Source organism: Lagopus muta, chromosome 3, assembly GCF_023343835.1.
Source record: "Lagopus muta isolate bLagMut1 chromosome 3, bLagMut1 primary, whole genome shotgun sequence".
Taxonomy (NCBI): domain Eukaryota; kingdom Metazoa; phylum Chordata; class Aves; order Galliformes; family Phasianidae; genus Lagopus; species Lagopus muta.
Genome location: NC_064435.1, coordinates 56585476 through 56728684, shown reverse-complemented (window position 1 = coordinate 56728684; position 143209 = coordinate 56585476). Strand labels below are relative to the sequence as shown.

General features: G+C 40.6%; 6 protein-coding genes and 1 long non-coding RNA gene across 21 annotated transcripts in view; 2 read left to right on the top strand and 5 right to left on the bottom strand.

Moving 5' to 3' along the window:
* The window catches only part of ZNF407 (zinc finger protein 407), a 346606-nt gene extending 341268 nt beyond the window's left edge, over nucleotides 1–5338 (bottom strand). For all 4 annotated transcript variants that reach the window (XM_048940492.1, XM_048940485.1, XM_048940490.1 and 1 more), the window contains exon 1: nucleotides 4974–5338. The gene's annotated coding sequence lies outside the window, so the exon portion shown is untranslated. The remainder of the gene's footprint in view (nucleotides 1–4973) is intronic.
* A 1037-nt stretch (nucleotides 5339–6375) lies between these two features.
* LOC125691296 (beta-Ala-His dipeptidase-like) lies at nucleotides 6376–21072 on the bottom strand. Its single transcript, XM_048940502.1, has 10 exons — nucleotides 20970–21072; nucleotides 15948–16066; nucleotides 15230–15373; nucleotides 13763–13925; nucleotides 11773–11861; nucleotides 10390–10590; nucleotides 8962–9046; nucleotides 8236–8396; nucleotides 6663–6827; nucleotides 6376–6555 (listed from the first exon to the last, which is right to left on the bottom strand). The coding sequence occupies exons 2-10, from the start codon at nucleotides 16023–16025 to the stop codon at nucleotides 6526–6528; spliced, it is 1116 nt and encodes a 371-aa protein (XP_048796459.1). The 5' UTR covers nucleotides 16026–16066; nucleotides 20970–21072; the 3' UTR covers nucleotides 6376–6525.
* Nucleotides 21073–33378: 12306 nt separating this feature from the next.
* Nucleotides 33379–47557, bottom strand: CNDP2 (carnosine dipeptidase 2). The gene is made up of 12 exons (XM_048940501.1): nucleotides 47454–47557; nucleotides 44749–44829; nucleotides 44044–44187; nucleotides 41586–41748; nucleotides 40115–40203; nucleotides 39024–39224; nucleotides 38427–38511; nucleotides 37771–37931; nucleotides 35798–35962; nucleotides 35143–35284; nucleotides 34500–34647; nucleotides 33379–34071 (listed from the first exon to the last, which is right to left on the bottom strand). The coding sequence occupies exons 2-12, from the start codon at nucleotides 44806–44808 to the stop codon at nucleotides 34002–34004; spliced, it is 1428 nt and encodes a 475-aa protein (XP_048796458.1). The 5' UTR covers nucleotides 44809–44829; nucleotides 47454–47557; the 3' UTR covers nucleotides 33379–34001.
* A 14193-nt stretch (nucleotides 47558–61750) lies between these two features.
* On the top strand, nucleotides 61751–71803 carry DIPK1C (divergent protein kinase domain 1C). Its single transcript, XM_048939743.1, has 4 exons — nucleotides 61751–61999; nucleotides 66532–67209; nucleotides 70495–70659; nucleotides 71359–71803. The coding sequence occupies exons 1-4, from the start codon at nucleotides 61817–61819 to the stop codon at nucleotides 71572–71574; spliced, it is 1242 nt and encodes a 413-aa protein (XP_048795700.1). The 5' UTR covers nucleotides 61751–61816; the 3' UTR covers nucleotides 71575–71803.
* Nucleotides 61993–93823, bottom strand: LOC125690941 (uncharacterized). Of its 5 annotated transcripts, XR_007375846.1 has the most exons (7): nucleotides 93029–93823; nucleotides 90246–90405; nucleotides 76831–76920; nucleotides 75526–75653; nucleotides 71789–71894; nucleotides 69985–70080; nucleotides 67094–68309 (listed from the first exon to the last, which is right to left on the bottom strand). It is a non-coding gene; the product is annotated as an uncharacterized LOC125690941 (long non-coding RNA). The 5 variants fall into 5 exon arrangements; XR_007375844.1 differs by lacking the exons at nucleotides 90246–90405; nucleotides 93029–93823 and adding an exon at nucleotides 61993–62242 and having other exon boundaries at nucleotides 68243–68309; nucleotides 76831–85459; XR_007375847.1 differs by lacking the exons at nucleotides 90246–90405; nucleotides 93029–93823 and adding an exon at nucleotides 66663–66751 and having other exon boundaries at nucleotides 68243–68309; nucleotides 76831–85459.
* A 1425-nt stretch (nucleotides 93824–95248) lies between these two features.
* Nucleotides 95249–116509, bottom strand: C3H18orf63 (chromosome 3 C18orf63 homolog). 8 transcript variants are annotated; one of them, XM_048939295.1, is made up of 14 exons: nucleotides 113585–116509; nucleotides 112848–112926; nucleotides 112313–112369; nucleotides 111141–111252; nucleotides 109366–109407; nucleotides 108442–108518; nucleotides 107005–107114; nucleotides 106121–106217; nucleotides 105936–106021; nucleotides 105188–105371; nucleotides 102789–103832; nucleotides 101484–101579; nucleotides 100162–100248; nucleotides 96613–96726 (listed from the first exon to the last, which is right to left on the bottom strand). In XM_048939295.1, exons 1-13 carry the CDS (start codon nucleotides 113716–113718, stop codon nucleotides 100192–100194), a joined length of 2175 nt encoding a protein of 724 aa, XP_048795252.1. In that variant the 5' UTR covers nucleotides 113719–116509; the 3' UTR covers nucleotides 96613–96726; nucleotides 100162–100191. The 8 variants fall into 8 exon arrangements, with proteins under 8 accessions (XP_048795245.1, XP_048795247.1, XP_048795246.1 ...); XM_048939294.1 differs by lacking the exons at nucleotides 111141–111252; nucleotides 112313–112369; nucleotides 112848–112926; nucleotides 113585–116509 and adding an exon at nucleotides 110137–110434; XM_048939288.1 differs by lacking the exons at nucleotides 100162–100248; nucleotides 111141–111252; nucleotides 112313–112369; nucleotides 112848–112926; nucleotides 113585–116509 and adding an exon at nucleotides 110137–110664 and having other exon boundaries at nucleotides 95249–96726.
* Nucleotides 116510–117126: 617 nt separating this feature from the next.
* LOC125690660 (cytochrome b5) lies at nucleotides 117127–128934 on the top strand. The gene is made up of 5 exons (XM_048939297.1): nucleotides 117127–117349; nucleotides 123392–123520; nucleotides 125329–125358; nucleotides 126943–126977; nucleotides 127800–128934. Exons 1-5 carry the CDS (start codon nucleotides 117206–117208, stop codon nucleotides 127876–127878), a joined length of 417 nt encoding a protein of 138 aa, XP_048795254.1. The 5' UTR covers nucleotides 117127–117205; the 3' UTR covers nucleotides 127879–128934.
* The last annotated feature ends 14275 nt before the right edge of the window (nucleotides 128935–143209 follow it).

The window sequence follows — 143209 nt, the reverse complement described above, 5'->3', positions numbered from 1 at the left end:
TTTCTGTTACTTAATAATTTAATGTATCAATATCCCACGTGGTAAAATTATTAATATTTAAGCTTTGAGAAGTGTGGCTGAGAAGCTTATCATAGCTAAATATTAACTATAAATAAATTCTTTCCAGCCAAAAGACAGCAGCCTGTGACTGCTCCCACCCTGGCAGCTCCTGCAGGCCCCACCAAGCCACCTCCCACACTGCCAATGGTTGCTGCTTCACACAGATGTGGCACTTAGCAGGCCCCTTCAGGGGTACTCCCCTCCCGGGGATTGATAACTGGCCTTCTTAATGCTGGGATGCTGCATTTCCTCACCTCTTTCTTTTTTCTGAAACAAAATATAGGTCCCTGTTATTGCTGGGCAGAGGACAAGGGAGCAGAGGGCAGATGCCATCTGAATGTGCTCTCACTTGATCAGAGTTGATGAAGCTTCTTTATAACCTGTCCTTGGTTGTACTTGTGTTATTACACACTCAAAGTCCCTGTATTTTCCAACAATGGAAAAGCATTTGCTATACATTTAACAAAATGACTCCCAATTCCCTAAGTTCCATGTACAGGTTTTGCCAATGTAGACACCCTAGCAATGAGCAAAGTGAAGATGAGACAAGGAGACCATGATGAGAACATTGTGCTCACAACTTTTTCATGAATCAGTGTTTCGCCCACATGTAGAAGCTTACAGCAGGAACCAGGGGACTCTGGATCCTCACTTGCACTGGCCACTTTGGCATGGGTTCCTATGTCACCAATACAGGGACAGCTGCACAACCTTCTCTGTCCAAACATGGACAATGACCATCCTTAACTAGCAAGGCATTTTCCAAACAAGCTAAATGCCCTATTCTGAGAGGAATGACTAGCAGGAGTCAAAGGCAAGCTTCTTGGGAGTAAAGTTGCTGAAAAAAAAATAAACATAACAACATGAGCCACCTTAATCTTCCCCTTTCAAGGCAGATGGCGACCTGATTAGTTCTGCATCTCAGGAGTCTGCTCATCTTCCTGTGCCTTCAGCTCCTGCTGTCAGCAGCCTATAATTTCACTCATTCTCTGTGATTTTAGCTGACTGTGACATTTTTTACTCTTGCCTTTTGAGACAAAATGTGTTTGCCTGAGATAAAAAGAAAAAAAAAAAAAAGAAAAAAAAACAACCTTCCACACCTAACTTGAAATTAAACCCACTAATTTAAAATGAATATTAGATGGTCCAATTTATTCTTTTAAAGTAATAAGCAGTAGGGAACAGAATCACATTCCTGACTACTTGATTCCCTCAAACACATCTTACCTGCACCTTCCTTCTAGGAGGGAAGCCTTGGCACAACACACCAGGGAGACAAGCAGACCTCGACCATCCACGTAAGTACCCGGTGTCTCCAAAGGTGCTCCAGGGTGCCACTCTCTTGGCCATGTTCACACTGGGTTTTGATTTGTGCAACTCTCAGGTACCACAGGATGCCCCCAATTACATTAGGCAACCAATCAAGTTGGCCTGCCCTCTGCTCAGTGCTATAATAATGGTGGCTCTTCCCTAAGGAGTGGCCCTGGGCACGCACCTATTGCCCAGCAACAGCCAAACTATCAGAGTGCTATTAATGCTGAAACCAGGTCATGGGAAGGGTGGTTCGGTTCTGTGCAGTGCCAACTCAAGCAATGGCAAATAATCGTATGCATTTTTATGTATTGGCTAAACAGCAAAGAACGTGCAGCTGTACTTTCACTTTTGATAAAGGAATTTGAAAATAGGTTTCAGCCTGTCCCTGTCAGCAAGGTTCTCCAGCCTTCTCATCATTTTCATGGGAAATGCCTCTGCCTCTGGACCTGCTCCAATCAGCTCGGTATCCTTCTTGAGTTGGGGACCCCAGAACTGGATGCAGTAAAGGTGGAGTCTCAGGAGGGCAGTGTAGAGGAGCAGAATCACCCCCCTCAGACTGCTGGTCATGCTTCTCTTGATGCAACCCAAAAATATGGTTGGCCTTCTGAGCTGCAAGCGCTCATTGCTAAATCATGTTGAGTCTTTCACCAGCTGACATCCACAAATCCTCTCCTCAATGCTGCTCTCAAGCCACTCCCCACCCAACTTGTATTTATGCTTGGTATTGCCCCAGCCCAGATGCAGGACCTTGCACTTTGCTTTGTTGAACTTCATGAGGTTGGCACGAGCCCACCTCTCAAGCCTGAAGGGATGGCATCCCTCCCTCTAGGGAGTTAACTGCACCACTCAGCTTGGTGTCATCTGCAAACATGCTGAGGGTGCACTTGATCCCAGTGTCCATGTCACCTATAAAGATATTAAACAGCACTGGTTCCAACACCGATCCCCGAGGAACGCCACTTGTCACTGATCTCCACTTGGTCACTGAGCCACTGACTGCAACTCTCTGAGTGCGACCATCCAGCCAATTCCTTACCCAGTGGGTGGTCCATCCATCAAATCCATCTTTCTCCAATTTGGTGACCACGATGTCATGCAGGACAGTATCTAATGCTTTGTACAAGTCCAGGTAGATGATGTCAGTTGGTCTTCCTTAATCCAATGATGCTGTAACTCCATCATAAATTGTCACCAAATTTGTCAGGCGTGACTTGCCCTTGATGAAGCCATGTTGGTTACCAGTTATCACTTCATGTTTATTTTCTACGTGCCTTAGCAGGGCCTTCAGGAGGATCTGCTCCATGACCTTGCCAGGCACAGAGGTGAGACTGACTGACCTGTGATTCCCTGGATCTTCTTTTTTCCACTTCTTGAAAACCTTTTCCAGTCAGTGGGAACTTCTCCAGACTTCCATGGCCTCTCAGATATATTGGGTAGCTGCCAGGCAACTTCATCCACCAGTTCCCTCAGAGTCCATGGATGGATCTCATCAGGTCCCATGGACTTGTGCACCTTCAGGTTCTTTAGATGGTCTTGAGCCTAATCTTCACTTACAGCAGGCTGATCTTCCTTCTCCCAGTTCTTACCTTTGCTTTCTGCAGCTTGGGCAGTGCAGCTAGAGCTCCTGCCAGCAAAGACTTTCATAATCCCTATCTTACCAGAGAGAAATATCTCTCACTTCACAGTTAACCCTCACTCATGTCATCACTTTTTGGCAGTATATGCGTTTGTGAACAACTATTTTCAAGGATGAAGTATAGGAAGAATGAAATTTCATCAACAAGTCTCTGATGAGCACCTTGAGACCTCTCTAAGAACTGCAACCACTGCCATCAAACCAGCCTGATGCATTAATTTCACAAAAAGGTCAGATATCCCACTAGTTTTATGTTTTTGTTCCTGTCTTTTTTTAGTGTTTTAAGAAAAATATTAAAAATTTAAATGTTTTGTTACTTACATATTAGCAATATTGTATATTTTATGAGAGCTGCTCTGAAACTAATGTATCTTGTTTTATTGTGTTGGCCCACGATGCCCAAGGCACTTTTTGGTGGTATGGCAGTAGAAGTTGAAGCAGCCTACCAATATTCCATTACATTTTTTTTTTGCAGTATAACAAATGGCAGCAAGGGGCAGTCTGACACAAGGGCATCTGAAACAAAGATCTATCACTGAATTCCTCCACGTAGAAAAAAAAATGCACCCACCGACATTTGCCAATGCTTGCTGAATGTTTATGAAGACCAAACAGTGGATGTGAGCACACTGAGGTGGTGGGTGGTATGTTTCAGTGGCAACAGTGAGTCACCTCCAATGCTATAGATTTTTAAGGCATGGATGCAGGCCCTTGTTCATCGCTGGCAAAAATGCAGAGCTAACGGTGGTGACTACGTTGAAAAATAGTATTTTGTAGCTGAGAATTTTCTCTATCAAATAGTGTTATTGGACACTTTGTATCTGTAGTAATTTCCATGGAAATAAATAGGAGGCATTACTCTTGGAACAACCTATGTATATATGGCCCAAGACAATTCCTATTCATTCGGTGTGGCCCAGGCAAGCCAAAAGGTTGGGCACCCATTACTTAGATGCTGCTATACACGTCCACAAGGTTGTTTTCTTCTAGTTTGGGCAGCTTTAATCAGCAAAGCATCTTCTTATAAGATTATTCAAAATACAATATATGAAACAAACAGTACTTAGGTTTCACTACGAAGAAGTAACCCAAAGTAAACAGATTAATACCACAGCTTTACAGTTGTGTAATTTGTACTAGATGCTTTGCCTAAACAACAAACGGAACTCTCAACTATTAATTTCAATATACATCATGCACACTCAATTATCAACATGAATCGATGCTTTTTAAGCCACTAATAATTGTTGATTTGGTGGAAAAAGACATCCTTCTGATGGCTGACTTTGGCCAAAGCACATTTACAAAAAAACTTTGTTGCTACTGTACAAAAAGGAACACAGTGTTAAAGAAACACATTACGTAGTGATTCTTAATAGCGTACTCACAGCGCAAGAAGAAAAAAATTTGAACTAAATGGGGGAAAAACAGAACTCAGACCTAGAAATACTTATTCACTGTAACAATTATTCTCAGAAATAAATGATCATAGGCAAGTCTTTGAATCGAATGCAGCAGACTGTGTTGCTCTTCCTATTTAAGAGTCTTCTGCAAAGGACAAGGTTAACATAACAATGTAATCTTTATTCAGAAAGCCTCATAGTGAGATTCTGTATATAGGCAGAAGGAAACAAGTGGTATGAATCACATGAATTCAGAAACTGAAATATGAGGTAAATAGCATAAACATTGCATGCTATAAAAGAGAAATAAAGCAGTTTTAACAAAATAAATATCAAAATTCCCTTTGCTCTGAAATTTGAAATGTAGCACACTCCACTTTGTAGAAATGAATTATGTTCATAGCATCAGGGATAAGTTCATTATATTGACTGAATAACAAACACATATCATTTAGTGATTGTATAATCAATGAACATAAAGATGTTATAACTACAAAATAAACCAGACAGTTTGTCTAAGCAGATTATAATAACAAAAAGAGAATATTTAAAGTGCTTACCCGTGTCCTAGGCTCACTGCAAATCTCCAGAGGAGGGATCTCCAGAAGAGATCCTTTCCCACTGGCAGTCAGCTCTTAAATGGGTCTAGGAGAGGTGAGCCAGGTTCCACCCCTTCCGGCAGCCCAGGTGAATTGTCTTCACCTGTGCTCCCATGGCTGACTCATTGCTCGCCTCAGGTGATCAATCAGGTTCAGGCCGTGCTTCAGCAGTTCCCATACAGCAATATACCAAAAAATAGCACAGTATTTACTTTTCCTCACATTCAGGCCCGTTGAACATGTGATTTATGTGTTTTTCCAGATCAGTGGAAGTGATTACAAAGCGTAAGAATTAAATGTGCTTAAATAATTTGGTGTGAGAGTCTACCAGTCGTTGGTCCTTGGGTTGGAAGTTTCATGCGACTGCCCACGTAGCTTTGATATCTCCAGGAAAAAGGCTGCAAACACTTTTGCTCCTTCAATATAGTTGTGTCTGTGAAAAAGGAAAGAGAATAAAGTCCTCAGGTCAATCAGCTTTTCAGCTAGTGGCCTACTCCAAGTTTTGAGTATCTCAGAGAAATCTGTGAGGATGCCCACCAAAAAGAACCAACAAAAGTTTCTTAGTATTATTAAAAAATCACCCATGTATTAGCACAAGTTTAACAAGCAAAACTACTCTGTCACCCCCTTAACTCTGTCTTTCATCATTGATTATTCTGGTTCAGGAGAAGGCTATGAGGAAAACCACCTCTGCGAGGATGAGAAAAATATTGTGTCCTAAGTCCTCCTTCGTGCCTGTGGTGACTGCAAATTTCTCTGTTTGTCCTTGCTTTTTCTTACAGCGGAAATGAACAAATGAAAGAAACCTGCTTATTTTCTCATTCTGGGAGTGTTCTCCATCATCAGCTGCTCCAATCGGAAACATTATCACCCTTTTCTGTGTTATAGTCTGAAAGATTCTGGCAATAGGAATTGTTGAACCATCCCGAATGAAATCTGGATCTTCTCCAAAAACTGAAACATATGCAAAGAATGAATTAATTGTTAACTGAAATGAAAGATGCTTTCTTCTACTACCAAATACCTACATTCTGCTCAAACATGAATAGCTTGAGTAGAAATTGTTATGAGAGCACAGTCAATTGACTTAACAAATCAGTTGCACTTCACTGTTCCATCTCTGTATGAGTACATGAAAGAACTAAACAAGCTTTTTTGGCTGGTCCTAGCAAATGCAGACCAACTCAGCAAGATATGAAGGGCTTTGTGACCGAGTTGTTCTGTCAAAATCAGTGAGGTTCATTATGGTGAGTATAGCACGGTCCTTTTTCTTTGTGGATGAGCACATTTCCCCTGCAGACTTGCAGATATATCAAAAACTGAAAAAGAAGAGACATACCTGTTCTTATTGCCCTTTTTGCTGCTTTATATAGTGGATCATTAACATCAGCGACCCAAGGTTTGGCACCCAGGGGCATGGACACCTTCAGTTTGTTTGGACTGTTCCTCTTGGCAAATACATTCTCCAAATGGTCCACCACCTGCAGGGCAAACACTTTCCATCTAGAATCTTTCATCTTCTTGAAACTACCCTTGTAAACAGCTAAATGCAAGAAACATTCATTCAGTTTACTATGGAGGTTGTAAAGATGTGAAGTGCTATGAGGACTTAGCTTACACAATAGAAAGTACCTGGCTTTAGCTTCTTACCTGTTGTTTCACATCTGAAAGATCCATGTTGGGGACTTGGCGGATTGAGAATTTCCCTATGACTTTTGCTGGAATTACTGTTTTAATTCCTGGTTCATGAAAAGCTCCTTCAATCCCATGAATAGAGAGAGAAGGATAATGCCACAGGTGTAGAAGTATTTCTTCCTTCAAAAAATAAGATAAAAAATAGAAGGGATGACACTGGAGCCGTGCACAATTGGTAGAACCAAACTGAAGAAGCACACTTTTTCCACCCATGTTGTACATTTAGAACACAGAGCTCTCAGGATGTTTGGTTTGTAACTTAAACTGATTCTATCTTTTCATTTCAAAAAATACTTCAACTTCCTTCCAGTCTACATTTGTTTCCCTTTAGAAACATTTAGATGAGAAAAGCCTTTCATACAAAATAAGAAAGTTGAAGCACAATTAAAAATATTTTGGCAGTGAATTTTTTAGTGCCAAGTTACAGCAGAACAACTGATCTGACCGTCTGTGGATCTCAGTACTTCTACAGAAGAAACCTGTGACCAGTTCAGCCAGACCGAATTCAGATAATACAGGAGAGAAATTATACTAATGACCCAAGTGGTGAGTGGAAAAGGGATAATGTTCAGTAACTGGTATGATGTCTTTTCCTGGAGGAGATAAGGGGAAAAAAATAAATAAATAAAAAATAAAGTGCTCATTCTAAAGAGGAGAGGAGTGATAGGACATCCTTTTTTTTTTTTTTTTTTTCTCCTCTTTTCTTTTCTTTTTTCTTCTTTTTTTTCCCTAGTAACTGTGTAAACTGGATTGAGTGCAGAACTCCAGAGTGCCTCTCTTTCTTTGTACTCCAGCTTTCTGAGACTTGAGCTTTATGCATACATGCAATTTCCACTATTTCATCCACATCTAGGAAAAGCATCAAAACTTATTTACTGTTAATTATACTTATAGAAGGCCAGTTATTACAGTCTAGCTTAGGCCATTTCAGAAGCTTTTTCACAGAAATAAAAGCTAATATTTATATAATTACATTAGCGATAAAAATATTAAATACCCTTTTTCCCAGCTGCAAGTCATAAAATCACAGAATCATAGAATGGCCTGGGTTGGAAAGGACCACAATGCTCATCTAGTTTCAACCCCCCTGCTATGTGCAGGGTCGCCAACCACCAGAGCAGGCTGCCCAGAGCCACATCCAGCCTGGCCTTGAATGCCTCCAGGGATGGGGCATCCACAGCCTCCTTGGGCAACATGCTCCAGTGTGTCACCACCCTCTGTTCAGAGAAATCTTTCTAAGCCAGCCCTTATCTGTAATTTTTATTTAGAATGTATTTTTTAATTCTGGCAAAGTGGCTTATAACCAAACTGTTTAGTTTGCATTATTCTTTTTCATTGATTTTTCATATTTTTATTGCTTCACCCTGAAGCTTTCATTTTCCACAGATTAATTTTGTTTATTTTTTTGGTGCTCTATATTCCCTTATTTTGAGTTTCCCTTTGGCAGAAAATATCTTTCAGTTTGGCTTTATCCATAAACACTATGAATGCGTAATTTAAATTCTTTCTGCTATGTGTTTATGTTTACCTTGGTGCTGTAGAGGAGTTTTTTCACTCCACTATTATTTTTGTGTTCCTCTATATCATATTCAGTAGATTCACACAATTTCTTATCCTCATCTGTCAGGGCAGCGACAGCATCATAGATTCCAGGGATCTGAATATGACCTGTGGGATCTACAAGGCTGTCTACAAAAGAAAATGAAGATATCAGTAAAAGTAGGACTTCTTTCTTCTACTTGGCAATTGCAACTTCTTTTCCCTTTTAATTAACTCTTTTGAGTTAATGAAATGAATAACTCTAACAAACAACTACTCTGTTTGCATCCATCAAGTTGCCTCACTTGATGCATTTTCATGTTTAGTAAGAAAAGCACTGAGCTGGTATTTGTTTGCAGTGTGTAGTGGGTCAGCCCAACTGCACGCATGAGAGCATCATCCCACTCAGAAACAAATCAGCATTAGCTTGGGCACTGCTACTTGCATATAGATTCAGATTGCCCACAGTCCTAACCCATCCTAAATTAACAAATGAATATTAGACTGAGAGCATAGCAGACATATGTCTGCTCTTACAAGGGACATTCCCTTCCTCAGCTGCTCTCACCACAGCTATGCTGAGCTTTGGAAACCTAGGAATCATGCTTCTGTTGGACTTGCCCTACGCAGGTCAATTAAACATAGCACTGATCTTCATTGGGTTGATTGCTAGTTACTGTTCCCCAGCTACTCTTGCAATGGTGCATGTTATTACCCAGCAGAGCTATCAGGTCAGTCAGTGGCTCGTGAATGATGCCTCCAAAAGTTCCAGAGTGAAGATCCTTGTCACCACCTTCTACCTGTGCCAAAAACACAGTTTACATATCAGTAGTCCCCACCTCATTCTTTTGTGAGTATTCATTTTCCTCAGAAACTGGTAGCCTCACCTTTTCAAATAGGGCCACAAATAGAAAACTATTATGTTTCTATTCATAAAATGGGAAACACGTCAGGAACAATCTGCTACTAGTAAAGAGAAGATAGGCCTCTGTTGTTAACCAATGGAGAGAGAAATTCAGCTGTCTATACTACTTACAGGTATTTGAAAGAAAGAATCCTTCTCCATTCCCTCCTTTACTTCAGTAAAACTAAATACATCATAAGTATGTTGCATATTGCAGTTTTTAGCATTGTAGAATAAGTGCAAAAATCTTCATAACAAAGGCACAACCTTATTCTACATTTATAAAACGTATGTCCAAGTTTGAATTGAATTGTTGATTGTAACAAATAAGAATTCAGAGCTCTCTTGAATCACACAACTTTAGAACAGAGAAAGGCATTTGGTTTATTAAATGGGTTATTTTTCCAGACACAATTTCACGCTCAGGTTTATTGTAAAATATATTCCTGCAACAAACTTGTTTCTTCTTCTCTAAACCTCATTACAGCCAACTGTCTGGAAGCAGGCAGAGGTCATTTTTGATGTTTTAATGTTCTCATTTTTCTTAACCAAGACTTGCATGAATTGAATAAAAACTACTGAGGTTCTTTTGGTTAAAAACAAATTTTCATTCTTTTTCAAACATGAAGGTTAATGTAGATCTTTTTTTAGTTCTCTAGTTCTTTAATCCTCTCTCTGAATTCTTTTATGCTTAAAGTTTCCAGCAATGAAATTTCACTTCACAGTAGCTCACGCTGGCTGCTCAATATAATGCAGTGCACCATTATTTGCTTCCGCCAATGGTTAAAAAAATTTTGCACTGCTTTTAAACTCAGAGATCCAACTGAACTGAATGTCTTTAGGCAGTGATGTTGCATTTAGCAATACCTGCTGACAAAGGGCAAAAAAAAGCAGCAGGAGGAATAGGTTTGGAGGGGCAGTCGTCTACTACAGAAGAGGGCTGATGTGAGGATGGGGCAATCAGAAACAGCAGGAACAGGAGAAGGAGAGCAATGGTATAGGGGAGAGATCATAAGCGGAGAAATGGCAACTGAACAGAAACTAAGGAAAGCAAATAAGGCTAACAACTGAAATAAGGAGGGAAATCTGCACAAGCAATGAAAAGCATGGAAGGAAGAGCTGCATTTGTAAATACTCAACTTGCTCTCAGCCTTTCTGTGCATTCAGAGACAGATGCGATCTCAGATACATCACTGCTCACTATCAGGGACCCACTTCACACAAACCCACGTCCCTCACCTCCACAGAGAAGCAGGCATTGCCTCGAGTCCCACATATAAGGGCAGGCTTCTTCTTGCTGAGCCAGAGGTTGTCTGAAATCACAATGTAATCAACGTCTGATAAAAAGCCCTGTTTTTCTTCTTCAAGAAGCTTCTCCAGCCCCAGAGACCCTGCTTCCTCCATGCCTTCAATAACAAACTTGAAGTTTACTGGCATAGCCTGAATGAACATCAGAGAAGTCTGGATAAGGAACAAGCACTTTCAAAAATAAAGAGGAATCTGTAAAAAGCAAAAGCAGGCTGACTTACAATACATATTCAGAAGAGAACGACATGGAATATATGGATTGTTTTAATAGAAATGCATTGGTAGATACATACATACATACAGTTTTCCTGCTAAACCTGTTTTTCTCTCTCTTTTTTTTTTAATGACAATGCATTAAGAAATATCTTTTCACTTCTATTTCCATAAAACTTTTTGGGTTGCCATGGGATTTCTCTCAGTAATATTAAATATTGATGACTTTGGAAAGTATGGGTAATAACAATCGCATTTTCACAGAAAATATCTGGCCTCTTAAACTTGCACTACTAGTGCCCATCTTGGAATCACTTGCAAAATTCCACTGCTGCTGCTTTCCCAGCATGTTACCCATGATGAAGGTTAGTCACCTGGTGGTGAAAGCGCTCTTGGCGAATCCCTGATAGTTGTCCTCATGAACCTGTAGCCCTGTTAGCTTATAAGAATGCATTTCTAAGAGTAACTAGGAGAACTTCTGTGGAATATTGAGAGTTACAAGTGCTGACCTATCCTATAGGAGAAACAAACGTGATCTCAGATTCCCATTTCAATTCATTTTCTGATTATAGGCTGTAAGGATGTTCTCTGGTTTGATTCAATTCTCAAATTAAGTTCAGGAAGAAATGTTTAGATTTAAATTAACTTGTGCAATGAATATGTTCACCAACAGCTCATCAAACAACCACAAAAATTTAGAAACAAACCACTCATGAGTATTGCTGGATGGTCTGTGCTGCTTTCTAGGGGAAGGTGTAATGACAAAGATTTATTTTTGTCTGCTTATTAAATATGACCTCATAGCTGTTAGCAATATGGTAAAAGCTTTTGACACTGTCTCCTGCACAGTATTCTCCTTTGCGGGACAATGACAGCAGGACCATTTTTACATTGCTTACAGACTACTGACAATAAAGATAGTCAAGTACACATTCATACTGGAGGGGGATAAGTGCACTATAAATGGCATTAGAAATAAGCTAATATTTCAAGATACACATACACTGTTGGGACTGAAACATATTATCTAAGTCACAAGAAGGCAAATACATTCCTCCAGAAAGATACTATAATAATAACCAAGTCCTCACTGATACCTACTATTTTCAAGGCTCTAAACGTTTCCACTGCATTTATCCAAGCCAACACAGGCCCTTTATTATCTGTTGCTCCACGCCCGTAGAGATTTCCTTAAATGAAAAAAAAAAAAAAAAAAAAAAAAAAAAAGAAAAAAGCTTTCAAGCAATTTTAAACTTATTTAGTCTCATCAATGCAATCTGCAAATTTCTATTGCCACAGAAGCTGTACCAGCATGTCAAGTGAGCTATCAACAGAATCAGGATTTCGTTGATGGATTTAAATTAAGGTGGTGGCTGTTTACCAGTGAAATGCTATGTTGGTTTTTGTTGTGATTGTTTTAAATTTTGTTTACTTCATACAGCAGTTTCTGCTACATGCTGGGCTTTTTTTGTTTGTTTGTTTATTTCATTATTATTTCCACGCCTGTTTAAAGGAGCTCTTTGATCCCTCCAGATATGCCTGAAGAGTTTGCACAAGATGCAGTTTCAGCATAGGTGACAAGCAGCAAAAGAGCACAGATGAGCACCACCACAGAAGTGTGAACTGCAAGTACAGCTGCAGAATAATTTTTTAACAATCAGCTGTATACTACATAGGACAGATTTTAATTTCACGTACAGCAGTAAATATGTGTGGAAGTCCCCACTGTAGGTGAAAGGGTTACCTTACTAAACTTGTTTAAAACCAGTCCCAGCAGATGGGAAACAGTGACTTACTGGCTACAAGACTAGGAACCAGAATCCCTGTGTTCTTGAATTCTCTCACCCTCTAACTCACCATCCACCATTTGTCTTCCTTCAGTGAACTTATCATGCTCAGCTGATTGCAAGACAAGGATTGCTACCTCAAGTGAGGACTCATATTCTTCCACCCAGTGGCACCAGGTGAACCTCATGAGATTCAACAAAGACAAGTGCAAGGTTTTGCAGCTGGGTCATGGCAACTCCCACTATCAACATAAGGTGGGGGGTGTAAGGATAGAGTGGAGCCCTGCCAAAAGTTCTTGGGGGCACTGGTGGATGGCAAACTGGACATGAGCAAGCAGTGTGCCCGCGCAGTTCAGAAAACCAACCATAACCTGGGCTGTATCAAAAGAAGTGTGGCAGTGGGTCAAGGGAGGTAATCCTGCCCCTCTACTCTGCACTGGTGAGACCTCACCTGGAGTAGTGTCCAGATGTGGAGTCCTCAGTACAGGAGAGACATGGACCTGTTGGAGTGTGTCCAGAGGAGTGCCACAGACATGATCTAAGGGATGGAACACCTCCTCAATGAAGACACGCTAAAAGAGCTTGGGGCTGTTCAGCCTGGAGAAGAGAAGGCTCCAGGGAGACCTGAGAGTGGCCTTTCAGTATGTAAAGGGGGCTATAAGAAGGGGACAGACTCTTTAGCAGGGTCTGTTATGACAGGACAAGGGGAAATAGTTTCAAACTAAAAGAGGAGAGATTTAGATTGGATATAAGGAGAAAGTTTTTTTAAGATAAGGGTGGTGAGGCATTGGAACAGTTTGCCCATAGGTGTGTTGGAAGCCTTATCCTTGGTGACGTTCAAGGTCGTGATGAACTTACACTCTGAGTAACCTGATGTAGCTGTAGGTGTCCCTGGTCATTGCAGGGGATTTGGACTAGATGATCTTTAAGGGTCTCTTCCAACTGCTCAGAAGATTCTATAGTTCTATGAAATGCTCCTAAGTTCCAGTGTGGCAGGAGGAGATGCTAAAGGATTACAGTGACTGATCCAACAACCCAATCTTAAAGCAGAAGTGGACTTTCTAATGATCACTAAAAAGTGACATTAACCTCATGTAGCTCTTCCACACCAATTATTAAGCAGTCAGTGATGAGTCTCACAAATCACAGCGTGGTATCAAGAAGTAAAGTTGCTGGATTCATCCCATCAGATTCCATGGGAGAAGTTCTTGTGCTGTAGTTAACAATATAGGGAACATCCTCCTGCTGGAAATCTCAGAGTCATATTTCAAATGATGACAGAAGAATTATAATTGTGTACACACCATTGATTTCAGTCAATGTGAAAGGGTCAGTTTTCCAGCCATCTTCTTTTTTGGCAGGCTGTACATCCACGTGGCCATAGAAACAGACGGTGAGGTTTTGGGGATCCTTGCCAAGTTCCCCAAGTATGACAGGTGGCAGTGGAAGGTGCTGGCCATTCAGCAACTGTAGATCAACATTATAAAAGCAACCTTTGAAAACTTGCAAACGTTATAAGAACTGGAGAACTCATTGCAAATAATTCTGCATATTCAGTTGATCAAGTCCTTAAATCGGATTTTGAATCGAAATCTAACCCACTTACAGAGATTAAGACTTTTTTCCTTCATGTTCTGCTGGGACTTTATGGAGCTTCTCTAACATTTTATTGCAATAAATGGACTCTTTACTAAACTAGTACTTCTCAGTACTGAAGGAGAGAAAGTTGACTGTATGCTGTGTTGACAAAAGCGTATCTTCTGACATTAAAATAGTCAAAAGCTACACAGAATCTAATTTGGGGACTTATTTTTCAACAGACAGATGGCAGGAGGATTGCAACTTCAGATAAAGAAACAGAATAAAACTTTGCTGGCAGCAGAAATTTGGTAATGTTTTGAAAACAGGTTGTGGCTCTAAACTACTCTTATAATTATTCACAGTTATGCAGAACAGATCACCACATCTTGGCCAGGAGAGGCTGGACATCTCACAGGGGTGAAAAATAAGAGCTAAAAGAATGCACGTACCTCCTCAAATTCACCAGTAATATTGATTTGTATAAATCTGTTGAATACTAAAATGTAGCTACTTCTTGCCCAGCAATAGAAGGCCCTAAGCAGAAAGATGTGCCTCTGATCTCTGCTTCAACAACAGGTAACGCATTCCCTGCTGTTATTGACACAGGCTGTTGATATATATCTTGGCAATCATAATTGCATGCCATGTGCTCAGGTTTTATTTTTAAATGCACTCATTTTGACTAGTAAGTGGCATGGCCTGATAGTAATAAAATATTGCTGTGCCGCAAGATTCTTGAGTTGAGAGGTTCACTGACCTTCCCAGGAGCCTCATAGGAAGGAAAAGTGAATCCCTGGTCATGAGTTTCGAATTCCTCTGAGCACAGAAAGCCAGCAGCTTGGGGCAGGAAAGAGCCACAGCCTCAGTGAGATGAGTCAACTGGAGATAAACATTTCTCAGAGGCTAACTCTTACCTGTTGTTTTCTAAGAATCATTGAGCCCCTCAAAAAACAAAGATGACACTTAAGGTCCTATTTCTGGTAACATTTTCCTTGAAAAAGTTGCTTCCTCGTATGGAGACTTTGGTGAAGAGCTGATGCATTAACTGTGGTACATCATCAAGAAGAAAGTTAAAATAAACCATGGTAAAAATTCAGACCTTTTTCCTTTTCTTTCTTTCCTACAATTAATGGGTAAAACGTGACACATGCACACATATGACATTTTAAATACAAGGAATGGACATGCACCTGCTGTGACCCCAGGCTTACTGAATTAACAGTGGCTCCCAAAGCTGCAAGCCTGGCTGCTGCCAATGACATCATTCGTACAACTTCTTTCCTCAGGTCTGGTTGCACAGAATCACTTTCCACAGCCACCCATTCCTTGAGATTCTGCACAGGAAGAAAAGAACAGCTCAATAAGCTGGTTGGTCTAAAACCTAGGAATGTGTGGTGATTTAATCTTCATATGTGAAAGCATCACACTGGAATACGGTTTCCTTTCCATCCTGTCAGCAGTATGACGGAAGCTGTATGTTTTCCAACTGGTAAAGATTTGCCATGAGCCAGGATTGCCTTTCTTATGCTTAAAATGCACTCAGCAGCCTTGGCCCCCAGCAAATCATTAGAGCCCCATGCCAACCCGTCTCTGCAACGCTCCCTGGCATTAGCAGTAGGAGCTGTGAGGTCTGGTCACTTCTCCTATACTGGTACATTTTGACTCAGTGGAGCCTCTCTGCCCAAGCCCGGTCTGCAAATGTCCATGCAAATACCTCTTCCACCTGGAGAGTCCCCAGCATCGATCGTCTTTTTGCAACTTTGCTTTGTGGCACAAAGGTGGCATACCCAACTCCAGACCTGAAACCTACTGCTCTCTAAATAGCAAACACTTACCTGTCATGTGGAACGTGAGCCTCCAGTACATTAGTGCTGCCCCTCAACTGTTTCCTAGCAGTACAATTCCTACCTCAATGAAGTCACTTTGATGTGCATCAATGTAGTTGAAGATCTCAGTCTCCAGCACTGAAATGGATGACAAGGACATTCTTGCCTTAAAGAGCAGCACAAGGCTGAGGTGGGCACTATCTGAAAGTGAAAGATAAAATTAAGGAGTAGAGAAATCCTGTAACGTGCACTTCTTTTCTGCACTATGAACCACAGACAACTGTGCAGAATACTGAACCTTCTTTAGGTCCTCCAAACGAGGAGAAAGGATATCTGAGTTATTTTATCACATAAAATCTGCAATCATTCATAATCAATCTTCCAAAAGAAAAAAAAAAAAATAGTGAAAAAAAATGAGCAAAGAGTAAACAGCTTTGTGCTTTGCAATTTCTGCTTTGGAAGGAAATCAGGGGAAGTATTTTCCAAAGAAATTCTCGCTGCATCAGTTTTCAATGCACAGCTGCATGCTGCACATTCTGCAAAGACAGCCGCAGGGGAAGGCTTACAAACACCAGCACACGGCAGCTGCCCAGGGGAGTCATCTTTCCTTTTCTTCTTTTCCAGAAAAGGAGGAAAATAGGTTCCCTGACACACACTCTGTTTTTCACATGAATAAGGAATAACAGCCCCAGCACAGATAACTAATAGCTGCCTTAGGTGAACAACAGCAGATATACTGAGACACTTGGTAAGTGCAGAATTCATTTAGTGCTTGCAAACCTCTCTGCATCTTGTTTTTCCTGAGATGAGTGATGATTTTTAAAATGTAATTTTTAAAAGTGTTTTTCTTTCTTTCTGAAGTTTTATTTTCTTGTTTCTTTGAAGTTCTTACTGTAGATTCTTGAATAGGTGTTAACCAAGTAATATATACAGCGAGGCTAAATTCAGAATAGCTGCTGTGTTGGGCTGGGTGATGGAATGAATCCCAAGGTCAGGACCCAGCACATTGACTCTATGCAGGTCCAGCCATAATTCCTTAACTCAGATGCATCATAAAATGATGATCTATAGCAATAATAATTATATTAATAATAATAATAATAATAATAAAAGTATGTTTTTTTCCAACAGAGGAGTATAGGAAACCTGTGTGGAGAACAGAAGAGGGAAAGAAGGGAAGGGAAGTAGGAGAGTGGAAAGAAGAGCTGGGGTTATCCCACCTGGAGAACAGCAGTCAGCTGAGGCATAGTAGTACTAAGTAGCCTGATGTGTTTCCAGCAACAAGCATAGCCACTGTTACTGCAGTGACACTTCAAACCAGCAAAGGAAACAGCAACAACAAAACACAAAAACTTCACATTTTTTTTCCTAAAATAACCAGATTAACTCCAGTCAAGGTTTTCAGTTAGTTCATCTCCTAGACCTTAATTACTTCAAAGTGTTTGCAATCTTTAAAATCAAACTAGAGAAAGCAAACCTCCAAGATAATGATAACTAAAAACTGCTTCTGTGATTTCAGTATTGACCTAAAAGCCTGCAAGACCTGTTTTTAAACAGGGAGCTCTTTGTCCCTTTGTCAGAGCACATTTACCTGTAAAAACTACAGATTTGTTTTCCTGAAGAGACAAACTAGACAAAACAGCTTTGAAAATAATCTCTGAAACACTGCTTCAGCCATGCCTTCTAGGAATTTGGTAAAGAACAGATCCTGAAGTTGAAAACTGAACATAGAGATCCCTAACATATGAAAGTCCAGGCACCATTTTTCAAAGCCTCCTTTCAAGCACAGTTTCTTCCACATTACCGGTGACACAAGCCATTCTTTGAAGTAAAAACTTGAGAAGCTTTGTGACACTACATGTAATCACCACTGTCCGGTTCCTCATTCCTGCTGACACTGGCAACACTGGTATTGCCAGAGACCAAATGCCAGTTCTGCAATACATTAGAGCTGCAAAGCACAGCTACAGAGGTCGCCTGTTGATCGAGACAAGGAAAATCCAAACCCAGGGCAATTTTAGGATGGAGATGTTAAGCGTGAAATATAATTTAAGTGATAAGATTTGAAGGAAAATATCATAAAATCATTAAGGCCTGAAAAGACCACTAAGATCATCTAGTCCAGCCATCAACCCATCATAAGAAAAAACAAAAATCAAACGATGGTCAAAGAGGCACATTCTTCCCACGCTGTTTTCTTTATGAGAAGGCAAACCTTGCCTCCAGCAGGCGGACCTAACCAACCATCATCTTCAAATACTACTATCGTCCATCACAGAAGCAACAATTTGGCATAAAACAAAAGGGATTTTTCAAGCAAGCATGAAAACATTCAAGACATTTAAGAGGAGACAAGCTTTTAGGATTTAGCAACAAAAATGTAGTGGAGAATGAGGATTTGGACTTTAGTAGGTAAAGTTATTATAGACAGCTTTGGATGGATCTTCAGTAGGGGTGACTTAATAACAGAAGTTTATCAACCGGCATCCCAAACTTCAAAAGCCCAGTCTGGCTATTTCTTCCAGCCTTTGGCTGTGCAAAAAGCTGCAAAAATTTGGCAACTGAAGTCCATTTTATAGAGAACAAGCATAATCACACATACCACCAGCAGGATTTCCCAGACGCAAAGAAAAGACAAGGCTGAGAATCCCATGTGGGGGCAGTGGTGGCTCTTCCCTGATGAACAAGGTTTACTGACAAAAGTGAAATTTTGACACTTTCCAGGGTGCTGCCTGGATGGATACAGAGGTTATTTGGGCTGTAATGCTGCAGGCTGTGTCTGAAAGAAGCCCAAAGTACTGGGGGATGATAAATGTTAGGCAAGAGACAGGCATAGAGGCAATCTTTATGCAGTTTGTAACAGCTCTGTCTGCATGATTTTGCACCACCTCACTTGAACCAGGAGCAGATTACCTTCATGTTGTCACAAATCCTCCTAGATGCCTCAGTTTCACATACATTTCACTCGTTCTTTCTAGTTTGTTGTTTCTAGACCTTGACAGGGTAAGTACTTGCAATGAATGTGTCCTCATTTAACCTTATTCTGTAAAACAAAACAGGCTTTTCTAGTTTCAGCTACCTAAAAAAGTACCTTTGGGGTACGTTGCACTTGAACAAGGAAGATCAGAACACAGGTTACAATATGGTTGTTAAAGTAACCACATTCATACAATGAATAAGTACTGATTTCTCCATCATCCATAGTTTTCCCTCTTTCTGTTCACGCATTCCGTCTTTCTGAATTGCATGCATTTTCACTGTAAAAAAAATAGATGAGTATATATATTTGGCAGCTTTGGGTGACTTGAAGAAACGCAGTTCTTTTAATATTACACAAAGGTCAGTATCACAGGAGGGCTTTTACATGGGAGACTTATAGTACGGTGAGGTTATCTCCTTCTTTATATGCTACATATGAATGACCTGGAAGAGATGCAGACAAGAGACATACATTTTCAAGTCATGTCTAATTAGCTTCTAACCACTTAAGAAAATGAAAGAAGGATTCTAAAACCCTGCAGAAGGAAAAAGAAAAACTCCTTCAAGCAAGCAAAACATTCTAGAAACAAGTGAGATGATTGAGAGGTTTTTCAGAGACAATCTTCAGTAAAAGTTTATAGAATGTCATAAGATTTTCTTGAAAGAGATAAGCATTAAACAATGGCAAAGTTCAGAAATTGAACGCAAGGAGATACTTACACAGCCCTCCAAAGCAGCAGAGCACACCAAACACTCAAACAAGAAATTAGGTAGGAGAAATGTTGTGCTGCACTTCAGGGAAACGGGGAGCAGCAGATGGGGCTTCTCATCCACGCATTGCTCACGCACAAACAAGGCTGATAGAAAGTGTTTGAACAGTGTCTGGGAAAGCTTGTGCAAAAAGAAGGTCGGTTTGATAACGGAGTAGAAAGATTTCAGGCAAGGCTGAAATAGCTCAGTGTTGCAAGGAGGGAAAAACAACCTGAAAGGATGATAAAGCCTGCAAAAGAAGGAACATCAAACAAAGACTTCAGTGTTCGATTTCAAGTGTGTTTGACTTGTTCTCATTTTAAAGAGCATTTGCTGCCTTATAGGAAAGTGCAATATGACTATTTTTAGAAATAATTTCTGACAGTCGTGCAGTTTCTCTTCCTTTGTTTCCTTGCAGTGAGAACACCGCGTGTCTCATTTCCTTCCATCTCCTTAAGTACATTAAAAGAAAACTTAATTGCCCTTAGAGGATGATTTAACAAGAAATCCAAGCTGATTCTTTAACTTGGATGTATCTGTGATAAAATATCAGCTAAGTTTACAAAGATTTGAGAACTCCCGAATGTGCTTTTCCACCATTCTCCCCATTCTTGGCATGTTTATCTTAGGTGATTCCTCCCAGAGATGCTGAGATGCAGCATTTGACTGGGGAGCTGCAGAGATTACTGATGAGAACTGAGCATTTTACAACCAAGCTACAGAAAAAATAAAGGCAGAAACCACCTAGTTTTCAAATAATAAAAACAAAATTTGATGTGAAAAGAAGTAAAAAAATGTGTATGGTGGTAGGAGTTTATTGATGGTGGCAGGCTCCCTTGAGAGGAATACTCCCTCTATCAAATCACAGTCATTTAACTTCCTTTCATGATATTCAGAAAGAAGTGCTCCCTCTTTAATGGAAGCAGGCAGCCAAGGACCAGAGGCCTCTCCAGCTGGGTGAGGCTCTGCGAGGCAGTGAAGCACAGCTCTGCAGGCCAAGGACAGACCTCGTGCAGCTGCTAGAGGTGTAACAACATGGAGCCACGCAGATCTGGACATGAGTACCCTCACAAAGCCTGACTGTGTGGAGATGGTTAATGAAATGGCATCAAGTCCAAAGAGCTGCATAACAGCAAGGATGCTGTTTGGTGGGGAGCAGAGGTGACCCTGGCACTTGCTGCCAGATGAGGCTGCAGCCTCCAGCAGAAGCCCTGAAGAAGCATTGAATGTGAGCTGCCTTGAGGGCTTTTCAGAGAACAGCAATGGTCATCCTTGCACTTTTTTGCTCACACTGACTCCTAGAGAAAAAAACAAGCCTCTGTTTATCAGTTCTGGTTTGCTATATTGCAATAATAGTGAAGAAGAAAGCCCTTACCTCTTTGTTTTCTTGTTTTGCAGCTTTATGGCTGGTGATGAGACTCTGAGCCAAAAAAGATCTCCTCTGCCACGTGCAGAGCAAGGGCATTAATCTCAGTTCATGGTAGTGTCCTGTCATTATGAAGGGTACTTGAGAGTTAAAGATTAACTGTTGGTTTAGATGTTTAAATCTGTTCCTCTACCATATAATAATCCAAGCAACAAATCCAATTCACTCACACAGTGATTCAGGAAAAAATTTCCCTTTCCCTTCCTCCTTTTCTCTCTGCAAGCGTTGGATCCTAGCAGCAATCTCAGCATCAGAAAGCACTTGAGCAATGCTGATAAGTGTTTCTGCTTCACAGAGCTGCTTTGGAGGACGGAGAGAAAAGAGATGGCTTTTGTTTGCTGCTTCAGTTTGAAAAGTGGCAAATAAAAGTGTACATTTCTCCTAAAGGGAAGATCTTCTTCCAGGGAGTAATATTTCACTCTTTGCCCACGGAGGAAAACTTAATATTTATCTAAGATTTTTTTCTGATATCAACTGAGTTTGCAATCAGATAAACACTGGTTTAAGGAGATCCTTCTCGGGAAGATAACTGAGCTGCCTTCTCCTCTTTCATAACAAAAAGGTTAATAAGAAAGAACTACAGGAGATACTGAACTACACGCAATAGCATGTAAGGCTGAGCTTTTACTCCAGTTCATAATGCCCTTTAGAACACAGTGAGCACCAAAAGGAAAAATGCAATATACACAAACACTGTTTACCAACTCTCTGGGATGACACTTGGCATGCAAATAATATCCTCCCAGATGTGGGTAGTCCCATCATCATTTTGCAGCCAGTTCTTCCTTACTAAAGAGCCTCTGAACTTGTAGCAGACTCCTCATTTTAGGTGCCTGTGTCTGTGGACAAGCTCTATCCTTATGTTCACTGTCCATTTTGAAGTATTCAATTATTAATACCTTGTATTAACAAGTCTTACAAGAGAGGTCATGCCTCATAGCTTAGGCAGACATTTTCATTTATGTATTTCTTCATTTAATATATAAAACCCATTTGCAAATGAAATACAAAACTCGGTGGAATATCAAATACTTATTCATATCTATTTAAAATATTTTTATTTTTGCATAAATCTTGCCTTCCTTTACCCGAACTTTATATCTGTTGCTTGTTAGAGTTTTACTTGCAATACAATAGTAAGCATAAGATTAGAAATAGGTCAACTAAATTTGTAGTCATTTAAGTCTACTTATCATTATACTACAGGAAAATAATATGATTGTGGGAACAAAAAGGAGTGATGATTACTTTGTAACTTATTATTTCATTGCTAATCGCTCCTTATTTTATACCTTATAACTTGGGACAAGGTTTAGAGTCCACAGGGTAAGAGATTTACTGTTTGACAGTCATTATATCGTTTATGGAGTATCATAAACATTGACAACATTGTTTAGAAGCTTTTCATATGCAGGCAGCTTTATCTCCTTCATAAAAGCACTGTGACAGTAGCTTATTAACTGAAAGGCTGGAAAGATAACTGCAGGAAAGATAACTCAATTTGAATAGTTTAGCTAAGTGCTGACATGGACACCTTCTCCCTAGTAAGTCTTCAAGCAAGAGGAAGTAGCATACAGAAAATTAAGAGAATTAAAACGGCAGGTTGAAGTGAAGGAGAACCAATGTGTTTATTCATCTTGTCCTTTGAAAAGGTAAGCTATCCAGGTCAGAGATGGTCTCCCACTTTGAGTTTTTACTACACCTCAGGGAAGCAGCCTCAAAGTGTTGATGCAAGTATGAGTAACTTAATTTCAGAAGCAATTCAGCAGAAGTAGCATGCCTTAATTGTCATCTTCATTTAAAAGTATCATAAGTAATTACTAAGTTTCTAATAATACTAAGTTTGAGAGAGCAAATATGTAAGTATACTGTTAGGAGAAATATTTCATTGGCAGAGAAATGATATAATGGGTTTCACCACTACCTGTCCCTCCACAAGCAATTACCTCTAGCTCCAGCCGGCTCTTTTTCATTTCTTAAAGGTATATTTCAGGAGAAGGAGAATGATATTGTAATATCACAATCTGTGGTACCTGGTAATTATTGCAGCCAGTATTATTTCAGTCATTTCTCAGTATACCACCTTCATGAAATTTAAATTATCCCCTTCTCCTAGTAGCGTAAATCCAGAAAGGAGAAGCTCCTTCACACAACTCCCCAAAATACCAGTCACCACCAAGCATTTCTGATTCTGCTCCCAGTGCAGCAGCAGCAAGCCTTTCTACCTCCTCACTCTTGCCTGCATCACGCTGCAGTTTGAGTAGAATTTTCAGACGTTGTCTCTTGAGATACTCATAACTGACGCCAAAATCTGGGACTACAAGAAGTTAGGCAGCACTCTCTGCTACAGAACTTATCAGACAGAGCTGTGAAATTGCATTAGTAGAGAGGCAAAGATCACTAAGATCCAGAATTAACAGCTCCTACCTAACCATTGATAATCCCATTTGGGTATGGCTATGTAAAGAGACCAATTCATGGAAGACCTCAGTTCCCAGGTATATGGGAACTGCTGAATCACAACCTGAACCTCTGAAGCGAGCAATGAGTCAGCCATGGGAGCACAGGTGAAGGCAATTCACTTGTGCTGCCGGAAGGGGTGGAGCCTGGCTGCACCTCTCCTAGACCCATTTAAGAGCTGACTGCCAGTAGAGAATGATCTCTTCTGGAGATCCCTCCTCTGGAGATTTGCAGCAAGCCCAGGACACAGGTAAGCATTCTATCTATTCTCTTTTTGTTATTATAACCTGCTTAGCCAAACTTTCTGGTTTATTTCATAATTATAACATCTTTATAATCTTTGATTATATACCAGGCAACAGGTCACACAATGCTTCAACAAAGGCTGGTGGCTGTAGGCTGTGCTGCATGTGAAGCAGTGATGCTCAGCACCTTCCAGGAGCAGGGCCACCAAGGCTTACAACACTGTAAAACAGCAGTTAGTAACATGGAGCCTTCTCACTGCGTATTTCTGGTTCAGCAACAGATCTCTGACCACACAGAGTTTATATGACAGGCTGGGGAAGAATAAAAAAAAAAAAGTTCGAGCACCTTCTCCAGTACGGTCTATTAAATGGTAGAAGACTTTGTATTTTTTCAAGAATAAGATTGTAAATTCATTGAACAGTTAAGCAGAAGTATTTTCAAATGTTAATCATGCTGAAGTGACAGCAGGAGGTTCTGCCAGTCTTAATATCCTTCAGGCAGCTTTGCTCAGACAAACCACAACAGCATTCTTTCAGGGGTGATTAAAGCTCTCCATGCAGGTGAGGTTCTTACCCATAGATCACTCACGCAGCAGTTATGCAGCAACTACAGTCAGACACTGGCTTTGAGTTTGCAGCATTAAATTGATGCTAACCATGCAGTACATCTTCTATGCATTCTTCATACTGCCTTCTCCCAGGAGAAAACATTCTGCGGGGCCCAGGAGCCAGAAGAGACAGGAGGTGAAGGCCTGAAGGGGTGGTGTGCAATGTGCCCCTGGGAGTACCAAGGAGTTAACACTGGGACAGTTCACTGACCTTCATCCTGGCTGGCATCAAAGGCCACAAGCAGCAGCCTTTGAATAAAGCCTGTGTATTTCCATTGATGCCATTCTGTTGTTGGAGTGAACCAAAGCAAGTGGAGAGGTACTTATCTTAAACAATTTGCTCTTAAAGAGCTCAAAACTAACTGTTCATACATGTGTATATACACATAAATGCATTATGTATAAACATGTAAACAAAACTTGCATCATAGGGTAGCTGATGTTTCTGTTGGGAGGTCTGTGTGGTTGTAACTTATTAAGGAGGAGTACAAGGTATTTCATCGCACATCTCTTCTATCAAACTACTGCTGTTTATATCAAGGGTAAAATAAATACTGCCAGAGCCCAGAGCAGGTATGTGTGTTAAACTGAGCCTCTGCACCAGCGATGTGTTGTGCACATCATACTATCAACAGCCTGTTTTGTGAGAGATGTGATAACATCCTGGCAAAAGCACAGGCAGATAATTACAAGGCTGGTGTCTTTGGTTAGAAAACCAGTTCATAGTTGGGTACCTTGTTAAATGCCTGCATGTTGGCTCTGAGCCTGCTAATGAGTGAAGTAGATCAAGGCAAGAAGGTCAGGCACTTTGGATGAGATGCAATAAACTTAATGGCAACATCAGCAGGAAAAGCAGCCTTACTTGTTCCGGCAGGGTTTACAGTCTAAACATTAAATATTTTGCCTACAAATAAGCATTCTGTCCCCCTTTGTGACAGCTTTTCTGAGCAGAGGAAAGATTTCCCATATGTTCAAAGGCCTTCCAAGAGAAGTTCCAAGAGAAGTGCAGCAGTGCCTTGACATGGCTTGAAAAACAGCAATGGCTTTACATTTTTTTGTACTATAGGCATCCGAACATTTAGAAGTAATGTTTTCATAGCTCTTTAGCCTCTAAGTGAATGACACTTTTGGATATAAGTCATTAATCCTACATTCCAAATGCTTAAATCCTCATACAAGTTCCAGAATTTTTGTTGAAATATTTGATGTAATTCATGAAGATGCATAAAGTTAGTATCCATTCAGTGCACTTCAGAGGGAAGAAAATCACATCTTAATTATAGATCCCACAGCTGACAAGACTCTTGCACTCAAAATGAGTAACATCACTGGCTTTGCTTTTCTGCTTTTTCTGAAGCATTTTTTATGTGATCCCACCCAACTGATCAGCAGCCAGACCCCTTCAGGACTATGGCTTTCCTTCCCCTGCCTTCAGCAGATTGTTCTTAATCCTAAAAATCAGGAAACTGAAAGGAATTGTGTGGCCAACTGCAAGGATGCCTTTGAGAGACAGAAACAAAAAAATATCAAAACACATCCAGTGAAAAGAAGAAAATTACTTTCTGCCACAAGGATGATGTTACGCAGCCAAAAGGGCCAACCATACATTGGGGTGCATCAGACCCAGCACTGCCACCAAGCAAGGGAAGGGGTTGCATTGCTCTGCTCTGTGCAGCAACATGTTGAGTACCACATGCAAGTTCGGGTGCCACAATATAAGAAGGACATGAAACTATGAGAGAGCATCCAAAGGAGGCATACAAAGATAGCAAAGAGTCCAGAAGACAAGGTGTGAGGAGCAGCTAAGGTCCCTGGGTTGGTTCAGCCCAGAGCAGAGGCAACTGAGGGAGGCCTTGTGGTGACTGCAGCTCCTCCTTTTTTTCCATCCATTTGCACAACATCATGATTCTTTGATTATTTGCTGCACACTGGGACTGACACAGTGAATGGCACAGGTGAAGATCCTTTACCTTAATCCATTACATGAAACTACATAGAAACTTCCATAACGAAGCACTGAAAATACAGAGATGCCATTATTTTTCTTTCTACATGGGAAAAATACAACACCCATGTCCTTTGTCATGCCCCTTTATCAGAACACAAGGAAACCTTTTGATGAGCAAATGTATGAATCTTTCATGCCCCAGGTCAGTGTCCTGAATTCAAAAACAAAAAAAAAACACACACACACACACACACAAACCAGAACACTTTTTCCTCACATGCCCCTCACATTCCCAGGGCATCTCCCTCCCTTAGTTCTGTACAGGTTAGGATTACATTTATTCCTGCTTACACCTATGGGAAACCAGCTGAACAGGTGGATTTCCACAACGGAACCTGAGAAGCACAATTTTGCAATACAAATTTTGCAGATAATTTACGGCAAGCAATCAAAACCAGAAGATAATGGCATAATAAGATGCACTCAGTTTTCCCATCACATTTAGAGAAGAAAAAATATATTCATAATATCGGTATTTAGTTTCCCAACTTGCCATAGGCCTGCTTTCATCTATCTGATCATATACTGTTGGGGCAAAAGAAAACTTACTGTTAAAAGTGTTGCTAGAGGCAGGATATGTCCCTATTCCCAACACAGTAAATACAAAAAGAATTCATCTAGAAGAGTTTAGCTTGGAAGCATAACAGGCATAAGGATACAAAGTCAAAACTCTCCCTTTAGTATATTACATGAATGATTTCAGCTGAATGCAACGGCACCATGGATGTCTCAGATTCTTCAGAAGCATGCAGTGTCTCCAGCAACAGGTAAACACACCTGTTATCTACCTAAACTTGCTCCTTCTTAGCTAGGAAGGAAATACTCTACAGAGATGTTAGATATCGCACTTTGCTGAGGCTCCATATGAAGCCTGCAAGAGAGAAGAAAGAGTACATTTTCCCCATAAACAGCTAATTTTCAAGGAGTCACATTTATAGCATAAAAAAAATAATGTCAGCTTGAAGTAGTGTGGCTGATTCCTTTTGAATTATCTCAGCACAGTGTCGTTTTATCTGGATATTTCATTCACCCCTGTGACTGGTAATTGGACCCTAAACTGGGTAACAGATTTAGTGGGATCAAGCTCTCCAATTCAGAGTACCGTGAAAACAGAGAATTTTTCATCTTTAAACTGAAAGATAAATGGATTTTCCAGCTAATATGCGCCACTTTAAGACCTGAAGGAAGGGGTTTACAGGGTGCGTTGCTTTGCATTTGGTGCATTTCCTGTTAATACTAAGATGCAAGTTTTTCCCATGCCAATCTTGACAACTCTCAGAAGATTGGTGAATCTAAGAAAATGACTGACAGACCAAGCTTGTGAATTGATGCATTGCTTGCCAGAATAGCTGTCTTACCCAAAGTACCCAATCCTCTCTCAGAATCCTGCATATTTCTGTATATATTATCCTCCCTACTGCATTGGTGTCTATTAATTTATATGGAAGAAAAGACTGCCCCATTGCAGACCCCTTGCTACTGAACAAATATCAAGTTCTTATTTCAGATTCATTCTGTTTTAACGTTCAGTGTATTTATTTTCAGAATCTTTCTTCTATGCCCTTTAAGACCTGTGCGCTCTTAATGGCAGAGATCATAGAATCATAGGCTCCAGAGATCATAGAATCATAGGCTCACCAAGGTTGGAAAGACCTCCAAGATCATCCAATCCAACCACCTGCCTAACACCAATATTTTCCCACTAAACCGTGTTCCTTTATTCCATTAAAGCTCTTCCATGTTAATCAAATTACAGGAAGGAGTTGGAGGAGTACTTATTGCTGCAGCTCTCTCCACTCTTCCTAATGAGGGCAGAGTAGCTGAACCTGTTTTACCTTTGGAGCACATAATGCTAATCAGCTGTTAGTGAGCACTTGCTTCAAGGTGACAGCAGCATCCTGCTAACTCTGCTGTATTTGTACATAGATGGTTGTGGAACTACAAGGCATTAAGAAAGTGAGATGAATCTTAAATATTAATATTTTCACTTGATGACTGAATCACCTGTCGTGTCATACAGGAACACTTTTGCAGAGTAGGCAATGTAATACAGCATCATTTCCTATCAATTTAAAACTAAGTAAATCTAGCACTCCCTAATTATTATTTGTGTTGTTTTTTTTTTTTTTAATTATTCTGTCTTTTAATTAGTTCTTAACATGAAATTTAATTCCCTTGTATATCTTGAATCTCAGGAACTGGCTATAATTTTGTACAGTAAAGAGATCAGATTTCTTCTTCTATTTACTCACTATCCAAGAGAACAATAAAACAGTCATCTAAAGATGCTGCTTTATATTGACATTTAGTGGTTTTATTTATTTGTAGACAGAATCAGCAGCCTTCAAAGGCTTCTTCCTCAAATACTATTCATACACATTGCTTGTGGACTCAGACATTACCAAAGCTGGTCATCCTGTGCACATCAGTGAATTCCAATTGACCACTGCAGAACACACATTCCCAAGCAGAACACGGAGGTGTCTCTGCACAAATACTTCCTTAAGTATCCTCCTAATAACTGAATGTTATTTGAAACCGATAATATATTTGGCACTTTCTTTTTTTGCCATTGGTCAAATTTGCTGCAATAGGCTATAACTATATAGATTATATAGTTACTCTTAAAGTTTATATAGATTATAAAGTTTATGTAGATTATGTAGTTACTCATAAAGGAATTTACTTCCTCTTTCTGTGATGATACCCTGGGGGATCAACAGGTCTCACGATTCAAACGCACCTCACAGTAAGGATGACAAAAGCAGCTGTTTAGTTGTGTTTGTTGCCTCATTGTTCAGAAAGGATGAAACATAAGAACTCTGTGGGTTGTCCCCATGATTGAGAAGAACACAAGCCTGCCCAGATAGAATGAGGCCACCATGTACCAACATGTCAGCATCAGCTGGCACATTCCATTGGCATGCATTTTAAGCAGTTCAAGAAATCTCAGAATCTCTAAGGATATGCAAAATTAATAGAATAATGAATATTTAAAATATTAAAAAAAACATGCCTTACCATACAGGGTTTGTTAGAACCTACCATCACAAAATGGAGTGGTATGAGTAAGATAGCAAGGGACTGCAGTCAGAACCACCCACCACTAAGATTTTCTGAGCAGTCTAAGCAGATCCTTCAGAGTGATCTAAATCCTCTGCATAATTTGTGAATTATGAGGACAGTGAATCAGACTGACTCCTGATGCATAAAAGCATCTTGAACACCTTGATCAACTCTATCTTAATCGAACAAATTGAGATAAAAAAATTTTAAAAAGTAATATTTTTAAGCTAATACTTTAACAAAGTGAACAAACTCACATTCTTTATCTAGATCAGCTGTGTTACTTCTACTTCACATTGCTTCCAGGTCAAGATCACAATGTTTTTGAAAGTGGTCTATAGAATAAACTTACGGAAAAATGTTTTAATTTATTTGCTCCATGTAAACTCATTATTAAACCAAAGCCTGTGCTTTCCAAGTGTATGGGAAGTGTTAAATCACAGCCTGAACCAACTTACTGAGCACCTGCGGAAAGGACCTGGTCAGCCATGAGAGCACAGGTGAAGGCAATTCAGCTGTGTGACCAGGAGTGGAGCCTGGCTGCAACTCTCTTAGACCCCATTTAAAGGCTGACTGCTGCTGGGGAAGGATCTCTTTCTGGTGATCCCTCAGACCATGGTGAAGCTAGTTTGGCTAAGCAGAAGTTCATAGAAAATCTCAATTTAAGGACATGTACCATTGGGTCAGCAGGCAATGAGTTGAGCTCCTGCCTTGTTCAGCCATAACAGCTAAATATCAGATGAACAAAACATGGGTGCCTGTATGGGAACTGCTGAGTCACGGCCTGAACCTCTGATTGATCACCTGAGGTGAGCCATGAGTCAGCCAGAGGAGCACAGGTGAAGGCAATTCACCTGTGCTGCCGGAAGGGGTGGAGCCAGGCTCCACCCCTCCTGGACCTATTTAAGAGCTGGCTACCAGAGGGGAAGGATCTCTTCTGGAGATCCTCCTCTTTGGTATCTTCTAGTGAGCTCAACCCAAGGGTAAGCTCTTCTACTTATTCTCTTTTGTGATCCTTGTTTGCTTTGCCTTACTCTTTTGATTATATTGCAATTATAACATCTTGATATCTATTGATTATACACAATTATATTGTGATTATAACATCTTGGTTATACAGTGCCAAACAAGAGCAAGCAGTAAACGAGTCAAGCATGCATACATTGGTAGCCCTTGTAGGCCCAGCCAAGAGTCAGACAGATAAGAGAAGAGCATAACACCCTTCCTTTTTACAGCCTTACCTTTGTTTTCCTGTAAATAGAGAGCTGGTATTAATATTCTCTGCTCAGATAAATTGGAGACTGCAGCCCTGCACCTCTGTGAAGTTGTTCCTGTGTAAATCTGCCCCACGGAAATGGTGACTGTAGGCAAAGAGATGAGTAAAACTGCACAATCAGCAAGAATATTTTTCCAGTACTTAACATCACATTGGAATTATTCAGCACAGTAAAATGCCCAGTGCCTACAAAGCTATCCAACACTAGCAGTCCTGTTCTTCTGTAGTACCTTCACTAAACAAAGACTGGTCTGGACAGCCAAGTCAGCTCACCTAGAAGCCTTTTAATGAGCATATATTTATACCTGTGTTCATGTTATATATTAACTGGAATTGATCAACCTTTCAGTAAACAGGGAAAAAAAGCAACAATACAAAGCTTTGCAGGGAAAACATCACTCATGCATCCAGCAGATGGTGCTATGATCTCCCATACTTCACTGAAGTTTTTTTTCCCCCATGTTTAACTGTTTCACAACACATGTAATGTCCAGCTTCCACATTCTGAGTGCTGCTTTTCAAACAACATCAGCTACTGAGAATTTAAGTAAACCCCTGTACAATGCAAAAAAGTCAAAGATGTCACAGACCAGTTCTCTGCAAAGGGTATTAGTTTCCTGGAAGCCTTCAAGAAGGCAGTTCTGAAGAAGGCAAACAGCAGAAGCTGGTATCATAGTCCTTTCTGCCTGCAGTGTTCATTCCAGTCAAGTATTACCACTTTTGTTATTGCCTTTGGCAGTGACACCTAAAGAAAGCTTTGCTACTATGCAAATATACGCTACTATGCAGTAATACTGATTTCTAATTCTAAAGTTATACAACTTAACAGCTGCAACATTGTATAATCAATGAATACACAATCAATGAAATGTTATAATTAAGAAATATACAAGTTAGGCTACACAGATTATCACACTAAAGAAGAATGGATGGAAAGCTTACCCTTGCCCTGGGCTTGCTGAGTAGGCTCCAAGAGGAGTGATCTCCAAAAGATATCCTTTCCCAGTGGTAGTCAGCTCTTAAATGGGGTCTAGGAGAGGTAGAGCCAGGCTCCACCCCTTCCAGTAGCACAGGTGAATTGCTTTCACCTGCATTCCCAGTGCTGACTCATTGTTTGCCTTAGGTGGTCAATCAGAGGTTCAGGCCATGATTCAGCAGTTCCCATATAAAAGTCCATTTAGTTTTATAAAGGCCCTATTACTTTAGCAACTTACACTTCAGTGCTCATTTTGCTCAGGGACAAAATCTTATTCAAAGTTTTTTTCCCCACAGGATTTGACACTCACCCCATGCTGGAATATTCCTGCAGTCTGTCCAATAGAATCTGTTTCCAAGCCTCTTCCAGAAATTCCTTAACATACCTAATGCTGTTTTGGACAATTTTCACTGCTCTGCCATACTACGATTATTCAGGAAGTGTAGGACCTTAAGCAGAAGCTTTAGTGCAGAACTTGAGTCAATTGACTGATTCTCAATACAACAGTTAGAAATGACAACTATAAACATGCTTTCTGAACATAGTTCATGATATTATCAGTTTTCTGACCATTTAAGTAAGTTCCTTTACACACCGTGAGAAACTCATTACCCTCAGTCCATGAAGTGGATTTTAGCAGTTTTTATACTTCTCAAATTAATAGGTAGAAAAGCAATATAAACTCACCCTAACCCTTTTCAGACAGTCACTCCATTTAAAGAAGTATGAGCCATCAACTCAGTAACTAGGGAAGCTGCTTTAAACATACTGATTGCTTGGACATGTTGTCCTATATAACCAGTTGGTCTCCACATACAGATGACCCCTGAATACTTACACGTGCCATCTTGCACATACCAGATTTCAGCATCAGTGGGAGGTGAGAACCTCATGTTACTAGAGAAGCTTGGTACTTGCAAGTACCAAAATGGCCATATGATGCAGGTCTCAGCCTGTACCCCAGCTGCAAGTACAAGTGCAATGTTTAAACTTCCATTAAAAAAAAAAAAAAAGGCAGACAGAGAAGCTCTAGAAGATGTATAGTGAGAACAGAAGCCTCCTTCCTGCCTCAATAGTCGTTCACAGTAAAGACTCCAGATCACCAGCAACAATAAAAATCAGACAGATAGGGCATTACTACTTACTGTAGTTCCCTACAGATGCAGCAGATGCTACTTTACTCATCACTATACAGGACTTGTAGGAATGCACCATGCTCTCAGGCATTTCTCAGAGCAAAGCATCATTACTTAAAATATTTGCCTATCTTAACCTGCTAATGCTTGTCTAGGAGGTCAGAAACAGTGAGCCAAATCCAATTCAGATTAGCAAACCCTTAACAGATTTGTTTTTAAACTTAACTTCAGAAAGTGCTGGAACTGAGTGTTTCCAAAAGATACTTTGAAGCTCAGTGTTAGTAATTGTAATGAGTGATGCTTCTCTCCCAGATCTGCTTATAGATTTCACCCACTCACTTTCACTATCACTTGTGTGAGTGCAATGTCCTGGCTCATAGAACCAAAAAGAAACATCCTGTTTTCTCTCAGATGGGTAAGATTCTGCAACATGAGCTTCACATCAGCTAGCTGCTATAGAACTTAAAAGTACTCAGCAATAAAATTGTCTCCCAGCAAGTACAGTCTGTATCCATCTGCCTCAATAGTCACAGAAACGTTCCTCCCAAGTCATAACTTTATCCTCAGAAACAGAGCCAAATACTAGAGCATGATTATTTATTGTCCTTTTTAGGGAGTACAAAGGCAGCTTTACAAAGATGACCAGTAGTCATTATCACAGTGAATTTTGTTACAACCTACTGCAGTGAGAACTGAAACCTGCAGGCAGGTATAAACTGTAAGACAAACTACTCTTCCAAATCCTTTAGGAAGACAGATGCCATGCTACAGCTTGAGCACACTCCAGTATAGCCCCTAATCTGTCACTGTGACTACTTCCAGAACATATATCTTCAAAGTCTTGGAAAAAGTACCTTAAACCTGGCCAACAGTTCTGCAGCTAATGTGGCTGCTGAAACAGTTGAGAGCACCCAGTTCCTCCTGCATTACAGGAAAAGTAGATGAGTATAGCAAGCCAGAACTTTGAAGTGATACAGAGAAGAAAGATGCCTTTCAGGACTACCGGACAAATAGGAAATAGTCTGTCATTTGAAGCATTTGAAGATTTTTTGTTTACAATGTTTGTTTCTTAAGTAGAACGGCATGCTTCCCTCTTCTCCAAAGTTGCGGAGTGTTGGTGGAAAAGGGGAGCCACATAAGAATTAATAGATGCTGTTTCCTAAGAAAAGTCAGACTTCTGAATCACAAGCCAGAAGGTAAGGTGTCTTAGTTCTTCAGTTGTGAAACTTCATAGAGGTATGCACCAAGCATCTTCACTCCCTGAATGTAGTTGTACCTGTAAAGACAGCTTCCATCAGCACTACTGTAGTTTGAGCTGCTTTCCTAGCAGTTGTGCATGCTGCAGCATTAGCCCTCTGTCAGCAACAGATGCTACAAGCAAAACTGTGGCAGGAAACAGACTATTCCCAACCTGCTTGCATTTCCCTTGGCAAGACAGAAATGTCATCCATGAGGTAAGACAGAGCAGCCCAGCTCTGGGCTGAACTATGAGAAGTTACTTGTTGCAAGCATGCACAGCCAGAAGCAGTAAGGACTTAACGATTCAGCTACAGACCAGTTAGCACAACCACCCACTCAGCCATCCTCCACTAAGGAAGTCTTCCCAACACTTGAAGCGCTTCATTTGCCTTAGCTCTTTTTATTATACACAAAAAGACCCACAAGCACAACAACTCAGTCGGGCACGGGGATAAATATTCTTACCTATTCAGTTTCTCATTTTGAGAGTGGGCACCATCATCTGCAGCTCCAACAGGAAGCAGCATGACATTCTTGCCTGTTGCTTCTTGGAAAGTGAGGGTAACAGGAATGCTTCCTCCCTCCCTTGTCAGATCTGGTTCAACTCCAAAAACTAGAACAAAGTGATACTCTAGTCAGTTTGAAATTGTACCTTTTCTAAAGCTTCTCTGATAGACTGCAGAAGTAATAGAACTGTGGAGTTTCACCCCAGATATAGCGCTGGAGTACTGTCAATTTCATATGGTTTATGAACTTCAACAGAAATCAGATTTGCCCTTGTTATCCTACCTACAGCTAAGGATGCCAGAATGCATAAGCTTTGAGGGCTTTGATAATGTAAATTATCTGAACTACTGACATTTGCATCCTTATCTAAGAGCAACACCATGCCAGACTTGTTCCATGTATTGGAATGAGCTTGATAGTAACTTTTCCTCCATCCTGTACTTCAAAGTTAAGGATGGCACATGAGATGCTTTCTTACTCAGCAAGTCAAATGTATCACCCAAGTAAGACACCACAAATATTCCACAAACATGACCTCCACAGTATCTCTTGAGGTGCTGGAACAAGAATACTTCCCAATACAAGTGGAAAACCCACTGACCTGTCTTCATGGCCCTTCTGCCAGCCATGTAGTGCGGATGATCAAAGTCTGACACCCAGGGTTTTCCACCATGGCCTAAGTATACCTTGAATTTGTTAGGGCTCTGCAGCTTTGCAAACTGTTTGCTCAGGTAATCTTTAACCTATAGGAAAAAAAAAAAAAATCAAGTAGCCTTATTTTACTGTTACATATATGAACACTGGTGAAGACAGTATACTAAAAGCATCCTGGAGACTCGCAGGTCACAACTGCATGCAGCAATAGCTTTCATATTACTATTATCTCATATTACTATGTAACTCTGCAGTCAGAATACCTCCATCAGGCAAGTAAAAGCACTACTGTAAAACAGTCACTATGCTAAACTCTTACACTTTTGAATAGACTCCTGTGGTAGCTCAAGTGCCCCACAGTTCAATCAGCATTCGGTTCTCAGCTGCATCTTCAAGTTAGCTGAGAGAAAGCAGAGACCAAGGCCACAACAGTTCAGTGTGGTACTACACTCATTCCCTCAAATACCTGAGCTGAGGTGCAGACAGGAAAGACTGTAGCAAAGAAAACAGAACTGTTTCAGAAACCAAAAACATTTTTCCTCCCAGATACAGAGAAAAGAAGGTGAGAGGCTTTTAGAGATCATTAATCCATCTCAACATACATTGTTGGTGACCTCTTCAGGAGTCATGTTTGGCACAAGTCTGATCGAGAACTTGCCAATCACTTTCCTAGGAATCACAGTCTTGGCTCCAGAGGCTGAGAAGGCTCCTTCAATTCCATGGAGAGACAAGGAAGGATATCTCCATCTATGCATAAGGATATCTCTCTGTAGAAGCAAAGGAATAAATGTAAGGTCACATCAAATTTTGACAGATGATGAGATTGACTTGGGGGAGCTCTATTAAAGACTTGCAAAGAACAGTGCTTTGCTCTCCGACATGGAGAAGTGCACCTCAACCAAGACCACTCAATTGCAAACAGAAACCAACAATTCTATTAAGCACATTTAAATAGAAGAGCTGGCTTTCAGCAACTACAGAGATTTTTCAGTAACTCTAGTTTGGCTTTCACCTAGTTCTGCAGAACTTACTGGACATGCCCATTCTGCTTCTGAAAAGAATACAAATACATTTATAAAGATGCTCAAGCACAATAAGAAGCACACTGTAAGTTCTGGTCCCCACAGCATTAAGTCAGGCACATGTCTTCAATACTGAGTCACACACTAACAAAGATCAGAAACTTCATAAAAGCCTCACTGCTGCCAACTGAGGCACACAGCATGCTCCTCCTTTAGCTGTTGACAGTACCAGCTGTATTAAACTGACTGAACTCCAAGGTCACTGACATGAGCACTACTACCTACCATCACAAGGCCATTTCAGATACACATTTCCTCCTTGTAGCCTTGGACACAGTTCAGTACACTGGACGCTGTGAATTCAACACATTTGTGTCCTGGGCAGACAACTACAGTAACTCAAAGCTGAATTACACTGCAGAGGTTAGGGAGACTTAATTTTGTGGGCTTTAATGCCAAATTGGTGCCAGGTACAGACTGCCTCTATTCTTGAGCAGAACTATCACTTCTCAAAACTTTCGAGCATGCAGTTCCTCACCTGGAGATTTACAAGCCTTCTCATCTCCCTTTAGCCTCAAAACATCTCCTGCACACATTAACTTTGAATTCTCTCCATGAATTACACCAGGATTTCAGTCTAGCTAAGACAGAACAGTTTTAGTACCTTAAGTGAAGGGCACCATGCCAACTCCTTATATACAAGTTATATTTCATCCATTACTTTATAGAGAAAGACTAAACAATAAAGTCTGTGTGCTCTCAGTTGGTATAAACTCCTGCATGTAGAAACAACACTGAGCATATAAAATTGTTACTTACAGCTACTTCAGTTCAGTCTGAAGTCCTCTCCTGATACTACCAGGAGAAAAGACAGACCTGCACGTGTAAACTTGTCTTTTACAACACTTCCTTCAGCATGTTATCATAGATTTACATCTATAGCTCAGATTTTAAACATTTGTATATACTACTTGTACCTTGTATTTTCTGGCATTCACTTAGAGAACTCATGGGATGAAGATTTGAGAAACAAAAGACATGCATATACTGAACTTGAGCCTGGCCAAAGATTTCAGCAGCCTACAGAAAGGTCCTTGCTTGCTAAGACCAGAAAGATGTTCTGCATGTCAACCTTAAGATCACAGTTAAACTGTTTTCTTACCTAATGAGAAGATTCAACTACATAAGAAACTAAGTTTCAGACAACCCATTGAACTTTCTACAAAGATTCATTAAGTCAGATGCTTAGTGCAGACATAGTATTTGACTCCAGGAAACATTTCTCTTGTGCTAACTGTTCTTATCTAGCTTTAAGAGGACAGCATTAGATAGGAAAGTTCCATACAAGTTTGAAATGCTATTTACACGTGAGTAAGGAACAACTTAGGAGCAGCTTTAATACTGCCTAGACTGCTTGCTTTAAATACAGGACAACCTAGACAAAGTTTCCAAGCGCATGCTTTGTAGAGGAACTGCTAGTATTAAGTATACAATTAACTGTACAGTATGTCTGAACTTACAAGCTAACCAGGGCATGCAGGAGTACAGTATACCTTTGTATCATGCAATAGTTTTGTTGCTCCTACATCTTTCGCATATTCTTCTAGGTCAAAATCAATTTTCTCATAAATGGCCAGCTCCTCATCAGTAACGGATGCCACTGCTTCATTAATGCCTGGAATGAGGATTTTCCCTTTCTTGTCTATGAGAGAACCTGTAAACAGAAAGCACTTCAGATCAGGATTTAACCAGAAGAAATAAATGCCATTATGGGGGAACAGTTTCTGTGGGAAGTAGCAGTCAGTCTTCTGAAAATATGTGTAAGTGTAATGAAACTGCTCTCCACCTCCCAGGGTCTTTTCCACAAAACTTAAAGGGCACCGATGGATTTTGCAGCTATCCAAAAACCTGAACTGGCTGTTTGAAGATAGGACTGCTCAAGGAGCTCAATATGGCATCCATAGCTTGCAGGGAGTTTGCAGGAAGAGCTGATTAAACTAGCACAGAAATGTACAAGGTTTTAAGAGAAGCTAGGATAGACCTTCTTCACTGTTTCTGTATCTAAGGTATCACTCTATTTTACACTTATACTGGTAAGCCCAGCTTCATGGGCTCTCCATAACAAATGGAGTGTAACCAGTGCTTAGGAATGCTTTAATGGGGCTTCCTCCCACTTTAGATGCATTCACTGAAATTTGCTTTTTCTTACCCATTAAAGCAATGAGATCCGTCATGGCCTCATGTATTGAACCACCATAAACTCCAGAGTGAAGATCTTTGTCACTGCATTCTACCTGGTTAGAGATGAATTATGAGATTCAGGTTAATTTTAACATCAAAACAATGAAAATTGCATAGATTTCTATCCTAGATTTTTGTTGCATGTATTTTGAGAATGCATCTGTTTTTGAAAGCTGACCATTCAGTTGTAGTGCATTTGAGCAGATATGCTTCCTATTGCTTTGTCAGTGCAATAGGAAGCTCCTATGCAACCTCCTACTACTGACTGTCCCAATCCTGGAGACTTCAGAGGTGACTTCTTGACTCACAGAAGTATCTGGATGAAGATACATGCCAAGAGATAACCTTCCAGTGAAGCTCTTGGATAGCTGAAAGTTAACCCTTCTGTCCAAATATCATATAGGATACTGAAAGGAATTATTCAGATTATTATGGTAGAACCTGTTCTATCTACCCAGTCAGTCCTATCATTTCTGAAGAAAACCTATTGGCTTGAAAAACCTGGATTTTCTAATAGAAAATTTAGCTCAATAGTACTAGCCTGGCCTTGTATTTCAGAACTTACCTCTATGAAGTAGTAGCAAATACCCCTCAAGCCATAGGTGATACAAGGTTTATTCTTGCCTAGCCAGTAGTTGTCAGAAATGCAAATGTAATCCACATCTTTGAAGAAAGCATCACGCTGAGCAAAAATCAGTTCATCAAGGCCTTCTGACCCCGATTCCTCCATACCCTCTAGGCAGAACTTAATATTTACTGGAAATTCCTTTGAAAATGAACAAGAACAGATTAAGTATAGGAAAACATTCAATTCCTTCAGTGACCAGTAATTTTACATCTATCACATAACTAAAAAGTACAAGGGTAGCTTAGTTCTACAGAGGCTGAATACATTAATTATATTCAAAGTCTGTTTTACAAAGTACAGATGCACTTAAATCAAAAGCACTTGTGCTACCTTTCATTTGATGGAATCCAAACTCTTCAAAAAAGTTTTAACTAAGCACTAGACCAACTGGTTCCTAATCCTCTTAACTGTGGAAAAGCAACAGAACAGCTGCCAGAGGTAAATCACAGGACTAGAAAAATTAGTAAAGCATAAAAATTGCCTGCTACAGGACAAGTCAGAGCTACCTTGTCTGACCAGCCTACCATATTCTAGAAGCACTAGAGAATTGCTAGCTCTTTTCCCAGTAATAATCAGTCTTACAAGATAGCTCAAGATAACTACTTTATTTCTGATTGCACTTTTTCTTTCACAGAAACAGGAAAGCTCCCAAGTTCGTGATACCATGTTAATCTTTTCTTAGAATTCAGTGGCAGTGAGACATTAAGCTTTGCTGAAGGCCAGGCTAATTTGACATGCCTTCATGCAAGTCAATTATTACTCCTACTCCAGATGACTGCATATATATTTTCCTTCCTACGTATTTCTTTAAAGCAAAAATGTTTTAAGTGCAATCCAAGCCATCTACAAAACCAGCTGGTCAGCAAGTCAATTCAGTTCTACCAGGAAGTTAGGAAATTTACAGGACTGTTGCATCATTCCTTCAATCAGCTGAACAAACAGGTCTCAGAAAGGCTTGTGGCTTGGCTAACATTTATTGCTAGACTCAGCTGTATGCAAAAACAACAGAATACATTCTGGGCACACACCTGATTAGTTTTCTGATAAGCCTCCAAGGCATTCAGCCAGGCAAGCACTGGACCTTTGTCATCTGTTGATCCTCTCCCATACAGCTTTCCTGCAGAAATCAGGCAAATTAACCAGAACAGAAAATTAGAATGAAGTTTGTCATCTCTTCATTGTAGAAGAAAATATCCTTCTGGATAAGCTTTTTAGCGCCACTTACACTAACTTTCTTATTGAGATCCTTCTGAAATAGCAGTTTTATTATCCTACTTCATACACTCATGCAGTGGGGTAGGTACTGCAGTAGTTAATTCACCTTCAGAGCTACCCCACCTCTTCCATGAGCTGCTCCCTGGGTAGAACAAAAAAGCCTAGAAGAGATGCAACTGCCTTGGACTAATTTATTTCCATACCCTTTCCATTAATACCATTTTCTACAATTACATCAGTAAACATATAGAAACAATCCATCTCCTTTTAATAGAAACTTAACCAGCATTGATTCAATAATTCTTTATTTGAAGAATAAGACTTGAATAGCAACCAGTTTCCTGAATACCAGAAAGCTAGTCAGAGAAGTTCTACAGGCAATAGAAAGTCCCAGGAAGCGGCAGTGGGATCAGAGGCAGATATTGTTGCAACTCCTAAGTACTGGCTACAACCCCTAAGCTGTATAACCACAGCACCAGACCATACCAGAGGCTGCAAGGTAAGGAGCCATTGGGGAATACAACACCTACACTGCCAGGCTGCACAGAGATAAGCCACTGCCTGAGGCAAGTCTAGCTTTTACTATGGGATAACAATCTAATCTTTTAATTTTGATTCTGCTACCTATGACCTAGTGCCCTGCTACAAATACCAGTTACCACAAACACTTCTTGGGAATGATTAATGCTTATGCAATACAAGAAATTTTTTTTTTCAGGTTTTACTTTCCGCTTGGCTACAGGAAACATGTTGTTTAAACATAACTTACTGCATGATTTTTTTCACCCCCATTACTGGAGATGAACACTTCTCTGGGTACTGGCTCTCTCAAAAAGCTTGTGTACTCACTGGAGCACAGTATACAAAGCAAACCATGCAGGTTGCTGTATTGCTCCTCCCTCTCCAGAAGTAAGGAAGTAGTGTTGAGATACTGCCCCCTGCAGTGGTTCAAAATCTCAGTCTGGCATGACCTCTCAGGCTGCAAGTTCTGAAAGGTACAAAACTAGCACACAGAAGGTTTCTGACAAGTTGTTTTGTTTTTAACCATTGAGGGCAACAGTTATAACTTCATTGTAGTTACAGAGAGGAGAGCATGTAGGCACAACTTAAATAAAAAAAAAAAAAACTAAGAGCAGCTGAAATTTTATCTCTATTGTCGACTACTTTCCCCTGCATCTTTTCAGTTACATTAAGTGTTCTCCCTTCCTATTGAGGGTATGACTCTAGAATAATTAAGGAATACCAGCTAAATAAAAGCTCCATTTCTGAAGTCAGTGCTCTTACCATCTCTTTCTACCAGTGTAAAGGGTTCACTGTCCCAGCCGTCCTCCAGTGCTGCTGGCTGAACATCTAGGTGGCCATACACACATACAGTCTTTTTGTGTGGATCTGAGCCAAGCTTTCCCAGAATAATTGGAGGTAGAGGGATCTCTGATCCATCAGGCAGCTAAAAAAGGTGGCAGGAGTTTTTTTTTAAAACACAATATAGAATGTCAGTGACACAATTACATCACATAAATGAATGACTTTAACACTACACCCCTAACCTCATAACCTCTACAGACAGAGAAACAAAACTAAGCTACTTAACCTGACTAAATGAAGCAGAATGTGTCTGTGAAAGCATCACAGAATCATGTCAGAAAAGAATTCCGTACAAGTCTGAGAAAGAGTCAGTGTTTCCAAGCTCAGAAATGTTAAACACTCCTACATTAGATTTTAGCAGAGCAAGCTATCTGCATGCCAAACTGCCATATCTAATGCTTACCTCAGCATCAGTACTGAACTCCATTCAGAGTATTCTGCACTGCTTGTCATTGCACTTTCATCCTGTCCACAGTACAGATCTCGTGACAGTGATTTCCTGACACTGAAATCACCAAGTAAAACATGCCTATGTTCACATAAGGTCTTTCTTTAACAGCTCTATTTCTCCATACTAGCCTACACTTTTAAGTGAATGGCAGGGCAGTGCTGATAAAGCTAAATTAGCCTAGTTCCTTGGAGTAACCCATAAGCAATTACCACATGCTATTCTCAGTCAGCACTTAAGTCCATATTGGTGAACATATGCCTAGAAACTGTTCAGCAGATCAAAAGCAGCATCAGATATCACTTCTGGGCTCTAAGTTCAGATTTTTATCAGCTGGCTGCAAGGTCCCTGGCCAATAGCAGCTTTAAGAGATTAAAACAATATTGCAAGAAGTTACAGTAACTAGTACAAATTGCTGTACAGCAGTAAACTTCAGTTGGGTCAGGCAACTTGGCCAATTGCTTTACACTCTTCTTCATTGCTGTACAAGCAATAGTTCTTACCTCCCAAGAAAGTAACACTAACGAACAGAGCAAGTTTGTCTCAGTGAGTTAATTGAAGTTAATTGAGTTAATTCTTCCCCTCAAGATGAGGCAAGAAGTCGCAAGCTGTCTTGCTGGAATTTGCAGTGCTACAAATAAGTGTATTCAAGTTGCCAGATGCAAGAACTGCTCAGAGAATCCTCTGGTAGGCATAGATTTCACCCTGCAGACATTAGTACCAATTACAATAACCATCTTCTGAAATTCAGATGCTGCAGTACAACTCCATTTTGAATGCCACTATCACAGTGCTCATCTAACAACTTCAGCATGGGACTCATTCTGCGTAACAGAGTGACTGGGAACTTCAAAGGAGCAGATCAACTGGATTGTTCCCTAGGATGAAATTATTCTCAGCACCACATTTCTCACGTGAAAAAGCAATCCAGACAGCTGAAAGTTAGGAATATGTTCATTCTCAAGCATCCATCTCTATGTGGCAAGTGACAAGTGCAATATTTTAATAAGTGTAATACCCTTCTGAAAGAATTATTTAGAAGACTTTCAGAAGACCTGAAACTTTAATCAGTATCATCTCTACAGTCTATGGGCCCAAGGGACAAAACCTGCCTGTTGTTAAGAATCACATTTTTCTTTGCAGATGCTCTGTTCACGTTCAATCAGTATTTAAAAAGATTTAACACACAGCCCAACATGTAACGATATGCTTAACTGGTATGGCCCCAAGACTTTTCATGATAAAGGTTCTTAACATGAAGCTTAAGACTGCAGAAGGACTTTACCCCATGTCTCATTAGACTGCTGCTTTTCTAGGTCGCAACTCACAAGGCTCCTGTAGTGATCTAGTCCAGAAGATACTCATACACCAAAGAATTAGTAACCCATCTAAAAGCCCAAGTATCCCCAGCCCTGTGCAGCTCAGCCTTCAGGCAGACATTGCACTGTGCATATCACTTGGCTGCTAGATAAATCTGGCCAGCAGACTGCAACTTGTAGGCAGATCCCACTTGCTATAGGTGATTACAGCACCTCCATGTCCTTGTCTTTATCAGAAATCACAGCAAGTTCTCATGTGAACATCCCTCTTGTCTGACAATGAAATCAAGTAGTTTTTCAGAAATTTTCACATAGTTTAAATAAGCAAAATGGAACACCTTCACAAATAGGGTCTAAACAGCATGCTACATGCCAATGGGATACCTGCTAGATGCTGCAGTTTGTATTCCCAGCATCTAAAAGGATATAAGATTATCTACACTACTCTTTCATTGTAACTGTAGCCCTAGTAAATAACATTAAGTGATTCTTTGTAGTGTATGAAGTGTATGAGCACCTTTCTTACTGGAATTACAGAAACTAGCACACTTCTGCATGCAGACATCTTACCAGCTTAAGAACTCTATTGAGAAGACAGATGCTCACATACCTTTTGTGTCCCAATATCCATAAGTTGAGCTGTGCCTCCAAGTCTCTCAATATCCTTTGCAGCAACTTGCATCATATGTTTGATTTCAGCCCTCTTCTCTGGCCATGCTGACACACTCTGGATTGCCACCCACTCAGCCAGCCGCTGCAGAAAGACAGAAAAACTACAGTTTTCACCATGCATTGGATGGAAGGCACTGTCAACACTAAAATTGACTGAAATATCAGTAAAGCTTAAACTTGAGGCAAATCAGCTCCATTATCTGCATAACAGCTCCATTATCTGCATAACAGAATACTGATATCACACTCAAAACCTCTCTAAAAATCTCACTTTCCTACAGTTACACCCCACTGCCAGCCTAGCACAGTCTGCAAATAAGGAAGGCAGACTTAAGGCTACGGTATTTTGTGCACATTATGCCTCTGGTTGCTTTTCCTCAAGCAAGCAGAACCAACTAGTGTCTATCAGACCATCTTTGCTCTTTCTTCAAGTGAGATCAGTGAGAGCTGAACACCACATATTTCTTGTCTGGGAGTTGCTCAAACCAGTCATACCCTTTGCCTGACCCCTCTCCTTCCAGTTACCTGACTTCATTATTGGACACACTACACTGGTGTAACTCAAGCTTGAAGCTGGCCACCTTTTAACTTTCAGTATCCCATAGCTGCCTGTACTACAGCACAAATGTGAAAGAAAACTTACCTTAACATAAAGGTCTTGGTGTTCATCAATGTATTTAAAGAGGGTGTCAAGAGCAGCCATCTTCTGACCAGAATGTTGTTGCTGAAAAATTATGTGACAAAAATAATTTAGCCTCCTGAGGTTTCACTAAAGAAGGCTTTCAACTTTCAACTGCTAATGCCAGACATCAAGCCATACAGACGTAAAACTTGAAGCCATTCCCTCTTAAGAAATCACAAAGTGACCAAAGCATGTTCAACTTGAACACCACTGTCTTTGCCTCTCTGCAAACAAACTGCGGGAGTTACAACTGAGCAAGCTGGTCTGTAGAGATGCCTCATGTACTTAACTAAAGAAACACAGGATAAGCACTACTCAAATGAAACACACTCTCTGAAGTTGTATTTTGTTATAAGAGTTCATCTTGAGCCTTGAACATAGCTAAGTTCACTAAGTGCTTTTTTTTTTTTTTTTTTTTTAATCTGACCTCCTCTGAGCACTGAAAGCAGGCAGTTTAAGAAAGTCCTAGCCTGCCACTCAAACTTCCAAAGGAGGTCAGAGTGAAATCACAAGAACAGAAACCAGCCCCAGCAGAGCCAGGAACTAGTCCAGCACTACCACTTCCTTCTTTTTGTAGGGTTTTTTTTTGTGCCACCTGAAGCTCATATGATAAAAATCCAAGACCTTCTCCCTTCTCAGCTCCAAGTCAGAAAAAAGTGAGCTTTACAATCCAGCCTCTGAAACCAACACACCTGGACCACAAGCAGAACTCCACATTTGCATGCTACTCTAAGCAAGTATGTTCAGCAGCACTAGCTGCTACAATTCAAGAGCTTGTTTAGTCAGCTTAACACAGAGCCCTTAGGCCTTTCTACTTCTATGTGGAAGTCACAAGACAAGTATGATAGTCATTAAAATATCTGTTCATCTCTGGAACAGCTGACTGCTCTGCATAGCAAATGAACACTACACCAAGCTGTCCCAGACAGTATACTGGGATATCAGCACATCCTACTATCCCAGATCTGTAAGATACTTACAGAATGCATTTTCTGTCAGACAGGATCATATTCACGCCAATCTCTGATGTCCTTTTACTCACTGGAGAAATCATGAACTGGTCCAAGCCTGAGATAACTTATAATCCTTTCAAAAGATTACACAGACACAGCCAAGCTGAAGTACTGCCTTCTACCACAGCCTAGTTTCCCTAAAGAAGCCATCATACTTACATGCAGCTAAAGCACACATATGATTCACAGAATGGCCTGCATTGAAAAGGACTTCAAAGATCATCTAGTTTCAGCCCCTGCTATGTGCAGGGTCACCAATCAGCAGACCAGGCTGCCCAGAGCCACATCCAGCCTGGCCTTGAATGCCTCCATGGATGGGGCATCCACAGCCTCTTTGGGAACCTGTGCCAGTACATCAACCTCTGACTGAGAAACTTCCTCCTAATATCTAAACTAAACCTCCCCTGTCTCAGTTTAAAACCATTACCCTTGTCCTACCACTATCCACAGTTGTCAAGTCATACCCCATCCTGTTTCTATGCTTCCTTCAAGTACTGGAAGGCCACAATGAGGTCTCCCTACAGCCTTTCTTCTCCAAGTTAAACAAGCCCAGTTCCCTCAACCTTTTCTCATAGGAGAGGTGCTCCAACCCTCTGATCATCTTAGTGGCCCTCCTCTGGACCTGCTCCAAGAGCTCTGCATCCTTCCTGTACTGGGGAATCCAGGCCTGGATGCAGTACTCCAGCTGGGGCCTCACAAGAGCCAAGCAGAAGGGGACAATCACCTCCCTCTCCCTGCTGGCCACCCCTTTTTTAATGCAGCCCAGGATGTAATTATAGATGGCCTCCTCATCCAGCTTCTCATCTACCAGGACCCCCAAGTCCTTCTCCGCAGGACTACATTCAACAGGATCTTCCCCCAGTCTGTATAAACACCTAGAACTGCCCCAATCCAAGTGCAACACCCTGCACTTTGGCCTTGTTGAAACTCATTAGGTTCACATGGGCCCACTTCTTCAGGTCCCTCTGGATGTTTTCCCTCCCTCCGGTGTATCAATTGCACCATGCAGCCTGATGTCATCTGCAAACTTGCTGACAGTACACTCCACGCCACTGCCATACCATTCAGATTTAGAGAAGTCATCAAGAGCACCACCACTGCGCTCACCCTACAACACAGTGACCAGTTGCTACAGCAGAACAGCACTTCACCTTCACAGCAGGCATCGAACCAGCCCTCTTCTTCTGTACACAATGAAAACGGACTGAAATGCCTCTTCAAAGCATTCTACCGTTTGCACCACGGACAGCTTTGCCCTCCTCACCCCTACGGAAGGGCAGCACCCAGGTGAGAGCACCGCGCCACGCCGGGAGAGGCCCGCAGCCCCTCAGAGCACTGCCTGCTCTCACGCCGCGGTCCCGCCTCCGGGCTGAGGCCGCCCGCAGGACTCCGTCCGCGCTCCAGGTTCTCGGAGCGATACAGAAACTCGGTCGCGGCCGCTTAGGGGGAAGGAGCGGGCAGAGCGGGCAGAGCAGGCAGGAGCGGCACGCGGAGAGCCGCCCGGAGAAGGGCCGCGGGAGCGGCCGGGCCGAGATAGCAGGCGGGACACCGCGCAAGGCCCACCGCCACGCCGGCAGTCCGGCCGGCCAGCCGAACCGAACCGAGCCGCGCCGCCCCGACACTCGTGACCCCCGGCCCAACACATCCGCTCACCGTCCTCACGCCGTACCAGCTCCCCTCAGAAAGGCACAGCTCCGCCTCCGTGCCTTAAATACCCTACGGCCGCCCCGCCCTGTATCGCGTGCCGGCCGTGGCTCAGCAGCGGGGGCGGAGCGGGGCGGGGAAGAGGGAGTCCGTTGTTGGGAAGGCCTCGCGTTAGGCCTTGCCCGAGCCGCTGGTATTGGCCTTGCGCGGGCCTGCCTGGACCTGGCCATGGGAAACTTTCTCCTGGCCTATCCTCAGCCCCAGCAGTGTGCTCTATAGCATCGTGTCACCCCACGCTGGCCTGTGTCGGTGGGAGAGCAGAGACACAAAGCTACTTAACGCAGGCATATTTGGCTTAGAAGCTGGAATAAACTTTCCACAATTTTTTTTATTTTATATATATGCATATATATATATATATATATTAAGGAAAAACCTTGCACGGGAGCAATGGGAAAGAAAGCGTAATACACACAAAACGCACCTGTGTTGCAGCAAGCCCCACTACTGATATAAGCTGGAAGATTAAAGAATTGAGCTCAGCCCTGCTGAAAAAGACCTGGAGGTGATGGTGGATGGGAAGCTGGACATGAGCCAGCAGTGTGCCCTCACGGCTCAGAAAGCCAACCATATCCTGGGCTGCATCAAAAGAAGCATCACCAGCAGGTTGAAGGAGGTGATGTTACCCTTTAGTTTGTGCTGGTAAGACCTCACCTGGAATACTGCATCCAGATGTGGATTCCTCAGTACAGGAGAGACAGAGCTGTTGGAGTGCGCACAGAAAAGGGCCACAAAAATTATTCAGGAGAGAGAACATCTCTCCTACAAGGACAGGCAGAGAGAGCTGGGGCTGTTCTGTTCAGCCTGGAGAAGAGAAGGAAATTACCATGTATTGTATTAGAGAGTTTTATATATGCCTGTATTGATCTAAAATCCACAAAGGATTATACTTTAATCAAAGTATAGAAGAAGATCAAACAAGGAAACAACACAGTGGCTTTCCTGAGTTTAAACAACATTTTTGAAAGATTGTGGGGCCAATTATCAGCTTTGAGAGCCTTATAAATTGCTTGTAAGGAAATGCAGTTTTATTTTACAAGGCTGGTATTTTTGAGGCAATGTACACAGAGACATGTATAGAAAAATCTTTTGGCAACACAAGAGGAAGGAAGGATAAGAAAGTAGGACTGGTTTAGGAACAGAGGTTGACAAAGCAAAATATTTTATTATATATATATATAAGGATACTCAGCCTTCTCTGCTCTTACAGAAGCCATCTAAGCAGCTAAATAGTTTTGTTCTAAGCAAATCATTAGTTGATACTTGTGCCGGTGCTTTTGAATCAAGGGGGCATGTTGTGTGTAAGACAGCTGAAGCGACAGTAGTTGTGTAGGTGAGGGGCCAAAAGCAGAGCCGTGCTTTTGGAGTAGCCGTGTGCATTAGCTCTGTGGTATAGCTGCAGTTGTGTACATGCAGATGTATGGCACCTAAGAATCTCACATTTCTTAATTTCTTTTTCCTTTCTCTGAATTAAGATAATTACACAACGGTTATTTTAGGGTGCTTTAGAGGGAAAACAAGAACAACAGCAACAAAAACCACAATAACAACAACTTGGAAGGCTATAAATTAGCTGTCTTCTGCCTCCTTATTTGTCCTGGTATTTCTCTATCTATTCCTTTTCATCTTTATCTTGGTACAGTTCTGCTTAGGTGGGTTACAGTCTCAGCTTTTTAAGCATCGGGCACTTACAGTGCATTAGGTGGACTCTTTGCTTGAAAGGAAAGATTATGTACGCAGATTCACAGAACAGTGCAGCTCTGTTTGTTTTACATGCTTTCCTCACACACAATAGTTTTCGGACTAGTGACAGTAAATCTAAAGCATTAGGCAAGTTGCAGCTGATATTTAAGGAATTACTCGCTGATGGCTTTAATTCCTTGAAAACTTTAGTGTTCTACTTAAATCACTCCTATGTACGTGACTTTACGTATGCATTTTGACTCCATTAATACTGCCTACCTTAAATACTCTAATCTGAGGAATGACTTGAAAGCTTCAAGAAAATATTTTTTGCAGTCTTTCCTTTCGTATTTTCAGGCACATAAGATGGCATAGTGCATTAAGTTCTGCAGATTCTTGGTTGATTCACTGAGATTTTGTTTCTCTGTTTTCTCATGTGCTTCCTACAATCAGCATTATAGACCTCATGAAATCAACTTAAGTGCCCAGCGTACACTTATAAGATAAAAGGAGCTCTTAGTCCTTAATCTTTTAGGATCATGGTCCCTGGGTATATCTCACTCTCACTGTCTTAAAAAAACATTTCATTCCATTCTTCTGGAGTCTGAAAAACATTAAGATGCCACCAGGCTGTGTTACTGAAAGTACATAACTAACTTCATCTCTCTTGGACAGTTGCAGGCAGCTTGTTGTGGTCAATGGATTTATGTCCAGATGGAGTGACATTCCCCAGGTTCAACAAGGCCAAGTACATGGTTGGGGCAATCCCAAAGTTGTGTACAGATTGGGATAAGAGCTCCTTGAAAGCAATCCTGTGGGAAATATTGTGAACTTGAGGATTGTGATGGACAGAAAGCTGGACGTGTGTGTGTCAGCAGTGTGTGCTTGCAGCCTGGACAACCAGCTGCATTCTGGGATCCATCAAAATAGGGCTGGCCAGCTGGGAGATGGAGATTGTCCCCTCTACTCTGTCCTCATGAGGCCCCATCTGGAATACTGAGTCCAGGCCTGGGACTCCCAGCACAAGAAGGGTGCAGAGCTGTTGGAGGAGGTGTAGAGGAAGGACACAGAGATGATCAGAGGGCTGGAGCATCTCCTGTGAAGGGAGTTGGTCTTGTTTAACTTGGAGAAGGCTCCAGGGATACCTCATTGCAGCTTTCCATTACTTGAGAGCAGCTTATAAACAGAAGGGAGACTGACTTTTTACGTGGTCTGATAGTGATAGGAAAAGGGGGAATGGTTTTGAAATAAAAGACGGGAGATTTAGTTACTAGATATTAAGAAAAAATTATTTACTCTGAGGGAGGTGAGACATTGGCACAGGCTGCCCTAAGAAGCTGCGAATGCCCCATCCCTGGAGGTATGGATGGCCAGGATGGTTGGGGCCCTGGGTGCCCTGGTGGGTGGCAGCCTTGCCCACAGCAGAGGATTGGAACTACATGATCTTTAAAGTCCCTTCCATCCCACGCCATTCTAGGATCTGTAAAATTTATGTATGTTAACGCCTTATACCAGACTTTGATGAGTTTTCTGTCCTTTCTGCAATCGGTTTCTGGCCAAGTATGAAATCTGGGACTAGAAAAGACTGAGACTGATATGTTTGGACCCAAGAAAAGGAAGTAAATTTGTGGACCAAACCCAATGATGGAATTGTGCAGCATTTGATGCACGGACTCAGATGTGAACAATCCAAATCATTTATTACAAGTTCTCACATCACTTAGATACCTTCACAAGTTTTCTTTTTCTAGCTTTCCCATCTGCCCCTACAACTTTCCATGTCAACAGAGCATCCTACAAACACTCTTCAACCTTTCATGCAGGAGCTTATCCAGTCAGAGCCGTGAGACGTTCTTTCTTCTTCTAGAGGTGTCCTTGGTTCTCATGCTGTTTACCTTGCTCCACAGCTGCTGCTCTGAACAGCTTTTCTTGTATTCCCACAGACTTGCAATCAATTCTGCCCTGTTTGCTTTAGATGACTAAAAGTGAACAGAGCTATTGAATGCCTTTCTGTTGTCATTCCAACAATGGAAGCCTCACCTTTGCAAAACCAAGTGGCAGGAGGAATGAGGCCTCAAAGGCAAAACTCATTTTGAAGTAATTAATGAGTTGGATCCTCCCAAATTTCCTCAAAACAAAAACAAAAACAAAAATAACAAAAGGAAAAAAAAAATAAAGAAAAAAAGAAAACCCCACCCAAATACTCCTTTTTTTTTTTTTTTTTTTTTTTAATAGATAATTAATCAGAGTAAGGGCAGATTACATTTAGCTTATGTAAACGTTTATGTTTAGCTGAGAGAGTACAGTGTGGGCTGCCTACGTGACCATTTTCCTCGTCTGAATCCTGTTGGAGTGTCCCTTCGTTGGACTATGCACCCAACTTTTGCTGTTGTGGACAAAAATATGAATCAAGAGGATTGCTGCAATTGAGACAAGAATTACAGTCGAGAGTCCTGGTGGTATGATCTTTCTCACTCTTGCACAAAAGGGTACCAGTACTAAATGGGGCTTGTGTCACTTGATAGCCCAAGTAATAAAAAATATTGAAGGACCTTTCCCATCCTCTCTATGCCTTCTCTTTGCCACACTGTTTATTGCACACTTTTTTGTCATTTCCAGTGTCCTCTCACTAGACTGAGCCTGTCTGGTGGAGGGTTTATATTGTCAGATCATATATTACCCTGTGGCTCCATCCAGACCAATTCAAAACAGTGTCCACACCAGCCTCCTATGAACTCCACAGCATGGGGTGGCTGTACCAAGCTGATGAACCTGCATAAACACAGCACTACCGGGTGTCTCTGAGCTTCTGTGCTAGGCTGACTTAGGTACAAGCCTGATAAACTCTGTGCCCTGAGATGGTGTGTTGTATGCAAACCCAGGATTTGAAAAGATCTTTTTCCTCCTCATTGATCCCTTCAAACTTCTTTCTGTCTCCAGCCTTCTTGCTTTCTGGTTGATGCATAGAATCATAGAATCCTTTGAGTTGGAAGGGACCTTTAAAGGTCATCAACTCCCTTGCAATGAACAGGGACATGCACAGCTAAATCAGGTTGCCCAGGGCTTGATCCAGCATCTCCTTGAAAGCCTCCAGAGATGGGGCATCAACCACATCTGTAAGCAACCTGTTCACACCTTTCATCAAACCTTTCTGCACCCCTGTTAGCTCCTGTAACAACAAGAATTACTTTCCTGTTAAAAGTCACACTCAAAAGCTTCTTCAAATCCTGGGGTGTCTTTACAAAGTACCAAAACTTGGTTACTCTGCACCTTCAGTAATTACTAACTCCTGTACTGAGTCTATCGAGGACACCACAGATCTTGAAGTCTTTCATCTTAGGCATTAATTTTACCCATAAACAATGAAAACACTAAGTAGAACACAGGGGTCTTGCTGTACCCTGCTGGATAACTCTTTGCTCCCTTTTGTTCAGCCTTTATTCAAGGTGGCTTGTTCCCTCTCTGCAAATGCTATTTTGCTGAGTCTGTACGCTATATTGCAATCTGTATGTTCTATATCTACTTGTCAGGATGCAACAGTTACAAGGTGGAAATGTAGGTAGCTGTTAGTAACGCAAAATAGACCTGTAGGCTGGCTAACCTGCCTACAGGGCTGCAGAGACTATCTGAATCTAGGAGAGTGGCAGAGAGCCAGGCATTAAGAAACTCATAAATCTAATGAACAGAGTGCCCAAATATGAATGTGCTTTTTGGCAGCGCACTCCACATTTCACTGCCCTAATGTTGCCCAGGAGCAATCGGGCTTTCTATTTTGGGGATCTTAGTCTCACAGAGGGCAGGTACAGCTCCCTCTGCGGATTTTGAGGCACAGATGAAAGAGTGGCTGGAGAGGCTGTTAGTAGATTGCTCTTCCCCAGTGCTTTGGAGGACTGGCTCACAAAGTGCAGAGCCAACACATCTTGGAAAGTCATTGAGTGGGCATGCCAAATGATCCCTTGTTTTGCTGAAGTGTTAGGCCAGATGTGCCAGTACTCTAAAAGGAGTAAAAAAATCCACCAGTGTCCCTTCATTCAATGTCTGCTTCTTTGTCTAAGTCACTAAAGCACTCTGAGCTTCTGCCTACTAGTATTGACACTCAGCATTAATTCCTCAGGGCAAGAGCTGAAACAGGAGTGGTGGAATATGTGTCATGTAATAAACAAGTGGAATAGACAGGCAAGCAAAGAGTCAAAAGCCCAGCTAGATGTGGTCTGACTGCAAATGAGAGTCACAGCCCTTGTAGACTGCCTCAGTCCAGAACTTTTCTTTGGAATGACCATAGATCTCAAATGCTGAAACCTTTACCCTTTTGTAACTTAATCTCTACTGCCCTTTATTGTATCCCAGCTTTTCATCCCAACACAGTGCCCAGTTTATCCTCGCTGAAAGTGCATGGAACATGCTGTGTGCATGAGTAGATGTCACTTTCAATTTCTTCTTGGATATATTTTGGAGTGTTGGAAGACTTTATTTCAGTCTTTTATTAGTTGTTGATTTGCCAAAGTGAAAGAGAAATATTAAAGAGGCTTGGCCAGTGCTTCATGCACTCCTGAAGGAAATGGAGCTGAAGTGTTTCCCCAGATGGAATTTTCCTCCAGTGTTGCAGCTCTGTAGGAGTTTTCTTTGGTGCCTGTTGTGGCTTCGCCATGGTTCTTTCCCCCACCCTTAGGTGGATCTCCACACTTCCCAGACTGAATATCACATCTAAAACAATGTAATCCATTTTCTATTGAGAGATTTGCTACGAGATTTTTTTAGATAAGAACGTACGTGAGTTTCTCTGTGTTGAATTTAGAAATGTACAGGGATGAGGGGAACATGAAAACAAGGAATATAAAATATTGTGTAGTAATGGCAGCTCAGTGTATTCCTCCTTTTGTGTATCTTAGTATAAACTAAATCCAATGATACTGAATCAGAATTAAGCCTCTTTTTGCCAGAAGACCCTTACTCAGGGTTTGGAAGAAAGTATTTCTTCTACAAGACATGTTGTCCTCTGATGAGAGAGATGATTGACAGATGCTTTGGTAGTAGATAAGTAAAGACTAAGAAGGCTAGAAAGGGTCAATCACTGAAGAATAGAGAGAAATGAAAAAAAAAAAAAAGGAGAAAAACAGAATCATACTGAAGAAAAATGAGAAAAGACAGACAATAGGAAAAGATGACAGTGTCACTTCAAAAAAAAAAGTAATGTCAAGTTAATGATTAGAAGTTCTGCATCAAAAGCTTCATTATAAAAAGGCATTTTTCAAGCTTATATGAAGTTCTACTTTTAAGAAAAGGATTTTGATAATCCAGTAGACAAATGCAGATATGCACCATGCCAAATCCAACAGAAGACTGTCAGATGACTTCTGCTAAGTGCAGTGACCATTGGCTCCAGCCTTTAACAAATGGCTTATTCAAAAGGTGTTTTATTGCCCAGTGCAGTACTTCTCGGTTAGTATAGTTTCTTATCAAAAGACAGCTCACAAAAAGCAACGTGGCTGGTAGAAAGAGCTGACTCACTACCAGATTATAAAATATCATACAACAATAATATTAAATCTCCTGAAAGACCCATCTACAGAGACAGCCATACGCACTTTTGATGAGAAGCAAGTTATCCTCCCTGTTTATTAGTTTTTGTGAGAAGAATTGAATTGCAAACAGTCTACAAAAATTGTATCCATGGAAGAAGCCGTGGAAAACAACTTCTGAGTTTTCTGAGCCATAAGAACTCCACTTGAAGCAGAAGGCAGTGCTGCATTTCTTATGTTAGCTATTGGTATCTCTGCAGCCATAACTCCCTTTTAATAGGCCTGGCTATTTGTGGTTGATGGACGATGCCTCTATATAACAGGGAGAACATCATAAGGCGGTGATACAGCTGCTGCTCACTCAGCCAGTCAGGATCACTCACATGTATTTCTTCCCCAGGAGAAATACAGAAGGGTAACTCACGCTAACAGATATTTAACCTCAGTATAATTATGAGCAGTTTGTTGCAAGCAGTACTGCAACTAAATTGTCTACTCTTCTCTAAACAAATGTCATCCAACACTGAAGGCATGTAAACTTGCAATATACTACCTAAAGTAAAGCTAATTACTTGCAGAGATGGAAAATTGAATTTCACTAATGGATCGTTTTGCTCCAGCCATTCATCATTCACAAAGAAGCTGCAAAGAATGGTTTCAAGGAAAAAACTGAAAGTAATTCAGTTTTACAGAACTGATATGGCAAATTATCCATGATTCTGCTGAATCTTCCTTTTTATTTTTTCCCCCTGCTTCAGATCTGCATTTGTACAAGAGAAATAAAGGAATGGACATACCCAAGTGTAAATGCTCTGTGATCTGTCATAGGTGATGCCCACATTTCATTTAATTTTATAACATAGAGTGCTATAGTACACAGCCCTTGAGCCAAAAGAACATAGCAAAATAATCAGGAAAAAAAAATGCTATAAAATCAGGTCGACGTCTGTGAATGGAGTAAAGTAGCTCCAGTTCTGTATGAAACTTGAATGTATAAATTACAAAGCCTTACAAGTGCAATATCAAAAGCGTCCACTTGGTGGTCACTCGTGCCTTCGATGACGATGCTTTTCCATATCCACGAATCAGTTATTTGGTTTTTGTGGCTCCAAGAGTGCTCTGAACAAACTTGAGCTGCATTTTAAACACCACAGCAAAACAAGATGCAAGGGAGTGGGCCTTGGCTGTCCTAGATCAGCACTGTCAGTGAAGCGACTTTAAAACCTGCCTGATGCAAAATGCTAAAATAATTTCAGGAGGTCTGCAGCCATTGGATTGCATGGATTTTTATTTATATGACAATATGGTGACTCTCCTGAAAACATCCAAGCCATAGCAAAATCTTCTAGACCAAGACACTGGAATGTAATCCAGTCATTGAAATAGATGTGGCACTTAACTCTCTTACTCTTCTGAGCTACCACATATCTAAATGACTGCAGCCCAGTGAATGCTGTATGTCCAGTGTATAACATAAGCTGCCTGGCTGAATGACTTCAGATCCCTGGTGTAAAGAACAGCACAATGCAAGAGGCTGCAGGGAATTAGCTTATTGGAATTTTTCTCCTTTTTCTTCCTACATAACCTTACTGCAACTCCAGAATATTTCCAAAATTGCTTCAGAATCTCATAAAAGGAGTCTCCAAAGATCCAGATTCAGTACCGGTACAACGAGATCACTGGGCCTGAATTTGGTGCAAAGCTTTGGAACCGCATATAGAAAGAAGAGAAAAGAATTGCAGCATTTCTCTCTTTGTTCTCCTTTCATACCGTGCGGACAGACACATCTCCCTTTCACACATTCTGGACAGAAGAACAGTGTGCCACACACTGCCTGATTCCATTGGTAATAATTCCTCTGTGCTAGATTTTTTTTTCTCAAGTCACTAACTCTAATCCCTCATCTCCAACTCTGGCAAAGACAATTACACCTGTAATTCAGCTTATGAACTGATTGAGCTGCATCTTACAGTTAATTAAGCTGTTTTTCTTCTTAATGACTGGTGGAATGAATGGACAAGGGATGTAGCAGAGAAGCACAGACAAGTCTGTGTTGGAAACCATTTTGGATATATGGACAAATATTCCAGAATATTTTTGCACCTTTGTTGTCTCATCTGATCTGAAGAACTGCCACAGCCTGTTGCAGTCGCTGCCAAAATATCTCACTGGCTTTCTCAATGAAACTGGAGAAAAGTTGGCATGAAGTTAACGAAGAGATTAAGTGGAAGCGGATATATGAGAAGAGCAAGACAATTAAAAATTGCAGTGCAGAGTCTAAGTGGTAAGAAGGAAGAAGAAAACAAATGTATTTGGCCTTTATGGGTGGCTATGTCTAAGAAATATGTGGAGAAAGTGAAAACGGGAAAAAAATGTATTAGAAATTCCCTATAATATGCATGATAGAAAAGCTTTTTCTGTCTCAACACTTTCTCTTCTTTATATCAGTGCATCAATCCATGTATTTCCCTTGTCCACAATGCTATATACTCTGTACTTTATATTCTGCCCTTTTTCTGCTCCTGGTCTGCAGTGTGACCCAATAAACTCAGTGCATACTGATACAGTAGAATTTCTGCAAGCGGTTTGCAACATATTCTTTTTGATTAATGGCATAAATGAGAAAATACATTTGGATTCCTTTTCTGGAGTCAGTACTCTGCAGGGGAATTTCACTGCCTAAAGGACATGTTCAAATGTATGTCAGATCTTATGATGTTTTTCTGTTACTCAATCTCACCACAGCAAATCAGAAAGAAATATTCATGCATTAAAATTTATTTTAAGGTGCATTTGAACAGCACTTGAAAGCTTTCTGATCTTGTGGGAGGAAAGTGGGAGAGATATGTGTGCCCTGGACTAACCAAAATGTACCCTATTTCCAGAGACAAACTAGAGCCATTGACAGAAGGTGATATAATCAATCAAACAGAACTATAATTCCTAATAAACCAGTTTTACATTTCATTAACTTGAGTGCCAAGGTACTTCTTAATGATCGATTTATTTTTTCTTTTAATCTCTCCAAATTAATTAAGTAGTTAGGAAAGTAAGGACTAACAGCCTAATGTAGCCTGGGCAACACAGCTTCTATCTGAAGCTGATGAGAAAAATGTGGGCTCAGCAAATCCCCATGATGGGGACTCCTCAGGGTCCCAGCTTGGCCATGCACCATGGCTGGACACCATGCCAGGCTCCTTCACACAGCCATGCCAGGGCATCTTGCTGCTGGGCGCTGCACCCTGCGGCTGTTCCAGCCCCGAGCTGTCACTGGGGATGTGCAATTTTCTCATGAGACCAACGTGATGCTGTATTTCTGTTCCAAGCTGTAATTCAAACTTTTTGGGGTAATTTAATTGGATAGAAATTGGTGTAATTATGCCAGGATTATTTTTACTGCCCTTATATTGCTAATTGAACTTCCACTAATTAATTTCCATCAAGCTTAGGTTTCAGTTTAAATGAGAAGAGGAATGTAGCTCCTTTCAGGAATGAAATGTCAAATAGCCGTATCTGAATGTATATAGAAAACAAAATTCCCCTGATGTAGGGGTCTTCCTGTTTCATTTTGCTTTATTTTCCTAGGGAAAATTGCAATGGAACAGAGGGACACTTAGATTCATATTTTTCAGCGGCTGGACTGGAGCTAACCCTGTTAGCCAGAAGATCCTTAAAGTTCAGGGAAATCTAAAAGCCAGTTTCCATTTTGTAGATGGCACCTGATTGCTAGGAAAGAAAGGCTCCTGATCCTCAAACACCGAGGCTGTGATCTTTGCATCCAAGTTTTCTGGATCAATTCTTGTTATGATCTGAAGAGATGCATATATGGGTGTGTCTGTGTGTAGATACGTGCATGTGTACTCACACACCTACAGTTACTTCATTGTTCACTCCTGCTGCAATCTGCAGGATATCGGAAACTTCAGGGACTGAGATACAAACCCTTTCCACTCTCTGAAGGCTGTATCAAAAACTGTTGTGGAGATAGGGTGTCATTTGCTGCAAATGCCTCATGTGGGATTTACCATAAAATTAAACTGGTTGATAGTCTAGTGTGCCGAGTAACTTGCATTTACTGCATCGAGTTTCTTCCACCCAGGGCTTTTTAACTATTCTTTCTTAGTCTGCTTCTTTTTATTATGAGAAGTTCCATCATTTCAAAGTAGCAGAGACCTGTGGGTGAAACCATTTCACTTGTTACATACAGCAGTTGTTTCCATTTTGAAGAGAGAGTTGTAGGCTCTTTGCTCCAAAACCCAGTGCACTTTAGCTGCTGCCTGGAGAGGAAATGCAGAGTGCCTCAAAAACCTACAGGTACTGCCTGAAGTTCTAACCAAGCTGATGCACCTGCCACCAGGAGCAGCCCTCACACTGTGAGTAAATGCAGTCTAGTGATGTGTGGCCACAGGGTGAATCGCTTTGGCTGGCTGAAAGTTCATTTTTGCAGAGTTTGTTTTCTTCCAGATCAAGCAGCTGAGCCAGGTCACCCTGCTGCTAAGAAGTTACCAGAGCCAATGCAAGGAAGCAGCAGAAGCATGTGTCCGGGCTGAAAGTAGGGGAAGGACTGTCCCTTCAGCAATTATTTCCATGTAGAGCCCCTTATCTGCAACATCACGTTGCATTCTTGGCATGCAGATGTGACACAGCCAAGCTGGCAGAACAGATCTGTCTCGTGCCCTTCTGCAGGGCCCAGCCTGCTGCTCTCCTCCCTGCAGAGCTCCCCCTGCGTGCCTGGCTGCATCCCCAGCCACTCCGACTTTCCTACCTGCCTGAAAATAATCCTAGCAAAGAACAGCTTTGTGGGTTTCTCTCTTAATGAGGTAAGTGAATTCAGTGGGCAGCAAAACACATCTTTTGCTAGGGGACAGGACTATGCAGCCATGAACAAGAGGAAAGCACAGAGGGAAAGGAAGAGAAGGGCACGTGCTTGGCTCTGTCAGCAGCAATTAGAGCACTCAGCTATGCCACCTGACCAGAGCTGAGGTCCCATAGCTTGATCTTAGCTCAAAGCCAAAAGTAACTAGAATTTATTTTCAGAACAATGCAAATGATACATATGCAGAACTTTATGGATGTGAAATGGTAATAGATTATGTCCTCTGGGGGAGTACTGACACGGAGAGAAGCCAAGATCCATGTTTTAAAAAATGAAATGGGAAAACAAATATAGTTTTGGTGCTTATGCTATTAAACAAAAAGCTCTGTGCCAAGCTGTACAGAAAAGTTCCCCTGCCACATGTGACCCTTTTCCAGGTAGGACACAGCTCCGTCTCAGCATTGCTCCAGACACTATTGCAGCAGATCTGCATCTGTTTGATGGCAGCAGCAGCAGCCAGTGCTGGCTGGCTCAGCTTGTGCCCAGCTGGTCCTCTCTATGGGGGGACATCAAAAGAACCCTCCTGCCTTTCCCCACTTGCTGCCCAAAAAAATTTCAAGATGAACCCCCGAAATTTGTAGGAGAGCTTCAGAAAGTGTTTTGAATCAGACTGAGAAATAGGATTTAGTTTTCAGGTAGTAGTCAGACTTCCCTGCTTGCTACATCCTCTGGAAATACACTGTATGCCTGTTGCCTCAAAAGGTGCCATTCTCTGAGTAGGATCAGAATGCAAAAGAAAATGTGAGAAGGATGGGCATAGACGTGGAGGAGTGAGGTGGTAGGAGAGAGGAAACACAACGGAAGATGTGACAAGGCCTCACCGCCCTCCGAGTGAAAAATTTCCACCTCACACCTAATATCAAAATCTCCCCTCTTTTAGTTTAAAACCATTCCCCTTGTCCTATTGCTAACAGACCATGTAAAATGTTGTTTTTCCTCTAATTTATCATCTCCCTTTAAGTACAAGAAGTCTGCCATGAGGTGTCCCCACAGCCTTCTGTTCCCCAGGCTGAACAAGCCCAGCTCTCTCAGCCGGTCTTCTCAGGAGAGGAGCTCCAGCCTTCACCTTACCACCTTAAATTAACGGACTAACAGAACGTGTCCCAGGGCAACTTACACAAGGCACACATTAAAATTTGTCTACTGCATTATTTTCTAGTTTTCAATCCATGAGGCAGATTGCTATTCTTGTTCATTTGGGGAAATAATTTACCCTCCAAGTGATTTCCTTAACTACAATTCATCTTCCTGCTATGGGATTGCAAGTAGCCTGACATAACTGTCCATACAAAGGAAAGAAAATGAATCTGGTCATTTCTTCACTATATCTGACAGCAAACCTGACTCAGACACCCTTATTTCTTTGCTCAGAGGGCAGTGAGGCGCTGGCACAGCTGCCCAGAGAAGCTGTGGTGCCCCATCCCTGGAGGCGCTTAAGTCCAGGTTGGATGGGGCCCTGGGCAGCTGAGCTGGTGGGGGACAGCCCTGGTCGTGGCAGGGGGTGGAGCTGGATGGGCTTTGGGGTCCCTTCCAGCCGAAGCCATGCTGTGATTATACGACTGCACCGATCTGCCTCCTACTTCCTCCGGCTGCCATGGAGCCGTGAGGCAGCAGCAGTGCAGAGCTCCTCGGCGGCACGGGATGGGGCAGCAGAGCAGCAGGAGCTGCTGTGAGCAGCCCAAGGGGCAGTCCATCATAGGGGTAGCGTTAGTAAACGGGCAACCATCGCTGGCAGAATAAAACTGGACGAAGTTACTGCAGAATAAACAACTTTTTTTTTTTTTCCCATTCTTTTCTTTTTTTTTCCCCTCCAATTTAACGGGAGAACTCTCCAAGAGCCGTCCATCTCCGGACTGCCCTTTTCAGAGTGTCAGGCAGCCGCCGGGATGAGAAGTTCCCACAGCAGCCCCCGCCCGCTTTCAAAACCCCTTTTATTCCCGGGTGCGAAACTTGGAGGGGAAGGGGGAGGCGGAGGGGGGGGAAGCCGCCGAGCAGCTCCATCCGCGGTGGCAGGGGCCGCTTGGCACAGGGAGAGCAGACAAAAGAAGGCGGAACTACGTGGCTTCAATTCAAAAGGAGAGCTCCGGGCTCCGCGGGGACGGCACCGGCCCGGGGCGGGGGCGGCGGCCGCGGGGAGGCGGCGGGGTGGGGCGGGGGGCTCCGGGCGATGGACGCCGGCACGGAGCGGGGAGAGGGCGCGCTCGGGGTTGGAGCGGCCCGGCCCGGTGGCGGAGATGAGGGGCATCCCGGGCTGGAGGAGGCTGCGGCTCGCGGGCTGGCGCCGGTGCACCCTCGCGTTCCTCCTCGCCTGGGCCGCCGGCTGGGTGGTGCTGAGCGCCCTGCTCTTTCTCCTCCACGGGAGCGTCTTCTCCGAGCGCTGCACGGATGAGGACGGCCACCGCATCCTGGCCAGGCTGGTACGTGCGCCCCGACGGGGGCTGCGCCGTCGGCTTCTGCGGACGGGAGGTTCCCGCAGCACCGAGAGTGGGTGCGCTGCCGGAGCCTCTCGGAGTGCTTCGGTCGGGAAGGTGCTCGTAGAGAAAGCGGCTATTAGGGAGCGGTGCGCAGCACGAGCTGTCTGCCTCACGTCTGGCACATCTCTGACGCGGTGCCTCGGGATTCATGGAAGGATTTGTGAATATTCGTTAGCATCGAGAGACCTGAAAAAGAAAGAAATTAGAGCAGATTTTACGTCTGTGTAGGAAGCACTTGGAAAAGAGGAGCAGCGTGGGTTAAGGCTTTGAGGTTGTTTCTTAACGTATTTGTAGTGTCGTTGGTTAAAGGGAAGCAGAAAGGGAAAGGGAAGAAAAAGGGAAGGAGAAAGGGAAGAGAAGAGAAAGAGAAGGAGGAAGGGAAGGAGGACGGAAAGGGAAGGGAAAGAGAAGGAGAAGGGAAGGGGAAAGGAAAGGAAAGGAAAGGGAAAGGAGGAATGCAGATGGAAATGAAATAGTCTGCAGCAAGCAAGCAAGTATTGCTCATAAAATGCCCTGACGTCTGTGCAATAGAGGAGGAACAGTGGCTGACAATGCTGTATTCATCTGTGATCTCAAGGTGTGCAACCCAGTCTTCCCAAATAGCATTAGAAAGGGATTATCCTTCTAGTGGAATAGTTGGAAAATGAGCTCAGCATCACCATCAGCCCAGAGATGGGTCTTTATACACCTCCCAGTCACTGTGAGTCCCACAATTGTTGGATGTGCAGTTGGTTGGCAAAACAATCTGGTAGCTGTGGTATCACACCTCTTAAAACTGACTTCCAAGGGAAACTACATTGCCTGTCATCTGTACCATTTTCAGTAGGAGATCAGAATATGAGCTATTTTAAACAAGTGGGTGAAAAATTGCATCAGCATTTGCCCTTGTAAGTGGTATTTCTAAGGACTGATGTCTGTCTTCTGAGTACAGTGTACCATCATGTGGATGTGTGTTGTTCTGGGATGGCCCAGGAAGACCTATGCATTTTGCAGAGGTGAACTTAAGCTCTTCATAAGACTGCTTCCTCTTTCCTAGAACCAGTCCCAGTTTTGCTTATACTGAACAAACTCAATCGTACAGTGATCAATTTTCTTTTTCTCTGGAGGAGTTTGATGCCTCTCAAACCTTGATGAGTATTGCATTTATATAGAAGTACATGATAAGAAGACAGAACTCAAGCCTCATATATATACACCAAGTGATGGTGGTACAGTAAATTATATAAATTAATGTAAACTCTAGGTAAGATTTACATTAATTTAAACTTTTACCTGAAATTAAACCCAGCTTTCTTAGCTTATCTTGATGTACTGAGGTTATGAAAAATTATGCAGCCAAATTAAATAGAAACAGATGACAGAGTCCAAGCCCCGCTTCTATTTGCATTCTTGTGTTGTAAAGCTGCTTTTCTATATGGCTTTTTGCTTAGTATCACTTCCATATTTGGGGTTTAAAAGTCTGATACTTAGTGGCGTTCAAAGGGCACCCATTAGGAAGATTTAAACTATCTCAACACATCTCTGAGTTCAGCCATTAAGACAGAGATGTCAGTGTGGAGGACCAAGGACCATTCCTAGATTTCTTTGGATTCTAGTTCTCTGTTTTGTCAGCAGTCATTGTAAAGTAAGTTCTTGTATGGTGAAAGTTGCAGTTAGGGAAAAGGTTCCTGAGCTGGTAAATAACAGAGGCCATCTTTAATCTGAATTACCTGTTTTCAGTCCACAAAAATGACTTTAATACATGCTAATACTCCGGGAAGCAATGCCACCAGGATACAAGATTGCCCTGTGTAACTGCATAACTTCAGAAAAGGATGTGAGGATCAATTAATTGCTTCAGTATGAGCTATCAGTGCAGAATATGCCAAAAAGGGTGATAGGAGCTCTGTATATGTCCTAAAGTGAGAAATAGGGAAGGGCAGTTACCTTTGCAATGCTAAACCATAGCATTCAGTTTTGATGTTGGTGCTGCTAAGATGGATGGGGGAAGATTGGAAAGAAAAAATGGAGTGGGAGTTAAAACAAAAAAATGATCCAAGGCTGAAAACACAGTGATTATAACGAGGCAGTTGAAGAACTAATCTTAAAGCATTATGCATATGGCAAAGCATAAAACACTGAGCTGGAATAACTGGGCTGAAGTACTGAGAACGTGAAGTTGAGGTCAGTCTTTGCTGACCTTTGAGGTTATAATGTCCAGAAAATGGGGACATTTTTAAAGTCACTGTGTGACTTTAAACTCAACTACTTACTACATTCTGTGAGTAGACACTTTGAAAATTGTTCAGAATGCTCAGTTGCTTTTCATTATTTGAGGAAGCCTTTTTGAAGTTCTTGCTTGTATTGGTTATCAATAGAGGATGATACTTGAAGGCTTATCTGTGCTTAATCATTATAAGAGTAGGAATTCCTTGGCTAATTTCTCTTTGCAAACATTGCACAGTTTCAGTATAAGAAGACTCAGATGGTTTGTCAGATACTGGTTCAAATGGAACAGCAGACAAGTCCTGAACTGCAGCCGTGTTTAAAAATGACTCAGCTCCTATGTCTGGGAAATGTGAGGCTATTTTTCCAAACTGCTTTTTCTTATTATTGCTGTTACGTATGATATGATGGCAACACAAGGAAACAAGCTGCATGTTCACATTTGACTGCAGGTCTCCTGCGCTTGTGATCTACTGGACATGAGATGTATGTGCATTTGGCCCCCTAAGAGTTAACGTGGCACAATAAAAATGTCCACAAGGGCAGGGGTTCACTCATGTGGACCCAATTACAGGATTGAGTCCTCCATTCTCAATTCTGGCAAAACAAGAATTAGGTTATAGTTTTCTCAACACCAGAGCAATGATTTTAAATGTAAATATGTTTAAGCTCCAAAACAAAACATATTTCCTACTTAAAAAGGGAAAATAAACTTGTATTGCATTCATAGAAGCACGTTTTCACAAACATCATTGATCTATGTGCTCTGACAGCCCAGGGAGTCTGCCAGGGAGACCGTCCTATGGATGCCAATGTGTGAGTTTCTTAGAGGTACCTCACCCTGGACTGAAGGAGTTCACTTACATGGCTGCCCTTGCTGGCACTGGACGTTCTCTTTTGGGCTGCGAGAACATTGCAGTGTATACTCTGTGCCTGTGTGAGCTGTACCCAGTGAGCTGTGGTAGCCAATTTAGCACCATTTCCTGCATCATTCCTGGATTTCAGACATAATCCTGCACCCACTCTCCAGTGTGATTTTTAACATAGGCTGTTGCCTGGCATCAGAATGCATTCCCTTGGTGTAACACCTCAGAGGCTACTCTGAGAAAATACATTGCTTAAATTTTATGCTCATGTTTCCTGTTTATGTAACGGCAAGTTACAAATGAGGCGGGGGGTCAGGCAGCCTTCTTGCGAGCATTCTTACGTGCAGCAGGAGCTGCCAGCTTGTTTCAATGGAAGTTTAAATGCCAGAAAGCAATGAAGAAGGCTGACACTGTCAAGCCGCCTCCCAGCTGTTTGGCTTTCTTCGCCACCACAGTCCATTCCCCATCCACCAGAGACTGCTGATCATTCCCTCCACTGCTTTGCCCAAAGCAGTCCCTGCAGCTGCGTTTCTGAATGCCCACAGGAATATAGGAACAGCCTACACTTTGGGAAGTGACAGCATGGAAACAATTATGAGTTTAGGGAAGGATTGGTGAGGGAAACCTTGCAATTCTTGTACAGATTTGCAGTGACCACTTAAATATCAAACAGCAGTTCCCAGGTTACAGTGGACTGCTTTCCTCTAATTTTAAGAAAGTAGCTATGCATATAAAAATATCATATAAAAAGTGTTTAAAGTTCATATAAAAATATCACAGGGACGGTGATAAGTACATATGAGAACTGGGCAAGTCATTTTGTTCAACAACATGTACATATTTAAAAAGAGGTTTGGAGTGCAACCTCTTTGTTTTGAAGCAGTGCAGAAGGAGGTTCTTAACGCTTCATTCAGGGCACATTGAATGCAGAGGTGAAACTGCTAAGGGTCCCAGAAACCCAGCCAACCCCCCGTATGGCTTAAGTGGAGATGTCTACATTACACTGTGCTGAGCCTTCCAGAGGAGTCCTGAGTTACACTGGAAGTCATCTATTATATCTTAAATTTTTACGACCCAGAATCTCATGTAACACACCTAAATATGTTGAAAGTTTGTCCCACTGAACTCCCATGTGGTGAAAACTTAAGAAGTAACCTGAAAAAAAAGCCTGCCCTTTTACCACTCCCCAAGTCTCTGTTTTGATGTAAGACTCCCCACAGTAAAAGAAGTCTCTAGAGCCTTCTGAAAAGCCAATGAATCACCCAACAGATGTAGAAGGATCGTGCTTCACAACTACTATGGTTCACTCGAGCTTAGAGCCTTAGAACCTTCACTGATTTTCTGATGTTCTCCTAAGTGGTCCATAGGATTATGAATATGAATATTCCTTCTTTTTCAATCCAGTGCCTTGACTACAGCAGTGGAGCCCTGACTGGCGACCTCTGCGAAGACCTGTGTGTGGCGCAGAAGCTGGTGTACAAACACTGCCTTTACTATGACAGAGGTAAGAAGGTCATCCAGGCTGATTGGAGAGGCCAGCCCATCATCCTGAAATCCAAAAAGGAAATCTTCTCCAGCTACCAGCATCTCAGTATGCTGGACGAGGTGGAAACACAGGATATTCCTGAAACAGAGATTCTGCTGATGGTAGCCTTGGAGGTAAAAAATGTTCTGGGGCTAGAACTGTCTAACAATAGCACAGGGCCCCTGTGGACAAGGAGGAAGGGACCACATTGGAAAGCGCAGGTGGCCAGCATGTGGTCCTTGATCCAGCAGGAAGAATATATTTTCTTCAGTTTGCTGCAGGACTTCAGCAAACATGTGCTACGAATTATTGGCTCTTGTGGACATTTCTATGCCGTGGAGTATCTTACAGCTGGACATGCCTGGCACAAAACTCTTTTTCCCTTGGAAAACATAATAGGTCCCTCCCTTGCTGGCCACAAAAGCAGAGTGAGAGCCATCATTGACATTGCACTCAGCTTTCTGGATATGGTGCAACATTTTGATAATGATTTCTCTCATCGCCTACACCTGTGTGACATCAAGCCAGAAAACTTTGCTATCAGGCATGATCTTACGGTAAGCTGGGGCTTTGGGGCTGAGTTGTGGATATTTGAGGTTAAATTTTAATCTGAAAGTGGCAGCGTAAAAAATGACAGTTCCCTTCTCATGCATTTTCCCGCCAAGTTTTTGCAAAACAAACATTTAAAAGTGACATGGGAACTTCTTCACTGCTTTTCCTCTTTGTAATTCATGCAGCTACTTCAGAGCACTAGATCCTGCTGATTGTTTTCAGGACTATTTATTCAGTTCTGATTTGTTTCACCTGCTCAAACGTATTGACACTGACAGGGTCGTATCCTTTGGATGTGATGATGGATGCCTCCTGAAGGCGAGGAGATCTGGGAAGCTTTTAATGAAGCTGTAACTTGAGTCATGGTAATTATCTCTGGTAGCGATGCTGAAAGGAACACTAAAGCTGAATCTTCTGATCTGACACAAGGGAACTCCCTGCATACAAACATACCCATCTTTCTGCTTTAGTCTTCAGCCTGTCCCATATGGAAATGATTCCAGGATGGTGACATGAAAACCCTTGGTACTGTTACTGTTTGATTTTTCATTATACGACTATAACTCAAAGGTGAATAGCTGTACATTTTTCTAAGTGGTGATATAGCACACCATCATGTTGTTGAAAATATCTTGCATTCATTCTGCAGATGGGAATTCTGCCGATTTCAGTGGGAACTGCATGTATGGATTGGAGCCCCTGTGTAGTGTTTGAACCAGACTTGCAATTTGTGGTGACATTGATGGAGTTTCTGCACTTTGAGTGAATATAAAGGGTTCTCAGGAACTTGTAGGCTGTTATCAGAACTCACAAACACTCAAGTCTTCAGAGCACTTGAGAAACATAACCTAAACTTATAGTCATTAAGAGCAATTAGAGTGATTCCCCTTCACCTTCCCTTCACTTACATTGTTTATTCAGGTGCAGTACAGCAGCTGAACAGGGAATGGGTGGGTAACTATGGCAAGAAACTGAGAAAAGCATGCCAATACTTAAGCAGAATGGAATAGGACAGAAGTTCTTCAAAGCAGGCTTTACCTATCTTTTTCAGTTATGCCAGGATGTAGCTGCATGTGAACACACGCTAGAGCATCTGTTTTACTACCTGTTAAGAGAAAATGAGATTTCAATTAGAAGAAGGCAGAGAATATTTGATGTGATTTCCATTACAAGTCCTTCTGGTGAGGCTCGGTTCTCCAGGATTCTACCATGAGTTCTAGGGTCAGAAGAGACAGCAATCACCTTCTGATACAGTAAAGCATTCTCAAGTAGCACTTTCTAGGAGGATTAATTACAACAGCAACAGAAACAACAAAGTAAGCTGTTGCTCACACACGGTTCTCCCCGTTGCACATTACTTACACCCCACTTGGCTGAGGCAAGAGATACATACAGCCAGGAAGCTGAGAAGGAAAACAGAGATAGCTTCTGCTGAGTGACTGTGAGAGGAGAATGAGAAGTAGAAATTCTGGGCTGTGTTGTCAATTGCCAGAATTGGGACACAAAAAAGGCAGCTTCTCTTTAGTTCTTCCTGTCTGTTTGAAGCAATTTTTTACTTGCTTGCTTCTGTATTCTGTATAGGATAATAATAAAATTCCATAATAGTACTATTATTACTTATCTCAGTAATGAGACTGCTAATGCTCAAAGAAATGCCTGGCATGCAATAGCTTTGAGAATTATTTTCAAATGTTGGGGAGAGCTCTCCAGTCCTCATTCCAGCCTTTGTGTGCTGTTCCTGCGGTACAGGAGGATAGAGATCACTGCCTTGGTAAGTCATCCTGATGGCTCTTTTTCCTAGCAGAAATGACAAATGACAAGATTGTCAAAGATGCACAGTTGGCTGAGAGCCACAAGGAAGTTCGTACAGTGACCAACTGGGGAAATTCTGCACAACTTTTGGTGCCTCTTTGCCCTGCTCTTGCACCAAATGCATCTTGGCCAGATACAAGAAACTCCGAAGAAGTGAACATCAGAAGTGCAAAAAGCTTAGGAAGATAAAAAACAACCAGCCTGTTGAAACATGTGAATCTCCCTAGGCTACATCATGACTATCGAGCTCTCCAAAAAGCTTAAAAATACTCGAGTTTTTAAGCTATGCCTCATCACATTAAGATTTTCCCTGGGGAAAGAAAAAGGAAAATAAATAAATAAATAAATAAATAAAAGCATAACATGAAGATTAGACCTTGCTCTTTTGCCTGTGCAAGGTTTGCTTGGCCCTCTACCAGGCCAGATATCTTTAGTTCCTGGAGATGATCCAGCTGGTGCTCCAGCAATCACATGTTACTTAGGGGGATGAATCTTAAAAATGAGATTATCCTTTGTGCCCATGTAATTCTGCTTTGCCCAAGTCCCAGATGTTTCCCTACCTGCAAAATTATTTCAACCCCTACAACCCTCTCTGAGTGAAGGTTCCAAGTGCTAAGTGCTAAGCATGGCTTTGAAGTTATGCTGATGGTTGCGTTCATAGCACCACAGGGAGACTGCTTTCACTGTGTTCACCCACAGTCAGTCTACAGTCAGGCAGTTGCCATCACCTAATTGTCTCCCCTCCTTCCCTTGCTGATTTCTGTCTTGAAGTGAAGTATCCATGTGTGGAGTGATACTGACAGAAATTGAGACTCCAGCCACTCAGTCCCGGAATGGTTTCAAATCTATCCCAGCAGCAGCACAATAAATGACTAAAGTTGTAACTAACAGTCCCAATTTCCCCAGCTTTAAGCAACTGCAGGTATCTGTTTCTACAGCTGAACAGGTATAAAGCGGTACAAACTCACCAAATGCAATGGGAGGTCTGGAGAAGCCATGCCACTTGTGGGTACTTCTGTGCATCATAGTGCTCCTCTCTGCAATGGTAAAGTCACAGGCTTAGTCTGGAAAGGCAAATTGCAAAATGATACCATCTGGCCTGTGGGTAGACTTGTGACATCATATAATTAAAAGGTTGAGCTGCCATCTGCATAAACTGCAAAAACAAGTAAATCAGTCTTCAAGTTGGATAGTTCTGGTTTAAGGCAAATCAATCCAGCTGACCCCAGGGACGCATACTGTCCACAGATAATTTTCTCTTTCCTGCTGTCTTGAGTATTGGCTGTTTTTGTTTAAAATGTGGTATTCATAAGACTACTGCTGCTCAGTTAAGCGAAAGAAAGCTCTTTCATTGAGAGCCCACTTCTCTGCCGTGCTCTCTGCACAGCATTTCCCAGAGAAAGCAGCAAAAGAATGCTTGCTCAGTCCTACCCACAGCCTGTGTTCTGCCTGTTTTAATGGCTTGTTTTGATCCACAGGTGGTGGCCATCGATGTGGATATGGCTTTTTTTGAACCCAAAATGAGGGACATCCTTGAGCAGAACTGCACAGGAGATGAAGATTGTAATTTTTTTGATTGCTTTTCAAAATGCAATCTGAAAATCAGAAGATGTGCAGCACAGAGAGCCAATAACAACTTGCAAGTGAGTAGAGACAGCTGCTTTATGCTTGCCTTTCTTTTAAAATCATATTGATTATAAAATGTATGGTATATGTACTAGAATGCTGTGCAGTGCATGTAGACACATTTTTAAACAGACATTAGGTGCCAATCCCATTCAGAAATCACATCCTGAGGCATGCAAGCAGACCATTTATTTGTTGTCTTTCCACATAGCTGCTGCTTGCCCAGTTCCTCAGATAGGAAGTAGGAAGAGTGGGGAATTCGTCATTACTGTCTCCACTAATAGTGAAGTCCAGTGGAAGCAGTGGAAGGTTATGGCTGTGATTCTCTGCTCTACAAAATGGAGTATGCAGATGAAGTGGAGAGAGGGGGGTCCATAGGGCGAGTGGCCCTGGTATGAGCTGTCTTGTAATTCACTCGACTTGTGCTGCTGCAACATACTAATTCAAGCACAGAGGCTGGGGGAGCACAGCTTGGCTGTGCTTTGCCTGTTTCTCCCTTTCCTACCCTCACCATTTCTTATGCACAAGGGGATGCCTCAGCTAGAGGATAGCCTCTATACAAGTTCCTTTTCTTTATCCTCCCCTTTGAATGGCTAGACACATTATGGGTTCAGCTGATACAAGAATAGAGACATTTGGCTACAGTCCCAGGGAAGCAACAGGGCATTAGTTACAGCTCCTGCAAGAACGCAATCTGCTCTTCTTTCTTTCCTCAGGTCATTTGTGACAAAATATTCCGTCGCTGGTTTTCTCCAACTCTCAGAGGACCATTGGTTTCCTTCCCACTGCAGCCACAGTTGCAGAAGGCTGTGCAGGAGTGTGCAGAGCTGGGACATGTAGATGCTACTGTGCACCAGAGAACTCCGAAATCTCTCATTGAATTATACCATCTGCTTCGGGTCAGCCAACAAGAACTGCAAAGGGTGGAGTAGATACAGAAGGCAGAACTGCAAAGGCCACATCACAACCACTGCTAACAGATACTGTATGTGAGGCAGCCTGTGTTTTCTGTCTCTCCTCCATCCCTCCTACCCACTGTATTACATTCATAGCACATAGTTTGCCAGCTATGCAAATGAAATTCATGACTGCAGGTGCAGCATGTCCTGTTAATATCTCTTGAAATATGAAATTGTTTTACATTACCTGATTTCCTTCTTTATTTTCCTGTATTCTCCATCGATGTTCAGCACATCATTTGCATTCCTGTTCAGATAGCATCTGAGTGCACACTCCAAGTTATTAGGCATTTCTGTAGGGATGAGATGGTGCTTTGAAGTCAAAAACTGGAAGTGCAGAACAACTAATATCAATCTAATATCAATCATTAACAAGGTGGTGGGATGGATGTGGATAAATAAATGCAAGATGTTTGTTTTTCTCTCATTGTAGAATAAGGGTTTTAAAAGTAAAGACTGAGTCTTCAGTATAAAAAAACCAAGCTCAAACAGGGAAACATTGTCACATGGAGAGCTGCTTATGTACAAAGCACTCCATTCTGACGTTTCCAAATGGTGTATTATATTACTTGTGCCATAGCTAACTTTCTGTGGAAAAATTATGTGAAGTTACTTAGGGTTTTACTAGAGCAAAATAACTGTACCCAATCTGGACACTTATATTCTGCAGTGAAGAAAGTGACACTGACTCTTCCTTTGTGAGCAAGCCCTCAGGCACTTGAACATCAGAGCAAGTGGTAAGAAGCACTACTTTGCCAGATAGCAGAATTGCCCAGGAATGCCAACAATCTGTCCTTTGCACTGAACAATATCAAGACATTGAGATTTCTTACTAAATATTAATTTTATAAACAAAAGGAATTTTTCAGAAGAATTCCTGATATTGCAAACAGTTACAGAAATGAAGGCTCCTAGATTTCTTTAAAATCATTAACCTTCCCTTTCCAACTTTGTAGCAGGGGCTGGAGAATCTGACAAACAGGTTCCGAAAAAAACTGTATGTATTTAGTATCAGAACTAGGTAATAGATCTGTGAGTTGCTTGTGGCATGAAGACCTCACAAACCCCACAAACAAAAATAAACCAACAGCCTGTGATGGCCCTCAGCTCACAGCAGTCCGTCAGTCTTAAGACTGACAGTAACTGCTTTGTGGATGTGAGACACATAACACTTAATCTTTTTTATCTGTATATCCCTCAGCCTTACCACATTCCTGAAGTGTGAGAGCACTAATTTTACACAAACCTCTCTATTTCTGGTCAGCAGTGGTCCCTTGCACTTATGTTTCCAAAGTGATGGCCCATGACCAGAACAACGAGACCTGCTTAGTAGACCTTGACACCTACCCAAAAGTAGCTCAAATTTTCAAACTGGTATTAGTTAAAAACTAACAAACACCACTATTTCTTCTGATAAACTGTAATTTTAAAAATCATTCAAGTACTGAAAAGCCTATAGAGAGGACAAGGTCAGCTGTCTTGCCTGGGGCTGTTCTGAAGGCAGTGTGCTGCTCATCCAGAACTAGGACTCCAGAGATCCTATTTTAATGAGCTGTGTTCAGTCTGTGCTTCTCCTCTAGCCTGGGAGACAGTATCATAAGGTCATCCTTTACAAAAGCAGGAAAGCAGAACAAAACAAGGCACACAGATTCCAGAGCAAGGCCCAGCACAAAACAATGAAGATGATAGAGGAGAAAATACTGAAGGAAAGAATGGTGTGAAAGGGTTGGGAACGCATGATGCATCTAATGTAGAGAAAAGATGAATAGGAAATTGGAAAAAAGTACATTTCACTTTGTGAAGACTTGGAGTATGAGGTAAGTTTGAGTAAATTGGGGAAAGTCTGTGGAAGAAGGGACTGAAGAGGGGCATGGTAACTCTTCAGGAAAAGAAAGAGGATGATAAGAAGAGTGGGAGCGAACTGTTCTGCCCAAATTTTCTTGGTGGATATGCCAAGAAATGAGCTTAAGCTAATAAATAAGATGTTAGAGACTCTCTAAAAGTAAGAAACAGTGGACCTGTGGAACAGATCATTTGGGAAAATTTTAATCTTCATAACTAGCAATTTCTAATTGTAGGCCAGAGTGAGTGTTAGTCAGGAAGGATGCGAGTGTGGTTTTATCAATGATCCTGCCTTAACACGGATTGGGTGCCTTTATCCCTAGGTACAGTGATTCTGTTATTGCTAGATTACCTTTGTGCTCTTGCAACTCCTTCACAAGGGAACAGACACTTCTTAGTCACAAGGGTAAGTGAAACAAAAAACTAAAACCCATAGTAAAATGTAATGTAGCAGCAAAATGCTGGTGGAATGTCACTTTTTCAGAGGATCCTTCTCCTTACCTGAATTTAGGAAGGGAAACTGCCTTTGACAGCTTTCTCCAAACTCTTTGGGACTCAGTTTCAGGCACCATTACCTGACAGGGACCTCCTTCCCCCACACCATGCACTTTCCCTGGTCATTAAGTTTCATTCCTTCCTTTCATGATACTGAGAGCAGTCCTCACAAACAGTGCCTCAGAAACCCCTCAATAGAACACAGTAGGATTATGTGTACATGGCTGGACTGTGAGAGTGAGATTCACTTACACAGCCCCTCTGGCTGGCTTTGGTACAACTTCAGCAATGAATGCAGACAGGGATAATCTAAGAGTCTGATTCTCCAGCGCCTTGTGCACCTTGCAAAGTTAATCGAACACGGTAAACCATTGGTCAGAAGGTGCTCCTTTCTGACAGAGCTGCTTTCCTTTTGCCTTACCACCGATGTGAAAACATAACCAGCTGGCTCAAGGGTTTGGCTGGGTCAGGTGGGTGCTGCTGAATGTCCTGCCTGCTGTTGGGCCCTGGCTGTTTTCCCTTTCCATCTCTGCATCCTGGTTATGATGTTAACGTGGGCTGTGGTGGTTTCTGCTTAGTTTCTCACTTTCAGTTATCTCCAGAGCTGCTACTCCTCCAGATAAAAAACGATTCCTTTTATATAGGTTCACTAATAGCATTTGACTGTACTGGAAATGGACACTTAATCCAACAATTCTGTTCCCTTTAAGTTGATCTCAGCCCCATCTCTGTGCCTGGTCAGTCTGTTCCTGAATCCTTTTCTCCCTATAAAAGTGGCACTACCTCTTGATTTATTTCTACCTCTTGCTGTACTCATGCCTTACTCAGCAACTTTCTACCAATATTTATGGCTCTCTGTGAAAGAGGAATGTCGTTAAGTCATTGTTTATTCCTTCTTTGCATCCTGGTTAACAGCAGGTGTTTCAACTCTGCAATAATTTAAATACACTTATCTGTTCCCACAGTTTACAAGAGCTAATTCAGTTGAAGCTTATTTCATAATCTTTAGGAAAAATAATTTTGGCCCTTTTCCTCAACATTTTCATGCAAAACTTCTTCCTCAATGCAGATTTTTGTCCTTCTGATATAGCATCCTTTTCAAAAAGATCTGCAAGCCACAGTCATGCACTACGGTGATATGAAACAAAGCAAAACATGACCCAAAGGATTTTCCTGTTGTCCTCTGCGCTTCTGGGGTTGACGTAATGGTGACTAACCCAGAACAGCAGGTCATTACTGTAGCCACAGTTTTTCCTATACAGAGCCTACCTAAAGCCTAGTGGGAGTCTGCTGGACCCCTTTCACTAAAAGCATTCAGATGTATTGCTTAAGGCAGCAGTAGGTGCTAGACCACTTGTTCGGGACAGGGGAAGAAGGAAAGAAGGCTTTATTTCCTTTCAACTGGAAACATGAACTGAACAAAATGCTTCCAAGTGGTAAAAAATGGGATCAGGATGTAGAAGTAGTTAGGGACTCTGCACTGATATGTATTTTTTCTGTGGTGAAAAAGTGTGGACACAAAATGCTCTTTTAATTTCTTTTGTAATTTTAAGAAAAAGAATTGAAGCCACAGACCATGCTACCTACCTTTTGGCAGATCACAATGTGGTATGCAGTTGGGTTGGAAGGTGATGAAATTCAGCTTGTAATGAGTACAAGACTGTGACATCAAAATCTGATGCTTCTAGTATCAGTTTCCATATCTGGACAAGCAACTGTAAGAAAAACCATAATCACTATCAGTGGAGTTGTGCAATCAGCTCAGCAATCCTGGCAAATGCTCTCAGAAGCCCAGAAGAGATGAAAGATGAAATCCACCTGTAGGAGTGCTTTTCTCAACAAAAGTGTTACATGTTTATAAGTGGCAAAATGGTTAAGTCCCCAGGAAGGTTACGATCCATAATCTTATGGGGCTCTTTCAAATTTGATAAATAGCCTGCCAGCCAGGCCCCCTAAGCAGCAGTAATTGCTGAGCTCCTTGAAAACTCTAGGATTACTTCTTTTTTTTTTTCCCCCCCCCTCCCTCTGTAAACTGCCAGGGTTTTCTTCCTATACTAGAAAGACACATAAGTGGTGATGACAGCTAGGAGGACATACATATGACTGAGTACAAAAACACTTCCACAAGCATCTGCTGCTAGTGCTTTCAAGATACATGTAATCCAAGCTGGAAACTACCGTGAATAGCACTTATTTTTCCCTTGCTGATTCCTCAGCAGTTTGCAGGTAGGTAGAAAAAAAAAACACCATGAGATTCTGCTTAAATTAGTCATAATCTCTCCAGGATTTATACTACAGAAGGAAGAGACCAGACTCTATTGAGTTCAGAATGGATTCACTCTCTTAAAAGTATGACATGAGAAGTTATAGGAAAGAACAAGATTACTTTTTTTTTTCTTTAAAGTAAGAGGTTAAGTGTTAGTACCTAAAGAAAGTAGATGCTTCAACCAGTATCCCAAATTAATATTTGGGCATTTGTGGAATTCAAAGTGCTCTTCTTCTTTTCCATTGAAAAGAATAAAGCAGAACATATTTCCTACTCCAAATTTTAAATACATTCAAATTACTTTTTCTCCAATTCTCTGTGAGACATTTCAGGCCTTATCACTATTCTTAGGAAAAAGATTTTGTCCTCTATACCAAGAAAGTTTATTTATAACTGAAAAAATAGTTTCCAAGAGTTAAAGTTTCCTCCAGTACAAGGATTATTAAGCACCATTCTAATCTTACAGATGATAGTTGTCAGTGGCTAAATATTTATTACATGAAATAAAGGCCTGATTGATAGACTGATATATAGTCAATGAATATACAAATGTCATAATCATGAAATAAACGAGAGTTTGGCTAAGCAGGTTATTATACCAAAAATGGAGTAGATAGAGTGCTTACCCTTATGCTTGGCTTGCTGTAAAACTCCAAAGGACGGATCTCCAGAAGAATCACCTTCACCTGTGCTCCCATGGCTGACTCATTGCTCGCCTCAGGTGATCAATCAGAGGTTCAGGCCATGATTCAGCAGTTCCCATACAACCGAATATATAGCAGGTGAGTAAATATCCATGTTGTTACTCCAGTATTCAAAATCTAGCTTTTATCATAGAATCGTAGTTTCATTTGAGCTGGAAGGTACACTTAAGGATCACCCAGTCTGACTCCAACTGCAGTGAACAGGGACACCTACAGCTACATCTGGTTGCTCAGAGCCCCGTCCAGCCTGACTTTTAGTGTCTCCAGGGATGAGGCACCCACCACATCTCTGGGCAACCTGTGCCAGTGCTTCACTACCCTTATTGTAAAGTTTCTTCCTTATATTCAGTCTAAATTCTCCCCTCTTTCAGTTTGAAACCATTTCCCCTTGTCCTGTCACCACAGACCCTGCCAAAGAGTCTGTTCCCTTCTATCTTACAGCTCCTTCTTTAGATACTGAAAGGCCCCTATCAGGTCTCCCCTGGAGCTTTCTCTTCAGACTGAGCAAATGTACTTATACAAATAGTATCTGATTCTAGATTACAAATAAATGCCAAACTCAGGTTCAGATATGCTTTCACATGGATTAACACTACAGCTCCAGTCTAGAGCATGGAAGAAGAAAAAATAACCCTTACAAACATACATCCAGAGGCTTTCCTTTAGTCATCCTATTAAACTGTTTGTGGAATAAACACAGCAGGTGTGCACATGAATGTTCATGCATCTGCTTGATGAACTGTAACTTTATGTAAATGTTCACTGAATAATGGAATCGTAGGATATCCTATGTTGGAAAAGACCCATGAGGATCAAGTCCAAGTACACAGCATTTTTATTTTTCCCACTATATTCTGTACAAATTGGGCAAATGCAAGATGAATTAGTAATATGAATGAACATCACACACTGCGCAGGAATAATGAAGACTTAATGAAATGCTTAATCAAATTCCACATCTTTACCCATTGATTTCACTAAGATTTCTTATGTGATTGAAGAGTTAAATTTGATGGATCAAACTCACATCTCCAGCTCTTAGAAAATGTCAGATGAACAGTAATGTATCAGCCAAAGCAATATTGCTGAAGAAGCATTAGTTAATGCAAGTATACTGCATAACTGCCATTTCAGTAGATATCTCTTTAAACCAAAGAAGTGAAGCCAAGACTCAGCCAACAAAGTGATGAGTACCACTGAAATGTCTGCAGTAGGAATCTGCAAAGTAGCAGGGATCTGCCTCATTCTTTTTGTGTTTGTTTTCCCTTGTATATGTACTTAGATTAATTCACATATGATATTAGGCATACTTTAGGGCTCCAGCTGGATCACAATTTACAACAGCCTGACTCATTGACATTTTGGTGTTCACTCTTGATTCATGTCAGCGAAACAGCAGAAGCTCCTGGCATTTTAAGTAGGCAGAGGGGGGAGTAATGTGAGCTATATATTCATTTAATGTATGTGAGAACACAGACATTTCACTGTAGCCCAAGCTCAGCTGCACTGACTCAGAATCAGTCCAAAGGTGCTCTCTGAGTACATCAGCAACATCCATCACAGTCACTGTCATGCACATTGGCTCAGCATTGGCAGCTGGTATGTTGGCAAAAGGGCTGCAGACCCACCCATACTGCAGCTGCTTCCTCCCAGCTTTAGGAAGAGGCAGGGAACAACAGGACATAGCTCCTGCTTCTTCTCTTCACTACCTGGAGAGATGAGCAGGTAGATGAGGCACTCCTGATAGTTCAGGACAGCAGATCGCCCATCTCCGCCTCTTATGTCACTCACTGACAGGTAGAGCTATTGAAGTTGAGTGCCCTGTCATTTTGTCACCCACTTGGTAAGAGGGTGGTCCTTGGCTTGGTGATCTATAAAGTTAGAGGAAAGCTGTGCGCTGGTGTTTGGGATGTGCAGTACAGCTCCTTCTGTCAGGCTGGCTCCCCTCAAGGCTTTCTTGGTATCATTGCCCAGAGTCACCCCAAGGCACTAATAAATCTTAAAAAAAACTTTGAATGTAGAAGAGGTAAAATGAAGAACACAAAGTATTTGAGTCTTTGACTGAAAGTGAAAAGAAGGTCTGGATAGTGCTGACAGGCAAGAAATTATGAGTACTAACTCTCCCTGTTCTTAAGAGCAAGTTCACTAGGAAATATGACCACCTTTGGGGTCTTAGTAGGCTGCTAATGCATGAATATTTAACCAGTTCTCAGTCCTGAGGTGTATCCACTGGGAATTGGAGTGGATGATCCTTGTCAGTCCCTTCCAACTCAGGATACTCCATGATTCTATGATTCTGTGATGATAGTTTCTTTCATAACTTTCACCAACTGGCATTCTTGTATGTCCAAGAAAGAAGGCAGAGCAGAGGCTGAAAGGACCCCTCCTGGCTGCAGGCCCTATCCAAGCCCTGGCACAGTGGTGGGGCACTTGGCTCATGCTATTGCCATCATTCACTGATGCTCCTCCAATGCAGATTGCCTGGCTGAAGCTGACATCTCAGGGCAACACCATATTCATGTCCAGAAGGGCAGTGAAATAAAACAAATATTAATTCCAAATATAGGTTGACTTCACCCTATTCCCATAGCTCTGGGATTTTGGAAGTCTGATATACATGTTGTTGAAAAAGGCCTGCTGTCCCAGTATAGCCTACTGCGGGAAGTTTGTAAAAGTAAATTTAATACCATCTGCTTTTCAATGTAGGAAACAGATAAGAGTTGTCTGAATACTCTCTATGAAATAAGACTTTTTTTCTCTGGAAAGTGTGAAGGAAGTGAAAGGATTTATTGGGCTTCCCTCCTTTCATATTTCAGGCAGCAAAGCACCATAGCACTGTCTCATTTGAAGTCCAGGACCTTGCAAAGCCAGATAAGATGCTGACTCTGGATGGAAGAAGGATTTCATCCCAGGCACACACACAGAATCACAGAATTGTATGGGTTGGAAGGGACCTCCAGAGATCACTGAGTCCAACCCCCCTGCCAAAAAAGGTTCCCTACACCTGCCTGGGCATCTGGTAGCTGGAGTGTACAGTTCCACAGCACTAAATACTTAAGCTGGCTTCCCTGAGGACGTGTTCTCAAGCAGCACTTATGCTGGAGTGCAGAGCAGAGTTGGAGCAATGCTGAATCCATAGGCATAGGTTTTTAATTGGTATTTGTATGCATCTGTGGACATTTCTGGAACTATGAAGGGCTATTAAAAGAAGATAACAACATCTTTTCATCAGAAGAAAGTTGTACAAAACAAATCCAGCTTTGCTCTTGCTTAAGAATGGAGAATATTTTTATGAGAGAATTGGGCTTCTTTAGCCTTCAGAGGCGACTTCAGTCTGCAGTTAAATGGAACATGCAGGAAATGGGGCCAGACTCTTCTCAGAAGCATGTGGTGAGCAAACAAAGGCAACAACACAATGCAGAACATGGGAAATTCCAGCCTAACATGAAGAAAAATATTTTGAAGAAGTTCAAGTACTGGAACAGGGTCCCAAAGAAGAAGTCATGGGTTCTCTGTCTTTGGAGATACTCAAATGCAAAAGGACAAGACCCCAGGAATTCTGCTCTAAGTGGGCATATTTGAGTGAGAGATTGGATCGGGTCATCTCCACGCCCCAGTGCCTGCATACAGCCTTTTCTACAATGTTGATCATACAGTTTAAAATCAGAAAAAACACAATGGCCTTTCTTAACTACTATTACTCAAAAAAAACTAAATGTTTCTTGCATCTGTGGATGTGGTTTACATGGGGGGAGCCAAAAGCACATATTTGGTCTCTATGTAATAAGTTCTCCATCTGAACTTCTAAGACAATAAACACTTTTTAAAAATATTTTCTTGTTTCTTTTGAGCTAAGTGGATAAAGGCTTTGTTGTGATAGGTGCTGTGCAAGACAGGAGTAAAATGCAATGCTTGAATTCGTTCTCACATTTAGACCCCTTTTCACTGCTCTATAAAAGACCTACAGGATCAGAAGTGGGTGTCAATATAATCTACATTCACTGCAAGACCTCAGCATACCAAAAAAAAAAAAAAATAAATCAGAATCAAGCCTAGGAGTTTGGTGCCCTTTGGTGTCACTTAAATACATCCTCCCAAAGAGAACCTCACCACTGAGAGAGTCCCACCACTCCTTGTCTATTCTAGATTGAACTGGAAGATAAAGGGGAAAAAAAGGGACCACACAAACAAAGGAGGTGCAAAGATTTTAAAAGATAGTTGCCTTTAAAAGATGTAGCTAGCAGCGAATTATGAAAGAAACTCTGTGGATATTATAAAATAAATGTCATATAGCTGTTGAGATGAATAAGACAAAGGAGGATTCTAAATAATGTACCACTACTGTTAAAAGTTTGAATGTTATAACTTTATCTCCCAAATAATTATTTTTAAAGGCAGATATATATATATATTTAAGCATTATACCAAGTTTCAATCTCAGATCAGGGGTGGGAAGAAATGGGCACATATCCATCTTGTCTTCAGGCCAAACTATTTAATCAGAACTGGGAATACAGACAAACTTTCTCAGCCTCCCTCTCTACAGTGTCTCTGTATAAAGCCACACTTTGCAGCTCACTCCATGAAAATGACCAGTAAAAATATCATGCTGTATGACTCCGTTTATCAAGTGGAAAATTATTTTTAATGTACTCCAGAAGAAAGGTAGCAGGTACGTACCAAACGTTCTTGCAGTCATTATGCAGGGGTATATGTCAGTCCATAAATCAATAGTTGGCCCAATGCCATTCACTTCTGAATGGAAACCTGCTATTTTTGCAGAGTTCTGCTCATAGCAGCTGAGCAACAACGCTAAGTAGTGTGTAGCTATCAGGAAAAAAAACAGGCATGACAACACAAATCATGGAGCCCCTGATGAACATCTCTGCACATGGCTGCTTCTTCTAATCACCAGCAGAATTTAATGAGACACCTGCAGTTTACAGATGCTCCTGTTCTAACATAAATTACCCTGAGAGCACAAAGTCTTCTTTTCAAAGTACTCATCATTAAACCATAAGCCACAAAGAGTCCATTGTCACTAGTAACATACTCCTCATTAATTTATAATTGCATGAAACAATATTCTTCCATACATGACCTACCACAGATCTGAAGAATAAGGCAAAGCCTGTTAAGATTTCCTAATTGGCACAGTTTTGAACTTTTTGGTTTTCATTAATAAAACAATGTTGGAGACCTAGAAACTGATTCCTTGCAATGCTGCAAATAGAGTGGTTCTTCGTAGCCTGATCCACAGAAGGTGAGATAGAGTGCGGTGTGCAGCTGTGGGTCTGCTAGCTGCAGCATGCCATAAATGCTCCCAACTTCCCTTCCACTCCCACATCACTCAGGACAGTCTCAGCCTTCAGAAAACTAAAAGGTAGCCAGAAATTACGAAGGTAACAGTTACAAAGGCCTGGAGGGTTTGTTTTTCAATCAGTGGTATGACATTTGCTATGTGGCAGAAGACATAGAGAATGGCATCCCCCTAAAAAGAAAAAAGCTGCAAAAATGAGCTCATCTGAGTCAGAGAGTTCAGAAAGAAAGAAAAGGTTTGTTGCCAAGATGACACTGTCATCTACCAGGCAAGCAGCTGGCAGTCACTGGCAGGGATTGCTGCCCCTACGACATGCCCTCAGCTTTATCACCTCAGATCAGAGCATGGTACAGTCATGACCAAAATCCCATCAGACCTCTCTGATGCTCTGTTCAGTAGGTGTCTTGGGCTTCCCAGGAAATAGGCCATGAGCTCTTTTGTTCCCAACGTCAGGGGCACTTTGACTTTTTAACATCTGGGAGGAATATTTCAGGATCCTTGCCCTAATTTTGTTGTAACCTGTGAATGCATGGAATACTGTAAGACTTTCCTGAGAAGAGTCCTCAGAAATTATTAGCACACTGTAAATTGTGATCTGTGTGAGTGTGTATCTACTGCTTGTAGGAGGACACAGAGCAACAGATTTGTGGTATTAGTAGAAGAGCAGTTAATTGCATTGAAAAAGTAATGGAGACTTTGTTCCATTTCTCTTTTGCTGTTAAATATAAGTCATTTGTCAGGACCTGCCTCTGACATTTCACACCTCCTTCCCTAGACAGACAACTGCGTTTCACACTGTGCCACCTGCTGTAAGCAGACCCATCTCCAGTGAAGTTAATGGTGCTGCAGTTTTTTACTATGTCTGAGAATCTGCCATAGGCCAGATAAGCTGGCCTTAAAATGCTGTGCCTCCTCTTGGTTTGTCAAATTGGATGTGTGGGGAGCTGCTCCATGTCAGACCACTTGGTTCCTTATGAGTCCTGGCCATCAGCACTCTGTAGATAAAAAGAAAAAGAAAAAGAAAAAGAAAAAGAAAAAGAAAAAGAAAAAGAAAAAGAGAAAGAGAAAGAGAAAGAGAAAGAGAAAGAGAAAGAGAAAGAGAAAGAGAAAGAGAAAGAGAAAGAGAAAGAGAAAGAAAAAGAAAAAGAAAAAGAAAAAGAAAAAGAAAAAGAAAAGAAAAAGAAAAATAACAAGAAAAGAAAAAGAACAAGAACAAGAACAAGAACAAGAACAAGAACAAGAACAAGAACAAGAACAAGAAAAAGAAAAAGAAAAAGAAAAAGAAAAGGCAGCAATTTTTTTCCTCCAGCATTATTCAGATCCTCATCTTCAGAACAAAAATCTGCTGGAATAAGTTTATTTGAAAAATCATTTTTTAATAAAGGAGATGGAACTTTCTCAGCTAAATGTAGTGTGAGGAAATCACATTAATGGAATGCTTGCTAGAGGAAATTTTAAAATAATACAGACCACTGGGAGGGGAAAATTAACATTCAGGTCCCCACTGGCCACAGTCTAGCATTGCTCTAATGACAGACCAACATCTCTCTGAGGGTTTCAAGTGCGTTTGATTTGGACATCTGTTATCTGCTATCTCAGGCTTGTTCCTGTTACTGCTGAATCAAACTGCTGAAATCAAGTTTCAGCAGTTCAAAACCTTATTCCTATAAGGTTTAGGTTAGGGATGCCCTTGCTTGCTCAGTTCCCGCCAAGCAGGGCCATCTCTGCACCTCCTGCACCCAGGGCCAACCCCATGGCTGCCCTTTGCCCCCACAGCTGGGTTGTGCAAGCATGAAGTTGTAAGCTAGGCCATGAGAGCCTCACAAAAACTTGACAGGCAACATCTAAGAGACAAGACAAGCCTCACATCTCCAAATTACCTGAAGGTAACCAATTCACTTTGATATTTTTCAGGTAGTTTATTTCCCTGTGCTTGAACTGACAGCTGCCTGTCACTGCCATGACCTCCAAAACACGGAGGCTGAGAATCCCACAAACATTACTGCATTTGCCTTTAAATGATATCTCTACAAAGTTAAGCTTTGCTACTCTTCGTTTTCCTACGTTTTGAATAGCTTTCATTTACACCAATTTTTAGAGAGAAAATGGAGGAAAAAATGTTTCTTTGGGTTACTAATGCTTAGAGGCAAAGCCCATCTCCTGGCATGCAGCAGTGGGGGAATCCAGTGGATTCCTGGGTTGGAGAGGTTATCTTAACACCTCCTTCCTTCAGGCTACCACAACTCAGGACCTCTAAGCAGGTTGCAAAAGTTTGGCTCAGGAAGTCTAGATCAGGTTTGGTGCAAGTTTCCTGACTTCCTTTTCAGGCTATAAAGGTGAAGTGGCATTTGGCAGTGTTTCAGGAGAAAAAGCACGATGAAATGTGGTAACACATAGCTACAGTGGGTACGGGTGGGGAGTCAGGTGAACAAACATCAGTGGCAGCGTCCAGGGAGCAGGAACCTTTCTTCCTATTGGGAGGCCCAAAGTGGCTCCATCAGGAAACTCAGAATACCTGAGAGGCACAAAAAAAATACGAAGCTTACCAGGAAATCTGCTCATGATGAAGCCACTGAGTGAGCTAGGGAGGTTAATCACTCACAGGCATGGACAAGATCCAAGGTAAAGAGGCAATGACCCACCAGTTATTAGGGAAGGCTCTGGTGGCAAACTGCTCTGAAGAAGTGCACTGCTTCAAGCATTATTTTCTGTGGAGAGTTGCCACAGTTGGCTGCTTGGGAATTCTCTAGCAACTCTGTAAGGAATCACAGAATCATAGGGGTTGCAAGAGAACCGGAGATCATCAAGACCAACCCCTTGCTAAAGCAGGGTCCCTAGAAGAGATAGCACAGGGAAGCTTCCAGGAAAGTCTTGAATATCTCCAGAGAAGGAGACTCTGGGCAGTCTGTTCCACTGCTCTGTAAACCTCAAAGTAAAGAAGTTCTTCTTCATGTTTGTATGGAACTTGTTATGTTGCCCTTTTTCCTGCTGCTTCACGCCACTGAAAAGAGCCTATCCCCATCCATTTGACTTTTGCCATTTAGATTTTTGTAAACATTTATAGGATCTCCCCTCAGTCTTCTCCAGGATGAATGGTCCCAGGTCTCTCAGCCTTTCTTCTTGAGCAAGCCAGCATCTAACCTCCACTGATGTTATTCCACACTAGGTATAAGACTCTGCACTTGCTCTTGTTGAATCTTACCTGGTTCCTCTCTGCCCATCTCCAGCTTGTCCAGGTCTCACTGAATGGCAGCAAAGAGCAACCAATTTTGCAAAAAAAAAAAAAAAAAAAAGTACCTGCTTTGTGAAATACTCCAGCATCCCCATGTAATTTACTGGGAGCACCTGGCTGCCCTGGGAGCTGGTAGGAGGCTCTGCACATTCCCTGCAAGGCTGTGAGCATTCCAAAGGACGCAAACCCTGAGGTCCAGCCCATGAGCAACTTGATTCCCAGCCGCCCCATGCCACCACTACATCCTCCCTTCCAAAAAAACTCATCAGGCCACTTAGAATATTAACATGATGTAATTTGGTTTCTCAAAATGAGGCAGTACTTCTTTCCTACATTTACAATCAGATAGGGACTGCATTTGCTGATTCAGAGCCTTTCTATTTCCCTGTGGTGCTTGATCCCATGGGAGCCTGATTCTGCTTTGACTGTGAAACAGATACAAATGTGCAAGGCCACATCCAGAAGCAATTGCTAATCAGATCCTTAATTTGTACTTGATAACGTTCAGCTCATACGCACAGCAGGTGGGTGCAGGAATCTGATGGCTTTGGATTGTGTGAGGAAAAGAAAAAAATACTCTTGTTCTGTATTTGGCATGAAAATGATTAATCTTCTTTATGTTCTTTTAAGTTAAAACATAGGGTATGGAATGTGAGAGACTAACATTTTAATCTTTTCACTGGAGTAAAATAATTAAAAGAGTTTCACAAACTCATTTATTTCCACATGAAATATTCTATTTCAGGCATGCTTGAAAAAGAATTTCAGAAGTTGGCAATTCAAAGCAGGAGGCTGCATACTGATAACGGGAAATATCTCTGTGCAACCTCAGATCACAGGAACCCACTAAGCAAAGGAGCCAATTTTTCTTTCTACTTTTGAAGAAAATGGTTAGAATGCTAGTCTGAAATCAAAGCACATGCACACTTGTTTTGCAAGAGAGACTCTATAAAAATGGATTGAAATAGCTGCAGCTTATTTGGTGTCTCTCAATTATTTACTGTGAAAAGAAAAGCTACCGAGTCCTTCCTTTTCTAATTACCTTTCATTTATTGTATACAGACAGGAGATGTAATGCTGGGCATTTTAAGAACTGACTGAAGGTGAACTTTCTGCTGTCTGTCAAAATGTTTGATATTCTAGGCCTAAGAGTGCCAGAGGCAGGCAGACCTTCTCTCCATGGGGCCTTAGTGCGGGAAAAGCTTCTCTCTGTGATAAGTTTTCACCCACAAACATCTCCTGGGACACAGCGGCCCGTGATTTCCTTGGCAGCTCTTTCAAGATTGTTTCCACACTCACTCAGTTCTTGGACATTTAGAGTCTGGCAGATTTGGAGAAAAAATCTGCAAGGGAATTTGGGGTTCAGAAAGTTACATTCACATTATCAGCATTCTAATTTGCCCTAAACTCAGACTTAAACCCAGAAGGAACCATTAAATGCTGCAATCTTCTGCAGATCACAGAGCACTGATTTTCATAGTGTTGCTCTTTGTGGAGGATCCATAAATGTTTGTTCGGTTATTTATTTTGTCCACATGAGACCTGATTGTTGATTTGAAGACATCCAGGCACGGAAAGTCCTCAGCTTCTCTTCGTAGCTTATTTCAATAGCTAATCACTCTCACTTGCTCCTCAATTAAATCTTCCTGATTCTGGCTTCCAGCCATCCATTCCCACTATGCATTTCTCATTAAGTAAGACAGCTAAGAGCAAGTCAGGGTCAGTTACTGGCAAACTACGTCCTCTGTGCAAGAATGTGTGTCAGCATTTTTTTTTATTATGAAATCTTTGTACATTTATTTAAATGAATTCAAAATAAAACAAAAACCCACTGACACCACCACCAACAAAAACAAAGTGAATTTAAGTGATAGCATTTCATTTCAAAAGGCACCAAGACCAATGTGAGCATATGGTTTTAATATTCCTCTAGGCAGGCATTACCAGGAATTGGCAAAATACAAAAAGGTATGTATTTTTCCTCTGCTTTGTATATCGAACATCTGCATTCTTTTCTACCTCAAGTGTCTGCTTATGAAGTTAGAGAAATCTGCTGACTAAGGAGGAGTCCAGAACAGCATGGGAAATTCAAAAGCTGTTATCAGCCAACCACGTAAAGGGAATGACTGAAGGGAATGAAACAGGACTCAAAGCTTCACCTGTCTCTAGCAAAACTCATAGGGAAAAAAGCCCTCAAAGTCCTAGCTATGGCATTCAGCAGCTCTATTTTCTTCTCTGTAGTTGTTTCTTCTTGTCAACTCTACCCTAAAATCAAGATGGACAGAAAAATGGAGGCGTCAGAGCCTGTAAGAAACAAGAATTACTCAAAAATGCAGGGAAAAACAAAAACAAAAAACAACAAAAAACAAAGCCAGCAGAGAGAAGGAAAAGAACTCTGAGCTTGCTTCCATTGAAATCGGTGGTAGTTTTGATCTCAATGCTAATGTGCGCTTTACTACACTGACTGAATTATTTCTTCTACCCATTCCTTTCAGAGCCAATACCTGTCAATGTCTCTCAGCATTTCAGTGTCTCTGCACTGGGGTAGGTCCATCTGCAGGCTGGGTTTGGAGGTACACAAGGACAAAATGAAAACCTGAGGTGAGCTCGAAAATGATTTGTAAATCCACTAGAGCCTGAAGTCCACAGAGAAGTAAAATTAGGCCAACAGCCCTAGGGCAAGGGCAGGAAGAGAGTAAATATTTAAAAAAAAAAAAAAAAAAAAAAGTACTGTCTTATGAATTTCAAAGCAGAATCCTATAAAACAAGCCGGATATGTTTTAATAACTGAGATATTGGTCTAACTTGACATTGTTGTTCTTCAGCAGGCACAGGCAACGCTGTGTGTAAGCAGTCATCCCAAATGAGTGGGTCCCACAAATACCATTACTGTGGTTATCTGGCTGTGCCCTTTCAAACAACTAAATGAAATCAAAGACAACCTACATACATTAATATGTTGTACCTTTTCTGCAGGATATTCTGGCATCACATTAAGTGCTATTTCTAGAGACTGCCTGCAGCAGATTTAAATTCCGCTTGGGTTGAATAAAGGAAAGATAATGTTACTTCAATCTCTTAAAGTCATCTGGGTTTTGTTTTGATCATATTTCAGGAATATTCACATGCTTTCCATATAGTCTGTGCAAGTATTTTTGTAACATAAAGTTCTCTTTTCTAAGGTCACTTCTTTTGGATTCAGTGCAGCCATACTGATAAACAGGAGACGAAGGGGCATGAGAACTTATTTCCCCATTTTATCACAAACTCCAAGCAACAAAACATACTCCCCAGATACTAAAAATAGTTTGGGGCCAAATCTTACATATGGAAATTCCCATGACTTTTAATAAGCAGTCAAGAACTGCAGGGCTGGTCTCTCAGCCACCTCTGTACCCCCTTATTAGATTATTCCTGGGCACAACTGAGGCTGAAGAACTCCTGAATCTGCATCACAGCTCATTGGTGCACTCTGCCAGACCTTGAGCATGGGGGTTACCCCTAAATCTGTTCAACTCTCAGCTGGTTCTTTGCATTACATGCAGCACTATTTGCTCTCATACAAACGGCTCTGCTTGGTTTATGTTATTAGTTATCACTGCCACTAAAGTTAAAAAAGGGAAAGAGGGAAACCAAGTCCTGAGCTGTCTAGGCTCCAGCAGCTGGCATTGAATGGCACCTTCAGATTTCCCTGAGCATCTATGTGGGCATATATATGATACTCTCTGGCTAAGGCCAAAATCCACTGATGTCATCTAGGACAGAAATAGCTCCACCCCTCAATCCTGAGCCCATTTAACCCTAATTCCTTGCATTGCTTAGATCCACTAGTACCTTTGTTCCCTCCAGCTCCACCTCCTGGGATGCTACAGGACCGCTTCCCAGATATCATAGTACATTCTAAGTTGGACCCACAAGGATCATCAAGTCCAACTTCTGGCTCCACACAGCAACACCCACAATTCAAACCTTATGTCTGAGAATGGTGTCCAAACGCTGCTTGAACTCCAGAACTTGGGGCCATGCCCACTGCCCTTGGCAGCCTGTTCCATACCCACCACCCTCTGATGAAGAATCTTTCCCTAACTCTCCTCTGACCTTCCCCTGATGCATCTTCATCTCCATGCTGTTCCCTGGGCCCTGTCACTGCCCTTGTGCTGCCTGTGAGGAGCTACAGCCGCCATCAGGCCTTCCCTCAGCTCCTCTGTGCTGGGCTGAACCACCCAGGGACCTCAGCTGTCCCTCATATGTTTTCCCCTCCATCTATGTACGTAGTTGAAGGAATTCTCTTTTCAGCATTAACCAATGAGCTTTGAGCATAAAAGGATAGAGGAGATAATAGAAGAAAAGTGGTTATGCAGCCAAAGGAATAGCATTACCTGTCTGAAATCAGCAGCAATTTCCCTCACACTTGCATCCTGGAAAAGTCACTGCTCTGGAAGACAACTCCCAGGGTACCTTCAAATCAGATTATGCAAGCATAGAGTACTGGCTAACTTTTTGGTCCTTCCTTGGCCACCACTTGGGGTGATGCACGTGTGGAAGCTAAGGTAGGAGTGTGTAAAATTTATAAGGAGAAAGTGAGGGAAACTAAACATTTATGACTAAGAATGAATTACCTTGATCTCAAAAGACCAAAACGGTGAAAAGAAAGGTTACTTCAGTTCTTGCCAGATTCTCTTTTCAAACAACACCTGGCTCCACACTTAGTCACATCTCTCCTCTGAAGTAACAGTGAACAACCTAAGCTGTATGAAAATCGTTGCTGGCCCAAACATGACTCACCGGGAATGAAAGCCAGGCTCATTAATTACTTTCTGCAGAGCATTCCCCAAAGTGCATTATTCATGCTGAAGTCTTGAGCGTGCTGTAGTTTTTAAGGCAGAGGTGAGAAGACCTTCACTGGACTGCAGGCTCTGAGACTTTGGACTGAGTGTGCACCAACCTGAAGGAAAGGAGGGATGTATATAACACAGAGCTCAACATGACTGATTAACTGGTGCTAATAGAAGTGCCATCGTAACCCTGAAGGGAGACATAATTCCATGTGCAAAGAACTCACTGAGAAGCAGGCAACTGAGGTGCAGTTATAAATTGTGATGCTTACCTGCTCTCTGCTCTTATCATAAGCCGGAGTCTCTGACCACATGTTTCCTTAGCCAAGTGCTAGCAACACTTCATGGCACCACATAGCCTTCCTGTACAGATCTCCTGAGCTTACCTGACTGAAGCAGTCAAAGGTGATAATAACATTATTTATATCATGTATTATATTAACAAGTAATAGCGAATAAATATCTTTGCCTATGTTCACAAAATAAAATAAAATAAATAAATACTTAGTGCTAAACCTTTGGCAATGAGCATATTAAAAGACTGGTGCATTATTATTCTGAGGCCTTCTCCCTGATGGTACAGAGAGGCATTTACAGCTGATGTGAAGGAGCCACACTTTGTGTCAGATTTCCCTCGGGTACTGCATGAAACTGCACAATAAATGAGCATCACTGTAACTTAAACAGATACCAGGTCTTCAGAGACATGAAAATAAGAATGTTGTGCTGATAAAACTTAGCCCTGGCAAGTCTATTACACTCATCACAAAGTCTAATAGTTTCTTTCTAACGGGAGCTGTCTTAAAAATTAATGATGCATACTTTCAACGTTATGGCATCACTGATGCACAGCTAAGTGAGCTCAGTTGAGATTGCAGCTGGGCATGTGGGTGGTTATATCCTTGATGTACTGAGGGGTGGGCTCAGCAAAAACTTTCCTGCTGCACCTTTATTTGCCTATTTTTTCTATGGTGATGTTTTAGCAGATCTCCCAGTCTGTGTTGTCCTGCTCAGTTGCCAGCAAGGCTGCTTCAGATCTCCACCTTGAGTCAAAAATTGCATACGATAGGACACAAATGCGTCTTTTTGACTGAAGTTCAGGAAAAATGCACAACTAATTTCAGTTGCAAAGCAGAAAGGCATAGCACCTTCCATAGCACCTTCCAAACTTTCCGGTTTGAACACTGAATGCAATACTTAAAAAGATGCAATCAGATGTCAACTTTCTATGCAAAGTCATACAGCATTAAATATTGAAATTCCCATTGTATTGACCCTGACTTACAGTGCAGAAAGTAAGTAGCTTTTAATCTGAGTTTACTTAAAATTATTGATCTCTGCAGTCACACATCAGACGCGTGCACCAGTTTTCTAAAGGGCTCTTTGCCATTTAGTACAGCATGGTGCCCACTCCCACTCCTCCAGACCAGCAGCAGTCTGGGAGAGGCAATGAGAACCATGCTCAGAGCCACAGGTTGCAGGTTTGGCTCTCCAGGATATGAAGGTCAGCATCCCACACCCTGCTGTGTCCTCAGAATTAACCAGACACTGGCATTCCAATGGCCAGAGAGCGTAAGCATAGCTAGTAGTAACAGGCTTAAATCCTGAAACTAATTTTTCTCCTCTGAAGGAGGTGGCTTACTGTTGTAATAGGCATAAAAGAGGCATAACAGAATGTCGTGTTGTCACGGGATAGGATGACCCCTCCCTAAAAGGTGGTAACATAGAACAGGGCATGAGTATATAAGAGGTGTATTGCTCAATAAAGAGAGACTTCGACATCACGCCATATTGGTGCTAGTTCGTGCACTCCCGGGTCGTGAAGCACACCGACGCTGAAAGGAACTTATGGGCAAGGTTGCTCAAAGCTGCAACAGCTTACACTGTTTGAGTTTACACTGCTGGCATCAATCGATTCCTCTCTAACTGAGAATTAATGAAGATGTATACTTTTACCATGCTGGGCTGGCCCAGTGCCCAGGGACAGGGAGCCATACATTTTCCATTACTGGATGCATTCAGTTTCACTGATGGGCAGAATCCTGATTTCATTGTTACTCTTTCCAAACTACAAAATCTCTCAAAGAAGAGGCAGAATATTCAGTTAGTGCTAGAAGACTGAAAAATAATAACCCAGGTTTGGCCCACTGGAGCAAGTGCTTGGCTTCTCTGGGTGGCATTTTGGTGAGGGCATTCCTACAGGAACTGTGAGGTTTGATACAAAATGAAATGCTTTTCATAGAGTCACGGAATGGCTCGGGTTGGAAGGGACCTCAAAGCCCACCCAGCCCCAACCTTGTGCCATGGGCAGGGCTGCCCCGCACCAGCTCAGCTGCCCAGGGCCCCATCCAACCTGGCCTTCAGCACCTCCAGGGTTGGGGAATACAGACTTTTGTCAGCCTTTGAAGTCTGATCTTTCAGGAAATAAAACTTCTGGAACTGTCTTTCTTACTTCAGTCTTTCTTTCTATGAAAAGAGCACTATGTAAGGTATATGGGTAACAATGTTTGAGTTTACACAAATTTCATCTCTTTATAATGCTGGTCATATATGCTACAAGATGCACAATGATCTCCAGGAGGATATTTAATTTATGGTATGTCTGTTTTTCTTTTTTCCTTATTATTTTCCACTGAATAAATGGCAGAAAAGGAAATGAAATTCATTTTATAGTATTTTTTTTCTTTTGATGATAAAAAGTACACAGTATCAGTTTGAATTATGATATCTCACCCTTTTCTGCTCTTCAGCAAAGGCTGAATTTTGCTTCATGTTCCTCCTCCGAAGTATCCCACAGCTGTGTAGCTCCGCTCACAATAAAAGCATAGAATCATAGAATCAGAAAGATTGAAAAAATCCTCCAAGACTGTCCAGTCCAACATCCACCTTCTGCCAATATTTGCCCACTAACCCATATCTCTCAGTAGCATACCTACAGGTTTTCTGAGCACCTCCAGCGACTCAGCCGCCTCCCCAGGCAGCCTGTTCCAGCACTTCACCACTCTTTAGAAGTTTTTCCTAATATCCGGCCTGAAATACCAATGCTGCATAGTAGAATCCCAAATGTAACATAAAAAGTTAAACAAGTATCTTTATCTATTTTGACTGTGCGGGGACAAGTACCTTTGTAGCATCTCACCATGGGATAACTTTCATTCTGGAAGGCACTGGGGCACATGAGCAACTGGAGCCAATTCTGCTGGAGCAGGTTGAGCCAAGCCAGGTGGGCAGCAGCTCTAAGGCCAATCTTAGCACTTGCTTAAATCTGCTGCAACATCTTATTAAGGTAATTAAGGAAAATGCATTTCACTGGGCCAACGTGCGGGTTGGTTACAGTAAAGTTCAACGGCAGCACTTCTACCCAGATGGCCACTTCAAATAGTTTAACAGTATTTAAGTAAATTCATACATTGATACGCGGGTTGAAGCCAGCTGAGCTGGGCTGCACTCACACTGTCTGTCAAAGGTATTATACAACAAGGCGATGCAGAGTAAGCTTAAATCTTTTTTACATAGAGTCTAAAAATAAATTTGTCACTCTTTTGAAGAAAAAAAAAAAAAAAAAAAAAAAAAAAAAAAAAAAGGAAGATGATTAGCTATGTGTGTTCCTGATAGAATTGGGAACAATTTGCACATATTTTCCAGCAAAGTAAGGCTGTTTTGTCCTGGAATCTAATGCTGCCCTGGGGGGATTAAGCTACTCAGAGTTTGCATCCAGTTCTGTGCAGATCCCAGGGAAAATATTTATGCTCATCCTGGCTGCAAATTTTTAGGTGAGAGGTTGAGCCGCCGCTCAGCATCGTGCAGACTAGCAAAACTACAGCATTGCAACAAGATAGAACAGTGAATCTTTTTCACAGCTGCAACACATCGTTTTCCAGAACAAATAGGACAGATGCCATGAAATTCTTCATGGTTCTCCACGAAGTGATGACCAGCATGCTGATCAGCATGCGGCCCAAAGTCCTTGAATTACTCCATTCACTCCACTACTCTGTGATACAGTGAGAGGGGGCTTCAACCTGGCTGTTTTAAAACCAACTATTAACACAAGCTGGTACAAACCCTGCACCAAGGGAATAAATAGCAAGCTTCTCTGCCTAAATAATTTGTAACTTTCTAAGTTTAGATTTGACAAGGAGTTTGAGCAGAAGCCAGTTTAAAGAATGTAAGAAGTCCCTTTGGCTTACATCTGTTACATCTGTGGAAGAAAAGAACACTGTCAACTTATGAAAATATGCATAATACACCAGATTGCTCTCTGGAAGTATGTATTTGCTAAATAACGTAAACTCATCACAAATAGTTCAGCTGTAGTCCTCTGAATCCTCCAGTACTGAAGACAGAGAAAGCTTTGCTTTGCTTTTTCTAAGCTTTTGCTTAGAAAAACTGATGAAAGAGCCATACAAAATGATAAACCAGCAGCCATCAAAGGGTGGGCAATATTTTCTACCTTTTGACCTTTGACCATTTTCTGACTCCCAAGGATTTCTTTAACTTTTTACAATTCCACCTGTTACTGATGCACATCAGGATATTCTGGGGCAGGTGAGTGAGTCTGTCTGTTTCTTCCCTCTGAGAAGTCCAACCTGCAGACATTATGGACGGAGGCCCCAGGTGACCCCAGGCAGCGAGGGCACTGCCCAGCTAGTGAGAATTCAATACAGGAGGAACTGAGAGAAGCTTTTAACGCTGCTCTACGTATAGCAAAAGGCAGCAGTGAAGATCCCTTCAGCATCAATAAACCCCTGCAAAGGCAGCCCCAGCACTAACCCCGCCTCCCTAACAGCAGCATTTCCACCACCACTCCTGCATCCACCACCACTCCTGCACCCGGTGCATTTTCACTCTGTACCAAACATGTTGCTGCATATTTACAAGGGCTGGGAGGGTTAGAGTAACAGGTTCCCACCCACAGCACAGGCTAGAAAGGATTTGGCCATTTAGCACAAATGAATTATTCAGCAGTTTATTTGAAGTGGAACAAATTGAATATACAATAATTGTATTTTCTCTCTTTGGAGTATTATAATAGATAACACAAAGTGATGCAAACATTTTAAAACATGAGAATGATGCAGAATGACTTCCGTTAATAAGGAGATACCAGGCAAATGCTGGAAACAGGCAGCACTTAAATAGCTGCTATGACAGACAGACCAGATGAAGCACAAGCTTACATAGCATAGCAGAAAGGCAACTTTTCCACGAGCTTTTCCATATTGTGAGAAAGAAAAAGATAGATTACATCTAAACAAACCTATGAAAGAATAACTAATCCACAGCAGTTGAAAAGTGGCTTTGTATACCAGTTTTCAAACGACGTAAATATGGTTTGGTTTCTTGATGAGTATATTGCTCTTTTTCGTGTTATTTGTGTGATGCAGTTTTTTTTATATTGTATGCAATAAATTTACAAGTCACTGAAGTGCTCACTTTCTTTTAAATTCTGGCACCATTAAATTAGAACTATGCTAACATTTTCCATTTCAAATAAATAACGAAATGTTACGAAATAAACAAACTTGTTATTGCAGGAGAGAAAAATCCTAACACGAAACATGAGGCAAATAAAAACACAACCATGGCAATATCCAAAGTTCTCATAAAGCATGTGAAGTCTTACTGTACCAATTCCTTTAGAAAAAAAAAAAGTTTTGGCAATGTATTACCAAAGCAAACCTTATACTACAATTTTAGATTGTTTGAGTTTAGAAATCGGTGTTTGCCTCTTAATTTCCATGTAACACAATAATATTCACTTACAAACAACAATAATGGAACCAAAATAATTCATATGTAAATTTGTAACTACATTTATTTTGATAAAATTACTTAAATGCCAGCAACATATATTTTGCATGAATTGCTCGAGAGTGGCGTTGTGAATTGGACTTTAAAAATCCTTTATATCCAGTGGTTTTATCTGTGGGAATGGAAATTCACTAAAAGATATAACAGGAGCTAAAGAAGATGTAATCAAATCCAGCCTTGAGATCATTCCCTGCCTAATAAAAACTACAGTTATTTTTGAACTATTTGACAAGAAGAAGTTATTTAGGAATGTTTTACTGTTGAAACAAAGAGATGCAGATAATATAGCAAATAATTGGGTCATTAAATATGATTATGACATAAAAATACAAACTTGAAACTTCAAAATAACTTGGAACAGCAATCAGGCATGTAAGCAAGTGCTTGGATAGACATAATGTGATTAAAGAATTCCAAACAATTAGCTGAATTTCCAGAACCATTTGAGGATTATTAACCTGAACTGTCTGGGAGAGGTGGTGACATATGGATTCACTTGACTGTATGTATTTCACCTTCAATTTTTCATCCAGAACAGGTAGCAGTGACATGACATAAACAGAGTAAAGGTCACAAAGCTCAGAGATCCTCAAGTGCGTTAATGGCCTCTTGGAAGCCTGAATGAGGAAAACAGAAAAAGCTGAGATCACAAAAGAAATCTAAAGGCAACTCAGAACAGTACAGCTAATATGCAACAAAAATTGGTGTATCTCTGTATTTGTGTTTTCCTTAAAGAGTTTGTATCTAGAACATTCCAAGTTTTTTTTTTTTTTAATCTTTACACAGAACAAATGAAAAAGCTGTCGTTCATACATACTCAACCTTGTCTTTCCTCTAACATTTTGAGTTTTTAAATTTAAATCCCTCAAAATATTGCTTTTGTGGTTCTGGAGACAGCAATTTCCATTGCAGAAGTATGTTCACAGCTTTTTAACTAGCTGAGATGAAGTCTTAGCTCTACAGAATTGTAACAGACGGAATCTGAAGAAACCATTCTCCAGCATTTTAAAATAGTTGACCATACATTAAATTGGATTAACCGCAATTTGGAACAAACCTGCAGCAATGAAAAATAGACAGGATCATAGCAGTAATGGGATAACATCTACTTTTTGGAGCAAGGCTCTAACAACTTACTAAGGCATACAGACCAAAGGTTATTTCCGATCTGATTTGGAAATCAGCTTTCCTGCATTATAAAATAAATTGCTTTATCTTTGAGTGATTAAAGTGATTAAAAAATATTCAGAATCTTTTTTCAATGAAAATACAAATATTTTCACCACGCATGATTTCCATGTAAATGTTTTCAAATTTGTTATGTGTTCCTTCAATAAACAGATCATGTTACGTTTACATAACAAAAAGTTATTACTTCAACTTTATATTTTACATCAAGAAAGCACTTGAAAGACGGCTTTGTTTGAATTTCATACTATATCGTTTTGATTACAAGAGAAATTCTTAAATGTTGGCTTGGGACAATCCACGTTTTAGAAGAAACAATATAATAGTGATCCAGCTCTCATATAAAAAACTGCTGAGAATTTTTACTTAATTCCAGTTGTGTGGATCCCCCACGTTCATTGTGTGTACAGTATCCTTACATCAATGGTAGAAATGGTAGAAATTTAGAAATAAAATATTAGTATTATTACTCTCTCAGATGAGTTTTTAGGTTCTCGTTTGCTAAATGGAATTTGGCAACCACATCCAAAGGTCAGTATCCTACAACAACACAAGAGTAGGGCTACAGGAAGAGTTCTGTAGATGAGTGGCTTGGGAAATTCAGCTCTGCTATTTTGAGTATGTCCTTCCCCAGAGAGGGGGGAATTGTCTACACACAGATACAAACAGAATGAACGAGAATGGTTTAGTGTTAGAATTAAATATTAAGGATCTTAAAATATTACGTGCTTCTTTCAATGACACTTTATATGCTTTATCAACATATCCCCTTTTTTTAGTCCAGTAAAATTGAGAAGAAAATCTGAATCACTCTGAATTCCTCAAGCAGTTTACAGGCTGTTAATGTGGCACATTACTAACAAACCAACCCTTTTCAGAAGCTAATTGTAAAAAAATAAATGTTTTTACTGTCATGAATTACAAGATCCAAGTCATTCTTGTCAACTACATAACTGAATTCCACTCTAGGACCTTCTCACCTACAGCTGTTGCTGCACAGTAAATTTGAAAACTTAAAAGTAATTCTCAAGTGTTGAAGAAAAAAACATGTATTCTGAATGCAAGTACAGTAATACATCATAAAGAGAAATCAAAGCAAAATTTTTCAGAAATGAAATTGTAGGCACTGATCCAACAGCAGAAGTTATTTTAGCTCTAGTTTTGTTTTTAAGTCTCCAGTGCCGATGATGAATCCATACCAATGGTATTCTTAGAGATCATATATTAAATATGTGATCAGACAGAGAGGAATGGTTTCAAGCTAAAAGGGAGAGGATTTAGACTGGATGTAAGGAAAAAAGTTGTTCTACCATGAGGGTAGTGAAGCATTGACACATGTTGCCCAGTGAGGTTGTGGATGCCCTGTGCCTGGAGACACTCAAGGTCAGGCTGGATGGATTCTGAGCAACATGATGTAGCTGTAGGTGTCCTGGTTCATTGCATGGGACTTGGAGACATTTAAAGGTCCACACCAACTCAAACGACTCTATGATAAACACTTCATGAATGACAATTTGTTCTCCAGCGTTTATGCTTTACTTACAATAATCAACTTGGCCATTTGGTGTTTAATCCATAAATAAGAAAGTTGTAATTTTATGTACATTAAAAAGTTAAAGTTCTGGCCATTCTCAGGAACACAATCTCTGTCAATTCTCAACAAGTCAGATATCTATGCTCAATAGGCTGAAACAGATCACATCTGTAGAAGGGTCATGCCTCAATTGTCTGGCTTTGAAACTAAAGCAGGGCAGATGACACGCTAGATACAGAAATAGATTTGCTGAATAGCAGAATCCAAAGGCCCCATATGAAAATCTTCTATGGATACAACAGACTTCCTTCAGGAAGAAAGACAATTGATAGTAACATTCACCTGAGAGAATTTATCAACACTAAGAATAGAAGGACATAAAGTATACCTCAGAGACAACATGCATATTTGGCTACTTGTTAGCATTATTGTTGAAGCCAAAAGCCAGATTAAAAGACACACAGTTTGTATTTTGCTTTTTTTTTTTTTAAATTTGTATATTTTCTATTTGATTTGGGCTTATAATTTTGTACTGTTGTGTCTACGTGACCATTGTTCACACACCAATGTTTTTCCCTGAATAAATCTACTTCTACATATCTCTAAAACAGTGAACTGGAAAGGCTTGCTCCTGCCTGCATATTTTTCTCCTAATAATGTGCAATATGCTACTAGAGCAATAAAACTAGTGGTTTTCATACGTTATATGCACCCTTAATATTCTTAGGAAAAGTTTCTGCAAGACAGTTATCAGTAACAATCCATGCTGTGGTTCAAATATTTGTGGTTCAAATATCTGGCCATAAAACTAATTTTTTTCATTTTGTAGGACAGGCCATTTTGTCCTTGGATTAGATCTCAGCACCACAAAAGCATTTAGCTACCCTATTTCATGTAGTGGTATTAAATAACCACTGTAGTACCACTGTAATGGTTTATAGTTTTAACTTTAGCTGAGGTTCAAATGAAACTCAGCAGCAGCAGAAAAAAAAAAAAAAGGTTTATTTTAGTCTAAAAAAAGAGCAAAGATACAAATTAAAGCCAAGTTCTCAGTACTAGAATATGCTTTTGTCTGTAACAAAAGGAAAAAAAAATAAAGCAATGCTTTATTTGCTGGTGTCCAAAGAAACCAAGGACTTTGGCTTCTTGTTCCAGTTAACCTTGGCTTCTGCTACCTCTGTATTTTGTTCTAGAAACCAGTTGTTTAGTAAAAGTGATTCCTTTGGAGACAGTTGACAGATATCATAATCCATAAAATACAAAGGTTATTATAGACATGCAATATTATTTGAATAATGAGAAAAATCCTTTAACTTCAAAATGAACATACCCAGAATTCTCTTCAGTACTTCATTATATCCTAAATAAAAGGCTTATTTCTTTTGACTTTCTTTAATTTTGAGGAGCCTTCTTCTTTCTGTTAACAAAACAAACGAGCAAAAAAAAAAATCAGGAAAACAACAAAGCAGTAATACAAGCTAACAGCTCAACTAAAAAATTTCTTCTGAGTGTTCTCAAGCCTCCAGCCGAGGCTCCCCTTCATCTGTGCACCCAATTCACCGGTGCCAGCAGGAGTGTTGCTGCAGTGTGGGCATGGCAGGCAGCCAGTGAGGACTTGCTGCCACCTCCCTAAAGAAGCTTGCAGGGCTCTCAGGTCGACATACAAAGCGCAAAGACCCTTCATACTGCACGGGTAGTGAGAGCTCAAAAGGTCATTGATTGCTCAAGATAAAACATAAAAGGCAAGGGAACTTGGATGGAAACAGAGAAAAGTGTGTGCAATATATGCGCCTCCTGACTTATTTTATAGAGCAATTGCACAGTATGTTCTGTTGGCTATTAGCACAGATAATACTTACATCTCTGTGTAAGAAAATACAATTGTACTGAGCTTTAGAGGCTTTAGACCCGCTCCTTACTGATCAGCCTAATTTCTAGACAGTAAAAGCATTAAGAATGTGACTGTAAAGGGAAAGAAATGGAAGATATAACTGAGTTTTGAAGGACTGACATTGAGAAGCAGAAGTGTAGCCTAGAGGTAAATACAAGTAATAATTAAGAGTAATGAAAAAATTAAGAGGATTTTAAATTACACACCATTGTCACTAGAACAGAATTTAGAGGAAAAGGTCAAAAAACACAATTGGTATTAGGAACCCATTTAATTGCTGCTGTCCTTCCTAGTAATAAAATATCTGAAATACATTAAATAATTGAGAAAATATACCTTTTAAAATTCCACACTGATTCATAAATAGCATTTAGGAGTTCATTTCTACCTAAGTAATGCTGAATTCAAGCATGTAACATACACGTAACATTTACACAGCCAATAAGAATACCCATAGTTAAGCCAGACAGATAGAACTTTTGTCTGTACAATTCTACTTCAGAAACATATTTACATTATGTAACATCATTAAAGCTTTCATTCTAGTACTAACTTCCGCAGGAGACAAGAGTGTTAAATGCACATTTGAAGTAATACCAGCATAACTGATCATTTTTACCTAGAGTGGGCTCAGTAATATTTCTTTATTTCTCTGTTTTAAATGGAACATGATAAAATAATAAAGCTTGTATTTTCCTTTTTATTTCTTAATTTGAGTTCTTGTAGATTGGACTAAGGGTGTATGCATGTAGGTCTTTTACCTGTCTTTTTCTGGCAGAGCCTTTCTTTACAGATGCTTCCCTGTTGCTCTCCTTCGTTGAATGAATCAGATTTGAGGTCACTGCTTCATCACATGTCTACAGGGAACAAATATCTGACACCTTGAAGTATGGAAGTTTATACATTCATTGGAAAAAAAAAACCCACCAACAGTATTTTGTCAATCAGATCTCACCAACAAGTATTTGTAATGTCTACCACTAGCAGCGTGAATTATAATCTCACTACTCCTCAAACCAGATTTCATCTTGATATCCTGACTTACCCTGTTTAGAAATTGCTTCATGTCTTGTCGCTCTAGAAGCTAAAACGTGTCTGTTAGATGGCAAAAAAAATCTTACGCCCCTTAGTTCCCAGTGGTTTGGCACTTAGGAACTAATAAGTCTAAAAAACTGTGCACATGGAACGGTAAAAAATGCCAGGACATAACACATCACATCACATTTTATAGGTGAAAACAGAAGCACAACACATTTCATCCATGTGTCCTACCTGCAGGACATCATTCCCATAAAAATTGTACTGAAATCAGCTTAGCTATTTGTATTATCAAAATACAGTAAGAATCAGAGAAAATTAGGATTGTAGAGAATGCTTTGAGGTCATCTAGTTGCAACTTTTACTTAAAGCAGTGATAACTTCAAAGTTAGATCACATTACTTTGGGCCTCACCCAGTCATGTTTTAACAAACTGAACAGATAATAGTTCTATTTCTTCATGCAACTTATTCCAGTGCTTAACTACTCTCACTCTGGAGATTATTTTCCTTATACCAAGGAGGAATCCTTTGTGTTGTGATTTGTACTTTTAGCAAAATTTAGATTAAACTCATATTTGCAAAACCTTCCATGTTCATCTAACAGAGCACTGCTTTATATACTCTGCAGTCAGCACCACACAAACAATGAGGTTTGAGATTCCTTCCAGAGACTGCTCATTGATATGGTTTTACAGTGACTGAACACTGAAAAATTCACCCTTAAACAAATCTTGATAGACTGATAGAACAGTTTTAAAGAAATTGAAACTAGTTATTCCACCTTAAAAGCCTGAAATAAAAAAAAAAAAACTGTCTGTCTCAGAGGTCAAAGTAAATCATCTTCCCTTCCAGAACAACACTGGTTCAAAACATTAATACGTGTAGTAGAAATTTTAGATAATTTTAGACAATTATATTGAGAATGATGGCAGAACATGATGAAAGTCACCCTCGTTATCACTCAGTGTTGTTTCAGAATATGCTGATTTTGTGAGAACCAGTGATAGTGACTGTTCTTTACTGTACCTGTTCACAGACAGAGTTGGAAGGAAGACAGGTTGTCTTAGCAATACAGTTCTTAGAACGGTAGGATGCTTTGCTTTCATCATTTTTGGCAATGCACACTGTATCATTTAAGATGGATTCATGAATATTTAACCCTCGTCCTTCATTTGATTTCTTTGTTTGTCGCTGTAATAAACTGGAATTTCTCACTTCATTCTCTAATTTACAATTCTGCAAATGTACTTTCTTTGACTGGCATTGTTTCCTAAGAACTTGTATGGTATTTTGACTTGCAAAATTTTTTCCCACTCTTGAATTGGAAGTGGAAGATGCAAATGTATTTAGTTTTGGACTGATACCAGATTTCTGAAGCACTGACCTAACATTCTTATGCAGTGAAGGAGAGTTTACCTTATTGTGACTGACTTCACATGAACTCCAACCTGCAGCTGAGTTACTGGAAGAGTCAGAATTAATCATTTGTCCACTGGACTCTGTTTTCCACTGAAATACAGATACATCTTGTTTTATACATGCTTTCTCAGTAATTATCTGAAATGAGCTGCTGTGAGTAGCAGGCTTATAAACCCCAGCTAAGCTGGACTTGCAAACAGTCAACATAGAAGATTTAACACATTTTACTGGTGATTGTCTTTCAACATTTTTTCTTCCCTTCCCATCAGTTTGATTTGTGGTGTTTCCATTCATCTGTGTTAACCTTCCTTTGAAGATTGGTATAATCTTACTAATCTTTTTTGGAGGGTGTTTAAAGGCAGAGCTTCCAGGCACTCCTAAGGACTTCCAAAGTGGTAGCTCTGATATTCCAGGTATTTGCTTACTGATTAATTTCTCAGTTGCTTCAACGCTGATCTCTTCTGCACTTTTCTGGCTACTTGAGAAATTGTGCGGTTTTGGCTCTTTGATCAAATGCTCCATCCAGTGGCTGTTCTCCTTACTGCGTGACGAAGAAATGCTAGCCAAAGCCTGCTTCCTTGGAGGTGTCTGGGTCAGGGATACTACACAAACCATCTCTCCAGCCAATTTCATAGACTCAGACTGTATTTCCTGCAATATAGGGAGAGCTACTAAACTCAATTAACTGGGTTTAAAAATCTGATCACCTAATGCATCTCTATACAATATATATGATACATTCAACAATATATAACCATACAAAATCCTGTTTTGAATTATAACTGCCTGTACTTTTGGATAATATTTTCTTGTAACCATAACTGAAGATCCATTTTTTCCTTTCCTAGTTTTTCTGTTGTTTATAAACTATGCTGCAATATTGTATTTCTCAGAAGGAAAGTCTTAAATTACAAATATTATCATTGACTCAGAATCATAGAACAGTATGGGTTGGAAAGGACCTCAAAGCCCACCCAGCCCCACCCCATGCAATGGTCAGGGCTGCCCCCCACCATCTCAGCTGCCCAGGGCCCCATCCAACCTGGCCTTGAGCACCTCCAGGGATGGGGCACCACAGCTTCCCTGGGCAGCTGTGCCAGAGCCTGAGTGAAAAATTTCCCCCTAACAGCAAATATAAATCTCTCATCTTGTAGTTTAAAATATTCTTCCTTGTTCTGCCATTACCAGACCACGTAAAATATCTGTTATTATTTTGGTTTAGTGATTCTCAACTGGACAATGCCCTTTCAAAGGGGTCTGCAGGGAGTTTATCTGATAGACTCTTAGGACTAATAAAGGCATCTGTATATTGAACAAAAGATGTCTGAATGCCTATAAAAACTGCAGATGACAAGGAGAAACCATCCTAGCTTTGATCATTGAAGAGACCTAAATAGGAACTGCGTTCTGAAAGAGGATTATAGTATTTTAAAATCTCCGCAATTTCTGTCAGCATTCTTTGTTGAGAATTAATTACTTCACTTCTTTCACATGCTGCTGCCCAAGAAATTTGAGTCTCAGTCTTTGTTAAAACTCCAATTAAGGGTGTTGTGCCTCCTCTCCGTCACCTGCCAGAGTAAATCTAACAGCTGGAGTGCTTTTAAATGCCCAAGTTTATACAACTTAATTTTTTCCTTAGTTTGTTTTTTAAAAAATAATTTGCAGAATATCTTTAAAACTTATTATTCCAGAAGGAGTGTGGGAAAGTCCTGGAAACTTGACTGTAAAATAAGGATGATAGAACAGCAAATACTGATGGCAACAAATTAATACTATAACACTAATTCTAATGCTAATTGCCTTTCGAATGTATTTTTCAACTGAACAACAATATAACAATGTAAAATAATGACACATTACACATTTACTAAAAAGAACTTGATCATTGCTGAAAGCACACATTCATGCTGTCACTGAGTTCTGAATATCACAAAGCTTACTTCAAATCAGAAACAGAATACATGATATTAGTATTTTTATTAAGAAAAAAAAGACAAAAACCTTACACACACTGGGGTCCGGGAGAGTTCCTGTGTAGCATAAAGTGCTTTGCTTGACATCCTTACTGGAAATCCACACAGATGTGAAAACTTAGCCTTTGCATCAGAAATAAAAGAATTCAATACACTTTCTAAATCTGTTCTAGGGAAATACTGCACTGGCTGACTCCGAATGCATCTTAGAGGGTACCTGAATAGTGTTCAGGGATACATAACAAGCTTCTTTGTATTTTCACAATTATGAATCACTTTGCTTTAGAAAAAAATATGAAGTATGTCTAAAGATTTTTTTTCCAGAAAGTTGAAGAAAAGCATCTACTTTAAGTGACCGAAGCTTACAAACGTACAGGACTTCAAACATTCTACCCTACTGCAATAATGATATATAACCTTTAATCTAGTCTTTCCTAGCAAGAAAATCTCTTTAAAATAAATATTTGCTCACCACAGTTTTACAGAAATAGTGTTAATTTAACTGTTCCTTTTAAGGCACCATTTAGATTGGCAATATCATATTTACAGAAGCTGAGAAGCAACCTGACCTATTTGATTTCCTATTATTCTAGCATATAATTTCTAGCATAAAATTCTAGCACAGACAGATGTAATTTTTTGTTTCAGTTTGACTAACAATACAATTCCACTGATTTCTGTGAAATTGTAGAAGAAAATGCGGAGCATTCAAAAATGAAAACTTAGGTCTCAGCTAGCAGAGTGATAGAAAACGTGGAACAAAAATATTCTCAAAGGATACGTAAATAACCTTTCCCCTATTGGCTTGAAGTAAACACTCAAGTATATTTCTCTCCCCTCAGTATTCTCTGGAAGAACATATCCATACTAAAAAACAAACAAAAAACCCCACAAATGTGCATTACAAATTTAAGTTTATATTAAACATAAGGAGGAGAGGGAAAACACAAAACCAGTGCTTTTTACCAGATTCTTCCAGTGCATCTGAAATTCTTCATATGAGTGGAAAGGAGATCCTGGAGGAATTCTATGGCTGATGTTTATGATCTGACCCATTTTCATGCTGTGCACAGGCAGAAAAAATGCTTTATATATGCCTTTATAAGGATGTCATAAAGCTCATTTGAAAATACATTGGACTATGGAAAAAAAAAAAAAAGAATCAGGCACTGAAATGGGCCCAGGGAGGAGGAGTCACCAACCCTGGAGGTATTCAAGGAGTGTTTGGACTTTGTGCTGAGGGACACAGGTAAAGTGGGAACTATTGGTGATGGGAAGATGGTTGGACTGGATGACCTTGTAGGTCTTTTCCAAACTTGATGATTTTATGATTTGGCATTTAAAGCATTATTATTCTCCAGTTTTAAGAACTAACATCTTCAGTTCATAAGATAACAGAGCAAAAGCAACATTTCCTGAAATATAGACAAGAGCTTGGAACCTACAAGGCTGATTGCTCTCATCTGTAATACCCACTACCACTGAGTATAGAGCAAATTAAAACATATCATGACTTCTGACACTTATGATGAAAGCCATAGGTGAGGATTGAGATAGTCTGTCACAGAGATGAAAATATTTTTATCTTTAAATTTACACTTCCTTCTACAATTATACTCAAAGAAAAGTAACATTACAACAGCAGCAAATAGTACTAAAACTGAAACAATGTTTAAACACACAATTTGTGATTCACTCTTTTCTTTCACATTTTCCATAACCCTGAGACCTAGAAGGAAAATTTCCTGAATGCAAAACATGTGTTCTTATCACTAGCACTGAATTTACAGTTTGAATGGCAAATGTTCCAAGAAATATTTGTTTCTGCTGTAATTTAAACAAATGCCTACCTTGGCAAAACATAGCACCAGTTAGTTAATATGGAATGACCATCAATAACTGTGTTTTCATTGCTTTCAAACAGCTTTATGGCGTTAGCCGAAATATCAGAATCTTCCAGCTTAAAATAGAAAAAAGTTATTTGCAAATATCTCTATAGCAGTACACAATTTAAATACAAACACTAATCGTATATCACAATATAATTAAGTTTATATGTTATTCATTCATCTCTCACAGACTCTTTATGAAATAAGTGAAATCAGTGAAATTTAAATGTTAAGTGTATTAATAAGAATACAAAACAAAGAACTGTCTCACTTTCATGTAGAGTTTCTGAGTTTAATTTTAAACAGCATGTTTGACTGCCTAGGAACTTCAGAAGCCACTCTGCATGATCAAGTGATTTGAGGTTGTGGATGCCCCATCCCTGGAGGCATTCAAGGCCAGCCTGGATGTGGCTCTGGGCAGCCTGGTCTGTTGGTTGGTGACCCTGCACATAGCAGGGGAGTTGAAACTAGATGGGCATTGTGGTCCTTTTCAACCCAGGCCATTTTACGATTCTGTGAAGTGCCAAGATCCCAGCAACAGAATTAGAACACATTCTCACAAAGGAAAAATTTGGTTGTTGGGGCCAACCTAACACAGATTTAAAAAACATTTTCTCATTCTATGCTCTAGCATGGTTTGCATTTCTTAACTGATAAGAAAATCAGTCAATTTCTGTTTTAGAAAAGTATTCAAATAGTCAAACAGACAATGAAGCCACACCACGATCCCTTCCATTAATCCAATTCCAAAATGACATAAGGACAGCTTTAATATTCATGCTGTCCAATTAGGTCACAAAGGAAATCTTACGTTTTCTGTTCTTTAAAAGAATACTTTGAATCCAAAATACTTATTTTGGAAAATAATCAGAAAATCTAACAAATATGCCTCTGTATGTGTGGATGTACTGACATGGCCAATTTTTAGCCTCAGCCATTACTTCTTAAGCCATTTACAAAGATGCACGACAGGCTGCACCTGTGTTTTGGAAGCTGCATAAAAAACACAACAAATTCCAGAGAAAACACATCCATTTACCTTATACATAGTGCTGACATATTACCTGCAGCTTCACTTCTAATATGTTACTCAAAACTGGTTATTTATTACAGTGAGATTGTGACTTGCTTTTAGAAAAGACTGTTAGAAGGAAATTCAGAAAGTAGTCTAGAATCTGTATGACAAAGATACTTGGAATGCTTGCTGGAATGCCTCAATATAAAAAAACACGGGTGTTACACACTTAATGATTGTATAGATAGTCAATGTGACTACTTCTTAATACATCAGAAATAAGCCATTCTACCCCCATCATGCTAATTGTAAGTCACCTAGCAGAAATGAAGATAAAGAGTAGTAAGATAAATACAGCCATAGAAAATAGAACTGTGTTATACCTCGGGGGGTGGTAAACGGACTGAGCAAGCCTCCACACTGATGCAAAGCTGCTTCTCTGATACATTGATGTCTAGAACTAAAATAAAACCGAAGTCCAAAGTCCTGTTCCAAACCACAACTCAACTGTTAAGCTACTGAACCAAATAATTATTTACAGCCATTACCGGTTAAAGTACTGAGTTTAAAAAACAGATCTCAGCATGGAAATAAAAATTGCATTTTAAGAATGAAAAGAAACCCAACAACTAACTGCAATCTATACATCTCCCTGTGAACTCAGGGCCATCCATACAACTGGGAGCTTGAAACTATACGTTTGACCAGGGCAAGCACTTACTGACTTTCCTCTGGAACATTCACCCACCTATGGTGCAGAGTCTGAATGTATTACACTTCCAAATATATATTCTTGCTGCAAATTGGATGCCAAAATATTCATCTGTTGTAAATTGGATTCAATACCCCAAAATGTAATCTTTCATTTTTATACCAGAGTTTTAAAAATAAATTCAGTTTTGTATTTCCTGCAATAGTTAAGCAGCATGCTTTAATTTTGCAAACCGCAGTCAGTTTTGTTCCTTTTCCTATCTATTATTATTATTAGGCTTCCACGCTGTAATTTTAAGCCAGTGCATTTAATTATTATAATCATAATATTTTAATGATAGGTTTTAATCTATAGCTATAGATTAACAGTAGAAAAAACTACTTATCTGTGTGTAATCTTACAAGGGTTCAGACAAACTGACAACAATTAAATAGAAAAAAACCAGTCTGCCATCAAGGCTGTTTTGTCTGAGATTACTTCAGAATGAAAAAATATTATGCTGTAATAAGATAGAGGCGTCATTTCAACCTTGAGTTCACATAACTACACCTTATTCACTTACACAAGGTTACCCCTAACAGAAAGATGTACTTACCAACTGCATTTTGCCTTCCTGTTTGAGACAAAAAATCTCTTCCTTAATAATGCAAAATAAATAAATATTATTTTCTAAGCCATTAGCATCTTAAACAAAAAGCAAGCTAGACAAAAGTATATTAATGGAAAAAGATTCACAGATTTCTTTGCCTTCTGAGAAGGAAGTTACACACAGAAATATTTTTAATTGACTAAAAGGTCCATGAATTTCTTAAATTCAAAATCAAAGCTATATAGTACTACTATATATTTTAACATCTACCATGAACTTTGCCAGACTTAGCAATGCATACATGATTAAGCAAGCTGCGTGCACCAGGAGCATGCCATTGTTTGCTAAAGTTCCACTGAAGCTGCATTTTATATGAGCTACTACCTAGCCTTCTACTTGTTATTACCAAATAAGCTAATTTCACAGACCTGTATGTTTTGAAGACACTGAAAAGAAAGATACTGCTAATGCTGTGGCTAGAAATAAGCTAACAGTATATAGCACTTTTCTCATTGTATATTTTGAATGATCTATACAACAGCTTTACTTAGTAGGAACACACCATAGCATCTGAAACATCTATTTTTCCATAGTTCAGTAATTTGAAAACTTATTGTACAATATAGAAACATCAAGCAACAGAACTCCTACCTAGAAGAACAAAAATGAGTAGAAGATTGTATAATCAACAAACACACAGATGTAACAGTCATAAAATACACCAAAGAATCTAGGTATGCAGTTACTAAGCCAAAACAGAATAGATAGGATGCATACCCATATCCTAGGCTCACTATGAAACTCCAAAAGAAAAACCTCTCAAAGGAGGTCCTTCCCCACTGGCAGTCAGCTCTTAAATGGGTCAAGGAGAGGTGCAGCCAGGCTCCACCTCTTCTGGCATCACAGCTGAATTGCCTTCACCTGTGCTCCCATGGCTGACTCATTGCTCACCTCAGGTGATCAATCAGAGGTTCAGGCCATCAGCAGTTCCTATACAGAGATAGATGATAGAAACATGCTTCTGTACTAGGAAAACATAGTCAAGCCCAGCAGTTCCATTGATGAAAGCACAAATCTGAAAAACAGATGATGTTCTTAGAAGACGTTTACTGTTGCAGGGGAACTGTTAGGTCACGGCCTGAATTGGTGATTGAGCACCTGGTGAAGGGGTATGGCTGATCCAGGGAGCACAAATTGTTTGCATCTGTGCTCCCCACGTGATCAGAAGGGGTGGACCCAGGATAGAGCCATGCTGGGCTCATATAAGGGCCAGCCATGGAAGGGAGAGTATCTCTTGAGTTTAGGCTACTTTCTGGGAAGGGGTGCTGTATAGCTGGAGAGTCTTTTCCCTGTCTGGGTGAGTTTGACTTGTTTTTTTTTCTCCTGTATGTGTTTATTGGCCAACTTACATAATGTTTTGCTTAGTATAGCTGGGTACCTGTGAGCAGTGCAAATGTTTTGCTTAGTATAGCTGATAGCCTGTGTGATCTCTTTTCTTTGTGAGCAGAACAGCTATGTGATAATATCTGATTTGGAAATGATTAATTCTCTCTGTTATGTTCAGTTAAAATAACTTAGTCTATTATAAAGAGGAAAAGATTTAAAAAAAGGTTAATTTTTTTTTTTGAAGGTTTAAAACTTAAACAAAAGAGTAAATAAGCAATGAAAATGTAACTAAAGAAAAGATATATGGAAACAATATAGTAGTTAAAGTAAGGAAAGTAACTGCGATAATAAAAAAAAAACAAGCACTTGATTCTTAATCTGAGTGTGTGGAATACCTTGCACCAGGAGATGACCAGCCTTGTTCCACCTAGGTGTAAGTCTGGCTGTGAGTGTGTAGGAGAGACAGTTTTGGAGGATGGCTGGATTAACTTTCTGTGGTGCTGCCAGCTAAAAACCATCAATGAGAAAAAAGGAAAAAAAAAATACTTAATGTATCTTTTGTAAAGATTTATATCAGAATCTTAGTAAAGATACTGTTACTTTTAAGTCAAATCTGAGTGTAAGTTACATCTCTTTTCATCTACATAGCTACAAGTTAGCACAGTATTTGATGTAAACATCTAGATTTCCTGGTTTGTTGGAGTATGGTGTGCTACAATTCATTTAATGTTTTCATGGGGAATGTAACTCCATTCACTTAAGTTTTTTTCCCAATGGAGCTATCTATTACATATCTTCATACAAAAGCCACAGCTTCTAAAACTTAGGTATATTAAGTTTGTGTGAAATTCCAGACCTCTTGCAATTGCTGAAGCAGCATGCACGGAGCTTTGCTCATGTATGATACTACTTGCTTGTTTGACTCTACTGTATAGCTGCATGAAAGCAATACCTACAACTGGCTGTGCCAGAGCTTTGACTGCAATTAGTTTTTGTGAGTTAGCAAATTCAGTACCTCCACACATCTATAAAACCCACAAATAGTGCACACTGAAAGATAGTAAAGCATATGCAGAATGGCCTGAAACAGGAACTGCTGTTATGCTTCTGGGTTGTCTCTTTTCTATGCTTCACTTTTGCTTCTGAGACACCCAATCCTATGTGGGCTTGGGAGAACGAAACATGAGTGGGGAAATATTCAGCTCTTTAACACCTCATCAACAGAACCTACAGGACGTGTGGGTAGCTTCACACCACCAGAAGGACTCTTTGGTCTGTCTTTGCCTCAAGATTAAATGTTAATGCTTTTGAGCAGGATTAGGACCCCACTACAGCAGAGGAATCTAGTGAAATTGCTTAGGGAGTTTCTTAAGGTTTTTGGCTGATTGAGTATACTTATTATACTCAGATTAATGAGATACATTTTGACAACAGAATGGGCTTTTCTTTAAAACTTTGAACTTTCTCTTCTGTAGAGCAAATTGCTTGCTCTGTGAAAAATACTTGTCAACAGCAGTCACAGACAGATGTAACTGTCTGAAGAAGTGAGACATCTTCCAGCACTTACAGTAGCTCCTTGTCTTTCTACATATGCTTCACATAATCCTGATTTGTAGAATTGTATCTAAAAAAGAAAATTCAAGTGTCTGAAATTGAAGAGAATTTTATCAAACCTTACATCCTGACCATTGGTATTGCTGCCTTAGAAAAAGCATACTGAGGAGTACTTAAAGAAAATAGCACATCCTATACTTTCAAGGGGAGTGACAGCAAAACTATATGTAGGTGTTTGCCATACAGCAATCTCATTTCTTGGTGAAGATGCATTGCCAAGTGAGCAAGAGACTGCCCAAAACAAAGTGGCAGAACCTGGCTCTGCTGTTCTTTGTGGCATCTTACCAAGTCAATTCTGTTCCATGAGAGGTTCACTCCCTGAGAAGGTAATTTCGTCAAAAGAAAAAGACCTAAGCACTCATCAACATTACTAATGCATAGTACAAGTGTGATTGGAATTACGTAACTTATTCTTGGTGCTCAGAGTCCTTTGTGAAGATGTGTGGTTATATGTAACTACAGATCCTTATTTATTAGTGGTTACTGACCGCCATGACAACTGAAATTTGATTTAATGTTCCAATAACAGGTGCAGAAAGGACGTCTTGATACAGGAATATTAGCTGTCTGTAGATTTAAAAAATAGGAAAACTTTAAAAGTAAACTCCCACTTCTAGTTTATTTTTTTTTACTATTAAAAAGATAATACATTGACTCTTTTTTAATCACTTTCCAGTGGCTCAGTGTAATGTGTCAAACAAACCCAATTTACTTATTCTTAACCCACCCACAGAGGTCTAAGGCACAGATTACAGGCCTTTGGGAAATTAACAGATCTGCCTCAAAGTATTCTATTTGGCAGAATTTCTCATTTCTTCCCTTTACAGGGAATGGAATAACACTTTCTGAGTGCAAGGAATGTGCACATTCTTTCTGAGTATTCTGTTCATTGTCTCAACCTACAAAAAGCATTACAGTATCTCAAAAGATGTACCTAAAGCATTCCAAGTTTGTATGTTTACAGAGTAACTTCACACATTCATCAGTTTCAAGTAAGTTGCTCTGTAAGTTTTAACTGATGGCATTTAAAAACACAATAGTACATTTTTTCTCCAAAGCCAGCACATCACCCATCAAAAACATAAATTACTTTGAAAAAATGTCATAGTGTTTACTGCTAATAAGAACTGTGTTGATCTTATTACAGCTAATTCTAGTTGCACTAATAACATTGCTGAATAGCAAACACCAGTAGCTTCTGAAAATAACTCAGATAATTAATTACCTGCAGACTTTTATCTGAGTGCTCCTCATCTCACTTTCTGGTAACTGGGGGCTCAGTGTTATTGTAGCAGCACAGAGTTTCTGCAGATCTGGCAGACTGGCAAAGAATAGAGACTGATGCCTTCTGTCATTCATGTTCTACTGCTGATTTCACTGAAATGGAACCTGGATCTTACAGGAATGAATTGCATTCTTTAAAGGTAGGTATTTACAGAACTTTGGAAGGATGTGATATCAGATAAACCACTAATCAGTTAATTGTCTTCTGACAAGATTAGATAGGTAATATACATATATGGTGAACAGAAGCAGGCAGCACAACATACTTTTTTTAAAATAAATGTTATACTTTATTTTCTTTTAAGAACCAGAATATTAAGAGTAAACAAGGGTGAAAATATCCCTTACACGTTGTGAGTTTATGTTTGGGCTGGAATCTGTCTGGGATCCAAGTGCTGAGGAATTCTTCGGTGAAGTTTGTCCCCTACTGGCTGGCAAGAAAATTAAAGTGCCAGGAGTTCAGCAGAGAGAGACACCCTCACCAAGTCGTACAAGGACCCCTCCTAGTGCTACAGGAGACTCGTGTACTCCCTGCTTAAATCCACCACTCATCAGGTGACAGGTCAATGCTGTATCCTTGCCTATGTGAAAGGCAGTATTTTCTTATGCAATACTGCAATCTCTACTGATTCAGAATCACATTAAGCTATGTTGTTTTCCTATTCTCATACTCAAAGTATGCAAAGCAGCATTTTTGTCTCAGTGGATGTCTTAGTTGTGGGTATCTTAGTTACACTCTGACACAGCTGTAAAAAGAGAACAGACTTGTTCTTTGGAGTGGAAGGTGATTTGAAGTATAGTGGTCCTAATGAAGCTGTATCTCACAACCTAAGCTTTGCCTTAAAATAGAAATTGACTACATTTTGTGGGCAAGAGTATGAGGCAGTTTGGGGGAGGCAGTTTGGAGCTCAGGCCACAATATTGTCTTGAATTACATGTGACTGGATATTTTAGAGAGTTAGAATGCAGAGCATGTGTATGCTGATTGCTGTAACACAGACCAGGCCTGCTGCAACTCCATAATTTTTGGAATTTTTCTAAAAAAGCATTGAAAAGAACCAAAATAGCCAGAAGTTCAGACAAAGGACAAGATCCTACAATTCCTTCTTGCTATTTCTCCCACAAATGGGCGAGAGAGCAGTCAGTGTAAACTGTTATCATTCCGTAATGCTTTGCACAATTCAAATAGCAATAACTATTTCAGGACTATACACTGAGCAGAGACAGGAATTTCTTCCTTTCCCCGAACTTGTTCCTCAAAATGCATTACTGGTAAGAAAGACCAATGCTAACAAATTTCAAGAGTGTGAATAACATAGTTACAGTTGTTACCTGGTTTTCTGTTATGTGCCTACTGTATGAATCTGCGTACTGCAGCACAGTCCAGGTGCAATACAAAGGAAATAGAATGTTTATGACAAAATGTACATGTAAAATTTCATTATTCAAAGAAAATACAGCCCTTTACTACAGCAGAGATCTCAAAGTGCTCTACAGAGAAAAAGGCAGGCTGAAAATCTACTTTGTATCCAAGGGGAGCCACCAGTGCTACATACCAAAAGCAGCTGTTTTAATGTTTATCCTACTCACCTCCAAATCAAAAAAATTCTTTTTGGAAAAATGATCTTACCAAAATGGTGAAGTTATCAATAAATAGAAAGCAATTTTGTTGTCCAAATGTTATGAAGTCATTAGATATCTGAAAAGCAGATTGTGTAAATCATAGGATCCTTGAATCCTTAGAGTTGGAAAGGACCTCTAAGGGCCATCTGGTCCAACTCCCCTGCAGTGAATATATGATATTGTTTAAATCAATAAATATGATAGACTGGATAAGCTTTTTGAGGAACGATTTCAACAGTTTTTGCTAGTTCTGACAGTTCTGCTGTTCTAATTTTTTTGCTTTGCATTACTTACTGCGAAACACTAAAAACCTTTATCTCAAATTGTAGGAAAATCCCAAGATTGGTGTTTTGAGACAATTTTTGAGAAAATGGTATTTCCTTGTTTCTTATCCTTAAAATATCTCAAGTTTCTTCTTGCTATAATGAAGAGTGACATGAAACTTCATCAGATAATTCAAAAACCTATGGTTGCCTTTAAGGCAAAGCACCATTTCAAACAAATGGAGAGAAAAATCATCTTATCAGATTGTGAACGCAGAAAAGAAAGGCTGGGTCCTCTGCTTTCATTGAACTTTAAAAGTCTTTCGAAGGGTCAAACGGGGATTTCTGTGATAAAGACCACAGAATGTAAAGCACATTACAGTGTTCCTGGGCTTTGCTCTCTGGCAGAGGACAACTCTCCTGTGGGAGCCACTTGTTGTGTTCTTCCCAATGATCATAAAAAACTAATGGGGCAGAGTACTGGTAGATGGTTTATTCCCTCAGGGGAGAGCAAAAAGAGAGAAGTGCCCAGAGACAGAGATCTGCTAATCAGGAATCGCATAAAACAAACCCAAGTGCCTTCTTTATCTTATCAGTAGATCTTCACTGTGCAGGAGGAATTACACCTGTAGATGCAGTGATTATAACACGCCATCTTAAAACCAACACAACTCATGCTAAGGTGGCCTTCAGTCAGAGAATGGCTGTCACTGTTCTTCATTCAAAACAGGCAATCACAGAATTAGTGAGCAGTATTTCTTGTTTTCATACCAGCCTGGGCAATGGGACCCAGGGAAGGAAGGCCTTCCTCATTAGTACTGAAAGCTACACAAAGCTGTGAGGGGCTGCAGGGACTCGTGGCCATTGGGTTTGCTGTCATAAACTGGAGGTAGCACCTGAATCATGCCCTGTAAGCGTTATGTCACTTAAGTTACCTTAGAAACAAACAAGCAATCCCTCCTCCCCCAAAAAACGAGCAACCAACCAAAAAAAAAAAAAAAAAGACAACCTAAAACCACACTGGAAGCAGTGAATCAGGATGCTGCCGACCTGAAGGAGTTGACATACAGCTGCTCTGGAGCTGGGTTTTACCTCAAATAAAACTGAAGGAAAACAGGGCAACTGTGTGTGGAAGATCGCAGCCGAGAGAAGGCGAGGGAACAGCACCTGACCCCTCAGAACGGTGGGGAGGCGCTAACGAAGGCCGTGAGGGCGCACCTGCGGCAGGAGCGTAGGGCGGTCCCGTGAAGCGCTCCACCTCACGGCCACAGCGCGGCGCCAACAGCGCCTCCCGCCCGAGCAGCCACAGCGGAGTGCGGCCTGAGGGGAAGATAAGCGGGCAGGAGTCCGCGCGCCTCTGGCTGACTGAGGGGAGGCGGCGCACGTGACCGAGTCACGCGGAGAGCGCCGATCGCGCCCAGGGAGGAGGAGACCTGGAGCGCACACCCCACATCTGTGGCGACATCGTTAGCCCCGCCCTGTACATGGGATCCGCCAATCCCCGGCCGGTAGCGTGATGACTTCTTTGAAAGACATACCCTTTCGCCAATGAGAGAGCAAGAAGTGGAGGGGGGAGGCGGGTGGTGATAGGCTGTTGGCGGGGCTGTATTTGGCGTCCGCGCGTGAGAGCGGGGCTGTGGTGAGTCGCGGCGGTGTGCTGTCTGTCGGGTGGTGACATGGTGGGCTCCAGCGAAGCCGGCGGTGAGGCGTGGCGGGGCCGCTACTATCGGCTGGAGGAGGTGCAGAAGCATAACAACAGCCAGAGCACCTGGATCATCGTGCACAACCGCATCTACGACATCACCAAGTTCCTGGATGAAGTGAGTGCCCGCGAGCGGGAAGTGTCCGTAGGGGGCGGTCGGCTGTGGGCTCCGGGCGGCTCTCGGGGCGGCGGCTGTCCCCGAGCGTCGCCTAGGCAGTGGTGGGAACCGGCTGCTGCTTGCGTTAGGCTTGCCTCGTTTGCAGCGCAGCCCTCTCGGTGCAGCTCCGTTCCCGAGGGAACTTCTTAAATATCTGGCTGTTCCACGTGTTGACGACTCCGCGGAATGGCACTCTTGGGTTAAAATGGTCCGTAGTTATACTTTATTGTTTGCCCTCTTTGCATGCTTTTGGTAGCTGGCTGACTTCAGAAGTGAAGTACTGATTTTTGTAGACCTAAGGCACTCTAAGGTATTTACACGTGACAGATAAGAAGAAACTCATGCTGGCCGCATGCTGGTGCATCCTGGGTTATGGTAAATGCTTCTCAGCAAAGCAGGAATTACATTAGCTGTTTCTATAATATTACTGGTCAAACTCTGTACCCCCTATGGCTTCTTCTTGCAGGAGCTGAAAAGCTTAATGTATTTCAGTAATTAATTCTAGGCTACTGAAATAAGGCTACTGGTCCTTCTGAGAGAGTGCTGCTAAAACATCATCTCACTCTTTCCTGATAGGAGATTACACATGAGTATCAGTTTACCAGGGAGTGAAGAACTGGAAACAGCAGCAAGCTTCACCAGTCTTATTCCTTAGTTCAGCATGAAATTCTTCTAGCTGCCGCCTTAAACTATGGAAATATTCCCTTAGGGCTTCTGGAGTCGAACACTTTCCAATGCTTCACTGTTAAAGACACTGGATGTTCTCATGCTTAAGATGTGAATGGTGGTGCTGCCTTTCACTACATTACAGTACTTAGGGGGTATGTTTTGTCTGTGCAGCTGCAGTCTCTACTAAAAGCTTGTAGATGCTTTGTGGAACTTGGGCTTGGGGAACCATCAGCCTTTGTCAATACTGAATTGAATTTAGTAGGTGGTGTGAGGTATACACAGTGTGACTGCATTAGCTTAGTTTCCTAAGGCCAAGGCTTAATAAGATGAAGTGCTGGAGAAGAAAAGGGTTACATACTTTGATATCTTACTGTAGGTAAAGACTCCAGCAACCGCTTTTTTTTTTTTCCTCTCCAAGTGGAAACTCTCTTACTCTCTTAAATTTTATAATTTGAATATATATCTGAATTTTCTTTTATATCAAGGTATATCCTCTTAAGATGGGTAATCCCAAGAGCTCAGTTTTTGGAGTGTGCTGTCTGAACATGTTTGACATGAAAGACCATGCTTGAGACTGGGAACTTTGGTACCATCTTCTTCATTTAAAGGCTGTTGGAACCCATGTTACTGCAACTTTGGGAAACTTTTTTATAGTTTCGGGTCTGGCATCCTCTAGGAAAAATTAGTTATTAGAAGTGATTGTGTACTCACAGCAGGATATTATGGCTTTAGCTGTACTGCAGATAATTAAATACATTTATAATATTAAATGTAAATTAATGAGTTAAGCATGGTGGTAACGTTTGATCATGTTTTTAGGCAAGTAAATAAAGCACAGCTTTATTTACTTTATTTATGGCACAGGCTTTGACAGCAATCTAACAAGCTAAACAAGTAGTTTAGTATATTAAAAAAAAATAAAAACCAAAAAACAAAATAATCAGTGTTCTGATCTCTGCTTCCTCTTGCCTAATTTCTTAGGTCCTCCTAATTTCTTTGATGGAATCTTGGTTGGATTGCTTAAGCTTGGCCAATGTGAATAAGAACGCCTCTACCTCACAGAAGTTGTGTGTTCTGGAAGCATGCTATGAAATGTGTTGAATATTCACCTAGTGTTAACTTCATGTTTAAGTTACTTTATCATTTCAAAGATTGATTTGGAAACACGATTCAGAGTGAAAGCATTAATGGCCAATGTAGGCTTTCTTCATAAGCTGAGAACTTGTGCTTTCATAGCACTTCCTAAATGGGATGGAGAGCTCTCTCAAAACGGGTTTTGGAATGCTGATTGAATTAAATGCAGAAAAAAGAAATACTGTTTTACTGTGCCAGAATGAAAAAATGGCCTCTCTGCCATGTGGCAGTGAATTCACAGTTTTGTGATATGGTGATATTCTTCTGGAAGATGGGTATAAGTTAATGAATAGCTTACATCAAAAGGTGCCAGTAGGAGCACACTGTTAAGTCTGTCCATATACCACGTGAATTCTTATTGCAAGACTGCAAGACCTTGCAGTCTAAAGATTAAAGCCAGTGTTATGGTGAAACTTGCAGGGGGATTTAAAAATGCTTTGAAAAAGAGCAATTCTTAGCATTCTTCCTGTGAAACACTGCAGGCTGTAATTGTTTTGGAGAAGTGGGTGCTCAACCAGTGAGTGTTTTCTTTGCACTGTGTATAAAACCCTAATGATGGCTTTCAAAAATACAACTCACAAGAAGGACAACTCTTCTATGCCCCTTAAGTCTTATGTGATTGCAGAATTTCTGTTCTGCAACTCTAACAGTTGATGGAACTAATTTGGAGAACTCCTAACTGTGTGAAAGTGTCCTTAAAAGACTAACAGCTGTTTGCTTTTCTACACAGTAGAGCCAAAGGTTCTCAGGGCATTTCTGTCTCTGCTTCTGGTGTATTTTGTAGAATACAAAACTGGTGGAGGCCTTCAGTTATCTCCTCAAAACTTAAATTGGACTGAAAACTCAATTCACCCCTCAAGTATGGGGGGCAGGATGGGGTGATAAGAATGGTGAATTATGGTAGTTAAACTTAAACAATCTTGGACTATGACACTGGGGAAGTTGCGTGACTGTGGCAAGAGGGAGAAGATCTAATAGGTGTTCTGGATGAAGTAACTGCAGACTTTTGACCCAGATGACAACAGTGAATTTAACTGCTTAGTTGCTTTATCTAAATCTAAATGTGCTGCTATAAGGAATTAGTCTATGCTGCCTTGCTACAAACTTCCGTTACGCATGTAACTTAGATATCTATGTTGTTAAATTGGGACAGTCTTTGGAACGAGCTAGAGTAGTTTGAGCAGCAAAAACCTTTTCATTTCGATTGAACCACAGATTTATCAGCAAAAATACTTACTTCAAAAGGACTTTGGTTTAGGGGTCATTAGTGGTATAGTCCATGAACTTCTACTTCCAGAAAGCTTTTCTAATTGCAGTGGAAGTTCTGGTAGAAAGTTTTTGCTTATCATGTGGAAATATGAACCAAGGCTGTGCACAGACAAACTTTGAGAGGACTCACTGGACTGTGGAAAATGGGGAGCTTTTGATAGAGAAGTCATTTCTTGTCATTTGTGAGGCTTTATGTTTTCTCTTTTTTGTCAGGGGAAGTCAAGTCTTTTTGTTGTTTGCTTGTTTGCAGGCAGGCTGTAAATTTTCATTTTTAAACAGAGCTATTGTCAAAACAAGATGTGTGAAGTTTCAAAGTACTTTTGTCTAGTAGGTTACTGGTAATGTCTTCTGCTATTTGGATTAAGTTGGAAATGTGTTTATCTCTAGTGTAGTCCTGCTGATACAAGGGGAAGAGTACCACTGGTCCAGCTTCGGTGGCAGAGGTCAGAGTGAATTTGACTCCAGCAGCTGCTGTGTAGCAGGGCATTGGTCATGGTCACGCTTCCTCTATGATGACACTGACTGCAGAACCATGGTATTGGAGGAATCAGTTGCTGCTCAAACTGAAAACAAATTCACCCGAGGGAGACTGGAGTGCCTTTTGGAACTGTTTGTGTAGCTCCATGATTATAGTAGTACAAGGGAAGTATTTGGGAACGCAGTAGTGGATGACTGTACTGCAGTCAGCAGTCTGCAGGTGGTTTGTTAAAGTGCCCCGTGGAATGGCTTTAACTTAGATGCAGTTGTATGCTAGGAATCCACTTGTTTGGCAACTGGCTGAAGTTAATGGTGTTCTATCTGTCTACTTCTGTGAATGAGTAGGGCTTGGATTCACTTCAATACGTGAATTTGAATGTACTTGGTATTAGAGCTTTATAAATTGCATAACTTTATTTCCTTTTTGCTAGTTGTTGACGACTTCGTTGGCAAGCATGTTTTCCAAGGAATTTTGCTGCCTTTTCTGCTGAAGGTGTACATACACTTGACAGTAATCTTTCCACGTGGCTTTTCATGGTCAATACAGCATGCCTCTGTGGATGGTGTATTTCTGAGAGCACAGTTCTTGAACATAGTATAAAAATATTGCTGTAACTGAGTCTTCACAGAATTCATTCAACAATATCTAGAACCTGTTAGATCCAAGTTCAACATTTTAGACTTGGACTTGAATGATCCCTAAACTTTTGTTCACTCCTTTCCCTGAATACTTATCAGGCTGTATTCAAGGGCAAGATTTTAGTGAGCATGCCATGTTTGCAAGCCTGTTTGCGTAATCTTTACTCTGCATGCACTCTCTTAACCTTTTTTGGTGCAGCTACTATGGCTGATAGCTCTATCAGCTGCTTAATCTTGCTTTTGCTGAGTCATACTAAAGATCCTTTGCCATTCTAGGTTTTTTTTTGTTTTTTTTTTCCAGGGAAAACAGCCTTGCTTTTGAGCAGCTTTCTCAATCTGTAAAAACACGTGCCTTTGTGAAGATGAATTCAAGCTTTGGAGTTCTGGCATAGCTGGAATACTGTTGTCTTAATCTATATGAACAAGTCGTCTTTTGTGAAAGAGAAAGGATTGATAACAAGTTAACAATGAGGATTTGAAGTAAATGGTAACTTCAGTTCCTTAGACCAGGAGAAATGTTTGTGTCACTTTAATCTCCTGTAAGAATGGCTTTTCTGTTCAATTACACACTAGGCAAGATAACTTTAAATAGAATTTTTGCGTACATTGATCTTTTTAGATTCTGTAGTCAGAAGCCTTAATAATGGAATTAAGGCACCAACACCTTATTTCTTCTGTCCATTCTCAAGTAGTAGGACTTTATGGTTGCCTTACTCCAAGGCTAAAACAGTCTCAACTTGTTTACCTAACAACTCCTGTTGTTTATGGAATAGCTCCCTGCTTCCAAGTTAAGCAGTGCATCTTTTTGGCAAGTTGCTTATCTGATAACTGATGAACTTGTTGATGCTGAGAACTTGCTCAAGTAGACAATGATGTATTGCTGTGTATATGCAGTTGATTAATGGATAAAAATGTAGAGCTGCATGCAATTCCAAAAGTGCATCGTGGGGAAGAATAAAAGTCAGTGGTTAGCAGGGAGTTTGGTTAAGGGAATAGTGATGAGTTGAGGCACTGAGAGGTGAGTTACTTCTTGCAGTCTCACTGCTTTACCAGCAGTGGAGTCTTGGGATTCCATACTCTGCTAGAATGAAACTGCTTTTTTTGCGTCTTGTATGTGCTTCCAGCACTGCTTAAGCTGCACAAAGTAGCTGGCTTACTGGATAATTATGGAATAACTTTTTTAGGAAAGAACGCCTGGAGGTTAGGAGAGGAGGCTCCATCCTCAGGCTGAAGCTGGGATTACCTAGGTCAGGTCAGGTTCCTCGGGACTGTGGTGAGGCAGGCTTAAAAGGTAGAAATTCTGCAAGCTCTCTGGCCAGCTTATTCCACTGTTTGATTACCTGGTGTAGGGAACCTGCTTTGGTAGGGGAGTTGGACTCGATCTCTGGAGGTCCCTTCCAACCCCTACGATTCTGTGATTCTGTGATTACCCTTTTTATGTGCATCTTCTTTACTGCAACTTATGTTTGGATAGAAATATTTCTATCCAAGTTGTGGAACTGTGAATACAGAGTGTAACTTTAGATAACAGCTTGACTGCTGAAATACTGATTGTTTCTGGTAATGTTCTAAATGCTGCTTTAGCTGCTAGGGTAATGCTTCTTGCTGGTCTGTCACTGGTGAAGTGGAGACCTTTCTTCTTTGATTTTGGTCTCTGAGAAAGCTAAGGCTTTCTGGTTATTTAGAGGGTCTTATATTTGCTCTAAGAAGTCTAGCAAAGACTTCTATTTATTTTCAGAAATAAATAAATGAAATTCCATATTTAGAATAGGGGATGGTTTTCAATAATGAATTCACACTGATTAAAACTTGCAGCACCCGGGTGGAGAAGAAGTCCTCAGGGAGCAAGCTGGGGGAGATGCTACTGAGAACTTTGAAGATGTTGGCCACTCTACAGATGCAAGGGCACTGTCGGAAACATTTATTATTGGGGAGCTTCACCCGGTGAGTATGCAAGAATACCAGTACTTGATGTTTTTGTGTGTAGCTATTTTGCGCTGATATTTTGCTTCAAAATGTGGCGAGTTCCCAGTTTGGTTGGATGCTACTCTGTAGCTCTGGATGGACCTGGTCTGGAGAGAGTCCTCCCTTGTGAAGTGAGTTGACTAGTGCAGAATCGGGATTGTCACATCTCAAACTTGGCTTCTTTGGAATTTTTCATAGCTTTGTTTTTGAATAAGTTGAAAATGGAATCATGCTGTTTCTGGTGCACCCTTTGAGCTTTATAATGAGACTCTGTAATTCTTGAAAGTTATATATCTAACTGTCAAGAACCTTTCTTATATCAACATGCTAAGTGTTTACTTAGCCACTCTCATGCATTCATCATTGTAAATGGTGTGCCAGGCTTCCATCTCAGCCTAGAGCTTTGTATGTATATTTAGAAGACTGCTTCAGCTGAACTGTAGAATTGCAGCGTGGGTGAGGCTGGATGGGACCTCTGGGTCCATCTGGTCCCACCTGTGCTCTAGCAAGGTGCTCAGGCCCATGTCTAGGTGGCTTCTGCAGATGTCTGAGGAGGAGACTGCACAGCTTCTTTGGACAACCTGAGCTAGTGTTCAGTCATCCCCACAGTTAAAGAAGTGCATCCTGATGTTTAGATGGAAAGATGGAAAAATAAATCTGATTCTTTGTCTGTCTTCCCTGTCTTTGGTTCCTTGTGTCTTGTGCTGTGTTGATGTTGCCTGCTTCTTGTCAGTTCCCACTGGATCATGTCACTTTTCTTTTTCTGTACTTTCACACTTACTGTTCCTACCACATGTTTGCTGCCTCAAGTTTTGAAGGATAATTTCTGCTGCCATGGCTGCCTTCTATATGTCGTTTATAAGCTCTCCAATGGCAGTAGTTGAAAACCACTTATGGGAGACCTAGTCAGATAGTGTACAGGGAATTGTACTTTCCATCCCTGCCTGTTCTCTTGTCCTCCCCAGTATTTTGTGTCTTGCTTTTGGGGTGGATATGTACTACTCAAGACCGTGATATCACACTGATCTTGGGGTCAGAGTCCTGATCCTGTACCTATCTGAGGTTCTCTCTTGATGAATATTACTAGTGTAAGCCTCTCCTAATATGAAGTAATTCAGGTCTGGTGCATGTTTGCAGTCCTGCAGATTTGCCATCTGTTTCAGGTGGCAGCTGTTACCGGTAAAATTATTTGTATCCTGGCTGCCAGTACAGTTCATTCTTGTTTGACGGGTGCCTGTTTTCGTTTGGAACAAACATTTCAATAGTTTTGTATACCATACACTTAAAACAGTCACTAAGATGCTGTTTCTTTTGTAATGAATGTGACTGTCCCTCGTAAAGCTTCAGGAGTTTCTGAAAACTCCACAGAACTTGAGACCTTTGCATTGGAGATTATACCAAACTAGTTAGGTAATTGTGCTCAGTAATATGAGTAGGCTTGGTAGGAGTAAGTAGTTGCTATTTAGGGAAATGTGTACTGTGTGGAGACGAAACAAATGTGAAAACACTGGTAGAAGAAATAATTGAGTGCAGAATCAACTTTCACTTCTTTACTGTCTCGTGGCAAATATTATACAAGGAGGTGATCTTGTTTATAGTAGCTGAACAAAATACACTGACATCTCTTTTGCGAGTCTCTTTCCTAGTGGAAAAATAGATACACATTAACAGATGAGAATTGTGAATTGAATTGAGTGATTAAATGTATTTTTTAATTTATTTATTATTTTTATGTCTGGGTGCTCATCTAGATGGTTTTTTTTTTTCTTTTCTTTATTTTCCTGCAGGATGACAGACGGAAGCTTCAGAAACCAGCAGTAAGTGTGTTTCTTGCAATTATTTCTTTTGAGTGTTAGGTGGCGTCTCTGTAAATGGTATATTCAGCAGCAAAAATAATTAACTTTATTTAAGTGTGGTGTTTCAAATCATAAGCCTCTTAAACTTGTTGATCTGGCCTTATAACTTATTTTTCCTGTTAGCTGTTCTTTATTGTAATTTTTGTGGTTTCTAACAAAGAAGTTAAGTCTTATGACATTATACTACAACAAAAAGATGAGTCTAGAATCTGTCAGTGGTTATCTAGTATCTAGTTTAAGAAAAACATTTATAGACAGGATAGATTAAGCTTATACTTTTAAACAACAACAACAAAAAGCAAATGGCTTAACAACATATCGGCAACACTGGTAGATAAAGAATTCAGACAGATTTGATAGCTGTAATATAGATCAGTTAATTTACAATTGTGAACCCTTTTCAAGACGCTATTTGCTTCCTGACTACTGCAGCAGACTTTGATGTCCTGTCAGTGCAGTAGTGTGTTTGTTCCAACATATTCTTCTGTTGTCATTAAAGTTGTGTTAACATTCAGCTTGTGAACTCCTAAAATTAGTGTCTATTAAAGAAGCAAGTAAATCAGAGATGAAACTGCACAGTTGTTGCTGCTGAGCAAGTAGAGGCTGGTCGGTTGGGACCATCTTCTGGCCTTGGCACGTCTGTTTATATAAGGTGTTGCACTTAATAGGTGTTAGGCCATGCTCCACGTGGTTTGACTTTAGGGTTAGTTCTTCATGGAGGTATCCACAAAATCAATAGAGATGGGATTACTGAGCCTTTTTCTTTAAACCTAGCGTTTGTTGTGCATCAACCTGTGACAGGCTTCTGAAAAAGTAGCCTGTTTAGACCTGTGAAAAGATGTGAGGAATCTTTTTCACTTTTTGAGAACGTTTATAGTTCAGTCATACTGAAGGAGTTCATTTTTCTGTTCAGCTTTAATGCTTAGATCTTCAGGGCTGTGTGCAATTGCTAATCCAGAAATGAATAAGTATTCTTAAAAACTGTGCAGCCAGCATTTGATCTTCCAGTGATTTTTTTTCTGTGGAAACTGAATTTTAAAAAAGTGCGTGTCTATATCAAAAGATATAATATAAAATAAATATAAAAGATATAATAACTTGCCTGTAATTCTTATACAGTCTGAAATGCCACACTAACAGACTGAGCTTAATAAGCCTCATTTGGATATAAATCGGGACCTTGCTTCAGTGTAAGAGTCTCATGTATTCATTTGGAGTCCATTCAATTGGATTTTCAGCAAGCAAGTGATCTTTGTCTTTTAGGCCACTAAAACTTTTCATATGTAACCTGAGGTTGAAGTTTCATGGAAATCTGGCAGCAAAATTTCTTGTAGTGTGTTTTTTAATGAATTTTGTTGCAATATTGACTACGGAAACTGCTGCTATCTAGCTTCTTATTCAACAGTTCCGTTACAGGAAAGAGGCAGAGCATTGAGTTGTGCTGAAAGTTAGTCTCCCTTGATCACTTTTGAGAAATTCAGGGGCCAGTTAAGTATGGACAGGAGTATGTGCTTAATGTAAATCTTTCTCTGCTTTGCTTTTTAGGAAACTCTTATTACCACTGCGGAGTCTAATTCCAGGTACAGTATGGCATATGGTACCAAATTTGAAATTACTCACAATAATGTTTCTGAAGTTCAGAATGTTATAGCATCTCTCTGTAGGAAACACAGAGTGGAAGGATGCCGCATAACAAGTTCCATTCTGTGTGTACTATGGTTTGGCATCTGTATGCCATCTTACATGCATGTTAGTGTAATGTCTAGATTGTTTTTTTTCTCACATTGATGTTTATCAGGCTCTACCAAATTGCTTATGCAAGCCCTCATTTCTGGATGCTGTTGGCTGAATAGAAGACATTTGATGCTATTAGTGATGTGTCTTTCCATTTTTAAGATTTGTTGTATCTAAGGGAAACAAGAGGATTGTCTACAAGAAGGAAAATCTGTCGGTGTGGTGGGTGGGCATATGTTCAAACATCATTAAATCATTACTTTTAAAGTTATACTTTGCTTACTGTTGCCCATTGCTGAAACCTCAGAGGAACTTCCTGTACCCCTTGGAATGAGAAGCTGGGTATTTGGAAGTTGTCACATGTTAAGTCCTAAATTTCTATGAAATAGTTTTGGAATGAGTGATATTCTGGGCATGATGCTATGACTTTAAACACATCTGAGGTCTTCCTCTTTTCTAGCAAACAAATCTGTTGTAAGCTTTAGTGCGCAGTCTGAAGAGGACAAACTTTTTTTTCTTGGCTAGAGTGTTACTGGCCTAGGTGTTCTGCTCTTGTCTTCACATTACGTATTTCTTGGGGTGGGAGGGGCAGACTTTATTGAAACTGACTTTTTGAAACTTGCTGGGTGTCACTTCCTAAATTACTTGTTTCAAAAACTTCTTCCTAGTTCATGGTCCAACTGGGTGATCCCGGCAATAGCAGCAATTATTGTTGCCCTGATGTATCGTTCCTACATGGCAGAGTGAGCATCTTACTGGGAACTAATGCAAGAAGAGACTGATCTGGGAGAGAATAGAAGCAATCCTAACCCAATGTATTTCCAGACAAACGCCTGATATCCGAAGATGAATTCAACTTTTTCAAAAAACTGAACAATTCTTTTCTGCTGTGCACTTTTCTTGATGTTGCCTTCTGATTTGCTGTACTGAAGTAATAAAAAGGCAGCATTTCTTTTCGTATAACGACATATTCTCTAATGAATGATTTGATAACTGTATTATTTTCTGTATTAAAATAGTTTTGTAAGCAGCATTCTGATTCTGGTTATATCTTTTTAATCTGTAATGGGTCTGTAGGACTTTCTTTGCATATAAATTTTATAGCTTTAAATTACTACCAAAATTTGTACATGTATTTGTCTATGTACACAGCTTAACTTAAAAATCATGTTGTCTTCTTATATGTGGAATGTTAGAGAAAGAGTCTAATTAAAATAAACATAATGGAAAAAGCTGAGTATAGTAATGAGTACAGGTGTCTGTAAGTGGGTGGGTCCTGCCAGCTGGGCTATAAGAAGATAACTTTCCTTCCCTCTTGCCATGTGCTCTTAGAGTTGTTACAGGTATTCCTGCTGGCAAGCTGTTCTGTTTGACTGCCAAGGGAAAATTAAAAGTAAAATATGAAATCCACTGGCCCAATTACATGTTTCCGTTTTGTGAACTGTTGAACTGTTCTGCAAAAAAGGCAGAAAGTGCGCTTCCACTGAATTCCACTACAGGTAATATAACTGCTACTGAGTAATACTGTTCTTGCCAAGCACTCAGGTGACTCTGAAACTTGTTCTGAAACTTCCAGACTTGTATGCAGTCTTCAACTTTGTCATGGTATGTTGTGAGGGGAAAAAAAGTGATGCTCAGAATCTGTTTTTGATTGTTCTGTTATGTGCTCCTTGGTGCTGTACTATGGAGAGATGACCATTTTCTGTGCTGAATACAGGACTGAAAGTGCATTTTGTGGTGAATTTTTTTATTTTTATTTTTTAGTCATATATAAATGATCATGAATAAAAGTTTAATTGCTTACTTTTTCCTGGCTGAAATATATTCATTTCAATCTTCTGTGAAGCTCTTGGAAGGGATGCTTTTGCTTTTTGGGGCCCTTTTCAGGTGAAACCATTCAATAATGTGTCCTCCAAGTGAAACCCTTTATCAAGTAGGGAAGTTGCATGTGAAATGTGAGATAGTGTATCCCAGTACAGTTAGTGAGAATAAATGTTTCTAACCCCTCTGAGATAAACAGCATGTCCTCAACGCCAGCTAGTGACTGTTAGCAGTGGTTTGCCTTTGTAAGCTCTGACAGTCACCACTTGTAGCACTTGTAGCCCTATTGCAGCGAGTGCCCCCTGGGAGCACCATGGAAAATGCATTCAGTGTAGGTCTGGTATCAAAATGAGCGATAGGAGTTCTGTGATTTCAGATGAGAAACACATCTCTTACACATGCATGACCATAATATGTCACGAATTCCTTATTGGGGGATTCTTTTCACCTTTGAAGCAACTAAGGATCTGTTAAAACCTCTGTTCTTACAGAAAACATCTCACAGTTGACTGTGAAAGTGCTTAGTATCTTACTTTGGTATTCTTGAGTTCTCATCTTGATTTACAACTGTAGGCATTTATGTTTAGAGTAGATCCTATCACTGTATTTGCCTTGGAGACATGACTTGCTGTGTAAACATCAGTGGCTGGGATTTTGTGTAATACTAATTTGTTACTCTGTCCTGTTGTCCCAGCTTTTTCTCTCAATGTAAGGTGAAGCTGAGTTGAAAGTTCAGACTTTGTTGGCTTGTTATAGATTACTTTTAAAAAGGATATATTAACTCTTAAGTTGATATTTAGACTCATGATCTAAGTTTGAAATACTGAAGTTTCTGTTAGTTTTTAAAGTAATGTGTAAATTCACATCTGAGCAAGAAAAAAAGTTTCAGAAAGCTTAACCTTTCAAACAATTTTGCAAGAATTTCAGAAGGGGATAATTATGTCCACATGAGCAAATAGGGTAATGTAATCAAAGTGGATCCAAACAGCAAAATACTTGTTGCAAAAGGTGTTTTTTTTTTCCTTCATTCTTCAGGAGCTTTACTGTGGTATTGTTCTGTTTGCATCCTGTATAGCAGATGCTTATTGGAGGTTGGATTTTACTATGTTATACCCTAGAGTATCTATTCAAGCTCAGCAGAGTAAAAGCAGTCCAGCTGGCACAGAGAATTTCCGTAGTGTGAACTAAAAATGCAGTGAGTGCAGACAAGTAGCAGATGCAAGTTAAAGTGCTACTGTAGGTGCACTGAACTTGTTCCTTGCAGTTGGTGTGTTTGTGTCAGTGCTGGTGTCAGTTGTTCCTGAGAGAAGAGCATGATTGTAGTGGGTTTTTAAATGTGAAATGATGAATGTAAAAAATATATATTAATAATCCTTTTTAAAATAGTAATGTTAGATGGGCATTCCTTAGGGGGTCACATAGGAATTTTGATGAGACTTTATGAATATGAGAGGAAGAAAAAAATGGGGTGTGGTGAGGAATGAATTGCTTTGCTATTGCAAAACGTTTCAGATGAATTAAGGGTAGTCAATATTCTTATGGTTTGGCAGCAAAAAGAAATGAGTGGGCAAAGATCAATTTATTTTCAGAACGAGAATCCTCATCTTCAAATCCCATCAAAGATATTTGCTCTCATTTGCTCTATTTGTCTGGTCATGTCCTTTAATACTAATTTTTGTTTGGACAAGCTGATTTTGGTGATCAATGTTTTAAATTACATGTCATCCCATGTTTACTTGTACAGCAGCACTATTTATACTGCTCTTGTGTCCTAAAGTCATTTGTGTGCTACATTTTTGGCCTTAATTTGACTATGTTCTGTTGTTCAAAAAAGTGCATAGTGAGAAGAGAGCACCTTACAGTGGAGACAGCATTGGCTCCCCCTTGCTTTTTGTGGAATAAAGCCAGCACACTTGTTCGTTTTCTCCCTGTGCTATGTTGGGAAAATAAAATACTATCTTTTTCTCTGGCCTACTTGCCTTGGCACAACAGTCTAATGCCTTTTTCTAAGTTTTGATGCTATGCTGCATTCAGGATTTTGCAGAATGCTGGGGAGGAACTGGCAAGGGAGTAAAAACTAGGCAGGTGGAATCCAGTCACAAATCTGTAAGTCAGTACGTTGGCAGGGACAAAAAGAAAAAAAGTCATTACTGTTTTTGTTTTCTGAATGTTTGATGTTGAGGGTAAATGGATATTTATGAATTCAGAGTCATGCTGACAAACTTGTTGCAGTGTCTTCTGCAAGGCTGGCAGTGAGGATTACTATCTGAAACTGTCAGAATGAATGAGCTAAACATACAAAAGGATTTTAGAAACTATACAAAAGGAGGAGGAGAAAGTTCATACTCCTGTATCCTTCGCTCTGATGACTGTTCAGATCTAAGTCGAAGCTAGTAACCAGTAGATCATTTGAGCAAATTTGAGATTTGCTTTCCTGATTTTACTTTACTTTCCTGTTACATTACATTCCTTCTCCACAGTTAATTCATTATTTGTTGAAATATTTCAAATTGTGGGTGAGCAGACAAACACCCGAATTCATGAGAAATGATGAAATACTACATCTTGTAAGGTGACTAATGCTGAATTTTCTGTTCTTTCTGAAAACCAGTTAGGCTTGTTCTTGATCACCTGACAGGTAAGAGCGTGCATAAAGCAATTTTTGAAATTTTCTTTCCCAGGTTGCTAAAACTGGGATATGCAGTGTAGCTACTGGTCTCTATTGATGCTTGCTAAAACAGCTCAGAATGGACTAGATTGTACTGTGGAGTCTTATGTATAAGAAATAGATTTTGACTTCTGTATAGTACAATTTCTGCTCCTGTTTCTTCCAGTATACTTAGGCAGAAAGCATAATACCAGAAAACCTTAGGGAAACAGTTGTGGTATCTCTGGACAGAACGCCACAGAAATCATGTGGGCTCCCAGAGACTACATCCCAGAACAACACCCAGTAGCATATTCTCTGCAGAAATCTGTCCTTTTTCTGAAGATCCTGGTCCTTACCTAATGCTTGATGGCCAATTCTATTACAGGTAAAAGCACTACACAGTATCTCTGGAGTTCCACCTACTTAGGTCCTGGATAAATGCAGCCTTGTGTTGTTTGAAATCATGAGGTTGTTAACCATCAGCTGTGGGAAAAGGACTGCCTTCAAGTAGAATGTCTTTTGGAAACTGCTTCAGGGGCTAGGAGGTAGGTAGACTGGAAAGTAGTAAGCCAAGCAGGTGGAGTATTTTCCAATGGCATCCTGAAAATAGGCAAGGATTGTTTCTCCTGTCACATTCAATTGTCACAGACTTCTGAAGCCAGTTGATGCTTTGAGCATCACTCATCAAACCTTAACAGGGCTTGCAAGGATTACTTTAAGAGCATGATGAGTATTATTATCTATTTAGGTATTAAGAGTAGACATAAGAGAAAAGCTCAGCCTGCATCTTAGAAGCCCACAGGTTGGTGGGTTGTAATTGGGAACAAGCAAATATGTTCTTTCATTTGTAAACTGACTGGATTCACGTTTTATGTTTACTGAATGTCTCCTGGCACAACTTGAGGCCATTCCGTCTAGTCCTATTGCTAGGGGAGGAGGCTGACCCGCACCTCACCACAATCTCCTTTCAGGGAGTTGTAGAGAGCAGTAAGGTTCTCCCCTGTCCTTCAGGGCTACCTCTCCACACTGCTGCCCATGTTCAGCTGAGCGTCAACCAACACCCCCAGGTCTGTTTATTCCATGCAACCTTCCATCCACTCTGCCCCAAGCCTGTAGCGTTGCCTGGAGTTATTGTGGCCAAAGTGCAGGACCCAGCACTTGGTCTTGTTGAACTTAAACCCACTGGCCTCTGCCCAGCGATCCAGCCCATCCAGATCCCTCTGCAGGGCCTTTCTATTTCCTGGCAAATTAACACTTCTTTCCAGCTTGGTGTCATCTGCAAACTTACTGAGGGTACACTCAATCCTCTTGTCCACCCCGATCCCTGGGGAACAGCACTTGTGACTGGTTGCCAACTGGATTTAACTCCATTCACCACCACTCTGGGCTCAGCTCTGCAGCCAGTTCTTCACCCAGCAGAGTGTATCTGTCCAAGCCATGGACTGTCAGCTTCTCCAGGAGAATACTGTGGGTTCTTTGCATGGGTCAAAGGAGTACAAGCATTTTACAAATAGTACTGGAAACTTGGTTTTTTAGCAGTTAGAATGAGAAAATCTTATTTTAATTTCAGGTGATTCTGCAGAATTATTTTTTGACCCTATTTAAGTAGCACAGATACTGGAGTAAGGACACAGGTTGTTATGTATGTATTTTCTTGCCTTGGTGAGGACATCAGACCTGAGTATATGGATTAACAAGTTACTAGAGTACGAGCTGGAGTGTGTAGATTTAAAGCTAACTAGCTTCATGATGACTCCTGGTGGTGAGTTGCTCCTATTATTGCATGTGTATACTTTCACCACCACAGATGACTTTCACCACCTTCCCTGAGAGATTTATGATCATATGCTTGAGAAGCTTAGCATCTAGTAGGTGTGAAAGTCTGACTGAAAGAGGCTTACCTGTCTCAAGGCCTGATGAGGCCAGCATGTGTCTCAGAGCATCACACATTCTCAGGATCAAACTCTTCACAACTCTCTTTTTTTTCATACAGAAAGTTGATGTCAGGGAAATGTGTCAGCAGGTGAGAAAGAGAGGGGATAGTCACTGGAGAAAATGGAAATAGCCTTTGAAACAAAGAATATCATCCAGGGTTTCCCTTTTGAGCTGTGTAACCTAAGCGGGTGTGTTCTGTACCATGGGTTTGGGCTGCATGAGGCACAGCAGCACAGCTCCAGACTTGTCACAGGTTTCCAGGAGGACATGTTTTCGTTTGTTCTTCAAATCAGCACAAACCCATTAGGAATCCCTTAAAAATAGATGATCTTCCTCTTTGCTCATCTGAATTCAAGAAAACACACTCATAAGGTTAACATCAATAAATCAGCAAACTACTTCTTGTCCTTTAAAAATCTGTGTATTTTAAACTCATCAGTGCAAGGACTGTGCTTTTGTGTGTAAAATGCCCAATACAAACAGACTGTGATCCTGCTTGTAGTGCTTAACTTCTCTAATAAAACTCCTGGAAAGAGTAAGTGTCAATAGCAGGGCTAGCAGGTAAGCTGATGAACCTAAATTCCCTTATAAATCTCAGCATGTGAGAGATTTCTTTCATTTTGTGAACTACTAGAGCAATAAAAATCTGAAGTACACAATGGAGACTACAAACACTGTCTTGAAATTGAGAATAAAATGAGCAAATACTTGCAGACATGCTGTGGAGTATTATTTTAAGTAAGCTATGGTGGTATGTATGTCTCCAAACACCAGTCATTCTATTCCTGGGGTAAAACTTCTCTTAATAAGCTGATTTTCAATCCACTCATACAATACCATTGGAAGCAGGATAAATTTACTTTCATTTTTCTTTCAGTAACACAACAGAAAAGGAGTTCAAAGATGTTAAAATGTTATACTAATTTAATGAGTTTTAGTATTCACTGATCATGACCTGGCTGTGGTGTTACCTTTGGAGATCAGTGACCAGGAAATCACAAAGAAAATAGGATTTCCAGAAGAATTTGATTGCTACATAATGAAACTGTGGGGTTTGTTTTCTTTTCAATTAAATAAATTTTAAATTGAAACAACTGCATTTATTTTAGAGGGATCAACCCAGCCCATGCAACAAACTGCTGCCCAAATGCTCTGGAATAGGCATAACCTTAATCCAGAAACAAGCTTCCTTACTCAAATGTACTTTTTTTAGTGATTTGTTTCATAAATCAGCCATATGTAGATGCCAAATCCATTCAAGCAGCTGCTCAGCACATGACAAAATTTCTCTCCTAGGAGTATAACAAAATAGGCATTATTGTCACCTGTATGTTGCACCATAACCAATGTAGACAAAAAATACTATCAAAACAAGCTTTTTTGGCTTTTTAGTGGCTAAGGCTTTATTCAAAGATACACCATACACCCTGGCTGCCATCCTCCTCTGGATTTCTCCATTTTGCAAAGTAGTTTGAGTCTTATTTTTACGAAGAATGGCTCCAAGCATGTCTGCAGGCATTTCATATCTCTGCCTTAATGGTAAAAATGTCATCGGGTACATTCAGAGACTTCACAAGTTCATGACTTGACTTGATTTCTACTCTGACTCACAAAGTAGATCAGAGATTACGAGTGTAAAATACAATCTGTGTAAGGCACTCATCACAGGTCTTTAAATTACGAGCAATATACAAGTTTAATGAAATGAAGTGCAAGATAGCATGCCTCTTGCACCCTTCCTGTTGCAGAGGTAGCTGCACCTCAGCGGCACAGCCATGAAGGAGGCAGTCTGTATTAGAAATACTTTGGCAAAGTAAACAGATTTACTGAGCTAAGGCATCAAGGTCTTTATGTTTGCTTAATGACAAGAACTAGTTGGACTCTAGTTACTCTGTGCTGCTGAAAGGACCTACATATCTTCCTAATTGCTTATGTAGCTGCAGATATATAGATAACAATTGAAACAGGAAAGCTGGTATAGAGAAATCAACTATCAAGCTTATCTGCTCATCTATGAGAAAGAGGCTCTGGAAAAAACTTTTCTCCTTGAACATTTCTGTTCACATTTTTTCCTAAGAATGAATAGCTCTCTTCTACCTTTTCTCTCAAGCCCTCAAAGACTTCTGGGGGGTGAAATCTGTGTCTGCATTTTTTAGCTGTACAAAAACACAGCATTCAACCAGGCCAAGGTCTCAGCCCAAACAGCGCCGCTTTGCTGTCAGACAACACGACCAGCAAGGAACAAAAGGTTTTCTAAGAGGTTGAAGTGATCTATTTTTTTTTCCTTGTCAAGATAAAATTACAGAAATGTGTGCTGTGCAGAGTTACCTGGCTTTTTTCAGCTCTGCTGCTGCATTCTCTTCCTTCAACGCCAACTCATCCCACTGCATGCACAGCGTGCCATTGCCAGGAGCTGCAGGGGATTTGTATGGGTCCTGTACTCAGGCCCTGGTATCACTATACCTTGAATTCAAAGCTAGGCAGAGGCAGATGAAAACTCAGTGCTTTTAAAACATTATGGAGCCAAGTGCTTCTGGAACATGAGTTCAAACTAACACTCTCTGGCCTTCCTGAGATAAAAGGGCTCTGGGTCACACAGGAGCTTGGTCTGCTCCTAGGGGAGTTTTCGCATGATTCTCTGGAACTTGGCAGAACTTTTCGTTTTTGTTTTCACTATTCAGGATTCAGTGGATAAAGAAATACTGCACACCCACTTCATAAAAGGGAATTTTGTATTTGTTTTTAGTGAATACTTGCCAATGCCTCCAGCATGTTGGCTTAAGGCAATTGCTGACTCACTCTGAGGCCAAGTGTTTAATTAACTACAGCTGAATTTTTTAAAACAAATGTCTAGCTGTAGAGGACTTGGGCTGTAAAGGTGAAGTTTCAGGGCTGCTTATTGTGTTCTTTTATTTTCTGTGAAACTATGCATATTTGCAAGACTATGTTCACAGGCACCCTTGACACACGCATTTTCTATGACTTATGAGAGTTGCTACAGGAGCTTCTCTTTAAGGTGTGCCAGGATTAGCTGTGTCAACTGAGTGTATGTTTGTGAAATGAAATCTGTGACCTTAGAGATGTGGCTTTATGAAGCAAGGATTGTAGGGATCTTTTTAAATGGAAAAATTTAAAAAAATAGTAAAAAAAAAAAAGCCAGGATGTGGGTGGAAAGTCATGACAAAGCTGATGAGTTGAATGAGAATAATGGGGGGGGTTCTTTGTTTGTTTCCTGTAAAAACTACCATTTGCAGGAACATCTAAAGCTGAAAGAAGGTGAGAAGAAAAAATTCTTCACGTTTGTTTTTCAGGGTGATAGTATGTCAAAATATCTCCTGTTCATAGCAAGCTATTTGTAAATATGAAGTGGGTGAACAGGAAAGTAAGGTTTTAAATAAACAAGATTTTCAAAACACTTGGGTTTTGATCTCTTTTAAGAGGGACAGATGATAAGAAAGTTTTTTCACTTACCCATAGAGTATATTTTCTTACTGCTGATGTGTAGAATAATTTTGATAGGAATATAAATGGGTATGGCTTTGGGGTTGTCTTTTTTTTGTTTTATTAAACCATTCAGTCTCTATCAGTGCTCTGCAATAGTAACCCAATCAATCTTTACATGGTTATCCAAGCAGTTTACTTTACTGCTTCTCCTCCTCCCAGTTGTCCTAATGGTCCAATAATCTTTTGTTTGCTTGAACTTCGCCTGTCCTTCTGGGTATTGTGGAGGCAACAGTCCTGGGACAAGAGTTCAAGGCAAAAGAGTTAAATCGACTCTTTTGCATGACAGTTCTGCTCAGAGGCCGACTGTTTAATTAACTGTTTTTGTTGCCTAAGAGCTTTGCTGTTGTCTTCTATCCAAACTGCATAGAAAAGCTTCCGAGAAGGCCTAAGCCCTGGTCCAGGGAGACACTAGAGAGCAGGAGCAATAGGGAAATATGGGACTTTACAAGGAATAGTGAACTGATCCGGCCTCTTCACACACAGTGTCTCCCCTTTTCCCCTTGCAAAAGGATCACAGTAGATGACATGCTTAGCTCAGCCACACCTGATGGACCTTCTGGAGGCCAGGCTTTACATCTTGTGAAAGAGTCCTGCAAACTTGAGCTTTGACCCTAACCTTAAACCAAACTGACTCCAGCCTTAGCCAGAGTCCAGCTATCCTCACTGTTCTTTGTTCAAATACTTCCATGCTTAAGCAAGCTCAGTCACAAACAGAATCTTGTTATATGAGGAGAGCAGGGAAAGCTGAGAACCTACCATTAGCATAAATGATGTATTGTCAGTCTAAAAAAAATCAAAGCAATGATATGCAGATAGATTTTCTTTTCTTTTTGAATAGAAAAGGAAGAAGGAAATGGAAGGAGCTATTTATTGAAAAAAATCTCAATAAACAATACGGTTAAAACTGTTAAGCATGCAATGTGTAGGATCTACCCTTTTCCTTTGGTGTCCTTCCACTGCTTGTCTGAGTAGAGTGAGTATGGTGAGATGTCAGCATCCCAAGTATTTTGCTGGAATGAGTTTGGTGCTGGCTGCTTTTTCCTCCTACTGTGGGATCCTCTGAGGGCCATTTCCATGTTTCCTAACAACCCTTTATTGTTTTGTGCTTTGTTCTTTTTTCGTAGAGCTGCATTTCTGTTACACCTGAATTCCCTATACATGGCACATTTTACCTATGTTAAATATTTGTTCTTTATTATTTTTGTTACTACTAAAATGGATGTTTGGCTTCCAAGCCTGTGTTTCATTATCTGATCACTGCTGTGCTGGCTATAGTCCTGCAGCCCTCAGCACTAGCCTGTGTTCCTCACCTCAAATTTTGGGCCTGCTCTGCAAGCCCAGCAGTCATACCCAGCCTGTTTTTCTCTGCATTGCATAGTCATGTTAAGGTCATTAATATTTTGTCAGACACACAGAAGCTACGTATTACTACTCTGTGTATACAAGCTATAGCTGTACCATGTGAAGACAAGCAAAGCAAGTTGGGTGTAGTTACCTGGTCCTTACAAATGCTGTCATAGATAAAAACAAAACCAAACAAAGTTCTAGGCAGGTCTAAGCAAAGTAGCCCTGAGAAACCTCAGTACTGAGGCTCTGCAAAGTCAACACAGCGCACATGCCCTGTAACCTGCAACAACTATGTTGTCTTCACAAGGATGTAGCCTCCAGAGTACCTTGGACTTAATATTTTTTGAACGTGGGGACAGATAGCATCATGAGAACTTACCCCAAACCTGACCCCATCCTGTGTGGCCTGAAATGCTGATACATTGTGTTGAACAAGGAGAGAAGCCTTTACTTCAGCCTGGCTAACCCTTACCAGATTGGTTACCTTCCTGCTTTGGGCATGGCAGGTTTTGATCCCTTATCTCAAAACCACAGGCAAGTGTGCATCTTGAAATTCATCCTTTTCCTTTTTCTTTATGTGAGCCCATGCTCTGTGGAATGCTGGTAGAGATGTGAGAAAGCAAGCTTGGGTTTCCATCCACAGCATTCTCCTTGGCTGGGACCACCTGTGGTGGTGGGGACCTTGCCTGAAGCTAGGCCTTTACCTCAGCTGAAGGTCCATGGAGGAAGCCCTGAGAACTTGGGCTGGTGCTGAGAGGCACCACTTCACAGTAGCATCAAAGAGGGCTGAAGGTTGTTGTTAAAATGCTAGGCTTGGTTGGAGGTAGCAAAGTGAATTTTGACTGGGCCATAACAGAGGAGGCCTTTTTCACTCCCTCTTGGCCTATAAATTGACCTGGGTCATGCTCTAGACTCCCCTTGCCACATAAACTTTGCAAAGATCCAGCTTTGAGATCCTTAATGGACTTAGTGGCCAAGTTTTGCAGATGCTGATTTTTAATCCTGTTAGGTGAATGCATTTATTTCATAATTGAATTGCAAAGCACTTGGCTGTATTTTCAGTAAAGTACTCCTAACTTTATCCCAAGTCTTGTTCCTTGATCAGCCTCATTTCTAAATGAGGGATATTTTGGAGGCCATTTATGTTTTGGAACTAGTTAGAATAAATAGGACTCACTATAGAGCTTGTATGGGTATTATACAATTTTTAAGAAGAGGAAGATAATGCTGGTAGAAGTAGCTTCTATGTTAAAGCTTTGGCATGAGCTGTAGATTGTATGTTTTAGATTCTGGGTTTTCTGAAATGAGGCTTGATCACTCGATCAAGCCTCAAGCTTCCAATACACGTCAGCTGCCTTTTTAAAAATGGCTATCTGAACCATGAGTTCATGGTAATTCTTGGAAGATTCCTGTCCTAAGAGTCTCTTCTGGAAGTATTACGCCTTTCTCCAGGGGAGCTGGTTGCTATAAAAGACAGCTACACTAGGTTGTATGTGTACACTAGCGTGTCCAAAGAGCAATGTTTTTTTAAGTCTTGACCTTCAGAAGGCCCTTTATCCAGGGCTCAGGTTAACACTTGTGCATTTTGGGTTGCAATGACAGAACATTAGATCAGAAAAAGGACAAATAGGGAGCTGATTCATAAATCAGCACAGGTTGATTTTGTTTGTGTGTGCGAAAGATGCATGCTTGAGTTCACTGAAGAAAAATAAGGTCTCACTTAGAAAAATCCCCAAGGAATTAGATATAGGACTTTTTGCCATCTTCTGTCCTATAGTTGACTGGGTAAGATTATGGCTGCATTTGTTTTAACTTTTGGAGGCCGGAGAATGAGCACAGGTCAAGTGCCATGGTCAGTCATGGTAGCTTTCTGATGTCCAAACATAAAAATTGGCTAGGGCTTGGGTTAGTCTCTGAGTAAGGGCTGCCCTTGCTCAAGTAATGAAAAACTGGGCTTTGTTAAAACATGTATTTTAGATGATGCTTCTCAACTTACTGACACATTGATGTGTCAATATCTCTGGACAAGAGGAGCTGATGGCAATCCTAATTGACAAGAAGATCAGGTGAGCAGAAGGAAGTTGGGGTTCGGCTGGGGTTGTTAAAGCAAGTCCTGGTTTGTGGTCTTCTTTGCATGATCATGTCTCATATACCTGCTGCTCTGTGGTTCCATGTTGGCAAGACCAACCTCCTTGGGCATTTTCATCCTCTGCAAGGGATCTGCCTACTGCTGTGTGTGATGAATAGCCTAGTCTGTAACTCAGTGTACCAGTGCAGTGCTGTTTTCTTAAGTGGCAGGTTTGCAGTGTCCATGATTGTAATGGAAGAAGAATGGAGATAGGTGAGCTCAGCAAACATCAGCAGCAAAAGCAGCCCTTCCGTAGGGTCAAGATCATCTGAATTGACTTTTGCTTAAGCAACAGCAACCCTTTTTTTCTTGTTTCCGATTCTTTGTTTCACTTGGGTCCCACCTAGCTGAGAAATTTCATGTTGCTATTCAATGTGTTGCGTATGTAAAGCATTGTGTTAGTGTTTTCTGAAACAAGTGATATTTTTGAGCAATTATATTTTATGATGCAAAACATTTTGCACTGCCTTTCAAAATAAATGTGTAACACTTCAAATACTGCAACATTTCGAAACTTTTCTTGAAATGGACATAGATTTTTGCCGATTGATTTTATTATTTTGCTTACTGTCAAATCTGAGCTGCTGAAAAGGAACATTTTCCCCTCAGACAATTTATTAAATCCATAACAACAACAAACCAGTTACTTTTACAGCTCTTTGAAAAAGTTGTCTGTTGAACAAGTGCAAAAGAGTTCAGTACTTCAGGTCAAACTTTGGACTGTTTGATTGCCAGATGTCTATTAATCAGTAAAGGAAGTTTTTCAAACTCTGTGTGGGAGAGAACCTAAAAGGAAACATCTTGGTACGATTTTAATGTTAGCCCTTTAATCACATAATATAATACAATTAATGTTTTCATCCTCAGGGAAGAAAATGCACCATTTTGATGATATGAAGGTGAAAGTAAAACATTTGGAATAGAAAAGAAATCAATCAGACAATAGTAGATTATAATCCAAGCAGTAGATTATAATTCAAGACTAGATCTGATTCTGATGAATAGGATAAAGTTTTTACTTTTATATAATCCCTTCAGTTAGTTTTCTTATTTCCTTTTGTTGATAAACTCTGAAAGTCCTTGATCTGCATGTGCTCTAGACCTACGCCACTTGTTTGTTATGGAAAGAGCATTTCTATCCTTGGAAATATTAAGAGCTTGACTAGACGTGACCATGAGCATCTGATTTAATTCTGAAGTTGAATCTAATTTCAAGGTTGTCCTGCTTTGAACAGGGATCAGACCAGATGGGATCAGGAAGATCTTTCCAACAGAGGTTTTTCTGTGATTTTGTGTGTGTGTGTATATATATGTGTACACAAGCAAGTACTGAAAGAAGGTAACCCCTCAACTCCAAGACATCTTTTTCACTGACAAAATCAGTATGAAATTTGTTTAGTACTCCTGCTGTATTAGTGAGTAAGAAAATGATAGTCTGTTATATTGGTTTTCCAAAGCACAGAAGTATAAAAAATTAGCTATATAGCAGCCAGGCCATTTGAATAAGGGGCTCCTGCAAGTTAATTTAATTTTCCATTAGATATTGATTTCTTGGAGGAAAAAATTGTGGAAACAAGCTAAAAGCCTTGCCTGTGTGCACAGCAAAAAGTGACCTGCAGTAGCTGGGCAGAGGTAGCGGCCTAAAGCAAGGCAGAGGCAGGATGTGGGTCTCTCCACCATCCTGTCTTGATCAGTCTTTGCCAATAAACATCCTGCTATTTCCACAGTATTTCTTTTCCTCTCTCTGTCTGTTTTACTTCATCTTCTCCTTTTCTCTTCTAGTTGCTGTTGTCTAGGAAAGACATTTAAATTCTATCTAAATCCTTTCTCAGTGGTCAGAATTTATGTTCTGAAATATATGGTCATCAGAAAAGAAAATACTGTTTGGAAAGAAAGCCTTCTAGGAGACATGATGTATTACTCTATCTTGATTTTTCTGCTGTTCAGTATGCAATCACAGAGCCACTCCAGCTTTTGCAACAGACTTAAGAAGCTTTGAAAGTTAAGTGGATTTTGACAGCAGTTCAAAACTGAAATTATAGCTGGTATTTCTTCAGTGCAATCTCCAAGGGTTTGATGATTCTTAGATTCAGGCATTCATCTGTGAAGCCTGGAAATGTTGCAATCTAATGCTCACCCACGATGAGAAAAAGTTGTGCAAGTGGGTGAAAATGGCTTTGTAATGGGTTAAAGGAACAATGGAATTGGGAAATGTATAGAGACCAGAGTTTAGGCTGTTGCTGGTATAAATGAGCATAACTCTGTGCTAACTCACAGATTTACTCCATCTTTCAGCATCCATGCATGGGACATTGGAGCAGTGAGGAAGTTACTAGTTATACTGCTGGAGATGAAAATAAATGCAGAAAGCATGGTTGGCAGAGTTGAGGATCTTTCTGCCAAGAAGCTCAGGTTCTGGCCTACTGACTAAAGTACCTTCATTTTTCCTTCCTTCAGATCCTGAAGCTCAGGGTTTAAAGTAGCCTGGTATTTAGGTGTAATATTTGAATGGTAAGGAGCATAACGCTAAAACAGAAAATAAAAATTCTGGCAATTATGTTTCATTACAAAGGAGCTTTCAATTAAAAGGAACATAATTAATACCAGCTATACACAAGATTTCCTCAGTACTTCAGCACAGAGGGTCGCTGTAAAGCAGCACGAAATAGTGTTTCTGGAGGTGGTTTTCATTT

Coding starts and splice junctions, on each gene's coding strand:
- LOC125691296 (XM_048940502.1), bottom strand. CDS start 16,025: ATGTCCTTGTCATCCATTTCAGTGCTGGAGACTGAGATCTTCAACTAC. Junction 8,397..8,961: donor TGACCTGATAGCTCTGCTGG/GTAATAACATGC, acceptor TTTCTTTTGTAG/ACAGCCTTGTAGATCCCACA. Junction 6,556..6,662: donor TTTCAGATGTGAAACAACAG/GTAAGAAGCTAA, acceptor TCTTGCATTTAG/CTGTTTACAAGGGTAGTTTC.
- CNDP2 (XM_048940501.1), bottom strand. CDS start 44,808: ATGGCTGCTCTTGACACCCTCTTTAAATACATTGATGAACACCAAGAC. Junction 44,188..44,748: donor ACCAAGACCTTTATGTTAAG/GTAAGTTTTCTT, acceptor GTCTTTCTGCAG/CGGCTGGCTGAGTGGGTGGC. Junction 38,512..39,023: donor TTTGCTACTACTTCATAGAG/GTAAGTTCTGAA, acceptor ATCTCTAACCAG/GTAGAATGCAGTGACAAAGA.
- DIPK1C (XM_048939743.1), top strand. CDS start 61,817: ATGAGGGGCATCCCGGGCTGGAGGAGGCTGCGGCTCGCGGGCTGGCGC. Junction 62,000..66,531: donor ACCGCATCCTGGCCAGGCTG/GTACGTGCGCCC, acceptor TTTTCAATCCAG/TGCCTTGACTACAGCAGTGG. Junction 67,210..70,494: donor CTATCAGGCATGATCTTACG/GTAAGCTGGGGC, acceptor TTTGATCCACAG/GTGGTGGCCATCGATGTGGA.
- C3H18orf63 (XM_048939295.1), bottom strand. CDS start 113,718: ATGAATGACAGAAGGCATCAGTCTCTATTCTTTGCCAGTCTGCCAGAT. Junction 108,519..109,365: donor AGGAAGGCAAAATGCAGTTG/GTAAGTACATCT, acceptor GTTTTATTTTAG/TTCTAGACATCAATGTATCA. Junction 107,115..108,441: donor TCCGTTTACCACCCCCCGAG/GTATAACACAGT, acceptor TTCTATTTTAAG/CTGGAAGATTCTGATATTTC.
- LOC125690660 (XM_048939297.1), top strand. CDS start 117,206: ATGGTGGGCTCCAGCGAAGCCGGCGGTGAGGCGTGGCGGGGCCGCTAC. Junction 125,359..126,942: donor GGAAGCTTCAGAAACCAGCA/GTAAGTGTGTTT, acceptor TTTGCTTTTTAG/GAAACTCTTATTACCACTGC. Junction 126,978..127,799: donor ACTGCGGAGTCTAATTCCAG/GTACAGTATGGC, acceptor ACTTCTTCCTAG/TTCATGGTCCAACTGGGTGA.